Here is a 131,681-nt window from a genome sequence, read left to right as displayed (position 1 = left end):
GTTGTGCCCGTAAAATCATTTCCATAAGCTGATCCTAGCCCTCCAATCTATAGAGGTTTCCATAATTTTTGTTCTTCTTAAGGTGCCCGGAATTCATCAATTTTTTTACAGGTGTCCTGCATTCGTAATATCAAACTTTTCGTAATTTGACCCTCACATAGTGAATAAGGAAAAATAGTTTTTTCATCATCGTTAGGGGTGTAACTCGGGTCGGGTTGAGGCCAACCCGAGGAACCCATTTTTCCAACCCAACCCGATTTCCAATTCGGGCTGGGTTGGGTCGGGTTGACCCAATTTGATATGGTACCAATTGTTGACCACCTCAACTCAAGCCGGGTTGTTTTGGATTTTGGGAACCAATAGTGACTCACCAATAATCAGTTTTTAACTCACAATCGGTTCTCAAAATCCAAAACAAACAGGGACTAACAATTAACAAAGGAAAATGTTATCTGCAGTACTATATTTTGATGATCACAATCCTCCTCACTTGATTAAAGTACGGTATGGCCCGCACCATAGGATTATTCAAACCGTCCATTGTGGACTGTGGAGACTATTTCAATGTTGAAAAAGAAAAACACATATACAGAATTTCTTCAGATGGAACCCAAATTCGGGTTTTGGGTCGGGTTGTCAACCCGACCCAACCCGATTTGCGAAAAATCTTAACCCGACCCTCGTGGGAATATCTAAGAACATCGATGGTTTCAAATTATATATAGTGCTAATGTCCTCACTGCCATATTTTATAATGGCACTACTCACCGTATTTTGATGATCGCACTCCTCACTTTGTTAAAATGTATGGTATGACCCGTACCATAGGATGATCCAAACCGTCCATTAGATGGGTCATTGCCTAAATAGGTTGTGCTCTAAAAATAATTTTCATAGGTTGATCCTAACCCTCCGATCTATAATTTTTATAGGTTGATCCAACCGTCCATGTGATGGAACACAACATCAATCGGTTGTGCCCGTAAAATTATTTCCATAGGCTGATCGTAGCCCTCCAATCGATAGAGGTTTCCATAATTGTTGTTCATCTTCAGGCGCTCGACATCCATCAATATTTTGTAACTTGTCCCGAATGCGTCATATAACGTAGTTTTTTCGTCATTGTCATATGTCTATACCTCCTTTTGGTAGTTTTTTTCGTAATTGTCATAGACAGGTACCATATGTCGGTACTTTTCGTATGCAATTGACGATTGTATCCTCAAATCATTTCTCATTCCGAGAAACTTCTAGCATCAAAATGACTTAAATGCCCCTAGCTAATTAGTAGAAGAAACAGGGAAAAAATTTCTTTGAAAGAACAAATAAACTTCTCTGATTTATTGGAGGAAGAAATAAATGTTGTGGGGTGGCATGGATCGAATGTTTGCCTGAAACCGAGTTTTGCCAGAGGCTCCCTTCAATTCAGCATTCTTCTTGAAAGAAAGGGGATATTTTTTTGCAAGGAGGAGAGAGTGTTTGAGAGGCAGAGAGATAAGACTGTAAACGTATCATATACATATCACAAACCTAAGCAAATCTGCATCAAGTTTCGAATCTATAAAAAATCAAATCATAATGATAGTTCCAGCAGAACCTAATTCTATCATTTCGGCTACCTATGAACATGCAATTCTCCAATTACCAGCTTCCACCACCGAACAAGATCTCGCTATCTAGCGGTTTCTAAGAACCAAAGAACAAAAAGCATGATAAAAATCTCCAAACCCTATTTCAAAACATCAGCAGAATAAGCACAACTCTTCCCGAAGCTTTTGATCCATCGGAGAGACTGGGCTCTTAGTAACAATTTTACCTACTAAGATTGATAAAAATAAAATGTAAATCAAGTTAGAATAGATATTATACAGTCTATACGGATTTTCTTTTGAAAACCATAGGCACCTGATCAGGATTTCCGACTGAGAAATATAAAAAATACAGAAATAAGAATTCCCACAAATAACAAGGCAAATGACATGGACATTGCAGCAATGAAATGGCGAAAGTACCCTAGACAAATCCGACTTAATGAAATGGCAGGGACATTGCAACATTGAATGCAAGGGCCCCGTGCAACGGGCCGACAAAGAATTGTACATACCACATCATAGGTTGATCCAAACTGTCCATGTGATGGAACAGAACATAAATAAGTTGTGCCCGTAAAATCATTTCCATAGGCTGATCTTAGCCCTCCAATCTATAGAGGTTTTCATAATTTTTGTTCCTCTTAAGGTGCCCGGAATTCGTCAATTTTTTTACAGGTGTCCTGCATTCGTAATATCAAACTTTCCGTAATTTGACCCTCACATAGTGAATAAGGAAAAGTAGTTTTTTTGTCATCGTTAGGAGTGTAACTCGGGTCGGGTTGAGGCCAACCCGAGGAACCCATTTTTCCAACCCAACTCGATGTCCAACCCGGCTGGGTTCAACCCGACCCAACCCGATTTGCAATTTCCTCAACCCGATTTCCAATTCGGGCTGGGTTGGGTCGGGTTGACCCAATTTGATATGGTACCAATTGTTGACCACCTCAACTCAAGCCGGGTTGTTTTGGATTTTGGGAACCAATAGTGAGTCACCAATAATCAGTTTTTAACTCACAATCGGTTCTCAAAATCCAAAACAAATAGGGACTAACAATTAACAAAGGGAAATGTTATCCGCGGTACTATATTTTGATGATCACAGTCCTCACTTGATTAAAGTACGGTATGGCCTGCACCATAGGATTATCCAAACCATTGTGGACTGTGGAGACTATTTCAATGTTGAAAAAGAAAAACACATATACAGAGCTTCTTCAGATGGAACCCAAAATTCGGGTTTCGGGTCGGGTCGGGTTGTCAGACAACCCGACCCGACCCGATTTGCGAAAAATCTTAACAACCCAAATTCGGGTTGAACCCGACCCTCGTGGGAATATCCAAGAACATCGATGGTTTCAAATTATATATAGTGTTAATGTCCTAACTGCCATATTTTATAATTGCACTACTCACCGCATTTTGATGATCGCACTCCTCACTTTGTTAAAATGTATGGTATGGCCCGTACCATAGGATGATCCAAACCGTCCATTAGATGGGCCACTGCCTAAATAGGTTGTGTCCTAAAAATAATTTTCATAGGTTGATCCTAACCCTCCGATCTATAGAGAGTTATAGGTTGATCCAATCGTCCATGTGATGGAACACAACATCAATCGGTTGTGCCCGTAAAATCATTTCCATAGGCTGATCGTAGCCCTCCAATCGATAGAGGTTTCCATAATTGTTGTTCCTCTTCAGGTGCTCGGCATCCGTCAATATTTTGTAACTTGTCCCGAATGCATTATATAACGTAGTTTTTTCGTCATTGTCATATGTCTATACCTCTTTTTGGTAGTTTTTTTTCATAATTGTCATAGACAGGTACCATATGTCGGTACTTTTCGTATGCAATTGATGATTGTATCCTCAAATCATTTCTCATTCCGAGAAACTTCTAGCATCAAAATGACTTAAATGACCCCAGCTAATAGGATACAGTAAGAAGTTTTTCTAAAAGGACATGGAATTATCATATGTAATTATTTTTTGGGAACAATCAATTTATATTGTGGCCCATTAAATGGACGGTTTGGATCATCCTATGATACAAGGCGTACGATTCTGCTTGTTCGCACATCCTTTGCTGCAAAGTACGGTTTGTGCAAAGGTGGCTAGCAATACATAATAGCAATGAATAATAATCAAGATTTTTTTTATAGGAATTTGCTAGCCACCTTCGCCAAGCGTACTTTTCTGCTTGTTCGCCCATCCTGCGAAGTACGGTTTGTGCAAAGGTGGCTAGCAATACATAATAGCAATAAATAATAATCATGCGCGGGTACTAGGTTTTAAATGAAAATTTACGGGAAAATGGAAGCCAAGCAGAAAAATTATGAAAAAAATACCAAACAGGTACTGAAATATGACAATTACAGCCAAAACTACAAATAAAATTGAAAAATTATGACAATTACGGACAAAAAAGGCAAAAAATGAGACAGCTAGCCTTTTTTTTAAACTCTTGTGGAAGGGCATATGAGAAGCGGCAATGACGAAAAAGAAGTAGTGAAAAAGGACATACTTGGGAGTTTTATGAAAATTAAGGCGGGACGCATAAGGAAATAGCAGGAAAGAAGCGGACGATTTTTCAGAGATTTTCCCTTTTAGTAGTAAAGGATTATCGGTGAGTCTCACAATAATTCAAAGGAGATGATATTTTCACCCCCTTTGTAACGAGAACAGTGGGCAACTTTAATGCTTGTTGACATCAAATCACGTTAACAGGGGGTGAATTCGTACTGCAGGGGTGAGAATATCATCGCCCTAATTCAAAATGAAAACTGAATATAGACACTAATTTAGCAAATAATTCTCAAAATAATAGTAGAAAGATTTGTACCATTTAAAAAAGGGACTTGCTAGGCAATATTGCAGAAAGCCATTTTGTGGCCGCCTTTTGCATGTCATGACAGCCATGTCAGATGAATTAATTGAATAACACAATCTAACAAGAAGTCAACATGTGTGGCAGCCATCACATGCAAAAGACGGCCGTGAAATCTTTGTGCGAAATTGCCTGCAAATCCCTATAAAAATAGAAATATGTGAATCAAATCCCCAATTTGTTGAACTTGCCTTGCCGATTTATTCATAAATTCGAACTTAAAACCTAAGCTGTCATACATGAACTCTTTATCACTTTCTAAAGAGAAGAAAATATTGATCTTATCATAGGTCTTTAGATAGACACAGCTTTATTAGAATAAAATTATTATAGAAACACATATAAATGAATTGAATTGCTAGCGTCCATCGCAAAAGCCATTTCACGGCTGGTCAGTCGCATGTCAGACCAGCCACCTTATGAATGAAGACAACAGTTTTTGTCTCCATTCACGAGGCGGCTGGTCTGACATGCAACAGACCAGCCGCGAAAAGCCTTTTGCAATGGACCTTAGCAAATCCCATAAATGAAAACCCTCATATGCCAAGGAATCTATCACATCGTTAGCCTCTCTAAAGACATGGTCAAGAATCTCATCCACTACACTAGCTAACTGCCAAAGGCCCTGTACTATGACAAAACACCCAAGCTATAACATTAAATATCTCACAGCTTAACCCATCACTGAAAGAACCCCCCAACAAAAGTGAACAGAGGAATTTCATGGTTTCTCACCCTTCATCCTCATTAACAGGTTTATTAACTTACTGATTTGATCTATCCGAGGAAATTCATAATCACCAAATGGAGCACTAGATTGCAGAGCACAAAATCAGCAAAAGCTCTTTCCGGTGGTAGATCCTGCATTGAATGGGAAGCCTATCAAACTACAAGGATGCCGGTTTTATACGCCAGGGAGCTTACTATGATTGATTAGTGAAGTTTACCTTGAATTCCTTGTTCTCTTTGTTGACTTGTATGCGGAGACAAACTGTCATCAAAAGAGGGAATATTCGTAATACTCAGTTGTAAAACTGAACAAGCATCATTATCATACAAGCATAGGAGATTCAGGGGTGCTGTATCTACCTGCAAGCACTGCTGTACCAATGCAAGAAAGTACTCCTGAAAGGAACGAGTTGAATGGAAATGATCCAACTATTGCCATGTAAGCCACCTGTGTGCACAGTAAAAGATACAAGAACAGTTACCAACTGGATAATAAATAGGTTGATCATGGGAAGATTAATGGTGGGAGAATGTACATTAAGCCTAAGAAATGATAACAGGAATAAAAGCCAAATTAACCCACTTCTGTTTGTTTGTTAATGAAGTCGACTATTTATTGGGAGAATTTCATTGAGTGGGATCTATTCATCCTAAAACATATTGCTAAAAACCATTGTTTTCGGCTAGAGAAGATCTCCACTGGTTGTGAAGAAATAACTATCCAGTCAAATTATCAATCTGGTTGGTTTCTTTGAAACTTACAAAGGGGTCTCCACCAAGGTGACCCATTACCGCATTTTCTTTTTACAATGATCCGAAAAGGGGTGACTATAATAATTGCTAAGGTGGATGATTGTGGTCTCATAGAAGGTATTACTATTAATGAAGTGGGAGTCATAGCACATCTTCAATTTGCCGTTGATACCCTTAATTTTTTGCAGGACGGAAATGATGCTTAATGACAGCTTGAAAATGGTGGTAAGATGGGTGGAAACGATTAAAGGCTTGACGGAGAAAATTGGAAAGAATGATGAGGAAATGTAGACAACATTTTTACGCATTGTTTGATGGTGGGTTCAGTTTGGGCAGAAGTGCTGAAATAGTTTGATGCTATGTGCCTATGTGGGCTATGCCGAGGACTGTTTCTTTGAGGCATGGAGGAGTTGCCATCTCAGTTCAATGGGCAGAACTTTGTGGGAGATGACTTTCTATGCCGTTTACATGGTTCCTTTGGGGGAAAAGGAGAAATAGTCTTTGAAAACGGGAAGTGTTCACTGAAGAAAGTGTTATGGAGAATCAAAGTGATGGTTATCAGATGGGCTATGAAAAGAAGTGAGCTCAAAGGGTACTCATTTCAAGATTTTTCTAGAAAGTGGATGGAAATTTTGGAATGTCACAAACCAAAGGGGAATATTTTGGAAAGATGACACCCTCCCTAAGATAACACCATCAAACTCAATTTTGATGGCTATTCCATGGGTAACCTGGGACCAGCTGGGGTTGGTGGTGTATTTAGAGATCTGGGAGGGAACATTTTACACTCCTTCGGTCCTATTGGAAGATCGGACTCCATCGAGGTGGAGATTACAGCAGTGCTTACTGGCTTGAGGATCTATTATAAAGTTCTCAATAGTCCGGTCATCATTGAGGGGGACTCGTCAATGCTATTTCTTGGGATGCTGGTTTTTTTTTTTTTTTGAAAATAAAAAGTGACAGGGGTGCAACCACATAATGCTTACAAGTTACAACTAGGGATGCTGGTCTTGAGGTGGGACTGTGGAGATTCGGGAATTATATAGATGAGATCATTACTATTTGGAAGGCAAATTTTCCGTTTTCTTTCATTTGCATCCCAAGAAATGGCAATGATTTATCTGATAAGCTTGCTAAATCTCACATGCATAGGGATGCCCTTTGTGAAGGCATGAAGGGAAACCTCTGCCCTTACTGAAACTATCTTCATTTTAACTGATGCTTCTTCAAAAAGAAAAAAAATGGCAGAGATAGTTCATCTATAATTGGAGACATTGAGGTTAAAACACTTATAAAGCATCAAAAATTTTCAAGAGGAAATTTAAGTTGGTTCCTATCAGCTGAATAGTCAGCTTTTCCGGGGAGGTAAAACCAGACGAAAGAAAGCTTCCAGTGATGAAAACTCCCATGACATGGCACATTGTTGATGGCTTATTCGGGTCCGGGGTTTTGTGCGATGCAGCTGAGGCAGAAGCAAAGGTGTTGCTTTGGGGTCTAAGATGGATTGTCAATTATAGGTTGGGCCCCTTTATCATCAAAGGTGACTCTACAAATGTTGTGGCTTGGGCCCCGAATAAAATTAGAGGACCGTGGAAGCTTGAAGACTTAACAGCAGAAATTAGGGATCTTTTTTTTTTTTTTTCTGAATGGCATAAATTAGGGATCTTGTGCATATACTTGGTCCTCAATTTCAGCATATGAGAAGATCAGCCAATGAATGTCAAGATTGATTGGCAAGACAAGGTGTGGAGAAGGCGAGCATAGAGTTGGTCCAAGGGTTCTGTCAAGAGGGCAAAGGGTAGAAGTCTTGCAAATTAACCAGTGAGCAGTGCAAATCCGAGTGCTGATCGCTGGTTCTCGAGTCTTTTAATTTCTGATTTGGCCGTTGTGGCTTTTGCTGTTAGTTTAGTGATATTTTCTGTTAGCCAGACTATGGGTAGAAGCTTTTGGGTACAGCTTGTCCCCTTCGTGTATCTCTGTTCGAAATGGAATAAAATTTGTCACATTTCAAAGAAAAAGATCCTTTAGACTGAGGATAAGAAGATACTATAATTTGAACGAATTTTTAGTTTGATGGGGAAAAAGGGAAAACTAGTGAGGATAAAGATTAACCATGTGAGAAGCCAGAATTGTTGCTATAACAGAATGTATGGACACAAGTCAGCATTCTGTTACAAGCAATTGAAATAGGCTGCATGTTCAAACACACCTTTTGGAATGCAAGTTGATAGCTTTGCAGAAAAATACTAAAAAGCAGTTCTTTTTTCTCACTTTCATGCAATAATAGACAGTTCATAGTCATCCATCAACTAATAATTTTTCAGTTCCCATTTAAGCCATATGGTTATAATCATGGATGAAGCCACAAAATCAACAGACTGAAAGGGATGAAAAAGGCAAAGAAAAACGAACCAACCTTGTTCATAGAAAACTACAGAGATGGTTCAAACAATCTGGTTTAAGATATAGTTGGAAAGTTAAGAGACAAAATCAAGTAAAAGACAGAGCCGCTTACCTGAATCAAAGCTGTGAGAATAGCAAATATCACGTACAGATCGATAATCTGCAATAACACAAACTGGGTTCTTTAGATATCCCAATTTCTTTAGAGAGAGAGAGAGAGAGAGAGAGAGAGAGAGAGAGACCTTAAGATTGGTGGGCGTGGCAGCATAAGCCGAGCGCAGAGATTGAATGAGAGCCTCGGCATCTTTCGAAGTCGATCTTGCCATTCTCCCCTTCGTTTCTTCCTCACACCAAACAAGGAAGAAAAAACCCTCGATATTTACTTATTTAGAGTGGAGGGTACTATACTCACTCGCGCGAGCAAAAGCTTTGATCTTGCTACGTGTTAGGTCTGGCCCATCAATATTTTCATGCCATTGATGAGCGGATAAGATCTCTTATGGACTATATTAGTCTTTGGTAGAACCGTTAGATCAGTGACCCACGTCACAATAAAAGAAAATGTACAAATCTAGAAATTCACGAGCGTTTGAAATACTGTCAGCGACGAGGATTGTATATTGTGGAGACACGTGTAGTGGCCCCCCCCATAGATAAGAATTGGGCCCAAAAAATCTCACCCATGGGAGGATCCTAGCCCTCCAATCCGTTGAGATTTCTATACCGTCCAACAGTGTTGCTCTTGGAGTTACTCAAAGGTTGTTTTTGTCAACCAAATTATGATTCTTGATGTCTAATCAGTAATCAGTAATATAATTTACAGGGAAAAATTATGGGTAAAAATCATTATACAGTGGCTGAAGGAAAATTGATAAAAAGACAAGTTTCTGGGGAAAATTTCAGGGTCGAGTAGAGGTTTGCAATTTTCCTTGAAAACAGGTAAAATTCATAATTTTGTTAAAAAAAATCTATAAAAACTAAGCTTACCAAACACTGGAAAAGTAAACAGTTCCATATGTTGAACAAATAGCCCTCTCTGGTACTTTTGTCGGCCGATATATTTCCATGAAAAAGAAACTCATTTCTGTGTACCCTTTTTCTTTACCACTATAAAGTTTTACGTTTTTCACATTTGATCTTTACCTTCAACATTTATTTCTCCACTATTTTGCAAGGAAGTCAAAACAAGCATTTTGTTCTTTCTTTTGCGTCTTATGACAGTCCGAATGCAAAAATATTGGGATTACATGAAAGAGAGACACTACTTTACAATGTTGATCGAAACTAAAACTGTGTTACTGTACATTCCTCTATAAAGAGATTGATCTGTTAATGGCCTCCTGCGCAAAAGCTCATAGGGGAAGACAGTTTCCATTTACAGGAAGAGCGAGGTCTAGTGAACTCACTCTAAGCAAGGTAATTGTATATCTGTGGATTGCTCTTGTCCCGCTCCAGGTACTCCCTGTCGATGAGGCTCTCAATCCTTTTCTTCAGATCAACTGGTTTTACCGGAAACTTGAGCTGTAACAAACAATAAAATCAGAATCATTCAGACAATATTTGGATGGATTGTATATGAGAAAAAAAAAAGAAGGGAAGAGAAAACCATTACTCCTAGGGTACCCATCTTTTACGCTATTATGACAGATTAATCTCACTGAAAAAGTATCAAAGTCAATGCACCAGATGACCAATCTGAATCTACATTACCTGCTGGAAGAGTTCAGTTATCAAGAGAGTGTGGCTTAGTACTTTCCTAGTCTTCATTATGCGGACGATTGCAGCATCAACCTGCAACAAAATCATGATAGCATACAATTGAATAAGAGGATTGAAAGAGTTGTGTAAGCATGGAGCTACTCAGTATCTCTGGCAAGTCGAGTTGGGCCCACATAATGAATTAGTGATGCAATAAAAAATAGAAATGAATGGAACACCTGATATTGTCGATCCTGGAACACTCTTTCTGTGGTGCTTGCATTTTCTTCAACGGTCTCCTTCATCTGGATTGCATTTACCTGCTCACTAAAGATGTTAGGTCCTGTTTCAAGCCATTAACCACTGTAAAAAAAAAAAAAAAACATGCACCTTTATGCGGTAGAGAGGAGCACTAAATTCTTCGTTGAATACAAATGAGTCCTCATCCCCCACTTCTCTTCCTTTGGGGAACTGTAAAACCCCCCAGCATTTCTAAAATTTCACACACAGAAATGGCACACAACACAAATCTCAAAGAAAAAACTAATCCGCCCACCTTTTGAAGTACACGAATTTTGCCACATGCAAGCGACTGCAAAGTCCTCCTCAGCTCTTTATCCTCGATGCCTGTAGAGTCCTTGATATCTTGAAAGCTAAGCTTTTGGGCATCATTGAACAGCATCAAAACAACAGTCTGGTGCAGGTATAACCCAGTAAAAGAGTAAGACTAATGCCAGGTGTCAATAAGACGAGGGAGCATACATAATAAGCAAACAATTCAAACACCCACCTGGAACAGAGACACTGCCAACTCTTTTTTTCCGTTTGGGAACTCTGCTTTCAATACACAATGACCCAAAGAATTTTGCCACATTAAGCGCCTCCCATTATACTTGCTCAAATAGAACTCTTTGAAAATGTCCTGTGCGTACCAAGAATTCAAAGGGAAGAAATCATTCAAAAAACAACACAAACTAAAGAATCATGTACAAGCTTGCTCAACACATTGTGCCTATAACCTGATAAACGTTCAGTTCGTGAGGAAGCCGAACATCCATGGGAGGATATGTGGGCCAGTAGCTGCAGAAAATGAGATAATAAAATTACAGTCTTTCACAAAAAGAAAGGGTGATCAGAAGATGCTGTGCATACAAGACGGCATATGGATGGCAGACAAAAAACTAAGTCCCAATTCATCCGTACGATGATAAGATTGATTGAATAAGACCCACCCGGTTGTTAAGACATGGACGCTCATCTCAATTCCTGAGGGGAGTTTCATCCTGGCTTGAGATGACTGTTTGAAAGACTCATTTATCTCTTTTGATAATTCAATATCCTGAGAAAATTTCAGCATTAGATTATAAACAAAAGCATGCAAAGTTGTGCTTTAGCAATATATCTGTTAAAGTATAAAAGATTAATAACGCCTTTCTCCAACGGCTTAAGCTTTTGGAGAAGTTAGTAAGTTAACATGGTATCAGAGCCAAAGGTCTCGAGTTCAAACCTCCCGGATAGCAAAAATCCACATGTGCTGGTCGGCCAAATGTGCCACATGTTTACCAAGTGGGCCACACGTGCGGGGGAGTGTTAAATTATAAGAGATAAATAACGCCTTTCTCCAACAGCTTACGCTTTTGGGGAAGTTGGTAAGTTAACAATATCAATCACGATCCAATGCAGATTGCACATTCATTGTAAGGGGGATTTGCTAACCGTCCATCGCATAAGGAACTAATATGAAAAGCGTCGCTTTAGATCTAGTCAATTATTAAGCACCTAGTGCCTTAGGGTGAAAGAGGGGTGAGTGATTCGGCATTATTTCACAGGCGACGCAGATAGCTTTGGTGGCTCCGGCTTGTGCCTCTATCAGGCGGCGACAACCCCTTATCCCCCCCTACCACGCTTCTCCAAGAACCCATTTTCAGGATTCGTCGGGCCCCGCATTCAAAACACGTTAAAGGCTGCAAAAAAGCCCTTGTAGAATGAGATATGAAGACTGATAGAGGGTCCTCGTGTAGTTAAAGGGAAGAAACTCTGCACGCATCTGTTTCTTCATCTTCTCCCAATCAGTCATTTTGTCTCTTTTGCCTCTACGCGTGCGGCTGATCTTCACTTGTCAAAAGAGAATCAGAGAATCAAATTGAAGATAAATTATACCTATACCTCACTGGCCTGGAAGTCGACCATCCTTGGTCTCAGGGTGTGGCGAGCAGGATGGAACTTCAATCAATCAAATGGCATAGAATAGAGGGTCTTTCCTTTGGTTTGCAACAAAAAATACAGTCCAATTGAGCTATGGGCTCAACCCCATTGGATTAAGATGGATGAAATACACAGAAATACATGGTGATGATGGTATAGTCATATTACAACTGGTCATTGTATAGAGATCTAACAACAGCATAGTTACAAACATCTCTGTTGTTTTCAAAATACTCGCAATTTATCGTGAGATTTAGATAAATCGACAATTTCACAGGATTTTTTACTTTTCTATTTTTAAATATTTTATTTTCCAGTTTTTTCCCAATATAAACGCAAAGATGACAAAAAAATTAATTTTCCGAGACATACCCTTCCTGAGAAATTCTTGAGAGAAATATTTGTAGAAATGAACAGATTATTTTCTTTTCTTTTCTTTTCTTTTTTTAAAGATGATAATTTTATTAAGTAATGGTTGGGACAAGTTGTCCCCGCCAATATACAAAAGCGGATAAATCCGAGTACACCATAGATGATAATTTGAAAAAAAACCCCAATACAAATTTCAACGAGATGTATCAACTAGACTTGTGGTAACTATGATCTCGTCCTTTTGCACTCCTAATTTGGCAAGAACATCCGCCTCCTCATTAGTTGTTCTTCTCCGGTGCTCAATACGAGGTTGTAAGACCTTAATGAGATCAAGCACTTCGGCTATTATGTTCTGAAAGTGCCACGGTCCCGGCGAACTACTCGACGCCCATCCAACGGCATTCGTTGAGTCCCCCTCCACTATCAGAGACCTCAAATTTTTCTCATAAGCCCACCGCAGTCTGAATAGTAAAGCCTTGATTTCTACCTCATTTGCATCGCACTGACCTGCGGGTCCAGAATAAGACATAATGATCGTTTTGTTGTTATCTCTAATTAGGCCTCCGATCCCTCCCCTACTAGGGTTACCCACAGAGCTTCCGTCAAAGTTCAGTTTAAGCCATCCCATCGGCGGAGCCATCCATTTTGGTTTGGGTTTAGTTCGAATTATTCTTTCCCAAATTATTGCCCACCAATTCCTTATTAAATCCCCCACACCATATGGAAGTTTCCTTTTATTTTCTTTTCCATTTTTTCATGTCTTACAAGTGCAAAGATGGATTAACATCGTGCCATATTTCGGAGATAGCGAATTATCTGGCGGCGATAGATTGTGACGTTTGGGCCGGCATAGGCTCCGCCTCTTTGGATTTTCGATTGCTCGATAGTTCAGCTGCTTTAGGGTTAGGATTCTCTTTTCTTTTCTTCAACATGATGGAGGTTTAGGAAAGGGAGAGACAGAGAAAGGAAAGGGGGTATGTTTTAGGCATTTCTTTGGAGCTGATGAACCCCCATATTGCACTTGAGAAGCCCTATTTATTAACTAATAACCCCCATATGCCTACCTGATAACCCCTGATTAGGTAGTTGTGACCATGGTTTAAAATTTCGGATTTCGGTGGAGACCGACACCGAAACCCATAAAAACCGAAACGGTCATTTATTTCGACCGAAATTTTGGGAAACTAAAAAAATCTCTTTTTTTAATATTATTTTAATATTTCACCGAAATTTCGGCCAAAATTTAATATTGAATAAAATATTATTTCCGGGGTTTTGTACCAGAGTTCGACCGAAATTTCAAAGTCTGAAACCGGTACCGAAACTGAAATTTTAAACCTTGGTTGTGACCATGTTTCGGTTGACAATCCTTTCACGATATTTGATATACCCGATTTAAAGGGTTGATAATCCATGACTCCTGAGTAGTTACTTGATGAACATGTTTCGGAGCTGATGAACCCCATATTGTACTTGAGAAGATTTCTTTATTAGGTACTCGGTACGAACTAGTTGGGCCTCGTAAGCCCAATTTAGAGACTTCAAAAATTGTCATTATTTTAACATGCTTCTTCTGATATGTTATTGTCTCTTTGCAGGTCTTTGAAAAATGCCTCAAATAATGGTTTCTCTTTTGTTACAATACCCCATTTCCTTTCTCTTTCTCTCCCTTTCCTAAGCCCCCATCATGCCGAAGAAAAGAAAAGAGAATCCTAACCCTAAAGCAGTTGAACCATCGAGCAAACGAAAATCAAAAGAGGCGGAGCTCATGACAACCCAAACATCACAATCTATCGCTGAACCATCGAGCAAACGAAAATCAAAAGAGGCGGAGCTCATGACGGCCCAAACATCACAATCTATCGCCGTCCTGTCGTTGTATGTAGATAAAGCCGCCAAAAAAAGAAGGGCAGCACATTTTGGTAAAGGCATCATCACTGGCAGGTACGTCGAAACCAATTTCTCTCATTTTAAAATTACCTCTTTCAAATTTCTCTCATTTTAAAATTACCTTTTTAAGAGATTGCGATGGGGTCCGATATTGTGGGTGAATGTAGAGAGTCAGCCCAATCTTGTCTATTAATTCTACTCTAATCTTTGAGTGAAGAGCGATGAAGAGGCTACTACATACATCCAAGGTAAAGTAGTGACTCTTCACCTCAACGAATTGTGCGAAATCCTCGGAATATCCAATCTGGGGGGCGGGGTTAAAATATTCTTCTGGCCACACCATGAAATCAAGAAGAAGACAGGCATTACCACACGTAAGGTGTATAAAACGATCCGCGAGAGGGTTCCAGGACGTGATCAGGAGCTTAAAACCACCCATCCGAGGTCTGTAGCTCGAGTCATTCACTGAATTGTCGTGAACAATATCACTCCACGGGCGGGCACTTTGTAAAGTGTTCAACCATTAGAGGCCTATATAATTTACTGTGTTATGCAGAGTCGGGCCCTTAACCTTGGGTACATAATCCTACAATACATGATGGGCGTCCGTAAGAAGGCTTTGGTGTCTCTTCATATGGTATGATACTTTCTAAATTTTTTGAACATCATCATTTCGAGGCCGAAGAGCACGACTCCATCCCAACAGCAATATGTATTAACCAAGGGACCTTGAATCGCATGAAGATAGATGGTGACGCACTCCGTCCTCCATGACACAGAGACGACGACGGCAGTGATGAAGTAGACGACGGTCATGCCTACGCTCCAATCATAGAACAACTGAAAACTCTCGAGCGTTCCATTGCCGATCTACAGGAAACTTTTACTGATTTTCGCAAACATGTAGACAATCACTTCATTGAACTACATGCGGAAGTCGTTGGGATCAAGGGGAGGCTGTCCCACTCAAGTTCCTCCCACCAGGACCCTTCTTCTGCCTAGACTCCTATCTCCATGGTTTTCATGCCTGTTTCTTTGTGTTTTTTGTTTGTTTTGCGTAGTGCAATATTTCTTTTTGTTCAATTACTCTGTTTGTTTTGGGCAGTGTACGAGCAATGACTCTGTTTTTTGATGCAACTATGTTTCTGTGTTTTTGTTTCTTTTGGGTAGTGTACGGGCAATGACTCTCTGTTTGCTGAAGCATAACTATTGTTTTGGGTGATGAAATAATAAGAGTATTTGGTGTTCATAAATGTGGTACACTACCAACTCTCTCTAAGAATCACAATTGTCTACTCCAATTTTCTCTAAGAAATCCATAAATGCGGTTCTTACATGTAGAGCACTACCACTTTGTCTGTACAATGACACAAGAATTAACCAAAAGCACTAGAGAACACGAGTGTATAGAAGCAGGGTCAGGCAGGCTTTGGTTACTACAGGCCACTCTATGGTCGATGTGGTTCCTCTTCTTTGTTACCCTTGTACGTCTCCATGACCAGCTCAGTCATATTTTGGTGTTTCCTATTCTATTTTTTTGAACGAACACGCATAAATAAATTACCAATGATAAACTAAATTTAAAATAGAAGATGGAACTAAAAGTTAATTTTACAATAACATCCATAAGGCTCATATACTCAAAATTTTAATTGCAACTATGTGACACATAAGTAAAAAGCAGGATAATTATTTCAAAGAGAATTACCAATGTTTCAAACATTATAGTTATCTTGACCAGCATAAGTATCACTTAAATATCAGAGTACAAGTATCAATATCGTATCGTTTTGGAAATGATATGTTGGGCCGACACAAGTATATCTTGTAATCCTAGTTTTTACCACTGTTCAAAAGGGAAAGAAAAAAGGCACTACAAAAGCAGAAATAGGTCATCCACGGCATTGCAGTTATCATAGTATTTTGAAAAGTTGAATAGCGCAAAATAAATTTCAAGACAGCATCTTTTCTAAACTACTCTTCTTCTTTTTTGCCATAATAATGGGATTGAACTTGCACAAAATTGATGATACGGAACTCTGTGACAACAGATCGTGTGGCAAATGAAAAAGCAAATTTCAATTAATAAATCAAAGAATAACATGGAAAGTCGCACACCTTGAACATTCCTTCCAGCTTATTAGTAAACTGGCTGCCACATTCAGTCTTGAGCTGAAACAACGACAGGGACTTACTGATAAAAACGATCAATTAAACGATAAATATTCCATAGAACATCTTACAATAAACAATCGGCAATGAATTAAAACAATCATGTGTTTACCTTAGAGATCATTGACTTCTCGGCATCAATAGAAGCACTCTTTCCCAGCAGTAACCTTTTGGCAAGATCCTTCTTATAGAATGCTTCAAACACATCTTTGCCCTGAATTATAAGGAGAGAAAATATAACAAACACATATCAGTGTGTAACACCAAGAGCATCAAACATGGAAAAATTGAGGATGCAAGGATTCCAAAGTGAGTATAACTTATATTAAAAATAGAAGTCCATGTGGCTTGCCTGAATAAATCTGAATAAAACCAAAACTTTATCAAGTGTACCCTCCAATTCCTCTTCGGATGTACCCTTGTTACCAGCACGAAGCTTCTCATCCAGAAATTTTGCAATCAACTCAGCAGGCCGGTTCTGTTAAAATGAAAATATATATCGTATACTTTTTAAATTAAATAAAAGTTAGGATTATCGTGATAAAGCATCCCAAAATAAATGCAATTTCAGGTTAAAGTGGGAAATAGAGCAATACGTCCTCCAAACAATTCCAAGCCATTAATTATTAAAACCTTTCAAGAAGGTGATAAATAATATGTCTACCAAGCTGAACAGGTTGCTGATAGCTGTGGAGCTGGGGGATTAGTCCCCTACAAAGTTTTCGAGTTAGTTAATACAGATTTCTGCTGCTCAGAATCAGAATTTGGGGCTGGTAGTTTGACTGCTTTCTTGGAGATTGGAAACCTTCACAGGTTGTTTGAGGATATGAGGTTGATGAGAATTCAGCATAAGCTGTGGATCACTTGTAGAAATTGGAGAACAGAGATTCAGGTTCTAGCATCTCAACAAAGGCTAAAAAAAACATACGAGGGGCAAGAAGGAACTACATCTGATCAATAAGTGATAGATGTACACGAATTACTGGCAAGTGGCAGCAGTTCAGCAAAAGAGATGCTGAGTTTAGGAATGTTTCAGATTAGGTACCTCATGGCTCAGGCAAGCTTAAACGAAAGATGGATTAAATGATAAATGGTACAATGAACTACTTGAAACTATGCTAAAAGTAATTAACTGCAATTAAAAGGCATCTGACTTTCATATGATCATCCAAACCTGGCGCAAGTTAATGAGGTGTTCAAATGCATCCTTTATGGTGTTGGAAAACGCCTCATTTCTGGAGAAGCTTTCTTCCCATATTGTATCAAGAGAAGCCTTAAATTCCAAAACAGAGGATACCAAATCTTTGTCTTTCTCTTCATCCATGATAAGGCCCTGCCCAGTACTCCTGATATATGAGCTAAGGGCCTGTCGTAGGGATTCAAGAGCATTAACCCTTAAAAACAACGAATACATCCTCTGAAGGTCCCCTATGCGATTTGCATCCATAAGCATTGTGAACCCCTGATCAAATGAAAAAAAAAACTTATTGCTAAGAAAGGTAATTGCATAATTTGAAGACAAAACACTGCATCATCAAAAAGAACCACCAAGAGGTATCCATATCCAAATCTGTAGAATCAATTGGAGAATCCCCATCCGCACCCGAATTGGCTAAATCTAGTATAATGGGTGTTGTTCCGATGCCAAATCTAAGGAATAAAGATTTGGAAAAGGCATTTCGGCGAAACAGGACTGAGAAGTAAATTAGTGATCCCTCACCTTATCAAGAATTGCAGATGTATGACCATCAAGAAGTTGCCTTTCAACAGCAGCCACCAGTGGCTTCCTTGTATTTGCATCCAGGTAGAGTAAGCACCTTTCATTTTCTTCGTTCAATCTTGACTGCATGTATACATACATCAATACTTTGAAAAGTAAATCCAATCATGAAAATTGAAGTCACGCAAAAGGTAGAGTTATACTCTCAAACAATAGAAGGTAGTAGTGTAAGCATATTCCAAAGATTTAAATTTTAAATTATTACAAAAGAAGAGAAAGAATAGGGGATTTTATTTATGTCGGCGTATCTTTCTTTTTATGTTTTTATTTTCCCTTAATCTGTTGTATAGGGAGCATCTCGGTCTTCCTCTTTTTCTTCATATATAAAATTCTCGTCCATTAAAAAAAAGAAGAAGTGTGTGCGTGTGTGTGTGTGTGTGTGGGGGGGGGGGGGGGGGGGGGGGGGGGATGGCATTACTAGAAGAAGGCAATCACAACAGAGCACCTCGACATGTTTCAAGTAATCTGGAATATCTGATTGCTGCATGTATTTGACACCCTCAGCAGCATAAAACGAAGATGTGCACTCAAGAAATCGCGTCTCAAAGCTTTCTGTGTAGATTCCCAGAGCAGTAAACATCTTTAGAAGATGGTTAAGGAGCGTCTTATCAATAGCTTCACCTAATCTGAAAAACATAATACAGAATGTTGAGCATTAGATCAAGATGATAATTTTTCCAACAGAGAAACAAAAAATGAATCAATTAACCATTCCTCACCGCTAAAATAGAAACTAGCCAACAGCTTAGGTTCAAAAGTTAACATCTAATCGGCAAGACAATATAAACAAATATTGATAAAATTATGACATTCTACCAACAGAAGGCAAGATGCAATAGTACAAACCAGTTAATAAAGGATACAAGTAGTTTAATGCATGCCCACATGATATGAGAGACTTTCTGAAGGTAACAAACAGAATGAACTCTTTGAAAGTTTGCGCTTCAACGTGAATGCTAATCCTCTGCAAGAAGGGTGCTCAAACCTAGGACATCATCACCGTTGGAAAACAAAGTAATCCAACAGAACTGTCAAGTTGGTTATTTAGGATCAGGTTTTAAGTAGAATTTTGTTCCTTTTTCATCGAGATTAGTATTTCCAGTTGGGCTGGATACGAGAAACATAATCATATGATTCAATATTTCATAGGGCAATCCAGATATCTACTTGAGGGAAAACTGTAGCCCTGGCATAGAAAGGTTCAAAGTTTCTTCTCCCCCATAATTGCATAAATACTCTGTCCTCCAAGAATTCCAACTTTGATTCTTGGATCAACACAACACAACACAATATAATATATATTGTTAACTTACCAACTTCTCCAAAAGCTTAAGCTGTTGGAGAAAAGCGTTATTTATCTTTTATACTTTAACACTCCCCCGCACGTGTGGCCCACTTGGCAAACACGTGGCACATGTGGTCCCACTTTGGGCCGACCATCGCATGTGGATTTTTTGTTACCCGGGAGGTTTGAACTCGAGAACTTTGGTTTTGATACCATGTTAACTTACCAACTTCTCCAAAAGCTTAAGCTGTTGGAGAAAGGCGTTATTTATCTTTTATACTTTAACATATATCATTTTTTTGGAAAAAAAGAAAGAAAAGCTAATCTCCAGCATGAATGAAGCTAATCTCCAGTATTTTACATAAAACAGACACCTCAAGGATGAAGTAAGCTAATCTCCATGGGCAAACTGACCGACGATTGACACATGATACTGTATTCTTTGAATCGCCTTCAACTATGAGGTTATCAGATAATGATTCCTCGAAAATCCAGAGTCTGGTTAAGAGCGATTGAACTTCTACTTCATTGGAGTCACACTTAGCTTCATTGGAGTCAGTCTTCCCTCCTGCTCACCAAACTAGGTCCATTTTCACTTCCATTATAATCTAGCCAACCTAGTTATCCCTTTCTTTAAATATTCGAGCATTTCTTACTCTCCATAGATGCCAAATGACCACAAATGGAATGAGCTGCCATAGTGATCTTCCCACGCTCCATTGAAAACGTTATAAATTATAATTGAGTGGGGATTGCAAGACAAAACTTCTTTTCCTTACGCCTCTTACAAGTATTGATTTTCCTTGTCCCCAGCATTCAAATGAAAGCTAGCATTCTAGAGGGTGCCAATGAGCTCTGCATTAATCTTGACCGAGGAGAGGACATCTTATCATCCTCCACTAAGCACCTAAATAAAGAGCTAACCAACAAGCATAATTGTTGATCCAGCATCCAAATCCTTCTATAGGATTCATGAAATGAAACATAAAATTGTCAATGGTAGTTTACCCACTTTGCATCCCAATACTTTGGCATAGAAAGATACCAAGGCTTCCTTTTTGCATACACCCACCACTAAACTCTTCCCAAAGCTGATCTCCAATCTCGATAGTACTTTGAGCAATCGAAAAAGCAAACATAGGTTTTTCACTTCCTCCTTGTTATTAAGGAAAACAAGTAGATCATCCGCAAATGGCAAATGCAATATTCTCAATGCATTTCTACTAGATGTGAAACATCCTACATACCCCCTTCCTCTTTTTTCTTGATCATCAAACTTAGAGCTTCTTCCAATAAGATGAACGGATATGGTAGTAATAGATCCCCTTGACGTATGTCTCTAGTGCTAATAAAGAAACCAGTCAGCGAGTCATTTATAAGAATGGAAAAAGAAAATGTTGTTCAGCAAGTTCTTATCCAAAGCCTCCATTTCGATCCCAACCTCAATTTGTCGAAAAATCTAAACTCTACTTGATTGTAAGCATTCTTCATACTAGTCTTGCATATTATACCCAAATTGACATCCCTCTTTCTCAACTCAACTCAATTAAGCCTTCGACATCCCTCTTTCTAGAATCCAAAAATTCTTTTGAAAATCTCATCAAGGATTTGTTTTATCTTTTACAAATGCTCCTTGATGTGTTGAAAATATGACTTCCCCAATCACTTCAATCTTCTTTCAAGAACTTCAGCTAGGATTTTGTAGATGCTAGTAGACAATGAAAAAATCCAACAAAAGATGGTAAAAATGGTTTGTTTATGCTCAAGATAGTCTTAGATAATAGAAAATCCCTATATTTTCCAGAAATAGGGGGTTTAATGCATTTAACCCTCTACTTTGATTGGGAAGGATGAAAGACCTCAAATACCCATTAGGGCATGTAACTTTTCTAGTGAAAAAATGCTACAACCTAAGTTTCTCTAAAATCCCATCGTGACCAATCTATTTAAAAGAATCGATCAAGTTCAATTTGAAACAAGCTTTCCGGACAGAATTTTCGCAACAGGCTGAACCAACCTAAATTATTGGAAAAAAATTTAGTACCTTCTGGCATCTTCCAAAATAATTTCTGTGCTTTTCTGAAACAGAAAATTTGGAAAATTCCAAATGAATGGAGTGAAATTAATAGATAAGCACCCGATCCTCTTCAATCTATATATCAAGACACTGAGGTTTTGAAAGGTAAACATAATAGATAAGGTGGGATAAAGTACCTTAGTGTGATCAAGCATCATACAGATATGCCGATATGGTATCCTTTACAAAGTATTGTAAATTTTTAAATTAAATCTATGGTCACTTAAGCATTTTATTTGAATGTTCAAGTTTTTTGGTCAACTTTCCATTTCTTTCCCTTTGCTTATATTTGTTTACTCTAAAGTTGTGTTTCTTCATTTTTTTAGGACAGTGCACAAGTCTTGATTCTCCAAATACTTTTAAATTTCCATCGAAATGGACACGAAGAGAACGAAATGTTTCCATTCCCATCCCCACCAAAACGATACCAAAATGGAAATGCATGTCGAAACCAAAATTGTAGGTGAATTAGTGGTACAATATTCTTACATAATTATACTTATAAGAATTGCATGTGAAATGTGGTGTATGTACTATTTATACATATTTTTATGAACTACATGTGAAATACGGTATGTAGTACTGTAGTAGTGCTAAATTATCAGACATGCGCGACAGCATATGTCACTAGGTGTTCGATGTAATTAAACCATTATGGATGGTTCTCTTGGTTATATGATGTTTTCTAAGTGTGTATTTATGTTTATTCTAGCATTTCTTGAAGTTTCATCTTAAATTTTTATCATTTGCATATGTTTCCATACGTTTCGTGATTTTACACGATTTCCACTGAAATTTCCAACCGAAACCGAAACGTTTCCGTTCCATGGCTACTGAAACCAAAACCGAAACCGATATTTAAAACCTTGATTCTCCATGGCTTCAATTTCAAACAACCATGCATGGAAAATTTTGGCAGTTGGAACCTTCATCACATAAATAGGACTCTTCATGGTTTCAATGTCAAACAAGCATGGTTAGAAATTTTGTTAGTTGAAGCTTTTGCCACATGTCTATGTAAAATGGGAACTGCCAACAACTGAAAAAAAAAATGCAGACAACAAGAACTAGATTTTTCTTTTCAATTGTCATAGAGCAAGAAGTTCGAACACGAAAAGAAAATATTATACCGGTCCAAATGTATGTAGTCTTTCTTTCTGGTTTCTAAGCCGATAGTAATAATATGTACACAATAAAAGGGATCCAAAGCATATGCATATTCCTGGCTTTACTAAAATGTCACTACCAGATGCTACACATGTTTGAAGGAACCCTATAAGTTAACTGAATTTCAAGTTCAACACAATTATTCTGGTCTATTTTTTTCAGGGAGGGAGAGGGGGTGTTGGGGGGTAGGGATGAATTGAAGTACCTGCAGATAAAAATATTTGCCAGATCTTATGGATATTAGAGCAAGAAAATATAATGATCATGAGGATCACAAACAAATAATGCCAATCAAGCATCTGAAAATGCATAAATAAATATTTATAATCAAGAGAAAACCTTCTAAATCTGCATTGAAATAAAAAATCTTAAAAGCTTTCATAAATACCTCTCCCTCTCTATCAATCTTAAAAGGCCAGTGACCGTTTTGTGTTTAACTTCAGTTGATGAACACAGAAGCTTGCAGAACAGCTGCAATCCCATGTCCCACAATGAGCGTACATTTGGGGTCTGTTTGACATAAGTTCTGTCAAGGTATAAAGCTATACCACGAATCATCAGCATCTGGTCACAAAGATCCTGCCAGCATTTCTCTACCAATGACAAAAATACCACCAAATCTGGGCTCTGCCCAACCAAAGATTGAATTGATGTGTATATGCGCGCTTCACATTCCTTCTGGATTCGTTGATAAAGATTTCCTCCCATCTTGTGTAGGCAAAGATCATTAACAGCCTGTGGCCATGACAGGGTGGTTTACCATGGGCATGAAACTTCAAAAGAAATTAAAAGTTGGAAAATAGAACAAATATAATGTGATAAACTTACCTGATAAAGTTTTTCAGAGTCGCAAGGATCCGGTTGCTTCAGGAATATAGCACTGATAGCTGACTTCAACGTTGCCCAAGTATCCGCTTCAAAATTTGGAGGCAGCTTGGGTTTATCTTCGTAGCACAAAAACACATACACATGATTATTAGCACAAAAACACATTCAATAATTGCTCTTATTGTCTAAGAAAAATTATAACTATCAGCATGACACTGCACAGGGGTGGAAAAGGCCTATGTGGGGAATTATGGGAAAGTACATGAAACTTGGAGGAAGTATTACTGATACAACAACTTGAGGCTTTCATTTTTTATCACTTTACAGAATTGTATTCTGTAAACAAATCTGGTCCTTTGTAGGTTGGAAAGATTTCTCACATGAATTGAGTGGGAGTAATGTTTCTCTGGGTTTTCCAAAAATCTGAACAAAGACTACATTCAAAAAGTTGATAGGGGAGTGGTGGAATGAACTCCATGTTGAGTAGGGAAACGCTACCAATTTTAGACTGCGTTGGAAAGTTTGGGGAGTTTTTTTTTTTTTTTTGAATGATAAGGGGAGTTCTAAAGTGCGCACGAGAGAGAGAGAGAGAGAGAGAGAGAGAGAGAGAGAGAGAGAGAGAGAGAGAGGTGAGCAAGGAATACAAGATTCACTAGTGTGGGAGGAGATAACTTGGAGACAATAATCCAAGGTATCTTGGATAAAAGACAGAGATAGGAATCTTGCTTTCTTCCATAGGGTGGCCAATACTAGAACTAGAAGAAATAATATCCAATGTAACAAGATGAGTGATCAGCTCAATGAGGCAAAAAGAGAGATTGAAGAAATAATGGTTAGTTACTGTTTTGAGTTATACTCCAAAGAGGGAGTGCAAACCCCTAGACAAATCTAAAGCTAGATGGTTGACGGAGTAAAAGAAAGATCAAGTAAAAAAAAGGGCAATTTTCCTTTTATAGATGGAAGTTACAGACTATCAAATCTCCATAGATGAATAGAAGACCCCAAACCAAATGCAGGGACCTAAAATAGAACGATACTTACCCTCAATTGTCCCAATTCCATTCAAAACCATTTGCACCGTACAAGGTAGAGATTTCTCTTGATTCTTGAATTATGGAACATACAAGGTTTTGCTAAAAGTAATCCAACCACAACCTAAACAACATGTCATTAAACCCTAACCAGACCCACAGATTCTCATGATTTTTTTACATTCCTAATCAGTTCAATTTGTAGATTGCAGTAACCTTCCCCTTTCCAACTCTATCCTAATTACTCTTCCACAAGGAAAGAAAATGTTTCCAATCCAAGAAACACAAAAAGCCGAAATCTTTACATAAACCCCTCCTAACCTAACCCTAGATTATTCCAATACGAGTTTTCATAAAAAAAGGAAACATAAATTCAAAGGAAAAAAGGAATTGAAATTCATAAAATACCTTTCGTGAGCTTGATGACGAGTTTCTTGGCAGGCTGAGGAGGGATTGCCTTCTTCCTGGACAAATTGGAACCCACGCCACTGCATCCAACAACGCCGAGGCCGATTTGAGAGATATCTTTGGATCCGATCTTGAGATCTTCATCAACGAGCGTCGAGTCATCATCATCATCGTCGTTATTATTAAAGCAGTTTTGCTGGTTTTGGAGCCCGTTCTTGTCGAGGGAAAATGTTAAGGAGTTGGATTTGGCTTTCTTCATGGTGGAGAAAGGGGAATCACTGTTAGAGCGCTTTGGGAGAGACATGAATCAAAGAGAGAGCATCGTAAGAGAGAAAAATGGAGCAAGGGATATTTTTGTTTTGGGGTTTGGGAAGGGGCATAGGGCGATCTTTCGAGCCCGAGTGGACTGGGTTATGGTATGACGCCAAAGATGGAATTTTATGATCGGGGGTGGGTTTATCAATATTGACATGATAAATGTAAGAGAAAAGGAATGGCAGGCATCGCGCTACTAAACTTCGCTAGTCCTCCGTGCGAATATCCATTTGGGAGGAAGTATAATTGGTAAAACATGATGAGGAAAAAACGGTTGAGTTTAATATATTTGCTATAAAAAAGGGAGTAAAAAAAGGTCAAATAAATGAAAATGCGAAAGACCGTGTTTAACACGTTTGGAATTTTGGTCATTGACAAAATGGGATTTGCTAGCGTCCATCTCGTAAGGCATTTCGCGGATGGTCTGTTGCATGTGAGAGCAGCTGCACAGGCCCCTTTTTTAGCAAATTTTGTATTCATTCATGAGGTGCCTTCTGCGGTGGACGCTAGCAAATATATCTTACAAAATATGGTTGGAAAGTTGGTAAAAAAACGTATTTATTACATTTAAAATATTTTCCTTTTAAAAAACAGGTTTTTTTTGTTGTAAAAAGTTTTAAAGCGAATCCACAAAACAAGGGTTTTTTTTTTTTTTTTTTTTGAAAAAAACTCCCATTTAAAACAAAGTTTTGCCAACTATGGTAGGAATTTGTGGGGTGGTGGAGCCCACATTTCATGGGTTCAAAACGACTGCAAGGAAAGTGTGGTTGCCGGAATTTTTTTTGGCTCTCGGGACTTTTGTGGAATTTCCACAGGAAACCCACGTTTGGCTGCTAGGCCCAGAACAACCCTGCTCGAAACCCTACATTGGAAAAAAAAATACTCCCAGGAAACAAAAATAAACTTGTAGAAGAATTTTTATTTTTATTTTTCTTCCCAACAATTCAAGCAACCAAACAAAGTTTTTTTTCCCACCATAGTCCAGTCAACCAAACATGGGATTTTTATTTTATCGGGATACATCCAGGGAGTTTTTTTTTTTTCCACCAATCTCCCAGGGAGTTTTTTGTTCCACAGAAATCCGAAGAACCAAAAAAATTCCGGCAACCAAACGGAGGCACTTTCTTGATCCTATAAGGGGATGTAGGTGAGATTAAGGCCGAGGGTCTTGTAGAGCATCATAAGGTGACCCACATGGTCATGGTCCCATCCCAAGCAAACATCTCTAAACAATGTTCAGATTTTATTGCCAAAACCCCTAAACAATGTTGGATCAATGCTTGATGGATCAAGGGCCTAAGATCATCCTAGTGTTCTCAACAGCATTTTGACCGGACATATGACTGCTGATCAATGGATCAGATCATATAACGTAAAAAGTGACTTTCTTGCAAATATTTCGGTATTTCCCCTAAAGACATAACATTCCTAATTGCCTAATTGGAAAACTACTGCGTAGAAAGTCACTTTTACGATGGATTGTAAAAGGCAGATTTTGGGTGGTCTTGGTTCCCTTTTTTTCACCCTAATAGTGCTGGACCAAAAGACATATTCTATTTGGGTGTTATGTCCACCACGTGGATGCATGTCTACAAGATCAACGTTTCCAATTACACCTTCATGTCCATGTTATGTCATCTAGACCATTCATTTAGTGAGGCACATCATGGATGGATCAAAGTCCCAAAAATTACGACATTTTGGTGATCCTAAACCATTCAATTAGATGACTTCTAAGTACTACTACAAATGAAGAATTTAAAAATTAGAAACCAATGATCCGCAATCAATAGATAAGAAAGAATAGTGTTCTGTGGATGGTCCACCATTCACAGATTTAAAAAAAAAAAAAAAAAAGAAGTAATGCTGTACTTCTTTTGATATTTTCACCCCTATATTTTGGTATCTTCACCCCCTCACTCATTTCGGCCCTCCTTTGAGGTCGTTTAGCCCATTGGGAGCATAAAAGCTAACATCCTGTAAGAAAAGGTAAATGATATCCTTATTCCCTTGCATTCAGCATAGGGATCCTCACTCTATTCAGCACTTTTCTGGTTGGTTGTTGTTAGTTTTTTGGGGAACTGTAAAATAAAGGGGAGTTTCACCATAAAAAAATAGTATGTGGTAGAATTTTCAAAAGTTTAAAATGTAGAGGGTGCGTAGAATAATACCAAAATAAGGAGACAAGGAACGCGTGGGGTAAAATAATACCAAAATGAGGAGGCAAGGAACGGGTGGGGATGAGCTCTCTTGCTATAAGAACAAAGATAACACGAGTATTTTTAACGTGGTTCAGCAACAATGTCTATTTTAGGGGTGCAACTTGGGCAACTTGGGTCGGGTTTAGAAATCATGGGTCTTGGGTAGGGTCGGGTTTTAGTTTAAAAACCAGACTCAATCTTGGGTAGGGTCGGGTTTTAGTTTAAAAACTAGACTCAATCTTGGGTAGGTGCACTGTGACATTTTTAATTATCTCTTGAATAACATAGCAAATTATTTTTCAATACAATTATATAATTGTTTTCATTGAGGTGATCATGTTTGTGATGTGGAAATATACTTTTCTTCTTAAATTTATACACTTGATTACATAAATTAAGAGATTTTTGGTGTAAAGATTTGTTTTTTTTTTCTACAACGCGTCAACGTGAAAAAACCCGACCCGACCCGAGAATTATCATGGGTAGGGCCGGGTTTGGGAATCGTGGGTTTTCCGAAAAAAAACCCAACCTGACCCGAGATATTTCTAGGGTAGGGTAAGGTTCTTCAAAACCTGACCCGCCCGACCCGAGTTGCACCCCTAGTCTATGTCCAAGGGAGATGATCCAATCTTTCTTTATGAGAGACACAAAAATGAAGCTTAGAAAAACTCGTACTCATATCTCTCCCTTGAAAGGTCTCTCTTACTACACCCATAAGGTTTTAACATAAATTTTATATGCTTAGGTGTTCTCCTAAACCTAATACTACTCTCACCAAATTAAACTAGAAAACAACAAAAACGAAAAAAAAATACATGTTAGGAAACCACCAAACATCAAAATAAAATGATACTACCACGTGCAGGAAACAAGACACAAAAAAATTCAACAATTTTCACCTTGGCTTTTTTGTCAGCAACTTTGAAGATTTTTTTATATTGGTCTTCACCTAACTTTCATTAGCTTTCTAAACCAACAACTACACAAATCATCAAATCATCTCGATCATGAGTCCGTCTGACTTTATCAATATGATCAATACATGTGTACCTGTCCGATTCAACTCATCTAGTTAACTCCAAAACAAACCTTGATATCTCATCTCTGATCTCCCAATCATCAGTCTTTACCTCCTCTGATTTGCCATTTTCTCCTTCAATGCCTTTATTTACGTTAATTAGCATCTCAGGAGTGATCAGTGCTCCACCCACTGATTATAACACTTGCTGCAAAGCCCAACACAAGTTTATACGCTAATCGCAAACTTCAAGCACCCACAGCCGATCTATTTAAACAAAAAATAAATAAATAAAACAAAACTAAGAGTCTCATCACAAGTCAAACCTTATTAATTGTCTAACTAACGTCGATCAAGATCAAAATCATTGATCGCAAACAACACATCGATTGATTCTCTCTAGCTGCCAATTTTTATTTATTTATTTATTTACTGAAAACTTTTTAAACTCGTTTTGGTATGATCAAAACCAAATTCAAACTGCCTCTAACCAATTAGAACCTCCTCCAAATCACCTCCTCACTTCTAAACACCAAAAAAAGAGGAACAACTCTCCACCTATAATCAAATTCCACCGACAAATAGAAAAAAAAAATCTGAATCTTCTTACTCCCAAATCGCTAACTTGGATCTCATGCCAATTTGTAGAAATCCAATAGACCTGATTCGATATGATCAGGCACAAAAGAAACAAGAAAACAATAAGTGCAAAGAGAACAAAAAGTGTTTTATGTGGTTTAGTAATGGAGCCTACGTTGACTGACAATGACCCAATCCTTTCTCTACGAGAAACAGATAATAGAACTTTACAAGAGACAAATCCCAAATCCCACAATAGATGATCCTCTCCTCTCTTCCTTGAAAGATCTCTCACCACACACACCTGTAAGGTTTTTACATAAACCTTACATATTTTGGTTTTCTCTAAACTATAACTCTCTCGCTCTTTCCTAGTTAAATTAGGAAACAATAGCAGAAAAAAAAAAAAATATATATATATATATATATATATATTAGTAAACCACCTAACGTCAAAACAAGATAGACCCCGCCACATACATGGGAAACAACAGGACACGAAAAACCAAACAAACTAGAATGAAACTCACTCATGCTTTCTTTACCCCACACCAAACAGACCCATTAGGATGATTTAATCTTTGTGGCCATAGATACTAGCTAGTTATGTTGAAGATACTCAAATTATGAAACTAGGGGCACTCTAGCCATTTTCTAAATGTATAAATGCCAATGTAAATAGTATCTTCGGAATTTATGAAGCTATATTGTGAGTTTTAGACTCCATAATCTTCTCTACTGTACTTTTATTGGTGATCATTTTTTCTACATTTTTTTTTATAAAGTATCATATCATAGTATTGAGATCACAGAGATCCAGATCCAGGGGTGATGCAGATTGTAGGCCCAATAAGAGGCATATTTTCCCAATATGACTTTTAGATATTTATTTCCATGTTATTTTAGTTTCCAGGATTTTATTTTCCATGTTATTTAGAACTATGAAGTTTAGTCTTTTAGGAATTCTTATTTTAGTAGGATTCTATCTTTTAGATTGTTAATTGCCTATTTATAGGCCTCTTTACAGGTTTATTGTTAACTTTGATTGATATTGAATAAAGATTCTTCTCCCTCTAATTCTGGTTTTCTTCTTCCCTCTTCTGATTTCTTCTCTTCTCTCCCTAAATTCGTCTATTCTTCTCTTCTTCTTCTACCTCTCTTTAAATTCGTCTCTTCTTCAGGTTATTTTTGTCTCTTCTTCCCCTATTCTCTTCTAATTCTATCCCCTTTCCTCAATTTGTCTTCCCCTATTCAAATGGACGATCCAGAGTTAGAGACTCAGTTGATTGTTGATATCAACATCATTGCACATAATGCTTTTGAGATTTCTGTCGCACCGATTGCCGAGCATCTAGAGAGAGATTTTGCAACTTCTACAGTCAAGACAGATATTTTGGCAGAGCTGCATGAGGTTGATCCAATGACAGAGTCGACCGAGCACCACCATAAGTCAGAGGCGAGTGCCTTGCTTGATGAGCCATTACTTGAGACAGATGATCGAGAGCCTATTGCTGAGGATTGCCCTATCTTTGAGCAGATTGATCAGATTTGTCGATCTTTGTGCTGACACCGAGGAACTTGTTATGCAGATTGATCAGGAGGATTGCCCGTCTGATATCACTATGCCAGATATGATTCTAGCAGATGATTTTGTTGCTGATTCCTTTGCGCTAGATGTGATACCAGTGGATGATGACCCTATTGAGGCTAGTCATTGATTGGTACTGCCTATATATGTTATGCAGGTCCCACAGATCCAGGAGGAGTACGTTGCAATATTCCCAGCTTCATTACTTGTCAGGAGAGGTTCATGCATTTATGATTCTCCATGGGTGATTTCTTCTCTCTCACTCCGTCAGCATTTCAGACGCTTCTCACGGTTGTTACGAGCATCACACACAAAGAGTGTCGCAGACAGATCACGACTCATACTGCTTGTATGGGTGGTCTACATATTTGATCCTGGCGGATTAGAACTCGAGGGCGAGTTCTTTTCAAGCGGGGGAGAATGATGCAGATTGTAGGCCCAATAAGAGGCATATTTGCCCAATAGGACTTTTAGATATTTATTTCCATGTTATATTAGTTTCCAGGATTTTATTTTCCATGTTATATAGAACTATGAAGTTTAGTCTTTTAGGAATTCTTATTTTAGTAGGTTTCTATCTTTTAGGTTGTTAATTGCCTATTTATAGGCCTCTTTACAGGTTTATTGTTAACTTTGATTGATATTGAATACAGATTATTCTCCCTCTAATTCTGGTTTTCTTCTTCCCTCTTCTGATTTCTTCTCTTCTCTCCCTAAGTTCGTCTATTCTTCTTCTACCTCTCCCTAAATTTGTCTCTTCTTCAGATTATTTTCGTCTCTTCTTCCCCTATTCTTCTAATTCTCTCCCCTTTCCTCATTTGTATTCACGGTGCTGCATCAAAGGGTCTTCATCATGATTAATGTTAAAGTATAAAAGATAAATAACGCCTTTCTCCAACAGCTTAAGCTTTTGGAGAAGTTCGTAAGTTAACATGGTATCAGAGCCCTAGGGTCAGACCCTAGGGACCACCTTGCAAGCCCCCTTCTCCTTCCATCTCGTCTCCTCCACTCCCTACTACAGTTCCACCACTACCACCACCGCACTCCACCTCGTGTGGGTGTGTATTGTAGCCATAAGGGCATAGTAGTCTTTTGTATGTTCTCTATCCTATAAATACATAAGTGAGGGGGAGGAGCCCTAACTCACTGTTTCTCTTCTTCCTCTTTCTTTCTCCCTCTTTGGTGGCTTCTAACAATTAAGATACTTCTTGTCTCTTACATTCTTCTTATTTTTCCCATTCCTAGCATTCATATACTTATCCATTTCTTTTCTACCCTCTATCTGCATCAAAACCCTAGGTTTCATTTTTATTTCATCAAACTTCTCTGTTTTTTGTCTCCATCTCTGGGATGAAGGGTTCAACATCCTAGGGGTTTTCTTCAAATCCATGAACATTGGGATTTTCTCCATTTCCCTCCCCTGGAATACCACAAATATATTACTTGGTTCAAATGCTCTTTGTTGCCCCTGACTTGTAACCAGCCATCAGAATCTTGTCCAAGCACACCCATCAAACAAAAAGCAAAGGATCCTCAACGGAGCTGTGACAGACCATAGCCTGATGGGGAGCACCATAACCAGTTGAGGCATCAGGTTGTAGTCTGAGGCCAAGATCCACCTCCCTCAACTATAGAGGGTGACTCAAGTAAATACATCAGAAGGATGCAATCCAAGGAGGAGTTTTCCTCAAGGTTTGCTGGTGCAATCGAGAAATTCCTAACCCACGGTAGAAGATTTCTTGTTTGGTCAGCCAATGGCATTGCAGACGAGTTTGCTCAGGAGACTGTTGATACATATTCTATTGTGATTTTGATTCCTAATTGTTGGGAACTGAGTTGTGGTGTTTTCAGTTTTTCCTATCTTGAGATCCACTCAGTCATTCTGTTTTGCTTCTCCTATTGCTACTAATGCTTATCATTAAAAACAATATTGAGAGAAAGTATTTGTCAAAGGTCGAGGCCAGAGGTTGTCTTAATGTTCGTTGCCAACGCATGACATGTACTGATGTACGCTAATCATGGGCAAAAATTTTCGTCAACAGAGGGTGTCATAGACATCCAAAAGAGCTAAATCACAACAACATGAACTCATAGACAAGTTCAACATATTAGTGACTATTTGAACTATGAAACCAGATCACTTAGACATGAACTCAACTAATCTAACATTATTTATCTAAGGAACAAAGGCAGTGATACATTCGATAACGATGAGAAGCATCAGCATAAGGTGATGTTAGAATTGAAAGATGGTGTCATAAACATCCAAAAAGAGCCAAAGCACATCAATGGAACAAAAGCCAGATTATCAACGAGTACATGTCAAGCAACAGTTCGAAGAAAGTACCTGTCATATTAGTTGCCAGTTTCTTTATTTCCAAACAACTGGAAGCTATCATCTGTTGTTCCTGTGATGGCAGAACAATATAAACATTAATTCTTGTATGGTTCAGATTGCTACCTAGTATCAGGTCCTCCTATCCAGAGATCTTCTCTCTCTAGATATCAGATAATTTAGTCTTCCTGGTGATCCCACACCAACATTAGGCCCTTAAAGCATTTCTGTTATTATGGAAAAGGACGTGTGAACATTGCCTGTCGAATCAAGGTGTCATCCACTAGAGTTTGCTCGAACCAAAGATCTTGCAGAGTGCTTCATCTCAATAGGTTATTGCCTGATTTGCATTGTTCAACTACTAAGTAGAATTCTCTCATGAATTAATCACGATCATCCTCATCTTCAGGCCTACAGTTATTATTGGGATCAATGATAACAATCGAACTTTTGAATTCGCTATGTATGTGCACTGTTTAGCTTTTCCTTGAGGATGTCTTGCACATGGGTTTTTTTCTGTTTTTTGAATGGCATGTCTTGCACATAGGCATTATCTGCTTATTATGTTTTGTGGAGCTAAACTGCTAATGTCTAAAAGTTTATTTAGTCAAGGTTTCAGTTTTTGGCTTCGGCATGATTGTCAATCATGAATTCATGATAGAAATGGAAACATATTGGTTTTGGATGGAAATTTCTGCAAAATTATGGAAACTTATGGAAACATATACAAATGATGGGCATTTAAAATGAAACTTTAGGAAGTGATAGAATAAGCACAAATACACACTAAAAAACTATCACATCAGCAAAAAAAAACCATAATAATTCAACAACATCAAACACATAGTGACAGGCACTGTAGCATGTGTCTGATAATTCAATACATACCACATTTCACATATAATTCAAATAAATATTTATAAATAATGCATACACCATATCTCACATGCAATGCATATAAATATAATTATGTAACAAGTAGCGGTATAGCATGAGGGTGAGCGGGTTCGAGTCACGGAAACAGCCTCTCTGCAAAGCAGGGGTAAGGCTGCGTACATCTAGCCCTCCCCAGACCCCACAATGGCGGGAGCCTCGTGCACTGGGCCGCCCTTTTTTTTATAGTGGTATAGCATGCCACTAAGTGCAGTTTTGGTTTCTGTATGTGTTTCAGTGGGGGTGAAGACGGTAATATTTCGATCATTTGGTGTTGTTTCATGTAGAAATTTATTATATATGGTCCCTGGAAGTGTCAAATGGCATTTGTGAACATATCTGCTTTGTGCAGCATGCTCATTCTCATTTTTGCTAACATCGGAAGTTCTAGTGACACTAGAATCACTAGCGAACTAAACCCAGATGTTCCTTTAGAAAAATCTGGAAGGAAATGGGAAGAATGAAAGAGTAGGATTTGTCCAGAGTTTGTTCCCCCACCTGCAAAACAGGCTTGGAACTTCTGCTCGCAAGCTGTTGGGCATGACTGGGATTCTGAAGATCTTCAGAATGGGTGGAAGAACAAAGTGAGAGATCATTTAGAAAATAGTATCTAGCGTTTGTTCTTTCAAATTGCCTCCAATTTGAAATGGAAACATATTCTTGGCATGTCACGCCCCGACTCCATTGTGTAGATATTGAATATAGTAGTATCTAGCGTTTGTTCTTTCAAATTGCCTTTTTTTTTTTCGTGTGTATGTTGTTTTTGTTGGATCAAATTTGCCCTGATACCATGTTATTGTGAGAAGAGAAGAAGGAAGAAGAAGAGTGAGGGAGAAAGTGGAGTCTCGTTAAGCGAGCTCCAATATATATATATATATATATAAAACTAGGGTTACAAGTAAAAGACCAAAAATACCCTCTGACATCTTTAACAAAGGCTATCTGACATTATGCTCTGTAATGTTTACCATCTGGTACCGGGTACTGGTAAGTGGTTCTTAATGTCTTCGGCTGCACCTTCAGTCAGTTTCTCCTTACAGGGGATATTTACAGGCTTCTTGGATGTGCAACACAAAGAGAACCTTGCTGTTTTACACAAGCCGGTGGGTTCTGAAATCTGCGCACCACATTCCTCAAAAGAATCATAGAAGATCAATGACCTCTTGGATCTCATTTCTGGAGTTGGTATAATGTGTATTCCTGTCTACTGTTTAGATTGAGGAAGTTGCTCTATTTGAGAAGTGCCGCGTTGATATTAGTATGTTTATTTCTTTCTTCTAATTGATTGGCATGACCCTCGAAACTCATGTAGTTCCCTCTTTGTAGTGACACCGTGATTCATAATACTAACATCAACAACAACAATGTTACAAGTCAGGTAGAGAAAGGAAATGTTATCATCTCTCCCTTATATAGTGAAAGATGATGGAATGTTATCATCTCTCCCCTTATATAGTGAAAGACGATCAAATGTCAAGTTTAAGGCATTGGATGGCATAATGGTTTCATTTGTAGATGAAATGAAAGTACAAAAAGCAGTCTAACCCACAAAGGAGAAGATTTAACTACAGACACTTCACTACGCGATTGCCCGGTTATCCGTGCTAGTAACTACATGGTAGGCTTCTTTATAAGCGTGACAATTTCAACTTTCCCTAAGCTACTAACATATCTAGGACCTCTACAAAACAATCAGGCAGTCATCCAAGAAAGGCCTTCTCCCTTCTTGGCGAACTGTATGACATTGTTGGGGTCAAACTTGAATACCTAACCAGCAACCCTGCCACCACTTTTTTTGCAAATCTAAGCTCCACGCTCAGTGCTTCAATTTAGGCCAGAGATAAATCTATGAAGCCAAGTGGGCCCACAAGAGAAAGTGCCAACTACAATACTTCAAGACTTCCTATGAGTACTTGCTTAAGTTGCTTGTAGTCTTGTACTATAGGTCCAGTTCATACGACATTGTTCAACTGAGTGACCGAGGTTGTACATTTTCCATGAGGCATGTGTTGATTAAGATAACACAGTCTTTTTAGTCAATAATCTATTTTGGTCAATGTAAGCTATGATCGAGAAATTGGCACCCTGAGGATAGGATTCAAATGCAAGATTTGAATATAATCACATGACCTCAGTAAACCCTCCTCTCTCCGACTTTTTAAAAAAAAATATCAAGACGAACAAAAGTGGTAGCCGTTAGAATGAGGAAAAAATATTATTTCCTTCTCACATGGACAGCAAAGTAAATAATGCAGTGCAAGGCATGATTGAGAAATTGGCACCCTGAGGATAGGATTCAAATGCAACATCTGAATATAATCACATGACCTCAGTAAACCCTCTTTGGATTCTATAAAAAAAAAAAACCTTCCTCACCGACTTTTTTTTTTTTTTAAAAAAAAAATATCAAGACGAACAAAAGTGGTAGCTGTTAGAATGAGGAAAAAATATCATTTCCTTCTGACATGAACAGCAAAGTAAATAGTGCAGTGCAAGGTAGAAGGCAGTTCCTATTAATAGTTTCAACAGTCTTTGAAGTGTTAAGGTTATAAATCCATACCATATATAGGACTCAATAATAAAGATTTGAAAAACAACAGCTAAAACTTTGGCTTGAAATATTAAAGGTGGAGATATCACAGTGAAATAACTACTAGGCTAGAGGAATTTCAGACATCAGACTTCAAGATTCACATTTCAAACGCCTTATGGGAAAGACACTTTCAATAATGAGGGAAGAAGAAGACACAAGAGCGCTATGTCTCCGATGAATAAAAAGTCTAAGTGTGTGAAAAGAAAGAAACCAAAAGTAAAAGAAAGGTAACATCTTGAAGGAGGAGGAAGGGACAAGTGTGCAAAGAGTCTAAATCCACTCTTATATCTTAGCAGCTACATCATTTTCTTTCACTCTTATATATTAGCAGCCACATCATTTTATTCATTCTTAAATCTTAGAAGCTATACATCATTTTCTTAGTACCAGGACTTTTCTACCCAAGTTGCTGCTCGAATAACTGTTTAAGAACTCCCCAAATCAAGACTCACCAGAGTCAACTCTGTTTTACCTTGGCCAAGCTCTCATCTGAGTCTGAGTTTTGTGCTACCAAGTCAATACTTGCCCAAGTTTATGATGAACTGACATCTTCAATCATTAACTCGCCCAAGTCAACTCCTTTTTACTTTGGCTGAGTTCTGGTCCGACTCGTGGTTTGAAACATTGGCTCCAACTACAGAATTTTGAGGCCGTCACCGACTACCACCACACCATACCAGCAAGACCACTTCTAACCCAATCAATTAGGAAGTCATTCCAGCTGTTGCCATTCATACATCAAGATATCTAAAGTTTACAGAGCATAATTGTTGAATAAGGTAATCTATATTTTGTAATAATTATAAATACAAAATTTAAATCATATAATGCTTTTCTAGGAGATCCAGTTCATATAATGCTTGCTAGAAGCTCCTACTTCCTAATTGTTTTGAGAACAGGAGCTTGCTTGCGCCAGCTTCCAATCTCCCTTCATGCAACAAATCTCCATGCACCTGAGAATCACTCTAATAAATCGGACAAGTATAGCATTCTTTGAATTGGCTTCAGTTCAGAGATGAAATTGGTTTAGGTTGTAACATGTTCAGGTTCAAGTACAAGGACATTGACTGAATATTTGACTATGATAAGTAATAATAGAACAGAAAATGCATGGGTAGAATCAAAGTGTAAAGCTTAGAATCAATCCTCATAGTCCATATTATCCATAAGATAACAAAATCAACCTATTCAACCTTCCAATTAAAATTGTACAATATTTAAGTTTTCCACTGGTTTTGTCATAACAGATCACTCAATAATAAGCAAAGGATGAGAAGAGCAGCACACAAAGAGATAATCAAGCAAACAGAACCTGAGAGCTTGAGGGCGTCAAGTCACAAAATGACTTTGGTGCATCTATAGATTGCCATAGAACAGAAAAGCTCCACTTTTTCCCTGTTGAGCTGCCACAGCTCAGCCTTTGAACATGCCCAACAACAACATGAAGGTTCCGACCAACAATATATATTCTACAGTCACTAGAATTCACTGAGAAAGGTTTGCATATTTGCTCTGGCACAGGAGAACCTATAACTGTGTCCCAAGAATCACTTTCCATGTCATAAACCTTAAGCCTCATCCTCTCATGCTCAGGAACCACAAACAAATGCCCATAAACAACCACACTCGAACCCGTCCACCCTTCTCGCAATCCAACAGCCATACTCTCCCAACTATTAGCTTTAGGGTCATAAACCTGTCCCCTAGGTGAAAACAAGAAAGGCCAAGCCCAACCTTCTGTCACGAAAAGCTTTCCATCAAGAACTGCAGCATCATAAGAAGCCATATTTGCTCCCATATTTGCTATGGGGAGCCAATTTCCCTTCACAGGGTCCAAAACCTCGGCCGATTCGAGCTCGAAAAGGTCATTACTATTCCCTCCAGCCGCATAAACCAGCCCATCAATCACTCCACCCGCAAAGAACGATCGAGCAGTGAGCATCCTACTCATTACGGTCCAACGATTTTTATGCATCTCATACTTCAAAACCAAGTCAAGGGGGCAATCCATATCTGAAACCATCCCTCCGCAGACGAAAAGGGTACCCTCACGGGACATGGCTACGCATCCAAACCCGTGAGGGCAGACCCTATCCTTGCAGGGCATGGCGGGAATTGTGTGCCAAGAGAAACGCGTGAGGTCAAGGACTTGCCACTGGATCTTTCCAGTGCATTTATGGAAGGCAAATACGAAAAGCCATGGATCCTTAAAGCCCAATTCTTTCCTCCTACTGAAGAACCGCTCCTTAGTCGCAAGCAACAAATGCCACCGCCTACAGACAGCTCTGCAGGCTGGGTGGCTTTGGACGGGAATCCTAAGAAGGCAATTAAGGGCGATGTCATCAGGAAGGCCAGGAATAAGGGGTCCTCCGTCAAGTGATAATTCGAAATCCGATGCTGGATGAAATGGCGATGATTGGTTTGCAGCTAATCTGAATTTGGGTGACAATGTCATTTGAGAATCTCCTAGTTTGCGCACTGGAGCTTGGTGGGATGAAACCCTAACACGCTGCATCTCTCACTCTCAAAGAAGACTCCAAAGGCACAAAGCAAACCCAAAAAAGCTGGGAAATATCTTTGCCCTACTCTATCCTCTTGCTTTTCTCTTTTCTTTTTCTTTTTCTCCCACTACCCAAAAGACCAAATGGAAAAGTTAGTCCAGACACAGACAGAGAACGTTAGGAAAATGCTTCCCAAACAAAAGAGACCAAAAACAAATCCGTAATCTACAGACCAAAACAAAACCCAAAACCAACTTCTTTCTATTCTACATCCTAATTTTCCATTCCAACCATGACTTAAGAGAACCTAACATGAAAATTTCAGAAAACCAAAATCATAAAACTCAAAACCCAAGTACCAGAGTCAGGAAACTATTTCCTAATTCTCAATATATGTTCTCTGTTTCTTCTATTGAAGAAACCCTAGCAACCATGAAGCTCCCAACTTCTTAAGATAAGAAATTCATATGCTCATGAAACAAAATAAGGAAAAACATAAGAGCAGAGAAACTGAGGAGGCGTGAATAGAACTGAGATTCCTCACTTTATCTGGTTTCTGACTTTTCCCTGTAGATTAGAGAGCAAAGGAGACTTTTTTTTTCTGTGGACAGCCAAATTAGAACGATGTCTTGACAGGAGAAAAATCACATCTTACTCTTGTTTGAGAAAAGTACGGAATGGGGGCCGTTTAGTGAAAATACGGATTGCAGGCCCCTTTTGAAACAAGAACAAAAAAAAGGGGAAATGTTATCCACACTACTGTATTTTGATGAGGGCACTCCTCACTTAATTAAAAGTACGGTATCGCCCCCACCATAGGATGATCCAAACCGTCCATTAGATGGGCCACAGCCTAAATAGATTGTGTCCCAAAAATCATTTCCATAGGTTGATCCTAACCCTCCGATCTATAGAGGGTTAGGATCAACCCTCTAACATTCTGATCGGAGGGTTAGGATCAACCTATGGAAATGATTTTTGGGGCACAACCTATTTAGGTTGTGGCCCATCTAATGGACCGTTTGTATCATCCTATGGTGCGGACCATACCGTACTTTTAATAAAGTGAGGATCAAAATACGGTAGTGCAGATAACATTTCCCAAAAAATGGGCTAAACTTCAAAATCGAGTGGTCAAAAGACCCTGATACCCTTTTGACAGCGACAGAGTCCTCCTTTTCATTACAGCCTCTTAAATTGGCCCGATTCACAAGGCTTCTTTTGGTTCATTTAAATGTGTATTTGAACCGAGAAAACCTTAGGTTCGTTTCTATCTTGGCCGTCGGAAATAACTAGAGATGGATGGATCTTGACACGTGTTGGAAAACTTTTTGGAACCCCGACGTTATTGTACTTTTTGGAACACTGACGTTCTCTTTTTCTCACATATCTTTTGGCTTAGAACGGTAGACGTTATCTTTTCTCACTTATATTTTCAACACGTCAGGCATCCATCCGTCTCTAGGTATTTTCGATAGCCAAGATAGAAATAATGGGTACGCCGGCGGAAATAATGGTTATAGAGAGGGAAATAATGGTTACGCCGGTGGAAATAATGGTAACAGAGAGGGGATAGGAATAGTACGCCGATGGAAATAATGGTTACAAAGAAGGGAATAATGATTACAGAGAGGGGTATTATTAGAAGACGCCACCGTTTCATATTGATGTCCATGTGTCGTGGATCCGACCGTCTATTCATATTGGCGACTACCAAGATTTAAAGGAACCCAAGGACTCTGAGTTCACAGAAAGATTTCAATCCAAACCAAACCGACTATGTATAGAGCCACTAGCATTTCAAAAAGTTTTTCAACAAGTGTCAGGCATCCATCTGTCTTTAGGTATTTTCGACGGCCAAGATAGAAACGAACCCAAGGTTCTATGACTTCTGTTGGTTCAAATACCAGACGAACCAAAAGAACCTCGTGAAACACACCAATAATGAAAAAGGAGGTTGAATGACGTTTCTGTTGATGTCAGAAGGGTATCAAGGTCTTTTTCCAACCCGATTTTGAAGATTAGCCCGTTTTTAGTTCTTATTTTAAAAGGTGCCCTCAATCCGTATTTTCACTAAACATCGGCCCTCATTCCGTACTTTTCTCATTTTTTTATAAGGGCACTACTCGCCTTAATTTCTGAGTATTGCAGCATGCTTCCACAGCCAAAGTAGAAAGGAAAAATTGCCAGATTGGGATATCAAAATACGAGAATTGCCACTTTTGAAAAATTGTTAGAGAGAGACTAAATGGGGTTATCAAGTCTCTAAAAGGGGGTATCAACCCTCTAAATGGGGTTATCAAACTCTCAAAGGGGGGTTATCAACCCTCTTTAACAATTTTTCAAAAGTCTGTCTCCCATTGGCAAATCTTGTATTTTGATGTCTCCCATTGGCAATTTTTCCAATTAGAAAAGTGCAGATGGAGAAAGCGTGTTATTGTTGGATAAGGGAGTGGAGATATCAATTCCTTGCTAATAAATATTAAGGGATATTGTAAAAGAAGTCTTATGCTTTGCTTTATTTGCCAAAAGAGTCTTCTAGTTTGAGAATTTGCAAAAAGAGTAACCAGGTTTGAGTAAATCTTGCAAATCAGGCCATGCCATCAATTTGTGACCATAATGCCCATGGTAGAGTTTTTTTTAACAGACTTACAAAGAACAAAATGCTCACACAAGTAAAAAGCAAAAATTTCTATTGTAGAAAGACCGAAATACCCATGACAAGCATTAGAAAGTTGTGAATCAAGGGTGTGGGAATATTATTTCTATATATACTAGCGTTTTTTATGCGTGGGCGTAACAAAAATGGGTTCCACTTCCACCCCATCAAAACGTGACCTGTAAAATTTTAGGCCCCACCATACACATGGGCTAGGGTGGAAATCGTGCGACCTACCCATCGAGGCAAAATGTTGGGCCCCACCTGATGCATGGGTTTGAACTTTGAATTGAGTTGGTGGCCCACTCTATCAAAACATATCACCGAGTATCACCACTATTTTCATATTCTACAAGGTAATTCTCATATTTTCACATATAAGGACATTTTGATCGTTTGTGAGTAGAAAAAAATTTACCATGGGTAATTTGGTCAGAAATTGACCTTATTTGCAAAGGAAACATATTTCTAAGAGTTACAAATTTTTTACTTCAATTTTTAAAGGGCAATATCCCTTTAAATTAATCATAATCATATAATTTTTCTCTAAATTGTGGAAAGAAAAAATTTCCATCAGAAATGATTTTCTTGCGATCCAAACAAGGCTGAAGATTAGGAAAAAATAGAAACAAATGGAGTTAGGTAATGGATGGTTTTGCGCTCTGGAGATGGAGATGGAAGGTAAAAATGCAACACCATTGAATCAAGAAAACTAAAACAAAGAGGCTCACTGATAGTAAGAAGTTGAAGAAATGGCCTCATCGATTATTGTAGATTAAAATTTAATTCTACTCTTCTTCCCAATGTCATAACAAACTTCCATCTCTACATGTTAATGAAAATACAAAATCATTTTAGTCTAAGAAAATTAGACATGGTATTTGTTAGGCAATTTTGTGGAAAGCCATTTCGCGGCTCACTTTTGCCGAAGACAACAGCCATGCAGGCCCACTTTTTAGCAGATTTTGTCTTATTCATTTAATTTTAATTCATGCTGTTGTCTCCTACAAAAATGAGCCAGCAAATTCCATCTATAATATATACTAAACATCAGCTGCCATTAGTTTTCTTTTTTCATGGAACATTTTTATATAAATTTTTTTCCATTGAAAATAATTTTTCCAGCATTTTGAAAACACTTTTTCCATAGAAATTATTTTCCATAAATAAAACTTTTTCCCTATTTTCAAGGAAAATTCAAAATTGAAACCTACTAGACCTTGGTTTTTTTCCATGGAATATTAATTTCCATGGAAGTTTTCTTACATCCCATGCATACAGTGGCGGAGCCAGGATTTATACATAAGGGGGGCAAAATAAGATAATATATTTAATCCATGAGAGTGGGAGAGGCGAGTAATTTCCATAGAAAGGAGAAAAGAACTCTATTTTTTTAGTGTGAATTTCAAGTTAGGGTTTATTTTAGGGCAGTGATATTTTCCCAATTCCCCCCCCCCCCCCCCCAATGGATAAAATCACCCCCCTTGAGTCCTTGATATTTTCCTTTAAGTTTCAAAGGTAAAGGAAAACGTCAGAAGTGGAGAATTTATCCTCGTGCAGTGAACCAATCTCATGATCCACGAAAAGTATCATTGTCCTACTTTATTTTTATATTTTGCTACTTTTCAACTTTTGTTTTCCAGAAAAGCTACTTTTTTCAACTGTTGTTTTCTAGAAAAGCATAGAAAAACTTTTCCAAAACTTTTAAAACATGTACTTTATTTAGTTTTTTTTTTTTTCAACTCATGGGGGGCAGCTGCCCCCTTATTACATACGTGGCTCCGCCCCTGCCAGCCCCTGCATGCATAACGAGAGAGAGAGAGAGAGAGAGAGAGAGAGAGAGAGGCATTGGCAAAATTACAAAGCACATGCCACCAAATTGGCCCCTATCGCCGAATAAGATTGTTCTAATTCAGTCTTGTTTGTAAGGGGGGCATTAAGACATCTTCGGAAGCCATTAACTATATCATTTCTAAAACAATTATAACCATTATTTGCAAATAATCAAATCCAATTTCAAAACCATTTGGGTATAAGATTGTTTGCATTCAACCAAATTTAAATTCGAAACCATCAACACAAAAGATTATATGCAAATAATATTTAGAGATATCCAAAAGAGCCTTGGTGATCCACACCATTCACATATATCAAAAGTTCCTGCATCTTGGATATCTGCATTATTGCCTTTCTATTTTCAAAAACGAACATCTTAAAGGTCCCAACTTGAAAGGATTATGATCATTCAAATCAATGGTTTGTATCATTGAACAGCTCCCCACCTGTATTCCTTCCTGGCCTTATTATTTTTTTTTGGAGTAAAATTGGTCCAAACAACATATGATTTCTCTAGATAAGTAGATAGAGAGATAGATACATGGCTACATTCTATATAGAGAGACTTACTTCAAAGTATTCCAGGATTTTATTCTTTTTCCAACAATGACAATAACTTTCAAACCAAAACGAATGTATAGGACCCAACTGCTAGCAGGAAAGGAAGGATTTTTTTTTTAATGGTTAGCAGGAAAGGAAGGATACAGTTACTGACATGGAAACAGAGACACAAACCAAATATAAACATAAATGAGGCATGAAGAGACATGGGGAAAGAGTCCCAGTTAAAGGAGGAAAGTGAGATCAAGCTCTGCTGAATCTTTGCCATGTGATTCTTCTATATATATATATATATATATATATATATATATATATATATATATATATATATATATATAGAGAGAGAGAGAGAGAGAGAGAGAGAGAGAGAGAGAGAGAGAGAGAGAGAGAGAGAGAGAGAGAGATAGATACATAGATACATTCATACATACATGCATAGAGACATAGAGTCAAAAAACTAATTTCAGATTATTCAAGAATTTTATTCCATACTTCTCACAACCATGACAATAACTTCCAAACCAAATCAAGACACAGAACATGACTTAAACATCCCGCAGTTATTGTACTATCATCACCACACAGAAAAACATTAAAATGTCAGATATGACCTGGTCCTTCAACCCTCTAGCAAGAAAGGAAGAATACACCTACAGAGATAGAAACAAAGAAACCAAACCAAACAAAATCAAAGGAAGAAACCAAACCAAAAATAGACATACAAAAGGCAGGAAGCGGTATGAGAAAATGCTTTTAAGCTCAAACCCAACAAACCCATTTCCCATGCATTTGTTTGAGCCTGAAGAGTCCAGAGTCCGAGTTAAAGGCATAAAGTGAGATCAAGCTCAATTGAATCTTCTCCATAAGAAGCAACAACCGTATCTTGATCTGACTCAAAGCATGATCCCTCCCTCAATCTTTTCGGATGGTTCTCCTCTATTAGGTTATTTTTCTTGGGCACTAGGGGGTCAAGAATGCTCATGAAATCTATCATCTTGACGTCTTCTGAGATGTTATTAGAAGAAGGTGCACATCTAGCTTCAGTGGCTGAGAAGGGATCACGATCAATCTTAGCTGTTTCACTTGAATCAAACAATTCTAAATTACTAGCAGGACCATTTTTGAGTGAAGGCGTAGCCATGCAGAGAGATGGATTGTCCAAAGAAAGACAGGGATAAGTAGTAACCATAGCAGCCGGCTTCTTAGCTTTCCTTGCCGCCCTTGCCGCCCTTCTCTCCTTCTTATGAGCATTTTGGTGCCCTCCAAGAGCTTGAGTGCTTAAGAACTTTCTGTCACAGAACTTGCATGGGAAGAGCTCTTCTCCCATTCTATCACGAGTGTCCTCGATCTTTTCCTGATTGATAAATGAATGAATCTTCACTAGAACAGAGGAGTTATGTGGTGAAGAGGCCATAAAGTCTAAGTTCCCACTTCCAAGGTGACCAGATGAAGGAAGGCCTACAACAACCTTTGGTGTGGACACTCGGGGAGAATATTCCATCTTTTCGCGCTTTTCTATAAGGTAAAATTCAAGATCCTAGTAGCTAGATTTACCAAGATTCGTACTCACTGACATGTATTGAGAAATGAACAAGAAAAACCAACCCCTAGTCACTTCTAGTGTCTAGAGATGGCTTGGAGGATCTGATATGGTACCGTCCCCGGAGAAACAACAGCAAAGTAATAGCTATGAGGCCAAATGTAATATTTTGCAATGATTAAAGTAAATCTTTCCTTGCCAAGCAGAGAAAAAGGGGTTGAGGGTGACAAACAACAATAAAAACACAGGTTGGGAACACTTACGATAGGTTGGCAAATTATGAAGTCAACATAACTTTGCCCCAGCCATGGACATCTCTTCCTTCCCCTTCTATCATATTCTTCTCCTCGTGAGTCCTTAAACTGTGAGAGCCTACTTATAGCATTTCTTTCCCCGTTGGCGGAGATTGGTTCACCCCAAAAAGGTTGGATACATTTACTATCAAAGAAAGAAAATTCGAAATTTATAACAGCCGAATCAAAGCAAGAGAAGAGACAGCTGGCCATTAATATGTTACAACTTTCCTCAGTCCACATATGGAAAATCCCACAGAGAAAATAAATGGAACCGAGATTCGCCAGATGGAAAATATTCAGAACTTTCTCTATTTAGGCGTAGACAGCAAATTCATTGTATGAATAACAATGTATCTATGGAAAAAGCATCTGGTTTTCTTCAGTGGCCTAGGCGGCAATTTTTGTATATGAAGAGATACTGTAGCAAACTATGGAGGTAAGGTGAAGCATTCTTCATCTGTACCTCGTAATAAAAATGACTCAACTTTCAGTTACCAAATGTGGGAGCCGGTGTTATTTAATGTCTTCATTTGAGGCTATGTCAAGAAAGCTTTATTTAGTGAGGTGACAAGTACGCTTCTCTTAGATTGATCATCTCTGTCAGATCTTTAGCATGTAATCCAAGTGTCACATTTAATGGGGCGCTAGAAGGAAGAAGGCTTAGATGAAAACATGTGTGATCAGGATGCTAGATTAGAATTAGCTGGTTTCTAAAACTTGTGATGCGAATTCAAAATAGAATCAAGATCAAACATCAAATAAATCCAAGGGTTATGCAAGAGATATACATCATATATGACATACCTCAGATAGACTTCAATGGGATTATGTCAGAAAACAACATAGAGCGTGGCAATGATGGCCAAAACATGACATACAACAGAAATTGTGGGAAAAGTGCAGTTTGGTCAGTCCATTTCATTGGTTCATGACAATATCCGCAAGGGAGACAATAACCTCATCATTGTCCTAGTAGATATCCCACAAGGTTTGGCAGTTGGTACCAAAACACTAAAAACCATTGATGGATATGGAGTGTTGAGATGGATGATAAATAACTTAAATGGAAGAATGGCAAATTGTTATGGAGCCACGGAGATCCCAAGCTTGATAAAAGGCACCATCTAACTGAGGTACAAGCTCAATCCCAATTGTAACATTTATCTTAGTACTGATGCATATGAATCTCCAACATAGTTATTGCACAAAAATAATGCATACTCAATCTCACTTTATTCGTTTACATATGCATTTCTAAGTTAAGACTCTGAAGTCCACTCCAATGGACAAAAGTACTCGATCAATCAAGCCCAAGATGGGCTTACTTGCCCATTCAATTGGCTGGTATAGTCATTTTCTTATAATTCAGACCCCATCTGCACAATAAGCCAATATTAGAAACATCATAACAACATCTATGTTCAACTCTTCCATAAATTAAAAAAAAAAAAAAAAACTGTTATTGCACGCTATAAAAATAGCATAATCTCATTCTGGCCATCGTTCCTAAAATGATACGACTATTAATTTCAATTAAACTACCTTTACTTCTTTAAGAGTTCATAAATGGATGTAAGTTCATCAACCATATGACAGGTTTTTCACTCCCAGTGCCAGTCTCCTAAGCATCAGTACATAGAAGGTGTGAAAAAAGCCAAACCACACAATGCAACAGCTCAAGTGTTAGATGAAGCAATATCACATGCATGAATTTGGTAGGTTTCATTTAGTTATATTGAAAAATTTATCCAACCAAATGTGATTTTTTTCATGCATAATGAAGAAACATATTAAATGTAAAAGCAAACAAATACAAATAACTAAATAAGGAAGAAACGGTGGCAGCAAACATCTGGGTCAGGGCAAAACTCGCGTGGATGCATTATTAGAATAAAGATCTTTGATAATGACGTTGAAAGGGGCATTTTTGTTTGATGTTTACATACCAGATAAGGCAAAAATTCCCTAACATAAGTATTTTGATACCATTAAACATAACATAGGTATTTTGACCAGCCAGGCAAGCTGTAGTACTTACAACAGTCTCCATGATGAGAACAACCAAAAGAAACTGAATTCTTACCAAGGCTTTGGGATCCCGCCCTGAGCAGTCTCAGCCCAGTGTCCACTCTTCTCACATTTGTAGCATGCATCTGATGAAGAAGACCTATTACCCACATCACATAAGGGTTCAGTTGAAGGCATGAGGTAGTCCCATGCCAAATGACATTCTTTTTTGCCTTTAAAACAGGAAGACCTAATCCTTCCACCAGAGGATTGGTGACTTCATTATTCCATGTATTAGAGACCATTGAGCTGCTATCTGTTACACTGGCTTCACTGCACCATTTAAAGAAACCAAAAGACCCTCCCCCCTGCATGGGAAACTAAAAGATGTAAATTGACCAAGCAGGTGCAAATTTCTAATCATTACAAAAAAAAAAAAACAGCAGATTCAAATTTCTGTTCCATTTGAATCATAATATGGAAGCCTTCATGCTAGCCTGCAAATTTGAGTATAAAAAAAGGAACCATCTACCCCATACCATTCATACTCCTGAAGTTAGAATGAGCGCACAAAGCACTTGTATTAGATACAGATGAGGGGCTTTCTAATAAATATGTGACAGCCAGAAAATAAAAGAAAAAGGGCCCACATTTTCTGCGTACGATTCCCCACAAATAAAGAGAAAGATACAAGGATAACGTTATGGAAAAGTATGCACATATATAATCTAGCACAAAGAACAACATTTTCCTGTCTAGAGTCTGCACAATCTGAAAAGGTATGGAGCAGATAAGAGCACCCCCATTTTTTGCCAGAAATGCCCCTCCGCTTCTTTTATTATTGCGAGTGAACTTCTTTGAAAATGACCAAGACACCCTCATAATGAGAATCGAGAAAAGCAAGGTCGGGGTGAGAACGAGGAAGAGAGGAAGAGGAGAAGAGAAGAATAGGCGTAGGCAATTAAGAGGGAAGAAAAGAATAGGAAAGATTAAAGAGAGTAAAGGAAACTGAGATGAAGAAGAAGACCATGTGGATGAAGGAAAAAAAATAGAATGTACGGGTTCTGATGCAGGGGAAGATGTCGAAGAATAAGTGTGTGTTACCAAATTAATGTCGATGGGGGCATTATATGTAAGGCTGCTTAGTGCTAGTGAATCGTCGTAAATCACAGGCACCAAATCATGTCTTTGGCTTTTAATAGAGGCTGCACTGTTCTGCTTCGTGACTTGCTACTTCTTTTAAGTTCAGTAACTAGAAACATTCAACGGATGACAACACAGAAAGTGCTTCAAATAAGTCCAACCCAAAACGCACGCTTGGTATGCAAAACAATACCTATGGTGAAACGTCATCAATGGGAATAAACCATGGAGGTCCAAGGCAGCCAACCATATACTACTGGCTTTGCATACAAATGAAACTTTCAAACCACTTTTAAAATCAAATAAACCAAGTTAACCCCAACCGTATATCGTAGCATCTAGGCACATTTCTTTTAGTGTATAAAACAAATTTGATGAGGTCACTGAGGCTAAGTTCTTTCACAAATTTAATCAAACTGCCACATGCAATGGCATTTCAAATGAGCAGCAACACTTTGGAACGCAGGTTCCAACCCTGATTCCTACCGTGTGCAAACTTGTATCTGTATTCCAAATGTCTGAGCAACATTAGTCGAATACACAGTAATATTCAATCCGTTTTTTCCACAAGCCACACATACGAACAGAAAATGGTGAAGGCTGTTAAAACTCCAAAAAAAAATGGTGAAGGCTGTTTCTATTCAATGTGATGTTGAACTGAACTAAATCATGTGCAATGGAAGTAGGTTCAGGGGCTACTGGTGAAGGTTGTTTCTATTCAATGTGATGTTGAACTGAACTAAATCATGTGCAATGGAGGTAGGTTCAGTGGCTACTTTGAGACAATTAACAGATGAGAACAAGAATTCTTTCACAAGCAACACCTCAAATGAAAACCTAAAATTCAGACATGCATGCAGATCTAAACAGATTACCGAAACTGTTCGTGGAACAGAGTCCTGGCAGACAGGTCACAATTCAGAGCTTGAATCACCTCTTTTAGAAACTTGTGAAATGTCAAGGGAGGAGGTGACAAACCAGATCAAACTTCAATTTTATGCACTTAGATGAGCAGCTTCAACATCAGAGAGCATTAGCCTTGTTTGATTTCACAAAACTAGCAAGGGGAGGCTTATATTAGAGCAATCCGGGTTCAATTGAAATGAGGCAGATGGATATGATGCAGATAGACTGGTAGACATGAGGAATTCATGGCATTATACAGCGGCAAAGAACAGATCTGGAACATTTCATGGCAGAGGAAGGATCGGTCAATGGTTGCTTCAATTTTCCACAAGTTGGATGATGATGCAACGATCAAGCATTGACTCGGGGAGTAGAGCAACTGTGCTGTCCACTTTTGAGGTAAAGTCTTCGCCAGCAATGCAACTAGCATAGCTTGTTTTAGAGAATGTTTGCCATTAATCAAGGGATTTTGTCTTTTGTATACCACAATATATGCCATGTAACCATATATTTATGACAACGGAAGGAAACCTCACAAATTCCCCATTCACTTTTTTCTCTCTCCTTCATATCATATTTTGTATAAATTCTTTATGATAACAGAGCTTCGAGATCAAGAATACATAACAAGGGATTGAATTGGACCCCTTGACATACCTATTCTCTCTTCTAGCATCTCTTTTGTCTCCTCTTGCATTCTTTGAAACCCTACAACTCCTTTGTCTAAACTTATTTCCTTCTCACTCTCTCTCTCTCTCTCTCTCTCTCTCTCGTTTATGAATGGCAAATGATTTTAATAATAAAGAGAATGGGAAGAACCCTCGACCGATGTGTTCAGTATAGGATCAAGTATAATAGAAAAACAACATAAAATACAATGACGCTCCCACTGGTCTCCCGCTCTTAAATTTCTTCATAATCTCTCTTACAACCATTTCTTCTAGCATCCTCATCTTTTTTTTCTCTTCTTCTAAGCCGTTTCTCTTACACAAAGTCATTAGCCTCATCTTATCTTATTTTCTTTAGTTTTCATAGCCCATGAACCCTTTTATATTTTCTCTCCACAAAAAAACCACTTTTCTCTTGCCTGAATCCTTTGTTCCTTTGCTAAGATGCACACATCACTTAAGGTACATGTTATCATCTCACTCAAGTATCCTTATTTTAGCTATAAAAGAGGGCCTAGCATCACTTAAAATAGCTGCACACTAGCATCCCACTTAATGAAAATAGGTGCACATTGGCAAAAAAGTCACTTTCACTTTCAGAATTGTCAAAACTCTCTAGTCCAATGCGACACAATCCAACACCACGCCTCCCCCTCCACACACACATCCCCCCCCCCCCCCCCCCCCCCCCACAAACTCTTCATCCTCTGTTTTTCCCTCATTCTCCCTATATTTTTTTCCTTTGTTTTTTCATTTTGTTTCCTCTCTATTTTCCCTTAGTACAATCTAATAGCTAGAGCCGACCCCAACTAGTTTGGGACAAGGGCTTAGTTGAGTTGAGTTGACAATCTAATGGCTACAAATCCCTCCTTCCCCCATTCAAGTAAATTCGTCATCCCTCGTTATTCCCTCCTTTTTGTCTTATTCCCCCCCCCCCCCCCCCTAGTTCCCCCTTTTTCTTATTCCTCTTTATTTTCCATTTTATTTCCCTCTCTATTTTCCCTTACTACAATATAATGGCTACACCATTTATACTTCCTAATCTTCTACAACTCCTTTTCCAGTAGGTTACTATCAAACTTAAAAATGATAATAACGTCCATTAGAAGTATCAAGCTGGTGCGGGTGATTAAGAGTGAAGAAGAAGAAAGTAGAACACAATATCAAAAGCAAGAGAAGGAGAAGAAAAAGGGAGCTATACTCAGTCAAATTGATATATTATCATTACATAATTAGTCAAAAATCTCCCAAATTCATCTCATACAACACATTTTATCGGATTCTTCCATAGGACTTGACCAACAACATTAACTGCTACAATTCTCAACAACGCAACTGACTGGACTTTCTTAATGAAATACAACTTACTAGACACTAGTCAATGAAACACAACTTTTTTTTTGAATTACACTGAAAAACACCTTATTAGATTTACATTTAAAAAAAAAATGAACTTACTAGACTTAATGAAATACACACTAGACAGTAGTTAATGAATCACAACTTACGAGGACTAATAAATAAGGTAGTTGTAGAAGAAATCTTCCAAGCATTTATTTCAAACAACCTCGGGTAATCCACCCAGAACACCTAGGCATGACATGGCTGTCAAGTTGGCACTACATCATAAGCCCTTCTCATTGCTCGTGCTCATGGTATCCTGACCTCATCGAAGGTCTTACTACCTCACCTGTCGATATGTGATGGAGACAACAATAAGGACCACAAAGAAAAATTCCAACTACAAGATTTGGAAAACTCTATCAATTGATAATCACCTAAATCAACTCGTCTCATTCTCCAAAGTTCTCACATAGGTTCTCTGCCTGTAATTTGTGGAAAGCCCTTGCTAGCATGAGCTCTCTTACAATCTTTTCCACATATATCTTTGTTAATAAGAGAAAAAGGAGAGAATGCTGACCCTAGCATTGGAGACACCAGCTCCTGTATATGAATGAGAGGAAAGGCTCCTTACACAAATGAAACAAATGTGGGAGGTTTTTGCATTAAGAACAGTCCCTTAAATACTAATGTGACTCGAGGTCTTCTAATCATTAATAGAAGTTGGTCTCATTCCAAAGCAATTACTTCTATCTCCTAAACAAAAAGCAGAAATGCCTGAGCAAAATAAGCACCGAAGTGCCTCCAAGTGTTCCAAAGAGATTCCAGAACAATAAAGTGCACCAAGATACTTCAAAATAAATGTGAATTGAACAATGAGATCCCTGAAACTATAAGTGTACAAAATATAACCAAAAGTGGGGCAGAAAGTGGAATTCCGAAGAAGTAACAAATATGCAGCTTAAGAGAAAGCTGAGAAGGCCAAATACTCAAAACCAATCTTAGATCACCCTTTTGATTCTTTAACATCTAAAAAACATATCAAAAGCTAACCCAAGAAAAAAAAAATATCAATTTTCTAAATATATGTAGAAAATACCTTTTGGTATTTCTGAGATTTACATGGAACAGCAGAAATCAAAGAACTTTGAAGCCAACATTTCAGTGTTCATGAAATGAATGGTAACGTAAACATATCCAATCAAACTAAAGCAGTAAGCATGCACGAGATGTCTAACTTGTGGGAGTCATAAAACACCAAAAGAATAAGGTCGATGTATAATTCAAATAAAGAATCGTGTGATTTAACAAAAACAATGTTAAAATATTTTCGTATGAGATAGGTATAAGATGCACGCAGGATGCCCTGTATAAGGTAGCTCTACTAAAACATCCATTGTCATGGATTAGCAAATGACTGATTGAACTATTTTTCAACATGTGTTAGTACAGTCCAAGGCAGAATAGCAATGATGTTTGCATTAAAAGAAGAAGGATATGTCCCAGAGACTTCTAAATTGATCGAATAAGTCAAGCATATGTTAGTATTTTAAATACTAAAAATGAAAGAAACATTTGCTTTTGAAAAAGATTCTTTTTTGCTTTTGAATTTCCCACCCAAAATTTGAAATTTTCAAATTGATTCTATTCTCTTGTACTTTCCCACCAATATCATTAAACTTTTGAAGGTAGCTCTCTTACCTCTTAAAAGTTTAGTCCAAGATGGGAAGTTGAGAAAAATTCTCCCATCCATATAAGAGGGAGTGTTGAGCAAAGGCTTGGGCCTTTCAAGGGCATTCAATTTGTTTGCCTTTGGTGTTTTACAAAGAACAAGATCAAATAAATAAAAAACACACACACGCGCGCGCGCCGAGCAGAGCCGAGCCGAGCCGTGTCGGGGCGGGGCGCGGGTGTGTGTGTGTGTCTGTGTTGGGTTGGGTTGGGTTGGGTTGGGTTTTCTAAACGGATTTTTTATTTATAAATCCAACGGTCATGTCTCTTTAGTTTTAACTTAATCCAACCGTTACAACCCTCTTAAGTAACGGCAATTTTTTAAATGACGTTTTTAAAAAAGGTGTCTCTACTGTTTTAAAGATGTGTCTTCAACATACACGTTTTCTCTATAAAAAGAGATTGTTTCCAACGTCTTGAAATACAGTTCTTACATCTGTTTTAGAATCTCTCTTTAAACAGATAGACGAGCCTTTCATCTCTGCTGATTCGTTTTTCCATCTCTATTGAGTCGTTTGCAAAAACAGAACAGTTTCTTTTCTGTTATTTTTGTTTTCTTTTCTTTGTTCTGTTTTATTTGTTGGGCATTCAGAGTGTTCGCTGTTTGGTTCGGATCTATCTGATTGTGCACTTCAGATAGATAGCGACGGTGCGTCGGGCTGTTGTATCCTGGGGGTGATTGCGTTCGGATCTGTTGCACAGGAGGGTTTTCCGCAGAGGCGCAAAATCACCTTAAAGAGAGCGACCTAGTCCGTGCCTCAACTCGCCGCATCGAAAAGGTTATACTAATCATCTATTCTTTCTGTTTTTCACAGAAATCAGTAAACAGGTACGCCATATTATTTATATTAAGAGGAAAATCTCATAACAATTTTAAGGTGATTTTCGTTTCTGTTTTCCTCTTTCTAAAATATGGCATCCCATGACGAGATTATATCGGATTCCTCAAATCCGAATAAGCCTTTTCGATTTAGTGGTGCTAATTTTAAGAGATGGAAGAAGAAAATATTTTTCTATTTATCCACCAAGAAAGTAGCCCATGTTTTGGAAGACCCAAAGCCTTGGCGATCAGAACTTGAACCAGTTAAATCTACTTTGAAAAAGAACTGGACAGATTCTGATTTCCTATGCCAAAACTTTATTCTCAATTGCCTATCCGACGAATTATACGATTTTTATAGTGACTGTAAGGATTCCATGACACTTTGGGAAGCCTTACAGAAGAAGTATGATACGGAAGAGGCTGGGTCTAAAAAATATGCGGTTAGCAAGTATTTTAGATATTACATGGTGGATGAGAAGACGGTGATTTCTCAAACCCACGAGTTGCAAAAACTTGTTCACGACATTCTTGCGGAAGGAATGACTATTAGTGAACAATCTCAAGTTGCAGCCGTGATTGACAAATTACCTCCTTCTTGGAAAGAATTCAGAAATTCCCTTCTTCATAAAACTAAGGAATTATCTATGGAAGGTCTTCTTGTTCGTCTTCGGATCGAAGAAGAAAACCGTAACCAAGATAAGAAAGAAGGGAATACTGAAATTGTAACTAATGTGAATGCCATTTCTGAAGTTAAGAACCAAAATCAGAAACCGCAAGTGAATCTGAAGCCCAAAAAGAAGTTGAAGAAAAAGCAACAGAACCAAAACCGAGGTACCTTCAAGCGTCCGAACCAAAACACAACTTCTGGAAAGAATGACTATTCCAAAATTGTGTGCTATATTTGTGGGCTCAAGGGTCATATTGCACGGATGTGTCGACGTAAGAAGACTGCACCAATCCCTCAAGCCAACGTGATAGAAGAGCCACTTGTGGCTATGATCACTGAAGTGAATATCGTTGGAGGATCTGAAGGGTGGTGGGTCGACACTGGTGCGTCCCGTCATGTGTGTTTTGACAGGAAGTGGTTCAAGACGTATGCTCATGCAGATAATGAGAAGAAGGTGCTTCTAGGGGACTCGCATACAATAAAGGTACTCGGTGTTGGGGACGTTGAACTTTGCTTCACTTCAGGGCGGAAAGTGATACTGAAGGATGTTCTTCATACTTCAGACATGAGGAAGAACTTAGTTTCTGGTTTTCTTCTTAACAAGGCTGGTTTTAAACAAACTATAGAGTCTGACCAGTATGTTGTAACCAAGTTTGGATCCTTTGTTGGTAAAGGATATGCATGTGATGGAATGTTCAAACTGAATGTTGAAATAATGAATGAAAGTGATTCTTCTGTTTACATGCTTTCTTCTGTTAATTCATGGCATGCTAGGTTGTGTCATATAAATAGGAAATATGTACATAACATGAGTGTATTAGGTATGATTCCTAAAGTAGTCTTAGAAGAATTTAACAAATGTGAAATATGTAGTAAGGCTAAAATTTCTAGAAAGCCTTTCAAAAGTGTTGAAAGGAATTCAGAACTTCTAGACTTAATTCATAGTGACATTTGTGAGTTAGACGGTATCTTGACCCGTAGTGGTAAAAGATACTTTATAACCTTTATAGATGATTTTTCTAAGTATACAATCATTTATTTAATTAGACATAAGAGTGAAGCCTTAAAAATGTTTAAGGAATACCTATTAGAAGTAGAGAACCAATTCAATAGGAAGATTAAGAGACTAAGAAGTGATAGAGGAGGTGAATATGAATCATTAGAATTCACTGACTTTGTTAAGTCATTAGGAATTATACATGAAACAACCGCTCCTTACTCTCCCGCTTCAAATGGGGTTGCAGAAAGGAAAAATAGAACACTAGTGGAACTTACGAATGCTTTACTCCTAAGTTCAGGAGCCCCTTCTAACTTATGGGGAGAAGCAATTCTAACTTCCTGCTATGTTCTTAATAGAATTCCTAATTACAAAACTAAAGTCTCACCTTTTGAATTTTGGAAAAATAGGAAACCCAATGTGAGTTACTTTAGAGTTTGGGGATGTTTAGCTTATGTAAGACTTTCTAATATTAAGAGACCCAAAATAGGAAGTAGAGCCATAGAGTGTGCCTTTATGGGTTACTCTCTTACAAGCAAAACATATAGGTTTTTAGACCTAAATAACAGTGTAATAATAGAGTCAGTGGATGCTGAATTCTTTGAAGATAAATTTCCTTTTAAATCTAGACATAGTGGGGGTACCGTGACTATTGGAGATAGTGGGGGCACCGAGCCTAGGATTGAGGTAAACCCTGAAGTAGAAATTGAACCTAGGAGAAGTAAAAGATCCAAAATAGCCAAGGATTTTGGCTCTGATTTCTATGTCTTTAGTTTGGAGGGAGATCCTTCTTCTTTAGAGGAAGCTTTGTCCTCGTCAGATGCTGACTTTTGGAGAGAAGCTGTCAATGATGAGATGGAGTCTCTGATGTCAAACCAGACTTGGAAATTAGTAGATTTACCACCAGGATTTAAGACCATAGGGTGTAAATGGATTCTTAGAAGAAAATTGAAACTAGATGGAACCATAGACAAATATAAAGCTAGGCTTGTTGCTAAAGGCTTTAGGCAAAAAGAAAATATAGATTTCTTTGATACATACTCTTCGGTTACTAGGATTACATCCATTAGAGTTTTGATTGCAGTGGCTGCAATCCATAATCTGGTAATTCATCAAATGGATGTAAATACTACTTTCTTAAATGGTAATCTAGAAGAGGAGATATATATGGACCAACCTAGTGGTTTCATATCTCCAGGTCAAGAAAATAAAGTATGTAAGTTGGTGAAGTCACTGTATGGACTTAAACAAGCACCAAAACAGTGGCATGAAAAATTTGATAATATCATTATATCAAATGGTTTTAAAATCAATGAAAGTGATAAGTGTATATATTATAAGTATATTAATACTTATTGTATTATTATTTGCTTGTATGTTGATGATCTTTTAATTTTTGGTTCTAACTTGGAAATAGTTAAACAAACCAAAACTCTATTAAAACAAAACTTTGATATGAAAGATCTAGGAGAAGCAAATGTAATTTTAGGGATTAAAATTACAAGATCTGATAGTGGTATATCTTTAGACCAGTCCCATTATATAGAAAAGATACTTAAAAAGTATAAGTACTTTGATTGTAATCCAGTATGTACTCCTTTTGATCCTAGTATTAGATTGTATTCTAATGAAGGTGATAGTGTTAATCAAAAAGAGTATGCTAGTATTATTGGTAGTTTAAGGTATGCTACAGACTGTACCAGACCTGATATAGCATATGCGGTAGGCATATTATGTAGATATACTAGTAATCCAAGTATAGAACATTGGAATGCTATATCACGAGTCATGAGATACCTCAAACGAACCATTAATAATGGGATTCACTACCATAGGTTTCCTGCTGTTCTAGAGGGTTTCAGTGATGCCGATTGGAATACTTTGTCAGAAGATTCCAAGGCTACCACTGGGTATGTATTTACTATTGGTAGTGGTGCAGTTTCTTGGAGATCCAAGAAACAGACTATTATTGCTCAGTCCACTATGGAATCTGAGTTGATTACACTAACCTCTGCATGTGAAGAGGCTAGTTGGTTGAGAAATATTTTATCTGATATACCTATTTGGGAAAGACCTGTTCCCGCTATTTTGATTCACTGTGACAGCACAGCTGCTATTGGAAGAGTACATAATAAGTACTATAATGGAAAGTCGCGACAGATACGCCGGAAACATAGTACTGTGAGAGAATTGGTTTCTAATGGATCAATCACCATTGACTTTGTGAGATCTGGTGATAATTTGGCAGATCCCTTAACTAAGGCCTTGTCAAGGGAGAAAATCTGCAATACATCGAGGGAGATGGGACTAAAGCCTATTTGTAAATAGTTACCTATGATGGACACCCAACCTAGGGACTGGAGATCCTAAGAACTAGGTTTTCAATGGGAAAAACGAGTCGTAGTGTAACTTGTGGACGATCATGCTATTTTCAAGTTTATCTCAAAGTCCATCCCTATGGTGTAACTCAAGCATGATATCCTGAAGCGTTTGGAAGGTTGAGTTATTACTCTTAATGAGATCTATAGCTCGTATGAGTGGGATGTATAGGCTACAGGAGCATCCTTGATAGACTCACCTACATGTTAGCGCGGAAGTGGGCCGCTTCCAAAAGAGACGAGAGCTTATTCTCTTATGCTTACATGGAAACTGGGATGTAGCACATGGCCGTAATGTGCGAGCTTTTTGTAACCAATTGAACACTTTAGTATCATGTGTGTGGTGCACGTCTCTCTGTACCCAAGGATTGTAGTTCAAGACATAGTCACTATCAATTCCTTACAGTTAGAATGCACTTACACTAAGTAAAGGTTCAAGACATAGTCACCTTTATTATACGTGATACTCTGCTGATTGCCCAACATTAAGTTTTACTAATATTTTTTCTATTAAAATAAGTGGGGGATTGTTAGTATTTTAAATACTAAAAATGAAAGAAACATTTGCTTTTGAAAAAGATTCTTTTTTGCTTTTGAATTTCCCACCCAAAATTTGAAATTTTCAAATTGATTCTATTCTCTTGTACTTTCCCACCAATATCATTTAAACTTTTGAAGGTAGCTCTCTTACCTCTTAAAAGTTTAGTCCAAGATGGGAAGTTGAGAAAAATTCTCCCATCCATATAAGAGGGAGTGTTGAGCAAAGGCTTGGGCCTTTCAAGGGCATTCAATTTGTTTGTCTTTGGTGTTTTACAAAGAACAAGATCAAATAAATAAAAAACACACACACGCGCGCGCCGAGCCGAGCCGAGCCGTGCCGTGCCGTGTCGGGTCGGTGCGGGTGCGGGTGTGTGTGTGTGTGTGTGTGTGTGTGTTGGGTTGGGTTGGGTTTTCTAAACGGATTTTTTATTTATAAATCCAACGGTCATGTCTCTTTAGTTTTAACTTAATCCAACCGTTACAACCCTCTTAAGTAACGGCAATTTTTTAAATGACGTTTTTAAAAAAGGTGTCTCTACTGTTTTAAAGAGGTGTCTTCAACAGACACGTTTTCTCTATAAAAAGAGATTGTTTCCAACGTCTTGAAATACAGTTCTTACATCTGTTTTAGAATCTCTCTTTAAACAGATAGACGAGCCTTTCATCTCTGCTGATTCGTTTTTCCATCTCTATTGAGTCGTTTGCAAAAACAGAACAGTTTCTTTTCTGTTATTTTTGTTTTCTTTTCTCTGTTCTGTTTTATTTGTTGGGCATTCGGAGTGTTCGCTGTTTGGTTCGGATCTATCTGATTGTGCACTTCAGATAGATAGCGACGGTGCGTCGGGCTGTTGTATCCTGGGGGTGATTGCGTTCGGATCTATTGCACAGGAGGGTTTTCCGCAGAGGCGCAAAATCACCTTAAAGAGAGCGACCCAGTCCGTGCCTCAACTCGCCGCATCGAAAAGGTTATACTAATCATCTATTCTTTCTGTTTTTCACAGAAATCAGTAAACAGGTATGCCATATTATTTATATTAAGAGGAAAATCTCATAACAGCATATAGCACTTACCATCGAATATCACAAGGATGAGTGGTGCAAGCAAAGTTCATAGACAGCTCTATAATTTGGTAAAGAAAATTTAGGAGAATAAAATGGTCAGTCAAGACCCAGAAATATGCTCAAAAGAGACTAAAGAGAAACATCATGTTAGTGTCAATTGTGACCACTACAAGGCTTCTTCATCAAGAAATTAGCATACCGTGTCATTATGATTTATGGCGAGTTTTAGTGTTTTGATTAAGTTTCTGGATAACGTTTTAAGTTTTGGTCAGTCACGTGAAAGCAATACATCAAGAACTATTAAATAGCTTAACCATTCAAAAAGAAAAAAAAAAAAACCAAATGAATGGTTTGTAGCAAGTTTTCTACTTGTCTTTAAGTCCTAGTGAATTGGCTGCATTGATGAACCTAATTGGGATTCAACTCGAGTATCATGCATCAAAAACCAATAGTCATCATGGGAGAACATGTGTTACTTTGAAACCATGTTTGAAGAAGCATGGTGCATAAATATTTGGACCCTTTAATAAATCTATTTTTGTGACAGTTCAGTCATGCTTTTCCCTGACCAAAAGAAGCCAAAACCCATCAACCAAACCCACAGAAAAGAAAGGAAAAAAAAAAAGGAGAAGCTCAATCCATCAGAGAAAATAACTTTAAACGAAAATTACTAGAAAGGAGAAGCGAAAATTCATCTAACCAAACAGGCAGTATGAACCGTACAAGTCCCTAAGGGCACGCACTGGATTCCCCTGCCCACATTCTCCCCAGCGCAATGCCTTGCCTTCCTTTTTACCCTCCTCTTTGTTTTTGTCTTTTTAGCATTCCCCAATTCTTTGTTCGTATGCTTTAGTTGGGCCTCATTGTAAAATAGCACTGGGCCTGCTACGGTATATGGGCCCCACCTTTGGCTTATCTAACCATTCATTTGAAACGCCACTTTGGATCCCAAAAATCAGGCCAATCACGCAATCCTAACATTTAGGAGCAGTTTGGATATATGAATTTTATAAGTGGCCACTGTAAAATTCTGGGTTTTATAAGCTAAAACCCGGATTTGACAATCCTGAATATGTACCATCCAAGTTTTGCTTATAAAATCGAGGTTTTAGCTTATAAAGTCTAGGAAAAATCTAGGTTTTAGCTTGTAAAATCCTGGATAACAACATCCTTGTATCCAAAAGGGTTTTAGTAAATCTTCAAGGAAAAACTACTCATAACCACCTTCAAACTAGAAAAATTACCTTGACAATAATAAACGATTGACGGCCTTTTTAGTGGTTGATGACTATTAAACTTGGTTTTATCAAGATATTGTGTTGGAGATGTCGCAGAACTGGCCCGATAAAAAAAGAACTGGCCCGATAAGATGACTGGGCTGCTAATTACCTTGTCATTGTACTAGTGAGGCTTGGGTCTATTTAGATATTTTGAGATATTTTGACAAAAAATTGGCCCAAGCCCGACCATTGCCACTCTACATGTCATCAGCAAAACATTCGTGTGTATAATAAGCATTGCAAAGGTTGCATGTTAGCCTAACTCAAACTAATTTGGCAATAAAAATGGTAAATGATATATTCGTCCCTTGTTCTTCCTTGGGCCACCTACTTTAGTGTAAAAGGACAGTCACAAATGCACTATAGGGGGCTGACCCAGAATATATCACTTCCTACAAAATAGGGAAATATATCATTTCCCTTATTAGTAGTGGCTATATTATGAGGTGGGCCCCAACAAAATGTCCGATCCATCTGGGACAAGTGGCTCTGGTGGCCTGGTGCGCCCGTCCCATAAGTGGTCTTATATCCCAAAAAGTTCCAACTATGGAAGAACACAACCCCAAAACCCCTGCTTTTCTTGAAAATCACTCAATTTCTCTTATGTTTAGTTGTTGTTTTTAAGAATGAGGACCACCACCCATAAAGTCACTTTCACAATTAAAGAAAGCAAATTTTTTGGCTCTCACATGGGGGCATGTGTATGAAATCAAGACTGTTGATCTCGTAGAGGTGACCCACATGGTTTAGCTTCTCTCAACAGGAACCCTAATGAATATCCCATGTGTAAGATCATATTACAAAAATCAATGGTTCTCTTGACAGGAACCCTAACCATGGCTTGTTGGATCAAGGGTTATCATCCGATCAAGGTGTTCAGCTAAACGGATCCGATCAAGTACACGAGGCATAAGTGGATGCCCAAAAAACTACACTGCATTAAGGTGGAAATATCATGTCTCATGTTAGAATGACAACAATCTACAACTGCAATTCTCGGGCAAAGACAGAAAGAATAAATTGCGATATTTCATGAAAATTTCATATAGGATAATCTTTCATGAGCCAGTATGTTTAGAGATCTAGCCTACAAATTGGTTGCATAAAAAAATACTTTCCCATTGCAAGTTCAACCCAAAAATTTCTTCCCAACCGTTTAGAATAGAGTTTTAGGTTATGTTTAAAACTCATAGTTACAATCTTAAATGACCCACAAGATACTTGTCCTTTCCACAGCTCATATCCAACACACATAGTGGAAGAGTACTTCCTGTCTTAGAGTTAGGGAGGCAGCTCCATTTCATCGTCAAGTGGTTCTTTGGCTTTACCAAAGTGGGTCTTTGCTGCCACTGATGAGGCTTCAAAGAAGAAAAGCATATGTGATGTGCCCTAGCCTTGACCTGATTGTCCATGGTGAGGGGAAGTGGCTCCATTGCATTGTCAAGTAGTGATTCTTTGGCTTTACTAGTGTGGGTCTTTGCTTCCACTAACCCAAGATTCAAAATAGAGACATTTTTTTTTTCAAACCACGAAAGGAAAGATTCAAAGGAGACACCTACTTGATGCTTTCTTCACCTGAATTGTAGTATTTAGATCAATGCTCCAGGTGGTTCCATGGCTACTAATGTGGGGTCTTTGTTTTCAGTGCCCAAAGCTTCAAAGGTGACATATTTGATGTGTCCTTCAACTGAATTGTAGTAGTTAATGCTAATGGATCGTAGCTGAGTCATAGACTCATAGTCGATGGAGAATAAAGAAAGGCACTGTAAGATTGTAAGGTAAAAAAGTGATATATATGCAAGGAATATGGTAACCCATGTGGTTAGGGGAGAGAACATATGGGATGATGCTTGTTCCCTTGATGGGCAAGGCATCTCCTCATTCTCCCACATGTCTGCTATGAACACTAATATGAAACATGATAGGTTTTGATTTCTATTAATTGAAAAGATTCACTTATCTAACTTTGTTCCATCAATCTAATAGAAATGCTACTTGAATTTGGGTTTCATGTGCATGGCTCTTTGATAACCAGACAATCATTCTTCTTTCCTTATAAAACAACTCTCCATGTGGACTTGTTCTTCTTAGGACAATATGTTCATAACCTCCACTTGAATTCTTGTTTTCTTTGCAATTTTTAACAGCAATAATCACAGAGAAGTGAAAGTACTAGATATGTGGAAGATTCCAACTAGCATTATAACTATGTTACTAACTCAATTTTTTGAATTTTTTGCATGAAATCTTCAAAAATAAAACCACTCTTGGCCCACTTATCCTTGAGAAGCTAATGTTTTCGAACTAATATGAAACAAGATAGGTTTTGATTTCTATTAATTGAAAAGATTCACTTATCTAACTTTGTTCCATCAATCTAATAGAAATGCTACTTGAATTTGGGTTTCATGTGCATGGCTCTTTGATAACCAGACAATCATTCTTCTTTCCTTATAAAACAACTCTCCATGTGGACTTGTTCTTCTTAGGACAATATGTTCATAACCTCTACTTGAATTCTTGTTTTCTTTGCAATTTTTAACAGCAATAATCACAGAGAAGTGAAAGTACTAGATATGTGGAAGATTCCAACTAGCATTATAACTATGTTACTAACTCAATTTTTTGAATTTTTTTGCATGAAATCTTCAAAAATAAAACCACTCTTGGCCCACTTATCCTTGAGAAGCTAATGTTTTTGAACTTCTTACAATATATAATCTTAAAATCATAGACGTAGAAACGGTGTGAAACAACCAATTACTCCAAATGTAAGAGTTGCCATTATTTAATCATTTATACTTCAACACTCCTTCATGTGTGGCTCCTTATATTTTTGGGATGGTCATACACGTGAATTTTTAATATCAAGGAGTTGTTGGGTTTTGAACCTAAGACCTGCCGTGAGGTGATAAGTCAACCAATTACTCAAAAAGCTTAAGTTGGTTAGAGTTGGTGTTATTTAATCATTTATACTTCTTTTTTTTACTTTTTATTTTGATAGCTAAGCTGGGGTTTGTCGTGGACTCGTACCGGTTTATTAGAATGTGAAAGATATTACAATCAACATACAACACACTAACCCTATCACAAGAATAGGGATACCGAACAAGAAAACAAGGACAAGATCTGTCCTTAGAAGCAAATCGAAGGAAACTCTTAATGTTCAAGGCTGTCTATCATCTTTTGACTCAACTACCTGGCTCTTTGGCACTTCCTCAAATTCTCGTGGTTTTTTCTCAGTGTTTTATTCCCGCTGTTTGAGGAAGAATCTTGTGTGACTCTTCTTTGATCAGCCGTGAGGTGATAGATCACATACCATGTGAAACAACCATTACTCAAAAAGCTTAAGCTGGTTAGAGTTGGCTCCCTCTATCCCGTGTGTTATGAAAATGAGCATGAGGAAGTGATGCGTGACCAAAGGAGACTTGTAGCTAGAAGTAGAAGTTGTCGTGTGGGAGGTGGGCCAAAAATTTTTGACCGTCAACTCTATAACTAAAAAGGCCTCAAATGGGGCGGTTGTATTTTGACACAGAGAGAGAGAGTCTCCAAAACAGAACATTGACATTCCATTGTTATTGCTTCATACGTGGCCGACAGCACACGCTTTAAGTGGGTCCCGATTTAAAGCCAGTCCAATCACTCAAACTCAGCGTGAACTCGTGGCGGTATCTGTATGGTTAGTGCTTCTCTCACGCTTCAAGGTTCACTCTCTTCCGTACACGTGTCCAAAACATGATCTCGCGTGATATTTCCGATAGAAAAAGGGCGATGATATTTTCACCGTCCCCTTTCAACGTGATTTTGATGTCAAAAAGCGTTAAAGTTGCCCCCCTGTTCACGTTATAAGGGGCGAATGCGTACTGCAGAGGGGGGTGAAAATATCACTTTGGGAAATCATATGATTATGGTTAATTTAATGGGATGTCATCATAAATTTGTATGGACATGTTAATGAGGGTCTTAATGTAGGTTAGTAACTCTCTCTCTCTCTCTCTCTCTCTCTCTCTCTCTCTCTCTCTCTCTCTCTCCACCTTCAAACACAAATCAAATATATATGTGTAAGAACTAGATGTATAACTAGCATATTGGAAATCAATTCCTTTTCTGCCTTGGCTATTTGGATGTAGGGTTTTCATGGGAAATAAAATTTCCAGTGTTAGATAAACTCATTTTCCATGAAATTTCTTTCCAAAATTGAAAATTTCATCGTGGGAATTTTCTTTGTTGCCATCATCTGGCAACAAGATGAATTTGAAAAAGAAGAAGAAGGAAGAAGATAACATGATCGATATTTCCCTTTCATGTCATGTCTAAGATGATGATCTTAGACATTTCTGTTTGTTCAACTATTTTTTTTCCAATTACACATTCTAGTTCTAGGTTATGGCTGGTTTTCCTCCTATCAATAACTTAATGGCCAATATCTAATCTCAAGAAGAGTAAAGAAAAAGAAAAAGCAATTTAATGAACTAAATCATATTTCAAAAACATAAAAACTCAACCTGACTCGAAAGTGAGTCGTGCGGAGTAACCATACACAAATCGTTCTAAACTCGTGAAAAACTAAATGGATTCTTTTATTCAAATGCGTTAATTTCATAAACCAGTATATATTTAATAAGTTTTTTCATAAGTCTCAATTTCTTTTCAACAGTTTCCACTTAAAAATAGGTGTAAAATTTGTTACACGCGCATTTTTGTTGAAACACAGGGCCTAATAAAATTTATCCACTCTTAGTACTACTGAGCCGATTCGATTCCACTGAAGTTTGAGTCGACTCACTGAGTTCGTTATTGCACTCCATGACCAATCGGAAAGCGATCAAACCTCCGAATCACTCACATTCTAAGTTAGGCTTCCTTCAAATGATACAGACGACATGCTTAATTCAAGTGGGTCTTCTCTTCTAGAAGAACCATAATTTCTTCTCATGTGAAAGGAGCTCTTCAACTGCACCACGGTCAAGTGGTCAACCCTTAAATTCCAAAAGTTTAAGTTATTCTGATCATTGGTATAATAAGAAAAAATAATGAGGACCATTGCCACCGTTTCTTGTTACATGTCGACCAAGACGCGTATATGCACTAGTAAGGGCCTCTTTAGGTTACACCTCTCTTCGTTTCAACAAACTTTAAGAATAAATATAGTGAAAGAGATCCACATAGAATCTAATCTTGACTGTTAGTATTTATCCTATATAAACAATTATTAAAGAAAAGTTAATGTTGGTAAAAGAACTCAATAATGTAGAATATCTTTACCACAGTGGGTCTTACTCAAAATCTTACAAAGTCAAGAGTAGTGATTAGAAAACTTTTTAATTATTTGGAAACAACTCCGACATTAGTTGATTCAACTCAACTCAGTTAGGACATCGTTTGACTCAAAAAGTCGGATTACATAGATGCATTTTAGAAACTTAATGCCATGAACTCACCCGAGTTCCATGTAGAATAAGAGCTGTCATTGAGTATGAGTCGAGCTCCATGAAGAATTCAAGTTTTGAGGTGAATTGGACACCCTAATTGCGCTGAGCACGCTGATATTAATTTGTATCCTTTAGAATATAACTGTTCACACCCATTTTAGGCCACGATCGGTCAAGAGAGACCAAGTCACCAAATGATGACCTCGTCAAGGGAGTAACACCCCAGCTGGCACTTGAAGGAAGGTCGGAGTTTACACCCATTTTTGAGAACCAACATCAAACATGTCTTTACATTTTATCTTTCATCATTTACTTTTCTTAGCCGTAGATGTCCGTTACAGATTAAGGAAACAATGAATTCATCTTCTCATGCGGGTCTCTCTCTTTAATTCTCTATCCCTTGTACTGGCGTTTGTTTGTGTCATTTTATTAGTTAGTTAATCGAATGGACTTTAAATCCTGATAGTCATTTGCATTCTGTGTGCATCGACGACGTCGTTTGCGTTCAGTGCGCATCGACATTCCCTGCGAGTCATTGACATTCTGCATGTGCTGACGTGTCTTTCATATTCTGCGTATGTTGACATCCCCACATTTGGCATCCACGTCGTATTGGAAGAAAGTATTTTTCATATCTGTAAGAGTAGTAGAGCCCAAGGAAGAAGTGGGGTTCCTCTTCTTCTCAATTGCTTGAAATCCAATCCCAGGGAATGAAAACGTGTTTTGGTCGTCAACCCCTCTAATTGAGTTTCGATTCGCCTCTCTGGAGGTTGGCACGTCCACGCACCCACCAAACACTCACACTCCACACTAAGTGCATTGACCGACCGCATGGGACCATTTTAGATGGAACAATATCAGATCTTCTAAGTAGGGGTTACTTTTGAATGGGTTTCAATTTCACATGAACCAATGTAGGTACCATAAAAAGAGGGTAAACCTCAATCAATAATTGTTGATAGTTTTGACACCATTTGTGTGTAACATATCTCTTCTTTACTGTTAACCCTTTTCACTATTTTGAAGTAATTTGGAATTTTAGGACTCAAGAAGAAAAGTTTTAAATGAAGAGAAAGGAAAGGCGTGAATTTTAACTTGAGATAAAAATCTTCCATAAATCCGTGTGATGCCATTACCCTCGTGAAGAAGCAACAGTGTTAATTATTTTCAGAAGGAAAAGAATTTGTCGTGGGTGAGTAGGAAAAAGACAACAGAGGGCATTGTAAATAGAACCGAAAAGAGAGAAAAATAAATGGAAAATGATAGAGTGCCGTGGCATGTCGGGCAAGGGGCGTCTAAAATACGCGGGGGCATTATCGGGCGCGACCACACGGTCACCGCCCCCTCGTGGGCTTGTTGGGGGCAAGGGCCCAGGGGACAAATATCCGACACGAGGACTAGAGCACAAAGAGACGGAAAATAACGGTTGAAAGAAGATGGGATTGGTGTGACGTCTGTTTGAGATAGATATTCTAATATATATGCCTTTCGTTTGGTAGGTAAGTTGGGAATCCCTTGTAATTTGGAATTTGCTAGCGCCCATTGCAGAAGGCATTTCAAGGATGGACTGTTGCATATGAGAGCAGCCACATAATCTCACTTTTTTCAGCAGATTTTGTCTTATTCATTTAGCATGTGAGAGCAGCCATATAGTTTCACTTTTCAGCTGATTTTGTCTAATTCAATTAATTCATCAGAGGTGGCTGGTCTCACGTGCAACAGTCCATCCGCAAAATGCCTTGGTTTTAGAGCAATTATAGACACAAGGGAGCCCTTGCAATAAGAGCCGCACAAGGGCTCTTCATTGGATCCACGTCATTTTCAGTTACATTTTAAAATCGGTTGAAAAAGTAAAATCAATTACATTTGATGACGTGGATCCAATCAAAAACCCTTTTTGGGTCTCTATGCAAGGGCTCCCTTGTATCTATCATTCCTTAGGTTTTTAATACTGTTAGTTGCTGCATTTTATACAAGGTATTATAAAGTATTAATTATTAGGTGTTATCCAATATCCATCACCCCCTTACCCCTAGTCACGTGGTACATTCTTTGGTGTTTTTGCCGTCTAAGTGTTTGTCCTTGCTCAACCCGCATTTCTAAATCACTAAGTTCTATACCTATTCAGTTGGCAACCTCACACTCTCACTGCATGACATGAGTCTCTATGCATGCATCTTCCATTGGTGCCACTATCATTACCATGTCATAGTCCATGGCTCTTGTGGTCAGACTCTCACTGCATGACATGAGTGCATCTTCCATTGGTGCCACTATCATTACCATGTCATAGTCCATGGCTCTTGTGGTCACACTCTCACTGCATGACATGAGTCTCTATGCATGCATCTTCCATTGGTGCCATTATCATTACCATGTCATAGTCCATGGCTCTTGTGACCACAACAACAGATTCCACTGAAAAGATTCGCTACATATAGCAAGTAGTCTTATATCTTTTAAAACCATTTTTTTGTATTAAAGATTAGAAATAAGAGAGTATAAATTATTACCGTAGGAACGATGCTGCTTCTTGGTATGAGCAATGAGATGTAAGAGATTATATTATTTGAAGGGGGGCTGTCTCAAGTAAAAAAATTGGGCGAATATATCACTTCCCCAAAATCAACCATTTGCAAATAATATTAATTGAAGTACTCTTATTTGAAAATCGGATATTAGAGCCTCCTTGGAAGTGTATCATCAATAAAACCACCTTAACCATTATTTGTAGATAACTATATTTAACTTTAAAACAATGTGCTTATGAGATTAGAGAAATGTTAAAGTTAAGAATGCTCTTGCAAAAACCCAACTCCAAGGGCGCTCCATTGGATCCACGTCACCCAGCTGCATTTATCATTCCTTTACTTTTTTATATTTCAATGCCCATGATTAATGCAGCTGGGTGACTTGGATCCAGTGGGGCGCCCTTCAGTTTAGCATTCCTCATGCGATTATATGTTGATCATCTTTGCAGTTCCCAAAGAGGCCCTTCGACTTCTCTCATTGGCTTGCTAATGTGAGAAGTCTAAAAGAGATGGGTGGAAATATTACAAGTTAGAAAGGTGTGGGTGTAAATATCAATTTCCTGTTTGTTGAACAGGTAGAAAATAGGGGTTGATGCATTGAAAATGAAAGAGGTAACCCATAGTCTAATGAGGGGAGGCAGGATATTTCATTGAGAAAGTCTCCCTTTTATAATTTGCTAGGGTCAAAAGTGAAGATATCCCACTAAAGGGGGTTGGAAGATAGCATCTTTGCCTGAGAGAATAACGTGTGAAACTCTTGTCTAAATGTGTATTCTTTAGAAGGCCGCCAATACAGGAAGATTAGTGAATTCATTGGCCCTAAATTCTACCAATACCACAATTGCAAGTGTTTCTTCTCCCATTTGTCATTGTTTTTTTATCCAACTTCAACGAAACCCAAGATCTAAAAGACCCATGTGCTTTGGCATGACCTCTGAGATGGGGGCCACAAGACCCTTTCACACAACACATTGTATAGAGAGCCCCATTGGTATTAGAAGCCTACCCAAACTACTTTTCCTTCATTTTCTACTATCAGTAGCATCTTTTGACTAAGGTCTAAACTGGTATGGGCCCTAGTGACTTTTACACGTAGATTTTGAGAATTTAAGGTCTTTTTTGAGTCTTCTTCATACCTAATAGAGAAAGAAATAGTAAAAAAAAGCCTTCAAACCTGGGATTCATTCATGAACCTTGTGGGGAAACTCCTTTGTTTCTCTAGAAGGTATTGACCCTTTTTTTGGTAGTGCATGTACATTTGGGGAAGAAAACAACCATCCCCCAACAAGATCCATTTCTTGGAGCGTTCAAATCTCTAAAGTTAATTCTCAAGGAGTAATAAAAAGAATTTAGTTATTTAAATATCTAATCTTGCCAATGATTAATTAAATGGATTTAGTTTATAAAGGGTTTTGTGGGTCTTGGCAGTTGGTGGGTTTTTTCTGGTTTAGATAGGTCTCATGGGGAATCCCTCTCTTATTACTGAGGAACATAATTATTTCATGGGCACCTCTCCCAATGAATTAATCTATGGAACACTAGAAAAAAAATAAAAGGCTCAAAGAGGGAGATCACATGATTCTCTAATGTTGCCAATGATTAAATAAATGAATTTACTTTATATATATAAGGTTTTGTGGGTCTTGGCAGTTGGTGGTTTGTTTCTGGTTTAGATAGGTCTCATGGGGGATCCCTCTCTTATTATTGATGAACATAATTCTGGCACGGGCTCCTCTCCCAATGAATTAATCTATGGAACACTTGAAAAAAAAATAAAGGCCTAAAGAGGGAGATCACATGATTTGCACCCATATTCTCATACATTATTCTTCAATGTGCGTTAGGAAGCAGGGAATCATCAAGTTTATTTCAACTAGACTGTATTCTGAGCTCTATCTTCAATGAAGAAGAGATTAAAAGTAGAAATTTTCGTTTGAATTATGATTTATGAAGTTGAGTCACCCTTTATAAAGTAGGGTATGACCCATCATTGACTCTTATTCAATCGATAATTGCTAGGCAAGATATTTAATATAACAAAAAGGAAAATGATAAATTCGCCCCCTTCTTCCACAGGCGACCACCTTGTAGTGTAAAAGGAATAGTAATTGTAAATACTGTAGAGGAGGGTGGCCCGAGGAAGAAAAGGGGCAAATATATCATTTCCTTAACAAAAATTAAACAATTTGGAACTCTAAAAGATTAAGACCCCTTCCCTCTGACTAATTGATCCTACCTAAAGATCAACCTTGGGATTATAAGATGTGGAGGTTGCACATGCGCCGCCATGTGCACATGTGGACAAACATGAGCCACAACGTGAGACCGCATTTAGAAAGTGCCCCCCCTTACATGTATAACACAAGGGGGGTGGGAGGTTAATCACATTGCCTTGTTTCCATTTTTATTTCTAAAATAATCCCTTAATTGATTTTCACTTAACAAAAGAGGGCTTTAAGAAAATATGGTCTACCATGAGCAGGGGCAATCCAGAAATTTTGCACAAGGGGTCAAAAATTATAGTAATTTTTTATCTATCTTGAAATTAAGATAGAAAAAATTTCTATCTAAAATTTTGCACGGGGGGGCAAAAATTATAGTAAATTTTGCACAAAAAAGGGAGATAAAAATGGTAAAATTAAAATTTTAAACTTATTTTCTATCTTAGGGATGATTGGAAAGGGGGGCATATTTTTTTAAAAAGGGGGTAAGTATTAAAAAATAAAGGCATATTTTTTTTTCCAAAAAAATAAGGGGGGCAATTGCCCCCCTTTCCTCTCATGTGGCATCGCCCCTGACCATGAGTGGCACATGCATTCCTTGAATCAAGGCACTAATAACACCTTAAATCTAATAATTGAAGGTTAATGGTTGTTTGTTTACATTCAATTCTTGATTATTAGAAAGTGCTTAAGACCATTGCTGATATTTAGAGTTCTAGATTTTTGTATTATTGTACTAACTTAAGCGTCTTCGAAATGGGGGACACTCTTCCAAATGGGAGATACTGTATCCTTGATCTAATATATAAATGCTTTGGTTCTAACACATTACCTCAAGCCCCTCCCTTTTTCTAACTATTTGAATAATTAAATAATCAAATTAACCAAATAACGGTTCCTTTCACATTAGTTTAATCAATTGTTTAGTTAAATAGTTACCCATGTTCGTTAGTTTTTTTTGAGTGGTGTGTATCTCATGTGCCAACAGCGAGTAACGACGAATAAACCGACTCATAGATCCTTGAACCCCGGATTACTAGAAGCACGAGTTAAATGTAAAACTTAACATATAATTAGCAATCCATGTTAGTGAGAGACTAAACAAGCCATTTTCTAGTGTTAAACTTTTGATCCTTCCGATCTCGCAAACGCCCACGGATTAAGAAATCCTAACTTCCATAGATTTTTCTAACTAAACCACTTGCGTTTGGTAATTTAAATTCAAATAGACTGTAGTGAGATATATGATGAATGTATTGCTAGAGAGAGAGAGATTTAACTGAATGGCAATTTCTCATAAAGCCATTTCACGGCTTACTTTTTCAAGAGAGTATCAGCCACCTCATGGCAGAATGGCTTTCTTCTACATTGCCTAACAAGTTCCCCAATGATGTTCCATAATGTCTGATAGATGCAAGCTTGGAAACCATCTGGACCGGGGGCTTTGACACCTATGTTTCTACACTCTCTTTTAATTTCCAATGCATAAATGGTTACATAAATGGCTAGACACCCCAATGAACTCATGCCGAGTTCATTGGTTCATATTTCATAATGCACAAAAATAGTTTGAGCTCTATATGTGTCACTATAGGAAGTGGTACATTTGTCCTTATGGTACATTGCCACATGGTCGCTGCTTAGTTGGCATAAATATAGAATCAAAAAGGCCAAACCATTGGTGTTTAATGCAACTCCCTACTGGGCCTTGCTAATGGGCACATCTATTGATTTCACCCTTGTGGGCTTGTTGGGTAAAACTATTTATTTTTTACCGAGGCACTCTTTCTTTCCATGTAAAATGTGTTTAAAACAAATTTCACAACCATTTTTAAGTGGAAAAATGTTTCTAAAATTTGTTTTACTCTCATTTTTGCGTCCAAAGAAACTGAGCCTGATATTCAGGCTCAATAGCAACAGATAAGAAAGAAAAATTGGCCAAGAGTCTGAAATGAGTTCAAAACAAATACAAACTTAGACTAATTTAAACCCATAAAAAAATAATGGGGTGGATTGACAAGTGTATCTTAGTGACAAGCTGAAAGTTGGGTGGCTTCTTGAATTCCAGCTAAGCTTATCCAGATGTGATCCGACGGCACATAGGAAAAGGATATTGTCATGATCACTTATTTTTCTACCGAAATATAAAGACATAGAAAGGAGAAGAAAAAAAATTCCCCTGCGTCGTTGTTGAGTCATTCACGACTAAGGGTGTCAATTTTGGCTCGGGCTCGGAAGCTCACTCGAGCTCTGCTCGAATCCTTAACGAGTCGAGCCGAGCCCAAGATAAGCCAGGCTCGGCTCGGCTCGTTAAGCATTTAATATATTTAAATATATATGTTATATATTAATATATACACTAAAAGGGTTGTCCAGAAAGTGAAAGGGAGAGGCAAAATATGTCACTTCTTTTTTGGAACCCCATTTGTTACTTGGACCACCCCTGTAGTGTAAAAAGAGTAGTCGAATTACACTAGATAGGGCTGTCCAGGGAAGATGAGGGGTGTGAACTTAATATAACAAAAGCTCGTTAAGGCTCGTGAGCCGAGCCCGAGAGCTTAACGAGCCAAGCCGAGCCTGGCCAAGCTCGGCTCGGCTCGGCTCGTTTACACCCCTCATGACATTATGAGACTCTAAACATATGCTTATTTATAATATAAAATGGAAAAGGAGGATACGTTTGTTAGTTGATGATTGGGTGTTGAAACCCTCTTATTTAATTAATAATATCATCTCCCCCAGTTGCTTACTCAACTATTTAACAAAAGAATCTTTACCAACAAATCTTGAGAGAGAGATTTCCATACAGAGGTCCCATCCCTTTAAGACCCTTGCAAGAAAAATATTTTTTCTTTGATAGATTAAGAAAAATTAATACAGTCTTAGCTTAATTAGAGTGAAATCATTATAAATTGAAGGTCCTTCCAAACAAAAGTTGAACTGTTGTTGTTCGAGTTTAATCAAACAATGAAAAAGCATGAAATTTTGGAAAAGTTTTTTCTTTACTAAATTTTTTCAGAAAATTCTTACAATCCAAACAGCTATCGAGGGGGAGACTGGGGAAGGAAATAAAGGGAGAAAAGACCATCCCCCACAAAGAACATATCTTAAGACTGATGTCATCTAATTAGCTTAAATTACTCCTTCCACCCCCTTTCATAAGGTGGCTGTGTCACTCTCCTAAGCACCTCCTCCTTTCCTCTCACCACCCCCACCTCTTTTTTAATTTCTTTGTCAATCTCCACTGCCCTTTCCTAAAATCCACCACGTGGTCTTCTCTCAGTGTTTAGGTGGACCACCACCGAGACAAAACCCCCTAAACTCCCCTATAAATAGCTCCCATTTACACAATTCTTCTTCAACTCCTCCAATAACAGCCTTCCCCGATAAGAAAAATACAGTCCGACAAAGCTATTCTCTTCTCTACTCAACTCTCTACTATCTCTCTCCTTGCTTCCAATCACCTAAAATACCCCCAAATCCCAATCTCATATTCACTTATTCTGAGAACCCAATTCAAAATCCAAACCCAATTCCATGTCTACTACTACTACTAATAGCTCATTGGACTCCATCCTCATACCAAAAAGACCCAAATTACCCAATCTCCCATTCAGAAAAAGCATCCAACTAAAACCCAGAACCACAACAATCCACTCCTCTTTACATTCCTCCATTATCCTCCTCCCACCAAAACCATCTCCAAACAAACAACACTTCCCCTCAAGCAAACCAACCAAGCTCCCAAACCAAACCACCCACGGTTCGAACCAAACCGAGCCGGGGGCTCGACCCAAGTGGAACATTTTCCAACGAGCTGCAGCCATGGCCTTAGACACAATCGAAACCACTCTAATTTCCCAACTCCTAGAACACCCCCACCCACTACCCAAAACAACCGACCCGGCCATACAAATAACCGGAAACTTCGCCCCGGTCCAAGAAAAACCGGTCCAACACAACCTCCCAATCACTGGCAAAATCCCAACCTGTCTTAATGGCGTCTACGTCCGTAACGGAGCCAACCCACTGTTCGAACCAGTAGCCGGTCACCACTTCTTTGACGGAGACGGAATGATACACGCCGTCCGGTTCAAGTCCGGTTCAGCCAGCTACTCCTGCCGGTTCACCCAAACCCACCGGCTCATCCAAGAACGAGCCCTCGGTCGACCGGTTTTTCCTAAAGCTATAGGCGAACTCCATGGCCACTCTGGCATAGCTAGGCTCCTCCTCTTCTATGCTCGAGCCATAGTCGGACTCATCGATAAATCGAACGGCACCGGAGTCGCCAACGCCGGATTAGTCTATTTTAACGGTCGATTACTCGCCATGTCGGAGGACGACCTTCCTTACCATGTCAAGATAACAAACTCCGGCGATCTTGAGACCTCCGGCCGGTATGATTTCGATGGGCAGCTTAAATCTTCCATGATCGCGCACCCAAAGCTAGACCCGGACTCTGGCGAGCTTTTCGCGCTGAGTTATGATGTGATCCAAAAGCCATACCTCAAGTATTTCTATTTCTCTCCCAATGGTACTAAATCAGCTGACGTGGCAATTCCTCTAGAACAGCCTACTATGATGCATGATTTCGCAATTACTGAGAAGTTTATAGTAATTCCAGACCAACAGGTTGTTTTCAAGCTAGAAGAGATGATGAAAGGGGGGTCACCTGTAATATATGACAAAGAAAAAACTGCTAGGTTTGGAATTCTACCTAAATATGCATCAGATGCTAATGATATTAAGTGGGTGGAAGTTCCTGATTGCTTTTGTTTCCATTTATGGAATGCTTGGGAGGAGCCGGAATCCGGCGAGGTTGTCGTGATCGGGTCGTGCATGACGCCGGCGGATTCTATATTCAACGAATGCGATGAGAGCTTAAAGAGCGTCTTGTCGGAGATCCGGCTTAATCTCGAGACCGGAAAATCGACCCGCAGGGCGATTTTAGAAGAACCAGAGCAAGTGAATTTGGAAGCAGGGATGGTGAACCGGAACAGGTTAGGGAGAAAGACCCGGTTCGCGTATTTGGCTATTGCTGAGCCATGGCCTAAGGTTTCTGGGTTTGCTAAGGTTGATATTTTGACTGGAGAAATTAGGAAATTTATGTATGGTGATTGTAGATATGGTGGGGAGCCATATTTTGTAGCTAGAGACCAAGCTTCTGAGAGAGAAGATGATGGGTATGTTGTTAGTTTCATGCATGATGAGAAGACGTCAAGGTCTGAGCTTCTTATAGTAAACGCTATCACTCTAGAGTTAGAAGCTTCAATCATGCTGCCTTCCAGAATCCCATATGGATTTCATGGCACTTTTATTACTGCCAATGACCTGGAAAAACAAGCATGATAAACAGGTATGAAAAAGGGAGACTTACCAGAGGGATTGTTTAGAGATACGTCCCCGGGGTCTCCCTTTTACTTTGAGGACCTTTTGGGGTTTTACTACTTGTGAGGAGGGATCCAGCTTGTAGCTTTGGTGGTAGGTAGATTTCGAGCTCAGCTGGTTTTCTGTAATTCTTTCCTTGCACAATAGTCTTTTATGTAAGTAGGGAAAGAGGGATCTTTGAGATCCCCTTCCTTACATGCTTTTGTATATAATAAAATTTGCATGCTTTCACATCTCTCTCTCTCTCTCTCTCTCTCTCTCTCTAAGTATGATGACGATTTAAAACTCAAAGAGAGCCAATAAGAGATGTGAATCCGCTTGTCCAACAGATTTCTTGAGTGTCCGGATTTATTTATGGCATAAGACAACTCGCAGCATGAGTCTAGCTTATTGATACGTTCCGGAAAACTCTACTTTTTGTTATTTTCTCTTTTCATCATTTAGGGATCATTTCTATTTACATGCACTCATGATGAATCATTCATGATTGACTAGGTCATTGATACTGATAATATCCAAATACCAAATCTATTTGCTATGTGACCTATGAATTCGACATAGTCTTTTAGAAGTGTTCTACAGTTGTTGTTTTTTTGCCCAGAGAAAGAGAACTCATCCAAGTCTTGAATTCGACTCGGACGAGTTGATCTGGGTAGCTTTCATCCTTCTCGATCTCACTGACCTAAAACTGGACCCAAAATTCAGAGAGAGGAAACCCAATAAAATACTCCGATTAGAGTAATGTAGAGCACATTATTGCTTGTTTTTCAGAGAAAATAACCTCACTGAGTCATGCGCTCGACTCGGACGGGTTACCCAATACCTTTGTGACTCGGAGGCTCTTTGTCCAACTGACAGAGACCCTCGACGGTTTGGTCTGCTTGTAGGTAACGATATAACTCTGGAAGTTTTACACCGCTTTGAAATTCGAATCAACTAGAAAAACGGTCAAAGCCGCGAAATACGCTACGACAGAATAAAGGAACGTTGTGTCACATGCTTTAGCACGTGTGCCTAACTGTTTATTCCATTTCGTTTTGCGTATGATATTGGCACTCCCGTTTTGATAGCGGCACTCCTCTCTTTATATTCAACATCCCTTATTAGTGAAATTATATGATGTCCTGCGTCCTGCCCCAACAATCTTGTCCTTCGGAAGATCCTAATCATTAGTATTATAAGATGTAAAATCCACGGCTCAGATTATCCTATTCATGAGATTTTCTTCTCCATGGCCCAGTTATTGTAGCACTAAACATATGAACTGTTTGGATCACCACGCCATAGGGTCAGACCTTTTCTTTTGTCCCAGGTACTTCTTAAGAAAAAAAATATACGGCTGATACCATGTATCTCTTCTTCTAATTAATTGTTTAAGAGTTAAAGGCTTTACAATTTGCAGAGAGATAGAAGTTACGAATATGAATATTACAAAGTTAGGGGTACCATCAACAAAAGGAGGGTGTGTGGATGCCTGCCTCACTGTCTTTTTCCTCCTTTTTTTTTCTAAAGGAGCCCAACGGGTGATATTAGCCCTCATTGTTTTGTTTCTATACGCTTCTGTCCATCCTTTAAGAAGATGTTTTTGCCTTTTGTTTTGTCATGCGTTATTACAGATTCTGAAAGATCTATACAGGACAATGAATAAGCCCAAGATAGAGAAAGGCCACATGGTCCAAGCTAAAAGATGTCGAGAAAATATCAGCTCCCTTTCCTAAATATGGGACCGATATCTGCACTATTATAGTTCGATAATGGAGCTACTTTGTTTACTTTATGTTATAATTTAATTAACAAGATGATCGATATTAACATCCAATAAGGTAAGTGTAAAACAAAATGACTAGTGCCACCATATGTGTTTTTAGTGAAATCGGCGGTTCTTCAAAGTAAAAATACGATAATTAGGTCGACCGACATAGATTTTTTTACATTCTCAAATTAGGCTACTGATGTCGGCACTACCATTATCAATGGGCTTGACAGAGCTTTTGGGCAATTGTAATAACTTTTGACAGATGTTCAAATAATAAAAGACAAGACAAGTTAGTGCGATTATCAAAACAGGTAGTGCCAACATCAGTAACCTTCAAATTATTGGGAGAAAAAGGCTTAAAAGCGGTAGGGAAGTATCTGTTTACGGTCCTAGAAGACATTGATTGAAACGTTAGGAGTTGTGCAAAAAAAAAAAATGCTTTTTCATAAACTTGGGAGTGAAAGGAAATGGAAAACCATCATCTAAGAAAGCAATAAATTTCCAGGAAATAGTAACGTTTTTGTCGGGGGTTTGGAAACGACACGTACAAGATCTCCATTACTTTTCTTAAATTTCTTTTGCCGGAGAGTCGATACCATCCATAACTTTGAAAAGGCTAACACATACAAACCCACTCAACTTTGTGCTAGTTTCTAAATTCCTAAACCCACCTCTTTTACTTCTTCTCATTTTTATTATGTTTACTCTACTTTATTTTTGTCAAACTCCACCGCCCAAAGTACTACATCTCCACATCAAACAAACCATTAACCCATGTATAATCCATTACCACATACACAAAAAAAAACACTCATACATAAACAATCACCAAAACATGTTTATTTCATCTGTAGAATCCCACGTCAGAAGCGGAGAGAAAATTCCTCTTTCTATCTGTAGATGCTTTTTAAAACCGGGAGGGTTGCAACCTAGAACCGGACAATATCTGCAAAATGTGATAAGGACACGACAGAATGGTATCAAAGCTCTACCTCTTCTAGTATGGTGTGCCAGCGAGGACGCTAGACCCTAAGAGGGGTGGATTGTAGAATCCCACATTGGAAGCGGAGAGAAAGTTCATGGGCTATATATGTGGAGCCCTCTTTCCATCTGTAGACGTGTTTTTAAACTAGTGAGGGTCGTGACCTAGAACCGGACAAAAACTTTACAACATGATAGGGGCATGACAACATCTCTTTCTCTAGCTCATAAATTTTTTTTTTGGTGCCGAGGAATCTGCCCAACGTTTTTCACTGAGCCAATGACAAGCCCACACCTCGAAATAACGGAATGGACATGTTGTCATTGGCATGAGTAAGAAATAGACTATTGATTCTTTTTTCAATTGTCTGCATGAGTAGAAAAAGCCTTACTGACATTAGCACATGCACATAAATAGGTACACATAAGAAATAAATAGAAAGCCTCTATTCACATGAAATTTGTTTTAGTCATTCCGGAAGGAAGGACCTATGCTTCAAGCTGAAAATTCCAACAAATTAATTAATTTGCATAACTTTGTTTAATGAAAGAGAAGGATTGGGCTAATTTGAATTGCAATCTCATTGGAATGTGGGTAAAAATACAATTCATGTGTTAAGTTGCATTCTGAGATTAAGCCGAAGTTAATTTGTAGTTCTTACACAAAAAACACAGGACTTTACAGTCCGGCTTGACTGCATTTTTTCCCATAAAAGAAACTAGAAAGTGAGGCAACCAAACATGCCATCAGGTGCTGTTTGAATTACTGGAAAATACTTCTAGTGGAAAATCTTCCTAGGAAAATATTTTTAATCTTAAGCATATCATACATGCTTATAAATTTAAATATTCTTCTATCTGTAATCACAGAGAAAAAGCATGAAACATTGGAAAACTTTTTCGTTTACGAACTTTTCCAGAAATTTTCTGCAATCCAAACAGTGCCTTGGAGTTTGCATTGAAACAGTTATCCAACTGTCAAAATTTTCCATTAGTTCGATGATCAAAATGATAGTCATCTTGGAAAAGGGGTAAAAATGTTAGGGAAGTGATAGAGGTAGACCAGTGCCTCTAGCTGGGTGGCCTGCAGGGCACACGGCCAGAGGCCAACACGGTGTCAGGTCCACATGCAACGTCCCCAATTCATTTTCCAAAAGGTTTGTGTTTGAGCAATTAACCTCAAATAAGTTCCATAATTAATGGCTATGCTTATGGTGAAGAGAGTTTTTAAGCAAGAGAAAGATATCTACAGAATGAAATAAGTCCAAGAAACGCAGCTGAAGTTCACATGATGGAGATAAATTCAATGAAGTGTTTATCAAACATTTCAGCCAATTCCGAGCTAAAGACCGATCCTCCGATTAAATGGCTAAATGCCTTAATCCTCTATCTGCAGTTGGGGCTAGCCCCCAATTTTAAAAAAAATGGAAGAAAGTGATTTGATCTCAGAAATCCAAGGACCATGACGAACCAGATGATGTGTCAACACCCATTTCTCGGACTATCAGCTTATAATAATAACAACCCAAATGCCAAAATTGCAAACCAAAAGGGAAAAAAATAAAAAAAATAAATCACCAATGCCCAACTCTCTTCATTGGGTTGTTTGTTTATTTGTGTAGTATATTATTGCTATAACGAGTTAAGAAAGAGGCCACCATCACTCAATCCACTTTCAAAAACCAGAAAAACTCATTCCCAGTGCTTTCTGTGCTAGGCATTGACGAAAGACCAAGCAATTAAAAAACCCAAAAGAAATACCATCACGAGCTATGGATCAGGGTAGGTCAAATACTAATATATTAGGCCTCCACCTCCTAACATTCTATGTTGATCCTAAGTAACTCCTAAAGTGTCTAAAGAAAGAAGGATTAAAACAACACCCACCTTGATTTTTTTAAAATAATTTGGTAAGCACATGACATAAGCTTCAAATGATCAAAATCCTGAGGGCCCAGGATAAGTATTCAGGTAAAATTTTATGTTGCCATTAATATAGCAGTCTCATTACAATTTGTTCGGCTAGTAAAGATACCTATTGAACTCTTGATATTGGAGTCTCTCCCTGGTTTTACTTTTACCTCGTCAGTAAAACCAGAGAGTGGCTTCAGTTTCCCAGAAATATATTAAGATTGGGAGTGAAATTTAGTGGTAACTAGTGGTCGTGCATGGATGTAACATGCAACATATATTTTACATACAAATAAGCCCAAAACTCAAGGGGCTGCCACCCTGCAATAAGGCACCCTTTTTGGCCAGCCAGGAAGCCAGGCCTGATTTCTTTGTGGCATCTCTCTCAGAGATTGGAACTTGTGGTCATAAAAACATGAACATATTCTACCGTTGGGAGAATTTCCAGCAGCACCCAACCAACCAAAATCATGCCCCTTCTTTCAGATTTTTATTAACACCACTAGGAGTTCTGAATCTCATCAGATTAAAAAATCAAACGTCAGATATTGGGGTCAAAACATCATCATGATAAAAGAAGGGTTACTTCTCAACAGGTCCTCTTTCCCCACTAATCATAAGCCTTTCTTCAACATCTTTTGTAAGTGCCTCGTTTCTCAACAGTTTGAAAATTTCAATCCTCTGTGGAAGTCAGATAGGAACAACAAAAACAGCATAGTCAGGTGAACGGTCGAAAAGGCAAGGGAACCACCTTTCAAGGAATGACATCAAATGACAGTTTTTTATCCTATCCCCATTACAGATTCTCAAGGGTCAGCAAGATCTCAAGGCAAAAAGGGTAAATCTACCCAAGAAACTGAAAGAAAGGGACCCCATAAATTGGACTGACTGGATAAAACAAATCCGGTAGCTTTCAGCCGGAATCTCTCAGATGCCGCCGGCTTCTGGATCGCCACGTGCCCTGTGAATGGAAGAATAATGCAATGGGCACTGGCCATACGTGGCGGCATATGATTAATCGGTCCCCATCAACGTGGGTGCCATTAAAAGAAGGGAAGTTTTTTGGTCCCTTTTGAAGGAAAGGCTATATGTCCCCCCTCTCATTGGTCCATGTGAGCCCATGTTAGCCTCATGTGATCCACCACATGATTTGAGGCTGACCTCATTGCATGCCTCACCCACCCACAAACACACACACACACACACACACACACACACACACACACACACATATAGAGAATATATCTGCCTCATCGTCATAGGATGCTGAGACCAAAAACAGTGTTTTAGAATACCATAATCAACTAACCAGATACTGATACGTAAAATAAAGTTATCAGTTACCTGCCAAATTCTATGACAAACATATAGGTCAATATCTTAAGACTCAAGACTGAAATGCTAAAGAAGATCTAGAACCATGGACCAATGGCATTTAATAACTCAAACTATCCAATTGGATTTGATAACAATGTCTGGTGTATAGGTGCAACCACATGCAGAACAGAAAACCAATAATCAGAACTTGTTGGGAAGGATTTGTTAGTTTGCCCTCAAAAGCCTGTTTTGAGAAGAGACTACTTTTTTACATGAGATGTGAGAATATTATTTTGGCTATAATCTTTTCAATTTCATGATTCTTATCGTAAGATAATTAGATGTTGCATGTGATCTTGACAGAAAAGTTCCTAGGTTCATAATAAGAACAGCATGCCTGTGATCAACGAATCAAAGATAGGACATACAGTGTTCCAGTTCTTTGTATACCTAAAATTGTTCACAACTGGTAATGATTGCACACTGTTAGAGTAATCTCTCATGAGATCTAAGTGCAGTCCATATTGCAACTAAGGTCATTAAGTTAATGTGTGAATCAAAGACACTTGAAGTGTTGCAGGTAACTCTAAAACCCTTTATGATTTTAATTTCTAAAAATCCATGAAAACCATGATCTTAAGATTTAAGCTTAGATTTAAAGAAGTATTAAATCAATTTTTAAATCCTAAAAAATTAAAAACATCTATGTTACAGTGGTATTAGAGCTTGCTCCATGCTTTTCAAGGATTTTCTATCAAAAAATTATGAGTTATCTACACCCAGTGGGCCCATATGGAATTACTCTGGTTGATGGATAATTTCCATAGATATAAGTATATAACTATATAAGTCACCAAACATTGTTTAATAAATTAAATAATATAAGGAGCGCAAATTCATGAGAATGAAATTCCCTGTATGATTGAAGTGAAATTCAATGGAATACTACAACTAGAGTATTGGGAACCCTGGAGATCACACAACCTATTGCCTAACAACCCTAAGTATATATTGTCATAGATATAAGTCAAAAAATATTATTTAAGAAATTAAATAATATAAAGGGCAGAAATTCGTGAGAATGAAATTCTCAGTCTAATTGAAGTATTCAATTGGAATCCTATAACCAAGGTTTTAAATTTCCATCGAAACTAAGATGAAACGACAAAAATGTTTCCATTACCATCCCCACCGAAATGCATAATGAAACCGAAACCAAAACCAAAACCGTAGGTGCATTAGGAGTATACTATATCATTATGTGTTAAATAAATATATTTATATGATTACATGTGAAATGTGGTGTATGTATTATGTATAAATATTTATATAAATTACATGTGAAATGTGGTATGTATTATGTATAAATATTTATATAAATTACATGTGAAATGTGGTATGTATTGAATTATGAAACAAGAGTGATATAGCGCATGTCACTGCGTGTTCGACGTTGTTAAACCATTATGGATGGTTGTCTTATGTGATGATGGTTTTTAAGTGTGTATTTATGCTTATTCTAGTATTTCTTGAACTTTCATCTTTGAATTCTATCGGTTGCTTATGTTTCCATACATTTCCGTCAATTTACAGGATTTATATGGAGGTCTATTAGGTCCCCAAAACAGTGGATGGGATATGTGGATGCTCAACAAGTAGTCCGCTACTCCAATATGAGAGTAATTGATATGATTTTTTCATGTGTTGGACTCAATACATCAGGTAATTGTGGGATTTGACAAAAAAATTATTATTTTGTCAAAATAATATTTATATAATGTACATTTTATTTTAAAAATAAGATTTTCAAAAGGATTTTGGGAGCCCAACTAACCAATGGAACCGTGTATAGAATTTGTGGGTCAAGAGAGCTGACAGTATTCACACTCAACGGCCCATATAGAATTATTGCCTGGTGGAGAGATAAACTTATATGACATCAGTGGAATTCTTAGGCCCAGAGATATGACAATGATCATATGGGTTCCAATCATAGTGGGCCCACGTGAGATTATTGTCTAGTGGAACGATAAACTGATGATTCCACAAGAATTAGCTAGCTTGTAAAATTTTAAGATTTTAGGAGTCTATGGCATTGTGTTGTGGACATAATTGCCATAGGTAGACATCCATAAATACTATTAAATAAATTAAATAAAATAAGGAGCACAAATTCGTGGGAATGAGATTTTCAATCTGATTGAAGTATTCAATTGAAATCCTACAAGTAGAGTCCTTGAAACCCTAGTGATCTGACACCTTATTGCATCTAAACAACCCTAAGTATCTAAGATACTTTAGGGGTCACAAAATTCACAACAAGAGGGCCATCATCTCTACAAATTTAGTGGAGCTCACTTGGAGAAGAACAGTTGGCAAGGTGTGAATCAAGAGGAGGCAGAACACTTGGACTGCTTGCATGCAACCCTAAAATTATTTTTAATGATTTTAATTTCTTAAAATGGATGAAAATTTAGATCAGAGATTTGATTTAAAGAAGTGCTAAATCAATCCTAAATACAAGCAAATGTAGTGCTCCAGGGCTACTGTGGTTCGGAGCAATGAAATGATTAGTTTCAACAGCAGTGAAGCTACTAGTAAACATGCCTAGCCATGTTTAAAAGTTGGACAACTTCAATTCCCTACAAGAAATGGAGAGCAGATCTGAATGAACAAGGTAAATGGACTATGTCGGGTACCAAAATGTGAGTTCTCAAGAGAGTATCAAATGTGTAATGCAGAGTGAGTCTAGATGAAATAAACTAACTGTACTGCAGATTACTATTAAAAACTCAGATTATTGATGAACTGTCCCACTGAGTAGGAATTGTCAAGATTGACAGCTAACTCTCTAAAAGGCATGTCCTAACTTCTCCATGATTGGGCAGAAATGTAGCCAAGTGGCAAGCAAAGTTAGCAAGCTCACCCATAGGGTTCAGTAGGATCCACATAATAAAGACACTTCTTTTTGTCTCTTTTCTGAATAATTGCCATGTTAAGTAAATATGTCACAAAAGCACACCAGACAGGCAAGATGAACATGGCCCCGGAGAAGACCTGACCTGACACATGTTTTACATATATTTATGCATATATAAAGAGATGTGCTTTTGTGTATATCATATATTTACATACTTTTTCTTACTTATATACGTATTATACATTGAAGTCCACACATACTGATTTGCATCCATATACATAATACATAGGGATTTGCCAGCGTCCATTGCCGAAGGCATTTCGCACATGGTCTGTCTCATGTCAGACCAGCCACAGAGGATCACTTTTCAGCAGATCTTTTCATCAAATCCCTAACCCACACGCCCACACACACACACACACACACACACACACACACACATATATCGGAAAAGTGTTGCTACTCGGTCTTGTAGCTAAGCTTATCTACTCGGTCGGGTTAAATACAGTGGGGGCCCACATTGTTTGGGTGATCCAAACCATTCATTTGAAAGTCCAGGGTGTCCACAAAAAATCAGACCCAAAGGATGATCCTAACCCATCCAACAGTGGAGGGAAAAATGGTTACAAGACCGAGTAGCAACACTTTTCCGTATATATATGGTTTGTGAGCTAGAGCTCACAAACCATATATCCCATAGTTGTTTGAGTCATCCAACTAATTAGTTTTATACGTTATAGTTAGGATTATGGTTATGGGTATGATTTGTGGAGGTTTAAAATGGATGGCTACAAATTATGCTCTTATAGATCGAATGGTTAAGATTATGGTATGGAGATGATTTCTTAGGAACATCCTATCTATGTGAGGTCCTATAGAATAGATGGGTTGGATGAGTCAAACAACTATGGGAGATGGGGTATTCTAAACTATAGAGCAGGCTATATATATATATATATATATATGAAAGTGTTGGTGCGCTCGAGCGTATATAAGCTTATATGCCCTCGAGTGCCCAATCACATGGGTCCCACATTTTTTGTGGATCCAAACCATTCATTTGCAAGGCCCCATTATAGATAGGGTGTGTACCAAAAATCAGGTCCATCGAATCATCCTAACCCCTCCAAAAGTGGAGGGCAAAAATGGGCAGATTTGTGGACAAAAAGTGTCTGTCCATTTTGACCTCCACAAATGGATGGGTTAGGATGATCTCATGGAGCTGATTTTTTGTACATACCCCATCAATGTAAGGGCCTCACAAATGAATGCTTTGGATCATCCTAACAAAGTGGGCCCATTGAGTTCTGGCCACTCGAGCGCATATAAGCTTGGTGCACTCGAGCGCACCAACACTTTCCTCATATATATATATATAAGCTTGGCCACTCGAGCGCATATAAGTTTCTGTGTTACCATGTCAGACACCATGCGGTTGTCTTCTACATCTTATTTTAGGGCAAAATTTGATCTGTGCTGTATCGCTTATTTTGTGAGCAGTACCTCTACACAAAAAAAGGTAAAAGCCATGAACTTCCACATCTTCAAGTGTTCCTGGTCCATGACATGTATGGTGGCTTTGTGGTTGAATTTGAAATATTCCACTGTGTAAGGTTCAACAATGATTCCCTTTACTCTCTCAGGAGAAGGAAAGATTTCTGAGAAATTTAGTTGCATCGGAGATGGATCCAAAAAAAATTCAGATATGAACAGGCAGATTTCTGAAAATGAAAGGAACTGCATGAATGGGGAGCTTTGCATGACCAAATGCTTTCAATGCAAAAGCCTATGCAACATTTGGCATAGTCGGAAGCACGAAGGAGTCGGAAGTTGATCACCGTCGACCTCTGATCTAGTAAACCTTCGAGCCCGCAAAGGAGGCTCTTCAAAAGAATGAAAATCATAATAAAGACTATAATCTCTAATTTCCAAAGGAAGAAAAGGAAGCAAGGAGGTTGATTTATTTTTGTAAAACAAAATAAGAGTTTATTGTGAAACACCCTTGCAAGAACGGCATATAAATATATTCTTAAACTTCTCTTACTCAACTCCCGTTACTACCTAAACTCAAATAGCAAAATAAACGTGGACTTAAGTACCCAACCAGGCTACCACACCTAAACTCACAAAAATCCTAAATAATAAAAGATATTTCGACTTAAGCCTACTAAAAAAAAAACCGGTAACATTTTTTTTTTTGAAAGGTAACATTTAAAAAAAAAAACAAACCGGTAACATTAATAGAGATTTGTTGCAGGCTGCACTCTAGGATTTCTTAAAAAACTTGGACACATCAACATTGTAAAGAGTGGTGCTAAAGAGTAGAAAATGAGAACACAAAAAACACTGTCTACTGTCATTATGACCTTATGGGCAAGTTTTGGATGTAAATGATCTCAACTCAACTCAACTCAACAAAGCCTTTGTCCCAAACTAGTTGGGGTCGGCTAAATGAATCCTTTAGAAAAATTTCCCGAAGAAGGAGTCTACCCGGCTCTAATCCTGGCTCTAGTTGGGTTCTTTTACGTGGATCATTTTCTTCCATTCCATCCTATCCAAGGTCATGTTCTTTGTTATGTTCCTATCTATCATGTGTTTCCTCACTGTTTCTACGCAAGTTGTTTTCGGTCTGCCCCTACCTCTTTTTACTCCATCAATTTGGCATGTCGCATCTTCTCACCGGAGCATCCAAAGGCCTACGTTGTATATGTCCAAACCATCTTAAGCGGTGCTCTCTCATCTTCTCCTCAATTGGTGCCAACCCCCACCTTTTTACGTATGTCTTTATTTTTAATTCTATCTAACCTTGTGTGACCGCACATCCATCTAAGCATTTGCATCTCCGCTTATGGGCAAGTTTTGGATGTAAATGATATAAAGGATAAACTAACGATTCTGTTTGACGCATAAAGAACGGGGCTAGTTATAGGCCCTGTAAGTTTTGGCTTTTGAAATGCGATTTTGAGTCCAAAATCAAACCAACTATTGGACTCAAAATCCCAAACAAACAGGGCCATAGAGAACAAGACTTTAGATTTTTGAGTCCTATAATCGGTTTTGGACTCAAAATCAGTTCTTAAAATCCAAAACAAACAGGGCCTTTGAGAACAAGACTATAAATATAAGACCAGGTGGCTTGCTCATGGGCTGCATTGCAAGTACTACATATCTGATTGTTTTTGTGCTTCTTTTGTACACAAAACAATACGCACCAAAAGGTTTATTGTGGACTGAGATCAATCAACATCCTCATCCACAGAGCTTGACACGCACTATAAGCTATTGGGACTAGCGAATTTCTGGTAATAGAGCTACAACCTTTTGCTTCTCCAAGGACATTGCAAATATACAGTACTTTGTCAGTGTATCATCAACAACACTGGACCACTCACACACTATGCAAAGTTAACAACCTTCATCCTTTGATAAAATTTGACATTGTTATTATTGCTGAGTTAACAAGCACACAACTTTATATCTAGGCCATACTAGTAAAATGCCTAGAAGACTGAAACCTGCACAGAAACAATATCCCCCGGCCCATCTGTTAGGTTGTGAATCTACACACTTGCCCCAGAGCAAACACGCTATGACTTCTAGAGTTCATAGACTCAAGAGTGCTCCTCAAACACAATGAGATTTTGTTCATAGGGCCCCCTGCTCCAGGATATAACCAACACAGTACATCCTAGCGTAGCACCATTTCTCATACACTATACTCGCAAGAACACACATGCACAAATTCTGGAATTCAAATAAAAATCAAGGACTGATGGCAATGAGAATGGATTTGATTAACTTAGAAATCAAATGATTGTTGGAATGAAACCAACAAGATGGAGGGAGAAGATGAGATTTAAGAGAAGAAAATTGTTCTCTTGATGCCAAACACACAAACAATGAAGCCCAAGTTGTTGCAATAATCAAGAGACTTCAAATTTTACTAAAATGACCCACAAAAGAAGAAGATACAATGCCCAAAATATACGCTACATGTCAAATCCGAGATTAGCATTCATAACTATACTTCGCTTCCCTGAGCTACCACTAAGACACTAACAAATGTAAAGTAAATGCCTTATACAATTCCAAAACAAGAGACTAAGTCCCTAGAACAATAACTCCTAAAAGAGTAGATTTCCAATGTAGTCAAGTCAATATAGCAAGCTCCCAAATGTAATAATCAATGTAGCAAAATTCCAATATAGGAACATTCAATGGGTACATGGCAATCTCCATGCATGTCGTGAGTTTCAAGAAAGTCAAGTTGGCAAGATTCTATTTCCAACAGCCCCCATTAAGCTAGACCACTACTATGCTGAGTTTCATCTTCATCTTCATCTTCTCCCTTCAGAGCCTTTGTGAAAATATCCGCACCTGGTTCTTGAGTTTTACAAAAACAAATGTTGACAACTCCATCCTTGAGCAAGTCTCGAATGAAATGATACTTGATCTTTATGTGCTTTCTTTTGCCATAAAAAACCGGATTCTTAGTGAGTGCAATCGCCGAACTATTATCACAAAATGAATTTGTACCAATTTCTTGCGGATGTTTTAGTTCTTGTAGCACCTATCATAGCCAAAGAGCTTGACAGCCCGCCGAAGATAATGAAATGTACTCCGCGTCCGCCGCATAAAGAGCAACAACAGATTATTTCTTTGATGTCCATGAAATCGCAGCCGAACTAATATTAGAAACATTGTCGGAAGTATTCTTGCTATCATCAACACTTCTGCCCCAATCACTATCACAATAACCAACTAAGCAGAATCTTCAACCCTTCCATAACATATCCCATGGTTAACGGTTTCTTTTACATATCTTAAGATCATTTTATCGGCTTTCTAGTGACTTCTTTTTTGTGATTCCATGAATCTACTAATCATGCTCACCGCAAACATAAGATCTGATCTTGTGGTTACTAAGTACATAAGACTACCAACAAGACTTCTATAAAGAGAACAACGAGATTCCTTTAAGATATTTCTAAAAATATGAAAAAATAAAAATAAAAACCAATGGCGAAGAATCTTACCTGGATTTCGGCCGTGATTTCGTACCAAATGTTTTCTGTGATTTTACAAGATTTCGACTGAAATTTCGTACCGAAATCGAAATGTTCCCCTTTCGCCGATGACTGAAACCGAAACCGAAATTTAAAACCTTGTTGTTGATAGGATTCCAATTTCACTTGTAGAAAGCCTCTCATATCGCTCGCTAGAAAGTTGTATAGGAATAAGAATATAGGGGGCCCTTTATGGTGATTTGGTTCATCAAATCCAATGGGTACACAAAGACAACTTGTTTTCTTTAGAGGAGAACAATAGAGACATAAGAAGAGTGGGAGCTATGAAACCAGAATCATTTAAAATTGGTAAGTACCCAACTAAATAGGATGGGATACAGGTGTGGGATACATTTCGGGTACATCTGACCTGATATTATCCTTATTTTTGGGTTTTGGTTTTGTTGATATTGCTTAGGTGTGGGTCTTTCATTCATATACAGACAAAAGAAAGATGATATTTTGAGCGTAAAACATTAAAACTTCTTTATTCCTTTTATACTCCTCATCACAAACGAAATAACAATCCTACGAATCATAAGTTATAAATGTTCCTTTATTCTTTGTAGATTTCGCATCATAAATGTTGGAAATATAAGCTTAACCACTTGACTTTCTTAACATTAAAAAAAAAAAAAAAACACTTGACTTTCTTGGAACTTCTTACTTGCATGGAGCTTGTCATGCACTCATTGAATGTTACTACATTGGAACTTTGCTACATTGATTACGACATTAGTAGCTTGCAACATTGACTTGGGAGTTCATGTTCTACGGACTTAGTTTCTTGTTTTGGAATTATGTAAAACATTTACTTTACATTTGTTAGTGTGTTAATGGTAGCATAGGGAAGCTAAGTATAGTTATAAAATGTTAATCTCTGATTTGATATGTATCCAATCTTTTGGGCCTTGTATCTTCTTCTTCTGTATGCCATTTTAGTAAAATTTGAAGTCTCTTGACTAATGTAACAACTTGAACTTCATTCTGTGTGTTTGGCATCAAGAGAACAATTTTCTTCTATTGAATCTCATCTTCTCCCTCCATCTAGTTGGTTTCATTCCAACAATAAAAAAAATGAGAATCCTAAGCTAGAAAAAGGGGTCTATAGGAAAATAGGTGTTGATTTGTTGAATGACAGAGATGTGTGTGCTTTCCAATATTAAAACCACAATTGGTCTAAACTAATTGAATGTTTTCTTAAGAAGACTCTAACTCATATCCCAGACTAGAATACCAGTTCCTTGCCTTATCAATATCCTAAGATATTTGAGAACTTGAAGAATCCTCGTACCAGATCCTCACAATATCTAATGCCTGCACACGTATCCAGGAAACATAGAGTGGGAGGTGAGAGGTAATTATGAACCATAGTTGCCGGAAACGCCTTGGGAGAGTGGGAAATACGTTTTCTTGGAAACAAGTGTCAGAAACATTTCCAAAAATGTGACAAAAATTTTGGGAAAATGTTTCCGAAATGCATAGGAAGAGCCCTGGAAATATATGGGAAACTTATGTGAAACATGCATGAATGGCATGTGGAACGTATGGGAAACAAGTGGAAAAATATGTGAAACATGTAGGAAACATATGTGAAATGTACTTGTCAATACATTTTCCACCCTAAGAAACAACATTCCATCATGCATGATATACATTCTATACTTTGCATACTGTTATGACAATAAGTCCATTTTAATTTTCTGTTATTTAACGTCAACAGATTTTAAAGCCATCTCCCCTTATCTACCCAATCATTTTCAGCTAGAGCCTAGAAGCCAAAAGGATTAATTTGCACGGAAGCAACCCTCTTACGTCAATGATATGAATCTAAACATAGCTAAAAAGTGCTTTAATATTGTTAAAGTATAAAAGATAAATAACACCTTTCTCCAACAGCTTAAGCTTTTGGAGAAGTTGGTATGTGCCACGTGTTTGCCAAGTGGGCCACACATGCAGGGGAGTGTTAAAGTATAAAAGATAAATAACGCTTTTCTCCAACAGCTTAAGCATTTGGAGAAGTTGGTAAGTTAACAAATATGCATAAATAGGAGTCCCACCATAATCCAATGAAAATCCAGTATATAGAATTAACCCAAACCATAAAAGTTCCAAAGAGATGAAACTAGAGATATGGACAATACATCTCATCCGCTAATCATCGGTGACTTTGGACAGATCATAAATCACTAGACGACAAACAAAGGAATTCTTGAACATATTATTCCATGGGTAGTGGAATTGAAGAAAAAAAAAAGACAAATAAAAGCAGATGAACAATGTAGGAGAAAATCAGACAAACAACTGATTGCAGTTGAATTAATTACTAAATATAAAACTGAGACGAACCATAAACCCTAATTTTTAAAGATGATGGGTACCAACAAAGCCAATGAAATTAAACCTAGAAATGGCGGTAAAGAAACCAAAGCAGTGGAGGAAAATCAATAAAAAAAAAAGGAAACGAAAACAGATATTCGGTTGCAGAAGTATCCAAAACCAAATCGTCCAAAACCCTAAACTGCAGATAAAGAAACAATGCAGAGATGATACTCAAAAGCAAACGAATGACTCATTCTCGAAATTAACAAACGAGAAAAAAGAAAAGAAACCGATAATCAATTGAATCAAATACCAAACCGAGACAGACAAAAACCCTAACCCCCATTGTTGAAGAACAAATGTTATCAGGCTCATATATCACACTAGGGCAAAAGAGAAAAGTTCAAAAATCACATAAATAAAAACCAATAGTTGATCGATCTTACCTTTTTATGATCAGAGCTTGGAATTTGGGAGGGATGGGATTTTCTGGCGGCAATGCTGCTCGCTTTGAATTTATATAAATTCAGTCCCGCCCGGCGCCCGCAGAGCCTTTTTTTTTTTGTTTTTCTGGTTTTCGCCTTCTTTAATTACCGACCTGCCCCTACTTACGTTTAAATACCGTAATGCCACTGCACTCGTTTGAAATTATCAGACCATGGTTGCTTTGCTCAAATCATGGTTTCAAATTTCGGTTTCGGAATGCATTTCGGTCGTCACCGAAACCGAAATTTCGGGAAAATATTAAATAATGAACAAAATCGAGATTTTTGGGTGAAACTCCTCAGATTTCAGAAAAACAAAATTTCTAAAATTTTGTTACATTTCGGGACCGTTTGGATACGCGGATTTTAGAATCTTGGATTCCCTCAAAATTGTAGATGGGAGATGAGAGAAGAAATAGACCCTCGCTTTTCTTTTTGACAACAAGAAAGCGGGAGATCATCCCATGTTTCCAGGTTTTAGAAATCTTAGGATGTGGGAGAGATTTCTAAAACTTGGATTACTTACTTAAAATCCAAGAAATGATGTCAGAACAGCATGCAACAGCTTCATCATGAGCCCTCTTTTACACTGTTTTCAAACTAAAACCTGGATTCAGAAATCCGCTTATCCAAACAACCCCACCAGGTATTCCTGATTTCGGTTTCAATCCCGGTCTCGACCGAAACCCAAAGGACTGAAATTTTGGGTTTCGGTCAAAATTTAAAACCAACTTGCTCTTTTGTTAGGTGAAACTTAATTCCAAGTGAAGGTGTGATATCTGAAATCCCTTATTTTGTTAGTGACGCTCCTCAATTTTAGCTTCCCAGTAAGTAAGAGTGGTAAATTAGAGAAGTGTAAAATAAAGGGAAGCAAGGGAGTGCATTACCCGACTTGTTTTGGGACAGAACTTTGCTCCATAACGCGTTGGAGGAACTTCCTCCATAATGATCACATTTCTTAGTAAAAGACCGCCACATGACGATTCACTCAACCATAAAGCTGATTTCCGAATGGGGCCTCCAATTAAACATTACATAATTCTATTTGATTGAAAAATCAGTGGCCAAGTAATTTTCTAGAAACTAATAAAAAGATAATTATACGATGGGTGGCCGTGAAAACACGTGAAGTCTAAAAAAGTAGGTACGGCCCACTCCATATGATGATCCTAACCCTCCGATCTGAACTGATCTGAATATGAAGTGCCCCAAAAATCATTTATGGAATCTTCTACGGATCGGAGGGTTAGGATAATCCTATGGAAATGATTTTTGGGACACAATCTATTTACGTTGTGCCCAAACATATGAACGGTTTGGATCATCATATGGAGTGGGCCGTACCTACTTTTTTAGACTTCACTTGTTTTCACGGCCACCCATCATATAAATTCTCCTAATAAAAAAAATCTTTTCTTGTCAACAGGTAAGATCATCCATCACTACTGGACCGTGAATAATCCAATTAGGTATGTCCCTCATTGTAGTATATTGAGGTGAATGCATCGATCGATCGTAACCATCCATGTCCTGGAAAATTAGTCCATTTTAGATCTCATGAAAATCGAAGATCAATTGATCGGGACAATCCTAACCATCTTCAACCCTTGGATTGGAAAATTAGATCGCCCAATTGAAATATTTTTGGGGCCACTGGAAATCCAAATTTATTGATCATAGGGACCCACCTGTGCAACAAAGGTGGGCACATTTTGTATCTTTGCTGGATTTAAATCAGCTTTAATGAATTAGTGATATAGTTGAGTGAATCGGGGGTCTTTTACTTGGCCACATCGTCATTACGGAGGAAGTTCCTTGTTTTGGTCATTGCTACTCATCTCTCTTTTATGTAGAATTTTTCATTGATTCCTACAATTTACAGTGAGATGGGTATACCATTATACCAACGAACAAAATTCCAACAAAAAGAGATGGGCTGGTGGGTGGCAGTAGCATTTCGTCTGATCAGTTTTCGGAGTTGAAATTTCTGAAAACTTCGGTTCTATATGATTGGAAACTTATTCGAACACAGCTTATAAAGGTATTAGACTAATATCTTACGATGATAGAAATTTTAGCCTTTTGTTCTGCTCTTTAACGTTCTTAAAAATGCATCTTAAGCTTTTTCTGCTCCAACTGAGCACGAGAATGGCGGCATTGCATTCCGCAATCCCCACCATCCGATTTCCAGCTTAACTATCAAGCGGCAAAAAAGGTCGGATTTGCAATAAATTCTTGAAGCGAAGTGGAATCGCTCTAAAGCCATTCTGTTTCGCCCGTTTCACCCGCTACAAAAGTTAGGAGAATGAGAAGCATTGAAGAATGCAGCCTAAGTTTAGAGTAGCTGAGTGATGAGACATTATTGGTGCACCTAACCATCAATCCGGACCCTTCAATCATTGATAGATAGAAATACAGTTGAAGACTCATTAACAAAATAACAAGGTTGCTTGGAGCAAACCCCCTGCTTCTTCCAAAATTAGAGGTTCTACTAATGAGAAACAACAATAAACTGAATTCTTAAGAAAAACTACTGAGTTCGCTAACCCATAGCCACTAGAGGAGGAAAATTTCTTAGTGTGAGGGTACAAAACTCTCTGCAAAAACTTACAGTTAGCTACTGCAGAGCTGCTCCACAGCAGTCACAATCTGGGCCGGCTGCACCACAGTCCACTCCTCCAAAGTCCCGGCGTACGGTGTGGGGACATCCTGGGACGAGAGGCACATGATGGGTGCATCCAAGTAGTCCCAGAAGTTCTCTATGATGGCCGCCCTGAGGCTGGCGCCGATCCCTCCCGTCCTCATGCACTCCTCCACAATTAGCACCCGGTGAGTCTTCTTCACTGAGTTCCCTATCGTGTATAGATCAAATGGCTTCAGTGACCTGATATCTATAATCTCGGGGTCGTACCCTTTGTTCACCAGGGTCTTAGCCACCTGCATGTACCTGTTAAAGTATAAAAGATTAAATAACGCCATCTCCAAAATCTTAAGCTTTTTGAGTAATCGGTTGCTTCACATGGTATTTCAGCAATTGTTGAGAGCAATTGTTGACTCGGTTCAAACCTACTTGATATTAAAAAAATCCACCTGTAATGGCCAACCCAAAAAAAGAGGTGTCACATGTGCCACGTGCAGGGCGATGCCAGAATTTTTGCACAAGGGGGGCAAAAATTATAGTAATTTTTTTTCTATCTTAGGGATGATTGGAAATGGGGCATATTTTTTTAAATAGGGGGTAAGTATTAAAAAAATATTAAAAAATAAAGGTATATTTTTTTTCCAAAAAAATTAAGGGGGGCAATTGTCCCCCTTCCCTTTCAAGTGCCATCGCCCCTGGCCACGTGTAGGCCAACCCTAAAAAGAGGGGCCACAAGTATAGAAGATTAATTAACGCCATCTCCAAAGGTTTAAGCTTTTGGAGTAATTGGCTGTTTCACAGTACCTCATCCATGAGTACGTGAGGATAGTGACATGCTCCCCTGGCCGCACCACCTCTGCCTCTTCCAACGAAAGAACATACTCCTCGTCGGGGATTCGCTCCTTTAGATTATAAAGTAACACGTGCTCGTAGAGTATGACTGGGTTCTCGCTCCTGATAGCTGCCTTCATCAGACCCTTTGCTTTGTAAGGAGTTGAGCAGGCAACCTGAGAAAGTATGAAAAAAATGTGTTGGGTTACGAAGTCACTTAGCCGAGCCGAGGCTAAGGTTGTGGAAGAACTTAATGTTGTAAATTTTGAGGGTACCGTTGTTGATAAAAACAGAAACTTGTTGCTTCAAGGCGTGATATCACTTTCCTTAAGACAAGATTCGCCCCCACTAGTAGTGTGCAAAGGGGATCCGCGAATTGCCTCCAAGATACAATGAAGCCTAGTAGGGAAGCCCTACTAATGTTTGATGACGCGTAGCATTAGCGGAATCAAACCCGAAATGCCCTTCTGAAATTTCAAGCCTTAGAGAAATTTCTAGATAATGTTTCTGCAGAAAAACAGTATCTAGAACAGTAAACAAAAGAAAAACAGTATATAGAAATACTTGGGGATTTTGTAGGAGTGTAGAAGAGAGTGTAAAGTTTGTCAGAATTGCCAATTCGTTTTCTATATGAAATGACTGAAGTTTGCACATTTTTATAGACCATCTGGTGTCTTTTCAGTGTGAAAAACACGTCTACAGGGCACCTTTCCAGAATGTTTGAAATCTGACCGTTAGATCGCACCCATTGATATTGAATGGTCCTGATCGATTCTAGAAGTACAAAGTGCGCCTAAAAAAGCGCCACTATGCGCCCTATAGCCCATTGCCCACGCCGCGCGTGCGCGTGTGCGAACGGTGCGTTGCACCGTCCCGCGGGTCCAACCATGGGTTCAACCCAATGTGCAATCAACAAGAGTTAGAAAATGTAGTGCTTTATAAGCCCTTCTCTTTCTTTTCTCTCATCCGGTACGGGACTATCTTTTCAACTACACTTCTACATCCTTTTGTAAAAGCAAATATTTCCAAGAAAACATTTTCTTTTTCCCAAACGCTTTTGATAAAACATTTTCCAAAACACTAAAACATGTAATATACATGATTTTGAAAATGCAAAATCACTAACACTTAATAGGAAAAAGTTAGATGTTGGTTATGAAATAGCATCGTACCATCTGGAGGCCGGGGACTGACTGGAAGTAAGATTCTAGGCGTTGAGAGTGCTTGGCACCGAGCTGGCGTTCGACGCCTCCTAGCCCTCGGATCACAACCGGGATGGTGAATTGGCCGCTGGAAGTGTAATGGAGCATGCAACAATTGTTGGAGATCTGATTGAAGGCCAACAGAAGGAAACCCATGTTCATGCCTTCGATGATCGTCCTCAGGCCAATCATGGCTGATCCAATGGCCATTCCCGTGAAGGAGTTCTCGGCAATGGGGGTGTCGAGAACCCGGAGATCCCCATACTTTGGGGCCAATCCCTTGGTCACCTTGTATGAGCCTCCGTAGCGACCAACATCTTCCCCCATGACACAGACTCGAGGATCTCTGTCCATCTCTTCTTCCAAGCCCTCTCGAAGTGCCTCGAATCGCAGGAGCTCATGTCTGAGGATACAACATAGACATTACACATTTAACAGCCAGAAGTGATCTTGTGGAACAATGATAATGGGGAATATGTAATGCATTCAATCATATACAAGTTGAAAACAGTATAATCAGATGATAATGCCATACATGCAAGAGAATACCAGAATCTGCTGCATGAAATACAGAAAAAGATTATAGAAGAGAATCAGCACATGGATTATATCTCATCATTCCAGTCATGCATCCTGAGAAGAGAATGTAAGCTATCAATAAATTCTAAAAGAGAGACTACTCAGAAATATCCATTTCTTCATGAATAATCAGTAAGACAATGTATAGTGTTTTTGTAGTGCTTGCAACTCCTCGACATGAAGACACAAGCTTAAACCTCCTCAGTTCAAAATATGAGCTGCTGAAAAGACCCATCTGTGTTAGAGATGTCCCTCAGAGCCCTCTCTATACTTACTGTCTTCTTTTCAATAATGCATTTTAAGGACAAAAGCACCCTCATCTTTTGATAAAATGAGAAATATATCCTTATTTTGGTACAGTTGGCAATATTAGGAGGGCTGTTTGGGACAACCTTGACACAGATGTGTCTTCAGATCATTTCACATCAAAATCGAAAGTTTAGAAGCTTCAATTAGTCCCACCTATTCCAAAATAAGGATTTCTTAAAACCTACAAAAGCATTCAAAAAAATGGTTTGAATAAAGGGTTTCTGCGCTCGAGTGCAAAAACAGGGATGGGCCCACATTGTTTGGGAGATCCAAAGCATTCATTTGGAAGGCCCTTTCATGGATAGGGTTTTCACCAAAAATCAGCTCCATTAGATCATATTAGGGTGTCCATTTGTGGGGTGAAAAAATAGGCAGATTAGTGGACAAATAGTATCTGTCCATTTTCACCTCCACAAATGGACACCCTATGATGATCCAATGAAGCTGATTTTTGGTACACACTCCATCCATGATGGGGCCTTTCAAATGAATGCTTAGGATCACGCAAACAATGTGGCCCCACCCTTGCTGCCTGCACTTGAGCGCCGCAGGAACCCTTTCCTCTCTCTCTCTCTCTCTCTCTCTCTGTGTGTGTGTGTGGCGGAAAGCTTACTATGAGCTGGTATACTTTGCTTCGTAGGTATATGGAGCATGTGAGGGGATGTCAAACAGGTTATCCTGTGTTTTTTTATTATATTTATATGACAATGCTTTAAAATATTTCAGTACAGAAATATAGTTCATAAAAGTGTGACGTGTAAACTAATCCATCTACATAAATAGAAATATTTCAAAACCATGTAAATGAAAGAAAATATAAATTGGCTATTTCATCAATATTATTTAAAATAGGGCATGAAATTCAATTTTGCACTCATCCATGAAAAGAGGAGCAAATTTTAGTTAAAAGGGAATTCAGACTTTTTTGAAAAAAGGATGGTATAATTGGCCCGTTAGTATAATTTCTGAATATGATGGTACCCTTTTCACCTTTCGGACTACATGGATAAAAGGATGGTGTCATATGGAAAAAATTTGGATCTAAGAAGACTAAAAAGAACCTTTACCATATCTTAGAGTACCCTGATTCTTTCGCTGATATTATAGGTGTTAAAAGTGGATCCTTGTAAGATACATGTTTCAATTAATAAACGTTCATCGATTTGAATCAGACACTGCCCTTTTTACCTATCAGATCTCGTGTGGAAAAGGACATGTCATATCCATTGAATTAAGAAGTTACAAAACTAATCTAAGCCTTTACCATAATCTTCAACTAATTATCCCTTTCCTTTCTAAAATTCCCTAATTCATTTCTTGATTTTACAGGGTGCTGAGAAATCACAAAACAAACCCAAACCTCTAGCTGATTTGTCTAAATAGACTAAATATTCTGATTTTGTAGGGTGTTAAAAAAGTCAGACCATTGTAATAGTTGGGGATTACACTGGGTGTTGTGCCAGGTTATCCCTGCTCTGTATGGTTGCCGGGTTTTTTTTGTTCCTGGGAGTTATGTGGGAGAAAAAAATACCCTGGGAGATAGGTGGGAAAAAAAAGTCCTAGAAGTATCCTGGTAAAATAAAAATCCCATGTTTGGTTATGTGGGAGAAAAAAAATACCCTGGGAGATATGGTGGGAAAAAAAAAACCTTTCTTTGGTTGCTTGAACTGTTGGGTAGAAAAAAATTCTTCTCAAGCTTATTTTTGGTTCCTGAGTTTATTTTTGTTCCTGGAGTTATCTTGGGATGGGATGAAAAGGCAATCATTACAAAAGTGGGATTAAAAAATTCACCCCACAAGTAATCATTACAAGAGTGGGATTAAAATAAACCTAGTGCTAAAAGGCAACCAAACATGGGATGGGACCAAAATTTAACTTAGTCTCCCACATAACTCCTAGGAACAAAAAAAACCCGGCAACCAAACAGGGACCGTGAAAATGTAAAGGGCGGAAAGAGACAAAACCTGCCTTGAAGAGGAAATGGACCTATTGGTTCTTCATGGTGGACCCAGTTTACTGGCAATCAATTTTGCCAGAAAGGATAGACAAACAATAGAAAATGTCAGGCGTTTATTAAGTGCCTAGTCAGGAGTATCTAGCCAAGTCATCAATAAAGAAGAGTGATAATTATTTTGAGACTCACCTCCACTCCTAGGGCTGGCAATTTCACCCGAAAAAGCGGGGATCCGCCCCGCCCCGCCCCGTTTGGGGAGGGGATTCCCCGATTTGAGAGGGGAGGGTAAGGGGAAGGGGATTTTAAAAATTTCCCGGTGCGGGGAGGGGAAGGGGAAGGGGATGGAGTTGTCCCCTCCCCGCCCCGCCCCATTAATCAATGCCATTTTTTTAATATATTTTTAAGTGGTTTTTTTTTAGGAAAACTACTAGAAACTCTGTGGATTGGCTACAAGATTCCCCCAAACATAGACTTAGCTTGTCTTTTCCTTTTAATTAGCTTCTGAGCATTTTGGGAACTATAATAACCTTTTGACAGATGTTGAAATAATAAAGACAAGCTGAGTGAGTGAGTGTATGCAATTATCAAAAAATCGTAGTGCCAACATCGGTAGCCAAAATAAATTGCATTTTATTATTAAAAGTATGGTATGACCCGCACCATACGATGATCCAAACCATCCATTAGGTGGGGCACACCCTAAATAGGTTGTGCCCCAAAAATCATTTCCATAGGTTGATCGTAACCCTCCGATCTATAGAGGAATAGGATCATTCAGTACCTCTACAGATCGGAGGGTTAGGATCAACCTAAGGAAATGATTTTTTGGGCGCAACCTATTTAGGGTGTGCACCATCTAATGGACGGTTTGGATCATCCTATGGTGCGGGCCATACCTTACTTTTAATAAAGTCAGGAGTGTGATCATCAGAATACAGTAGTGCTCATAACATTTCCCAAAATTAATGATCCAAAATGGGGTTTGGATGTTGGGTACTCTAAGTGGCAGGCTATGATACCACTTGATCTAAAATTGAAGTTGGATCGAATCCAATTAGCAATGTGCGGAAATCCCATCATCCAACAACAGCTACTGTCGGTCCAATGGGTCCATCCATCCATCGTCCACACACAAATACCGAATATGGATCTGCCATCTCTTATTAAATCTTCAAGTAAAAAAACACTGCAAACAAGTGAAATCTGGACGTTCGTTGCTGCCCAGCATTTCAATCAATATATAAAGAAGAGAAGACAAACTCCTTATACCAATCTCTTGCTAATTTAATTAACAGCTAGCCTATCGATTGTTAGTTTATAACATTTTTATATATTGAAATTGCATCAAGTTGATTAGGGACACCCAGCATTAGTGTATCAATGACTAAAGAGGGGGTGATGTTGGGGCGGGGCGGGGCGGGGATTTTGTCCCCGAAGGATGCGAGGAGGGGAAGGGGAGGGGAAGGGGATTAGATATTCCCTGCGGGGAGGGGAGGGGGATTCCCCACCATCCCCGCAGAGGGGAAGGGGTAGGGGACCCCAACATCCGGCCCCGCCCCGCCCCGTTGCCAGCCCTAGTACTACTCCCAACCTGTACACAGTGCAGCATTTCCTGGGTCTGAGTCTCATTTGCCATTTGCCTCCTGCCAGAGCTTCACTTCATATGGATGGTGCTGTCCAGTTGGTCTCTGGATTATGGGGTTTATAGATCAGACCATGAAGAGCGAAAATTCTGCTTTTGTGTAGGATAAGTCAGAGGGTTGGTGCGTGAGGTGAAGCGTCATCTCTTGGGCAGATGGAAGGAAGGAATTTAGAGACTTCTCGGTTAGCGAATTTAGAGACTTCGTGTTCGGTCTACTATTATAAAGGATGGGGTGCCTACGAAGAAATGCAACCCCAAATGGAGCTTCTTGCTTTTTCTGGCCCGACTAGTACAGGTGAATCTAATGAGGCTGAGCTTCATACCATCCTCACTGACTAAGGCTATATCCGCAAAAGTTTTATGGTCAGTAGCATTAGTGGAGGGCGATTCTTTCGATGTGATCAAGTGGGTTAGGGGGTTCTTCCTTGGGTCATTAGCGGTTCACTAACCCCATGAAGGAAATCATAAATCTAGGTAGCTGTCATCACAACTCTTCGGAATTTCATCACTCACAGCAACAAAGCATTACAACTAAGAGCTTAATTGTAACAAATATTTGAATTTTCGGATGGACATTGTGAAGAACAACATCTAAGTACTACCAGTATTTGGGATTACAATTTAACTTTTGAATATATAACAAGCACATATGTGATCTATCTTCACTGATTCAACACTCATGCAGTTCTCATTTGTCACATAACAAAGTGCCAAAAACTCAAGTCAGATATCTCCTTGGATTAGAGACTCAAAGTTCTTGTCCCAATAGTAGATAGGCAGAAAATCGGAATTCTCTTGCAACTAAAAGTAGATACAGAAATGACAGCACTAGTAAAGCAATAAGAAAGTAATAAGAACTAATTTCAGACAAATGAGTCAATAACACTAACACCAACAATTACAATCCAGAGATACAAAAACAACGGTAAAATGGAAAAACGAATCCAAACCGAAGAATAAGAGCAAATTTAGATCCAAACAGAAGGCAAACAACACGAAGATGAATTTCACGAATTTCATCAGATTTCCTAAATGTATTAGAATTGAGACAATCAATTGCGAAAGAGAATAACAAAACCTGGTCGTGATTTGAGCGATCCGAGCTGCAACCTCTTTTTTTTCCAGATAGGTGAGCTGTGATCGAACCTGAGGCCTCAAGGTCAGGCCCAAACGGCCAAACCCAATCAAAGATAGATTGTTAGTGTTAAGAGCTATTTGTTTGGTTCCACTCAGTGTCCCAACCCAACTCGGTTGCCGTATCATTATTCCGTTTTTCCCAACCCGACCCGACCTGAAGAACTCTTTTTTCCAATCTGAACCTGACCTGGCCCGAGTTCAACCCGAATATTTAACCTTAGAAAAAAAAATCATAAAAAATGTCGGGTTGAACTCGTTTCGACTTTCGGGTTGCCCAAACCCTCAACCAGACTAGACACGACCCTTTTTTTTGGGTTGAACCCGACCCGACTTACACCCTTATCTTTTTTTTGGGATTTGCAAAGCAACTTGGCAAATCTGCTAAAAAATTGAGACGATGTGGTTGTACTCTCCTGCAAAAGTGAGCCACAAAATAGCTTTCAAAATTTTTGTTTTTTTAGCGTGTAAAGAAATAGAAAAATAGAGTGCTGCTAAAGGCACGGAGAGTGGAATCAAACAAATCAGGCACTTCTACCACTTCAAGTAAAAAAACAAAAACCAACGGACTAGATCGCAGTGTTTGTTTAAGATTATGCCAACTGATTGTGGGTGTGTGGATGGTATCATTCTGAGACTATGACAAGAGATAACCTTATCTTATTGGGCTTTTTTATTACCACGTTGAGTCGTGAATTCTCAATGAAGGATCTGGGCCCATTATATTTTTTTTAGTGGGTAGTGAAGTTCATTGAATAGAAACTGGGCTATTACTTTTCCAATGGAATTATGCTTGTGATCTACTGTCTCAACCATGAACTTAAACATTATCAAAGCATTGTTAGATCTTTGCAATACATGACCATGACTCGGCTAAATCTCTCCTATGTTATTGATACATATTGTATACCAAATGCATGCATGAGTCAATAGTTGATCATTATCAACTAGTTGAGCATATCCTACTCTATGTTAGTGGCATGGCTTTAAATTTCGTGGCATGGTTTAAATTTCGTCCGAATCTCCAACCGAAATCGAAATTTTGCAAAATCCGAAATTTTGAGAAATTCAAATTGTTTTATTAAAAAGTAATATTTCGTAAATATTAAAATACGCATTTTTTTGGTGTACCTGATTTCGAATCTCAAAATTTTGGTTTCATACAAGGCCGAAATGTATGCCGAAAACCGAAATTTAAAACCATGGTTAGTGGAACACTGGATCTACGTCAAAATTCTTGCTCATAACACGATGGATCATGGATCTCTATGCTTTTTCAGATGCAGAGTGAACGGGGTGTCCTACTACTTGTCGAACAACTATCCGGTTTTGCATGTTTCTTAGCTGCAACTGCCTATTCTAGAATGCCAAGATATATAACATAGAATGTCCGGATCAAGTGCCATCAAACACAGCTGAAGTTACTTGGTATTCCTTTCATGCATGAACGGTCCATATTGAAATGGATTTCTCATCACATGCTTTGTTCCACTTATAGATATCTCCACTGCCCAGTTTGAGTGTCCGATGCATAGGTCGGATGGTAACAGAATATGTGACACCATTTATTTTAACACAGAAAATAAGGGAAGTGACTCACTTCAAATTGAATTCAAATCTCCTTGAATCAAGCAACCGTTGTACTTTTCTTTCTCTTGTCTCTTGTATTTTTAAATTTGGGATTCTTGGCTTTTGGAGGAGAAAAAAGCCACCTAGATGTATTGAATAAATGAATTAAGAAAAAATCTGACCTGAGATTAATTAAATGAATTAGACAAAAATCTGTTAAAAAGTAAGCTGCTCACTTTTGCAGGAGATAACTAAGACAAAATCTGACCTCACATGAATTAAATGAATAAGACAAAATCTGTTAAACAGCCCAAACCTCTCTATAACCATAGAAATTACAGGGCAGTGATATTTACCGCCCCTCTGATGGCTATTTCCCCCCTTTAACAGAAATCGTTAACTTTTATGCTTTTAGAGTTAACGGTTGCTTCTCTGCCCCTTCATGAAAGTTAACAGAAACTGTTAAAGAGGGGGGGAGGGAATAGCCATCAGAAGGGGAAAATATCACTGCCCAAATTATATGGTGTAAGGTCTTACAACAATAAGGCCTTCTTACGGTGGAGGTACCACCCTTGATATTTGAAAGGCCTCTTGGTTGTAGGGTGGAGGTACCACCCTATAATCAAGAGAGGAAATACTTCCGTTTTCATTCGGGTTTTTTCATTTGTACGGCCCCACGAGAGGTAAGCATCAATAGCAAATCCCCATGTTTTCCATGTGTATATACCATGCAAGGGAATTTGGGTGTATGAGAAATATATAGAGAAAGACTAAAAAAGCAAGTGAATGGTGCTTAGGTTATTATAACAGATTGGACTAAGATATTTTTTCCTCCTTAGCTGTTCTGTTTCTATTACATAAAGAGACTAGGAGATACACCCTTGAAAGTGCAAATAGAACAAACCCTTGACTTTCAAGCAAACTGACAATGAAATCTTCCTAATTAAATTTTCAGTCAAGTGATCAGAAGAGATCGCTTACCTCTCGACTCTCATGCAAAAGTTCACATGAAATCTTCCTAAATATTGACTACAATGATTACAAGTGAGAGATCTCTTTACTTGGATTATGTGGTAAGATTAAGAAAAATTCTTTCAATTAGTAATTAAGAAATTGGTGGTTAGGACCGGGCTCAGCTAAACTCAAGCTCCCAGGTTAGATACCAGCTTAATTAAGTAGTTAGGGGTGCAACTGGGGTCGATTTTAGGGAATTCGGTTTGGGCTTTTACCATAAAATCAGGTCGGGTCCGGGCTTATTTCCAATTCATTTTTTAAGAAAAAGCCCAACAAACCGACCCAAGTTGCACCCCTATAAGCAGTCATGGGTTAGGGGAGTTTGGTTCTTGGCTCAACCACATATTTGACACATGCCCTTAAGATTAGGGTTCGCTTAATTTCGACACACTCCTAGACATCCAACCTTATGAGGCCACTCTTAGGAAGGCTGTTCTCCAAGGGATATCAATTACGTCAGGGTTTATTTTAACCTTGGATAGGCTTGCTATCCTCTGTTCACGCCGAGAAGAGCCCCAATATGTAGGGTTTATTATACGAGCAGGGTAGCCAATCCCAGGGGGTTTATTCAGGATAAAATTATCCAAGCAGGTTAGACAATTATAGAAACAGCTTATCCAAGTATTTCTATCCCCATTTCTAGTTTATGCTTGAAAATAAGTAACTTGAACCCCCACTTTAAGTCTTTAATTAATCATTTCCTTTTCTAGTATAAAAAAAATTCCTAAAATCCAAATAGGGAGTTGGGAAAAATTCAACTATACATTCCGCATGAAAAATGAAGCAATGTTTTCATAAAAAGGATAAGACTGCTCTCCAACTAACCAATGTTTGGGATATATAGTTTCTTCTTTTCATTACGTTCACGAGTTGAATTCCTTATCCGCCCAAAACATGGATGTAGTTGCCATTTCGTGAAAATGAAAGAAGACATCTAATTTCAGGTAAGCTTGTAAAACACGAGCAGAAAAAAGTATTCTTTGCGTTCATGATTTGATTTCCTTATCCACCAAACAATGATGTAGTTGCCATTTTATGAAAATGAAAGATGATATCTAATTTTATGTAAGCTTATAAAACACGAGGGGAAAAATAAAAAAAATCCCTATCCTCTCTGTAGTTCTCATGTGGAATGTTTGAACCCGAAATCTATCTTTCGGAAACACAGTTCGCTACTCTTATGCTATGCTGATCCACCTCATGTGTCATGTTACAAACAAAGCATGTGACATGCCACATGTCGCATCACATGGTGATCAACGTGTAAAACTGTCATGTAGACTGTAATATCATTTTGGATCCCTTTCTTTCCATTAGCTCTGGAGCTTTTATCGTATCGGCGAGTTACCTAAGATTTGGTAATAGAGCAGCCACCATGTCATGTGTTCGAGTCACGGAAGAGGCGACTTGTGAAGAGGACTACCTGGAAATTAAAAGCTACCTGGTAAAAAGCTAGAGTGAAGTTGCCACAGAATAGGCCGTCGCGAAAGGGGCGACGAAATGGCTTCCTAGAAAAAAGGATAGAGTGAAAGCCGTCACAGAGTGGGCCGCCGAAGACGGCGGATGTGGAAGCATGTTGGTATGTTACGGTCCTGAGGGAACCTAACCTAGTATGGGACATGTTTAAAGGGCCTTGTGTAACACGTTTAGTTAGCTCTGGACCTTTTGGCATATCAAAAAATGTACCTAACATAGTCGGATCGTTTTCTACTGAATAAGACCTTTTTTTATTCGACCACCGGTCCGAGTTTTAAAACATCGTTGGCAAACTTCATGATTGTCTCATGATCCGGATGGGTGATCCGTGACTTGTAAGGCTTCGATATGTACCATAGGCTACGTCGAGCTGCATTTGGTGATGATGTTGCGTGATCTTCTATTCCACTTGCACAGTTGCACCATGTGTCGAGGATAGAAATAGGGGTGTTGAATCGGTTATAACCGAACCGAAATAACCAAAATTTGATAACCGAAATAATTTCGGTTATCAAATTTCGGAAACCGAAACCAAACCGAATTTTACGAAAACCAAACCGAAACCGAACCGATTAAAAATTCGGTTATAACCGAATAACCGAATAGTGATAGAAAAAGACAAAAAAAATCTATTTGGACGGTTTGATCGGAGGGCTGTGATCAATCTATCGAAATAGTTTTTTAGGCACAACCTATTGAAGTTGTGATCAATCAAATGGACGGTTTGGATCATCCTACGGAGTGCCCATACACCATTTAAAAAAAAAATGTTTATTTTTTGTTAATTTCGGTTATTCGGTTAACCGAAATTTTTTCCCGAGATAACCGAAACCGAATAACCGAATTAACCAAAAATAAAAACCGAAACCGAATTAGCAAAAAACTGAACCGAACCGACCGAATCAATTTGGTTCGGTTAAAACCGAATAATGAACACCCCTAGATAGAAATATCTTAATTTTAAGGCAAGCATCATTTTCTCTAGGCCATAAAATAAATTTTTTGCTTATTTTTAAGCGAAAAAATTGAACCCGCAGCATAACAAAATTCATGCCTACTTTTCCATATGAAATGACCACAAAATTTGTTTTACTCTAATTATTTGTCGAAAGAAACAGAGCCAAGGAAAATGACAGTACAAAATGGATGCACTGCCATGACAATCGACTCTATGAATATTGTTAGCCATTTATAGGTGCGGCTTATTGCTCATCTTACCCTCATCGGCTGATTCAAGACCTTTAATCAGTCATTATAAAAAAAAATAACAGCCCTAAAAATGTCTTTTTATTGCCCTGTTTGTGTGGAAGGAATTTTTTGGAAAAGTTCAGAAAGGAACTACAATCATATTTTCTCCCTATTGATTGTGGAAAGAAAAAAATTTATAGGAAAAATTTTCCACCAGAAATGTTTTTCATGCAATCCAAACAGGGCTTAATTAAGGGGTGAATTTTCATCACCTTAATCTTGCAAATGAAATCTCTATTCAGTACCGGACGTTGACTCACTGGGTTGCCTTATAGTTACCCAAACAGATCAACGATCCCGATCACCGAGCACATGTGCCATGTACGATCATCTTTCTAGCCATGTGAACCCAATAATCCACACATGCCAATTGCCAAGCGTGCAATGGCCTCTACCATGGAACATGCCGCACATGCGAGGCCACATGCCCATGCCATGTCATGTCACTTGTAATCCGGAGCAACATGTGACAACCTAAGCCAATCAACCTCGCCACCACCCATGACTCACAAAGCGCCACGTTGCACACATGCCAACCTGGCAATCCCTAATCCCCCCTTAACTATCGCTTTCCAAATCAACCCAAAACGAAGGATCCTCATTTCCCACGTTCCACCAAAATACATACATCACGTGCCTAAAAATAATATCGAAAGTAAAAAACTTCCAAGAAATCAAAGGTAGGCCACAGGTTTAATTGAAATATGTCCTGCCGAAAACGCCCCCCACGCCCAACAAAACTCACGTGCCAAATCCGAACTTATATGCAAATGGAATTGAAATTAAATATGGATATAAAAAGCAAGTGCGAAAAGAGCGCGGATAAGCGATTCCCCAAACACGATTAGTTCGGAAAAGGAAAGGCTGAGAAATTTCGTCACGTGAGAAACACTTTTTTCGTGTGGTGAAAGTGCCTTTTCACATTTCTCTTTCCTCCGCCGATTTTAGCCCGTCGAATACGTTTCGTGTTCGCGTGGTCGACTTCAGACAACAACATATATAAATCTCAACCCACCCCCCCCCGGCTTTTCTCATTCCCTCCTCACTACCTGTCTTTCTTCCTAACAGGAAAAAAGGATCTCTGGTGTTGGATTGATATCTGTTCGTGTTTTTTTAGAGGGAAGGCTTTAAAAGGAGGAGAAGAAGATTTTGATTGATTGAGATTCTGCCCTTATTGATGATGGGGAGGAATTTCAATTTAGAGCTTTGCCTTCTCCCGGCTGGTGCCAATACCAATCCCAATCCCAATTCCAATTCCAATCCCGATAATCTTTCGTCAAGGTACGTTAATTTGTTTTCTTTACTATTCTTTGAATCTTATTTTCAAAATAAGATTGTTTGAAGTTTAATCTTATTTGTAAATGGAACGTTATAGCCTCTGCTTGGAAGCACCTACTTGTTATCATTTTTAAAACTATTATTTGCAAATAACCATATTTAATTTCAATTCCATTTGCATATAAGTTTATATGTATGTAATACTTAGATGTACCGAAAGAGGCCATAGACCGATACAAATTGTCGGATTATAAGAACCAATATGAGTTCGAAATGCATGATATGCAAATGGTTTTGTGTTAAATATGATTAGACCATCCATTAAGTGGGCGTCATTGTCCGGATCATATATATGATCCTGATTATATGATGGCCGGCCTACAAACGGGTAGGATGGTAGATGGATCATCTTATCATCGACATGTGTGGCGATGATTGATTCCTTCAAGGCTCGTTTGGATTGCCCAAATTAGGAATCCCTATTCTCATTTAAATGGAATATGAAAAAAATAAAGAAATAATTTTCTAATTTAAAAAAATATAATAACAATTCCATTCAGACCTGAGCGTGGAATCAGAATACCATCTGTGTTGGTGTGGGAATCAAATTTAATTCTGCCCCGGTGTCAATTCCGCCCTCTTGATTTTGTTTTTTTTCGAACCCAAAGCCAGAATCGGAAGGAATTGTAATCTGATACCGCAGCGCCTATTGCCGGCAATCCAAACGCACCCATAGTATATACGTTCGATCGTGTTCGAACTGCTGTTAAGTTTACTAGATCTTGAGCTTTCTTACAATTTATGGATGACCAATTCTTGACAAGCACATCTACAAACTTATTCATTGTATTTTTCGTATTTTCTCTCTCTCTTTCTTCTCCATCATTCTAAATTTCTTTTCTACTTTAAATTGTTGCAGGGAAGAAGGATCAGGTGAAAACTCACAGCAACTTACGATTTTTTACAATGGACGGGTTTGCGCCTGCGACGTGACGGAATTACAGGTTTGCCCAACAACCTTTTGCATTGCTCGTAGTTATATCCAACAACCTTTTGCATTGCTCGTAGTTATATCTTGCAAGAAAAGTTGCATTCTCTATATAATTTCTATATTGCTGACACATGGTTTGTTGTTCTACAGGCAAGAGCTATATTACACCTTGCCAAGCGAGAAATGGATCAACAGCTGAAAACTCGCGAGTCAGAGCCTTTTTCGCCACTTGGGCACCATGCCCCTGGTCTTTCCATGAAGAGATCTCTCCAACGGTTCCTCCAAAAGAGAAAGACAAGGATTCAGGAAACTTCTCCTTACAAGCAATAGTCAGTAAATCCCAGTCCTCGAAAGTGTAATAGAAGGAAAATAAAATCCTTTAGATATGGCTAAGATCGTTTACCGTTTATAAAATGCCTGAAATTTTCTTGATATATATCACTTTGTAATATGATTTTTTTTTAAATTTATTTCATGGTAGAAAGTAAGAATCCTGTCACGATAGAAGAAAGTCATAGATCTCCAAGGATGCCCAATTCACTCAATTCCTAGCTAAACGGTCTGCCTCCCTATTATTATCTGAACAAGGGACATGCTGAAACCTAACTAAGTTACCTTTCACCCACCTGGTCACGGATTTCATTGATAAAATCCGCAAATCTCCACGGATACAAACTGCCACATTCCATCCATCTGTAGTGTCAAGGGAGTCACACTCAACTACTAATGTGTCCAGCATGCTTTCATCGATAATCCTTATGCCCTGAAGTGCAGCTCTAACCTCAGCCTCACTAGAATCCTTGACCCCAATGGGCCTAAGAATGCCCATCTGGTTTCACCATCCTTATCCACCCAAACCTGTATTTCCGAAACTAGACCCATCAAAATTTAGGCAGCATCCAACTTGGAGAAATTGCCCCTTCCCTCTCAACATCATAGCATATCTCCTTCCAACTTCTATTCATATCTGAGCTAGAATAGAATTTGAAGGAAGATAGAACCTTCACACAAGATATGGCAATGGAGATGATCTTGGTGATCAATGTAAAAAGAAGTCTTTTGGATCGGTTATTGAAAAGCCTTGGATTTATTTCCTTCCATAGGAACCATATTGAGGCAATCATAGTCAATCTCCATAATATTCTTCCGTTTGAGGTTTGAGGGCGGGAATTGAGTATCAACTTTCCAAAAGTGTACCAATGGGCTAGGAAAAACCCAGGACATCCCAAAAACTTGTCTAAGATCCGTCACCACACCTCCCTAGACTGGGGGCAATGAATCAAAACGATGGTCTTCTGATTTGCAATTTCTGACACATAAGGCACAATGATCAATAATCCACATCTCACAGTTACAGAGATGATCTACCGTAAGGATCTTATCCTAAAAAGTTGTCCACCCAAAAGCTCGAATTGATATTTCCACCCACTTATGGAAAATCAGTTCCTTGTAAAATCATTTCCCTTTCCTATTTTCTTGTCATCTTAAAGAGATTTATTCTTTTTTTAATATATGATACAATTGACTTATTTTAAAGAAAAAGCGGAAATATCATTTCACACTTGATCTGTTGGTACCACTAACAAAGGAAAATTATGTAGGCTGTCCAAGTGGGAAACATCTTTGCTAAGGGTGTCAATTTTGGCTCGGGCTCGGAAGCTCGCTTGAGCTCGGCTCGGAAAAAGCTCGGCTCGAGCTCGGCTCGAATCCTTAACGAGCCGAGCAGAGCCGGCTGTCCAGGCTCGTTAAGCTTAACGAGCCGAGCCCAAGATAGGCCAGGCTCGGCTCGGCTCGTTAAGCATTTAATATATTTAAATATATATGTTATATATTAATATATACACTAAAAGGATTGTCCAGGGAGTGAAAGGGAGAGGCAAAATATGTCACTTCTTTTTTGGAACCCCATTTGTTACTTGGACCACCCCCCGTAGTGTAAAAAGAGTAGTCGAATTATACTAGATAGGGCTGTCCAGGGAAGATGAGGGGTGTGAACTTAATATAACAAAAGCTCGTTAAGGCTCGCGAGCCTGGCCGAGCCGAGCCCGAGCCTGGTTCGAGCCCGAGCCCGATGAGCTTTGGAGCTTAACGAGCCGAGCCTGGCCAAGCTCTGCTCGTTTACACCCCTAATCTTTGCAAATCCATATGTGATAAGAGCAAGCATGCTCTGCAAATGGAATACTGGCTGATGTGCATATTGTGTGCCACGTTTATCTCGTGCCACATTTGGCGGCATGATGAAGCCAAATTTAATTTTAATTTTTGCACAACTGATTTTTCACGTCGTACATCTATGACAGTAAACATTTATATGCTAAATTTCCTTTTTTTCCCCCCCTGTTTTTAGGGAAATGATTTCAGCACAACTATGTTTTGATACATGTGCTCATGTATCTTGTCTTTTAGCATTTAATTGTCACTAATTGATTTTTGGGGACCGTAAAATTCGTTTTACAGCTCTTTAAATATAAAAGACAAGAAACATAAGCGTCATGTATCAAAACATATATTTGTGTTGAAATCATTTCCCTTTTTATTTTTTGGGAAATGTTATCAGCACTACTGTATTTTGATGAGGGCACTCTCACTTTATTAAAAGTGTGGCATGGCCCGCACCACATGATAATCCAAACCGTCCATTAGATGGGCCACAGCCGTAAAAGGTTGTGTCCCAAAAATCATTTCCATAGGTTGATCCTAACCCTCTGATCTATAGAGGGTTAGATCAACTCATCAACCCTCAAACATTCAGATCGGAGGGCTAGGATCAACCTATGGAAATGATTTTTGGGGCCCAACCTATTTAGGCTGTGGCCCATCTAATGGACGGTTTAGATCATCCTGTAGTGCGGGTCGTACCATACTTTTAATAAAGTGAGGAGTGCCCGCATCAAAATACAGTAGTGCTGATAACATTTCCCTTTTCTTTGTATCTTGTTAATATTTGTGTATTGTGAGGTGTTGTGTATTGGTTGTTGCCCAATATGAAACGAGGTAGGTCTCAAGTCACCATAAGCCGGAGTGGATGCCTTAACTACAGCGATGGGTGCGCACATGCGAACATAGTTAACAAAACGTGATTTGGCAAAAGAAGGGGACTGGAAAAATTCGAGTTTAAGACAGTATTGGTTCAATAAAAAAGTAGTTAAAAAATGGAAACACATGTTTAAAATTTTGTTATTTACAAAATATACGGTAGTAAAGTTGGAAAGTTGGCCAGCGTTTGATACATTTTAAACACATTTCAAACATTTTGCTCAAATAAGGAGTATTATAAAAGCTCTAGTATTAAACGGCAAGCTAATAAAACATGTTTTTTTTTTTAAATGCCATTTAAAATAGAGTTTTGCTAACTATGGGTGCGAAAGGGCTCCACATTGGGGCGTTCCATGTTTCACATGCTGGGGTATTTGACATAAACATAGTAATTTTTAACCGAATTGATTTGTAGAAACTCAACTCAACTCATCTCAACAAAGCCTTTGTCCCAAACTAGTATGAATCCTTTGGAAAAAATTCATGAAAAAGGTAAAAGGAATCTACACGGCTCTAATCCTAGATCTAGTTGGGTTCTTCTACATGGGTCATTTTCTTCCGTTCTATCCTATCCAAGGTCATGTTCTCTGTTATGTTTCTAGCTATCAAGTCTTTTCTCACTGTTTCTACCCAAGTTGTTTTCTGTCTGCCCCTACCTCTTTTTACTCCATCAATTTGTCACGAGTCGTCTTTTCTCACTGGAGCATCCAAAAGCCTACGTTGCATATGTCCAAACCATCTTAAGAGGTGCTGTCTCATCTTCTTCTCAATTGGAGCCACCCCCACCTTTTTACGAATGTCTTCATTTTTAATTCTATCTAGCCTTGTGTGGCCGTACATCCATCTAAGCATTCACATCTCCGCTACACTCATCTTATGCACATGGTGCTTCTTGGTCACCCAACATTCTGAGCCGTACAGCATGGCTGGCCTCACAGTTGTCTTACAAAACTTTCCCTTCAACTTGGTAGGGATTTTACGGTCGCACAGAACTCCTGAGGCAAGCTTCCACTTCAACCAACCTGCTCTTATTCTATGGTTAACATCATCTTCAATCTCTCATTCCTTATGTAAAATTGAACCAAGATAGCGAAAGATATCCCTCTTAGGTATCTCTTGTCCAATCAAATTTACTACATCCTGATCCCGCCTCCTTACATTATTTAAGTTGCATTCCATATATTCTGTCTTAGTCCTACTCAGTCTAAAACCTTTAGATTCCAAAGTAGTTCTCCATAACTCTAATTTAATAGTTACTCATGCTTTGGTTTCGTCGATTAATGCTATGTCATCTGCAAATAACATACACCACGGCACTTCATCCTGGATACCCTCCGTAAGCTCATCCATAACTAGCGTAAAAAGATAAGTGCTTAGAGCTGATCCTTGATGCAATCCTATTATAATTGGAAACTCAATAGACGTTCCATCTGTGGTTCTATATTGATTTGTAGAAAACTAATGAAAAATTAGGGCATCATTTACTTCATCGAAAAAGAATTTCGAAAGCTTTTTCTCATGGAAATTGAATTTTCCAAGGTTTGGAAACCCATTTTCTTAGGTAAAAGTTTTTCTGCTAAAAATATTTCATCGATAAACCTTGAAAAAAACAACCCAAGTGTGGTACCCTGATCCCGCGAGAGGGGTGGGGCGCGAGCCGCCGCGCTCTCTCTCTTGGTCTCTCGTACCCACGCGATTGGCGTGTGCATTTTAATGTTGATTTGAATTAATCTTTCCTGTGAACTTGGGATCACTAAGGCAATCCGAATTCCACACGAAAGAGACTGACAGAGTCGCCACCTAGATGTGGGATCTAGGACCCGTAATTAACCAGAAATCTAGACTCGCTACCTGGTTACGAGAATGGAAGGTATGGGGAGTTATCCGCCACATGCACCATTCCTGCCCGATAATCGGTCTTCGATTCCAAAAGCTAATTCTTTTAAATTTATTTTAAATGGCTCATTCAACTCTATGTTAATGTGCGAACTAAGTGACATGCATCCTATGATCTAATTTCAATGTGAATCCTAAATGTGTATCTTGATTTATTAATTTGTCTGGATTCAATCTAAGTGAAAGTTCTCCTAAAATTCTAATTTCATGGAAAGTCCTAAGTGATTTGATTAAGCATTTACAAGAAAATTAATATACAAAACACCACAATTTGTTTGTGGTGCCGACTCGCGGGTGGTATGCCATCAGACATCCAAGCTGCCTACGTACCCAAGCCTCACTGGGATCAGAGTCGACGTAGTTCGGTGTACCTAAGCTAAGTTACATATGCCTAACTCAACTAAGACACCGACCTAGACGGGATTGACTGTTTCAACAGTTTTAGGAGAAGTTATTTAATTCAAGTTGAAGATTTTATTATCTTAGGATTTCATCTAAGATGCTATATGATTCTCATCTAAATGCAAATGGTCCCTTAGACTAATGCAGGTTTGCCTTACATCCTAGTTTACTAGGCTTGTCCTAGGGAAAGATTGGGTGACTAGTGTAACTAGACCTATGGCACGGTTGCTATACATAGCAAGCGTCCGTGATGAGGCCGGACTCCTAACTCTAGGACTCCCTAAAACTTAGGACACGACACGACACCGGTGTTCCTAAATTGGGCTCTAAGGGTCCTTACGACGGAAACCGTGATCCAACGGTTCTGAAAGACACAAGACAAATCGATTTAAATTCTCGAGGTTAGTGAAAAAAGGGATGGAAGAGATGATGAAATAGTGTGAGGGAATGAGAAAGATAGAGAAAGGTGCGACTGAACTTGGGAGTGCCAAATTGCCTACGTACCCCGCGATGGGGATCAAGCCACACGTAGTTCCGCTGGGGAGGTTGCTTGGATTTTGGAAAACAGGATTGGTATTTGGATCAGGAATCGGGTTTGTATTTGAGCATTGGACTTGAGATTCAGAAACATTGATTTAGCAATGGGATTTTGGAATTGGGAATTTGCATCAAAGAATTGAGCATACAGGAATCATCAAGGGTTTGAATTTTGGGAATTCAAAATGGGCGGGCTTATGAGATTCGGCCAAATGGATTCAAACATGCGACTCAGATTGTGTTGGGATATGACTTGGTTAGGCAAAAGGGAGGAAGTTCTATTAGGTGTAAAAGGGCATTAGTAGAATAGGGGAATGACTCGGTTGTGACATGGAAGGCCGCAACTTGGTCGAATGCGACTCGGTTGCATTGGGATGGGTTGATTAAGGAATTGGATTGAGTCAACTAAGGGGAGAGTCCAATTAGTTAAAGAGGTTGAGCATACTCGACTAGAGAGTTGGGTCAACTCGACTAGGGAGGTTGGCTAGAGTTGACTCAGTTGAGCTGGGTTGGGATCCCACTTGGTTGGATTGTATTGGGGCGATTTGACTTAAGCTGCAGGTGGCCTGGCTGGGTTAGATTTAATGTAACCAAATTTATGGATAAATGGTGTGCCTCAGTGAGTGGACAAAGGTATGGCTTGGGTTGATGTGTGGCTATGGTTATAGGGTTTAAGGCTTATGGGTATGGGGTTTAGTGAGTCGGGTCTAAGTTAGGAGCAAACCCGAGACTAGCCATGGTCTAACCAGGAGGAAGCAGGGTACAAACCAGGGTGCGGACCAGGGTGCACCAGGGTGCGAACCAGCAGGGAACCAGGGTGCGAACCAGCAAGGGAACCAGGGTGCAACCAGCATCGAACCTGGGTGCAACCAGCAGCGAACCTGGGTGCAACCAGGGTCTAACCAGAGGCTAACCAGGGGGAACCAGGGTGTGAACCAGGGTGCGAACCAGCAGGGAACCAGGGTGCGAACCAGCAGGGGAACCTGGGTGCAACCAGCAGCGAACCTGGGTGCAACCAGGGTCTAACCAGAGGCTAACCAGGGGGAACCAGGGTGTGAACCAGGGTGCGAACCAGAGTACAACCAGGGGCTGGCCAGGGTGCGAACCAGGGTGCGAATTAGTAGGGAACCAGGGTGCGAACCAGCAGGGGAACCAGGGTGCGAACCAGCAGGGAACCAGGGTGCAACCAGCATCGAACCTGGGTGCAACCAGCAACGAACCTGGGTGCAACCAGGGTCTAACCAGAGGCTAACCAGGGGGAACCAGGGTGTGAACCATTAGGGAAAAATAAAAATGAAGATAAGATGGGTTAAGAGAAGAGGGAAACATGTATAACTTCAAAGTCTACCATCAAGAAGAATATGATTAAGGATTGATCCTAGATGCTTCCTAACATGGTTTTTCTTTTAAAGTAAAAGATATGCATGAAAGCAGACCCTACATAGAATTGAAATAAATGCCTACCTCTTTGAAAATCCACTTTGTGTTTGATTTTTCTTTGATGTTAATTCCTTGAAGATGATTCCTTGCTTGATAATGACTGCTTTTGATATATATCACCCAACGTATAAAATCACCCGATCCGGCAAGGATGGCCGAACCCTTGAAGAGATGAGGGAGAGGGATGAATTTTCTAAGAGAGGGGTTCCTTTTCTTCTTCTCTTGGATGGTGGGATGAGAGGGTATTTATAGGAGAATGGGATAGGAGGTTAGGTGAGGTTAGGTGAGGTTAGGTAAGGTTAGGTGAGGTTAGGTGAGGTTAGGTGAGGTTTGAATGGTTAGGATGAGAGGAGAGGTTAGGTGAGGTTAGGTGAGGTTTGGATGGTTAGGATGAGAGGAGAGGTTAGGTGGTTTTGGATGGTTAGACCCAGGTCAAGATCTGCCATTGATCTAACGATTTACGGAAATCGGGTCTCGGAATGGAATCAGGGTCCGGGCTATGAAGTGACCCTAGCTTATTTTGTCCCGATTGATGATCCGTAATGTCAGATCAAGATATTAATGACCTAAAACATATAAATCAATGATAGAGGGGGTTCTCACATGGATTTAACACACTAAATTCACCAATCAGGGTATTTTTCAATTTTTCGGATCTAATCATCTCACCAGGTACATCTCTTTATCATTTTGTTTTTTTCAAAAAATTTGAGGATGCATACTTTACCAATGAAATTCTACGGATCAATATATTAGGTTATTGTTGGTTAAAGTAAAGCAAAATGTGGGTGTCTACAGATGCCCCTCTTTGGTAGAGACGACGTAGTCATCGAATACCAAAGTCAAAATGACAGAACCATTTTGCGTAGCTTTAATCGACAAATGACTCCCTAGACATAATGCAACCTACTATAATGCAAGACCCTAGATGAAATCCTAGAATAAAAAAACTCGATGCGGCGCCGTTCACAAACGGGCAATTTAGAGAATGAGATATCATTTTCGAATGGATTCTGAAGGGAAAGGACAAAGATCGTTCTCAAACAGTTTTTAGAAGGAGATGAGACGCCGCTCACAAGCGAGTTCAACGAGGATAAGAAGCATTCCCAAATGGACTTGGACAATGAGGCACCGTTCACAAACGGCCTCAAGGAGGATAGAAAACCATTCACAAATGGACTCGAGAAAAGAGGCACCGTTCACAAACGGGCTCAAGGAGAAGACAAGACCATTCACAAATGGACTCGAGAAATGAGGCACCGATCACAAACGGGCTCAAGGAGGACGATACCATTCACAAATGGATTCGAGAAAAGAGGCACCGTTCACAAACGGGCTCAAGGAGAAGACAAGACCATTCACAAATGGACTCGAGAAATGAGGCACCGTTCACAAACGGGCTCAAGGAGGACGATACGATTCACAAATGGATTCGAGAAAAGAGGCACCATTCACAAACGGGCTCAAGGATAAGACAAGATTATTCACAAATGGACTCGAGAAATGAGGCACCATTCACAAACGGGCTCAAGGAGAAGATGAGACCATTCACAAATGGACTCAGAGAATGAGACACCGTTCACAAACGGGTTCAAGGAGAAGACGAGACCATTCACAAATGGACTCAAAAAAATGAGGCACCGTTCACAAACGGGCTCAAGGAGAAGACGAGACCATTCACAAATGGACTCGAGAAAAGAGGCACCGTTCACAAACGGGCTCAAGGAGAAGACAAGACCATTCACAAATGGACTCGAGAAATGAGGCACCGTTCACAAACGGGCTCAAGGAGAAGATGAGACCATTCACAAATGGACTCAGAGAATGAGACACCGTTCACAAACGGGTTCAAGGAGAAGACGAGACCATTCACAAATGGACTCAAAAAAATGAGGCACCGTTCACAAACGGGCTCAAGGAGAAGACGAGACCATTCACAAATGGACTCGAGAAAAGAGGCACCGTTCACAAACGGGCTCAAGGAGAAGACAAGACCATTCACAAATGGACTCGAGAAATGAGGCACCGTTCACAAACGGGTTCAAGGAGGACAATACCATTCACAAATGGATTCGAGAAAAGAGGCACCATTCACAAACGGGCTCAAGGATAAGACAAAACCATTCACAAATGGACTCGAGAAATGAGGCACCGTTCACAAACGGGCTCAAAGAGGACACGAGACCATTCACAAATGGACTCAGAAAATGAGGCACCGTTCACAAACGGGCTCAAGGAGAAGATGAGACCATTCACAAATGGACTCAGAGAATGAGACATCGTTCACAAACGGGTTCAAGGAGAAGACGAGACCATTCACAAATGGACTCGAGAAATGAGACCCTGTTCACAAACGGGCTCGAAGAATTTAGAGATTTTTTATGAACTTGAATTTGACGTAGGATTGGATTTTTTATTTTTTTTTTAATTAAGGATTTGGATTTGATAAATTTTTTTATTTTTGGAAAATGAGGTACCGTCCGCAAACGGGCTCAAGGAGAAGATGAGACCATTCACAAATGGCCTTGAGAACAGAGTCACCGTTCACAAACGGGCTCAAAGAGGACATGAGAGCATTCACAAATGGACTCAGAGAATGAGACACCGTTCACAAACGGGTTCAAGGAGAAGACGAGATCATTCACAAATGGACTCAAGAAATGAGGCACCTTTCACAAAAGGGCTCAAAGAGGACATGAGATTTTTCATGAACTTGAATTTGACGTAAGATTGGATTTGTTTGAATCGGGGATTGGATTTGATGAATTTTTTATTTTTGGGAAATGATGTACCGTCCGCAAACGGGCTCAAGGGGAAGACGAGACCATTCACAAATGGCCTCGAGAAAAGAGGCACCGTTCACAAACGGGCTCGAAGAATTTAGAGGTTTTCATGAATTTGAATTTGACGTAGAAATGGATTTGATGAATTTTGGATTTTTTTTTTTTTTTTTGTTTTTTTTTTTTTTTTTGAACTCAATGAAATCGGGGACATTATAGATCGTGCCCAGTAAAGATATTGGAAACCAAGACTTTGACGAATGATGAGACGACCAACCTTATGAACGAAGAACCATTAGTAACAAGAATGGATTAGGAACACTTTTATGAAACTTCAACAAGATTTTTCTCAATGAGACTGTTGGTCTTGTCTTCTGGGGATTTTGATAACTGAAACCTTGAACAAGACATTTGAGATTGGTAATTTAGAACAATGGCTCTCTTGGATATAATCATGGAAAAGTGGGATTTGCCTCTTGACAGGTGTTTAGATAAACATTTCTTGACCAGGATAGTGTTTAACAAACTGGAAGGAGATTCCGAATTTTAATGGTTCATCTTTCTGAGAAATTGGCTCAACCACCATTGCATCTGGGGCTCTTCCAAGCTTAAGGTGCCTTCCTGAGGTATGATCTTTTTACGGAAGCTGGGCTTTCTGATGTTTCTACTTCTGAACTCTTCTGAGTTGATCTTCTTTGAAATGTAGCTGTTTGACTAGATTCTTGAACCCTTTCAGGTATAATTGCAGGGAGCTGCCTAGGCCGGGCCTCCTTCACCAAGACAGTTACATCATTTGGACATAGGAACGACGATTGACTCTTTCTAAAGAGAAAACTTAGATGAAAGGCACTACTCAAAGGATTGAGCAGCCCTGAAGGAGTGAACTTAGAATAACAAAGATTGACTGACTATACTGACAAACACAGTGATGCTTCTGACTTAGTTAACGTTTTATTTGGTAAATCTATCATTTCAAGGAATTTATTTTTTTTTTTTTTTGAAATCGTAAACACTGGACTTCTTCCTCGAAACAGTAATGCCTCAAGAATTTAATTACGACCCCTAAGATTGCTTAGCTTCAATGCCCCCAGTTTTGAGGATATCACTTGAATTTGCTTGAACTTCAGTTGATCTTCAGTCTTGATACCGGCTGTTGCCTTCTTATACTGATTCTCTTACCGTGACCAAGTCACCTCTTCAGGGTTTTTAACTTGGCGGACCGCGCTAGCCCTAACTTTTGCCTGAACCACCTTTCTAGGTTTTCGATCCAGCAGGCTATCCCCTTAGCTTTTGCCTAAGCCGCCCTTTCGGGTTTTCAACTTAGCAGGGGAATGATCTTAAATTTTGCCTAGACCGCCCTTTCAGGTTTTCAGTCTAGCAGATCTTCAAACTCCGTTATTTTTCTTATTCATCATCATTTCATTTTTTTATTGTATCTCAGGACCTAGCTCATTAGTTCTGAACACCAGAAGGACTTTTATAGGTAGGATAGGGCTTTTCAAAGAATGGCTTAAGGCTCAACAAAGATTTCGACCGAACCTGTGAACATGTCGCCTACATATCCCAAGGTAGGAATCAGGTCGTGTGTAGTTCAGGGCGAATGCCCCTAGTTTGAAGATAAATTGTTTGATTTTTTTTTCCTTTTTTCTTTTCTTTCTGGAACAATTAACTTCTCTTCTTTTGGAACTTGTCCCTCTCTTTTTTTTTTTTGAAAGGATTGAATTTCTTTTCCTTTTTGAATCGACCGAACTCGGTTCAACCGAGTTGCCTACGTACCCCAGTATAGGGATCAGGTCTCGCGTAGTTCGGGGAAATGCCCCTGGTTTGATGGGTTTTCAAGAAAATTTTATTCAGGCTCGAAGGGTTTGCAAACCGGTATTCTTTTGACATTGGGTTCTGATTTTGGGATTTAATCGGCCAAAGGAGGCCTTTCGATGTTCAGATTGGGAATCGATCTGGGTTACTAGAGTCCGTCTGGTAGTGATTATTTTTTTCTTTTTTTCTTTTTCTTTTTTTGTTGTTTTTTTTTTTTTCACGGAGTTTGACGGCATTTCCAGGTAAGAGATAATGGATCTTCTTTTTCCAAGATTCTAAAGCGTGCTTTAGACTTTCATAGAGCGAAACTTGTTCTTTGACATCCTCCATCTATGGATTCGTACTCTTGATATCTGATGATCACTTTTCAATGCTTGCTCTTGAACTTCTTATCTTGAATTTGTTGGCTTTATGTTATGAATTTGAGAACCAAGGTCATTGATTGAAAATATGAAAGTTGTTTCCACTCTATGCCCCTTGTATAGCATATATCTTCTCACTTTCTTCATTTTCTTTGAGCTTTCCATCCATGTCTTGCCCCTGGTATCGGTTGTAGCTTTTCTAGACAATCTTCTTATTCTTGAAATAATTTTATCAATTCTTCACACTCTTCAGAGGGTAATGTATTTTCAATCGGCATTCACTGAATCAAAGTTTCAGTGCCAATGTTTATCATTTCAATTTCATCTTTGAAAGGTTGGGATTGGCGCTCCTCCTCTTGTTCAAGTAATTGCTGACTCAAGTGGAGTTTCGTCAATTTTGTTCGCATTTGAGGAGGGAGTCTTACTTTAAGATCAGAAGCATACTTAAGAAACAGACACAAGTGAATTACATTAAGGATTTGGAACTGAAATTTTTATTTAAAGAAAAGCTATTACATTTGACGACCTATCCTGAACATGCTCAGGATTCACAACTCTAAAGAGAAACAGAAGATAACTTGCCTGGACTAGGCATTGACCTTGAACTGTAAGACCGGACTCAATAATTATACTGACCATGATGACTGACTCAACATAAAATAGTAAGTGACTAAAACTTTAACTGCTGCAACTGTTTGGCGTTGAAGGCTCGGCGAAGGCTGGCTCGTATCGGGATAGCAGCTACTAGAACATCTCCACTGTCTGCATCTTCCTCTTCTTCAAAAGGTTCCGACCCAGACGTTTCAAAGGTAGGTTCTAAGGCACAGATAAGAGTGAGAGGATCAAATTTTGGGTCCCCTATGGTTATAGCATTAACAGCAGCAGCAGGGTTTGCATGACCAGGTAATGAGTTATCAGGTTTTGGCTCGAACACAAGATCTTTGTTGTCGAGCAACCTCTGGATCCTGAATTTTAGGGCAATGCAATTATCAGTGAGATGGCCGGAATTTCTATGGTATTCGCAGTGTTGATCTGTTCGCCAATTTGCTGGTAAAGGATTGGGAAGAGCCCTAATGTCGGGCAGGATTATGCGACCTGAGGCTAGACACTCCTTGAGTATCTCAGATGGTGGAAGAGGGAGAGGGGTAAATTTTGTCTGGGCCTGTGGTCGAGGTGCGACAGCAGGTTGGGTATAGTCCATCACCATGGGGTTCTGAGATTTGGAAGGCTGAGGATTGGAGCGGGAAAGGTTATTAATTTCAGCTGATGGAGACTTCCTGAATTCTCTGGTATTCGGGTTACTTCGGTTGAATACACCTTGAGCCATAGCCTCCTCTATTTGGGTGCCTGCCACGATAAAGTGTTTGAAGTCCGGATAATACTGCAACGACATGTGATATTGGAGTTTGGGGGAAATATTTTTCATGATTATCTGGACCTGTTCTTCCTCAGACGGGCGCTCCATCATCTGAGCTGCTACTCTCCTCCATCTTTTCACAAAAATCAGAAAGGATTCCCTCGAGTCTTGCTTTGTTCTCTCTAAATCCTTTCTGGTGATTTCTGTCCCATCATCATATTTGAACTGCCTGATGAATTGCTCGCCGATATCCTTCCATGTCCTGTAACGAGTCTTGTCCAAGACCATGAACCATCTCCTAGCAACCTTGGTTAAGGAAACTGGGAACAATTGAGCCATTTGCTCAGGAGATAAGCCCTGAGGCTGACACATAATGGTGAACATTTGCAAATGTGTGATTGGACAACCCACACCATCATATTTGTCGAAATCGGGCATTTGAAAATTGGCAGGAAGGCGGATTTCGGGAAATAGAGTAAGATCACTGGGATTGAAACCACCCTGGTCTTGAAACTGAATGTCTTGAACTTTCCTGGTAAGAGTCTCTAATTTCTCCATAACAGACTTATCAACCATGAACTGAGAAGGCCTACTGCGATTCTCGCTATATTGCTCTTTTTCCAAATCTTCTTCGGTTTTATCATGGATATTGATGAACACTGGATGGGCAGGTGCTATTGAAGTAGCTGCTTGGTGCATAGGCCCTTTATCCTTGGACAACGATGGTCCCAACTTTTCAGAAAGCTGAGCCTTGATAACTTGGTTTTCTTCTTTGAGTTCTTGAAGCTGCTGGAGAATTAAGGTAAGAGTATCGGTAATTGCAGCAGGTGGAAGGCCATCTTGGTTATCTGCCATTGGTGAGGATGAGAAAGAAGGAGACGCTGGGGTTCTCAGAGAGGATGGTAGAGAGACAGAATTCCTCTCCAATCGTGAAGATACCCGAACCCAAGGAGCAGTGGGGTTAGCTATTGTGCCAACTTCCTGTGATGGAAATAATGAACACGAGGTATATGAGCTTGACATTCATGGAGTGTTCATTCTCAATGACTAAAACAAAGATTACTCATTTAAGCAAGTAATTGGGACAATAGAGTGAATCCCAAAAGACCAAGATATGACAATGATAATAAAATCGTATAAGGAAATGCCCCTAGTTCATGGATCATGAGAGTGAACTCTGAAGGACTTAGCAAAATATTCTCGAAGAAGGTTGTCCTTAGAGTAAGAAAGACTAAGAGTACAAGCAAGATTGGATCATCTGGACCAGGCATGATCAGATCATGAGATTGCATAATCGAAAGATTGTGAGATTGTGCTCCTGCCAGTTAGGGGATGGCATGAAGATACGATCGAATCGTATGGCAGAAGAATGAAAGACGCACGATCAAGAGATTAGATGAGATAGCATAGGATTGCTTTCAACGGATAGATCATGAATGACTAATCCTATGAGATCTTTGGAAATGATGGGATTTATATCCTAACCCAAAGGGAAATTTTTTTTTTTTTTTTTTTTTTCACATTTTATCAGTGTTACCTGAAGGCATCAACCCTAATCCTAATCTATCGGAGTGGAGAGAGAATCTCGACTTATGACTTTGTTCGTGTATCTAAGGACCGATCGTGACCATTGGAAGATGGACCACGGCCTAATCTAGACACCAATGGGTAGGATATCCTAAACTAGGCTCACACACGTGATGCACATGTGTTCGTATACTACATGCATGTGTGGGTTAATCTAGGGGTAAGGCCAAGAGTTCCCTTAGCGCGAATCCCTGTTCGATATACTGTACCAGTGTCCGGCGTATCAGTACGTGAACAAGAGATCCGTTTACGTACCATAAAGGTACTAGGCTAAGGGTGGAATGCTTCTCTAGCACAGAGGCACCAGGTGATGAAATCCCAGTCAACCATGCTAGATAACACTCCGGGTTCCTAAAATAGGACGTGTGTGCACGTGAGATGCAAGAGTTTAGATGCAAGTGATGTAAGTGTGTGCAATATGTTTGCGCAATCTATGATGCCTTCAGGTTTTGTTAAATTAAGTTTGAGTAAAATGTGATGAGAAAATAAAACAAGACAAACTAATCTAACAAGTATAGAGTTTTTATGAGCCATTTAAAATTAAATTCAAATGAATTATCTTTTGAAGTTTTAATGAAGTTAGGTGATCCCCAGCAGAGTCGCCAGACTGTGGTACCCTGATCCCGCGAGAGGGGTGGGGCGCGAGCCGCCGCGCTCTCTCTCTTGGTCTCTCGTACCCACGCGATTGGCGTGTGCATTTTAATGTTGATTTGAATTAATCTTTCCTGTGAACTTGGGATCACTAAGGCAATCCGAATTCCACACGAAAGAGACTGACAGAGTCGCCACCTAGATGTGGGATCTAGGACCCGTAATTAACCAGAAATCTAGACTCGCTACCTGGTTACGAGAATGGAAGGTATGGGGAGTTATCCGCCACATGCACCATTCCTGCCCGATAATCGGTCTTCGATTCCAAAAGCTAATTCTTTTAAATTTATTTTAAATGGCTCATTCAACTCTATGTTAATGTGCGAACTAAGTGACATGCATCCTATGATCTAATTTCAATGTGAATCCTAAATGTGTATCTTGATTTATTAATTTGTCTGGATTCAATCTAAGTGAAAGTTCTCCTAAAATTCTAATTTCATGGAAAGTCCTAAGTGATTTGATTAAGCATTTACAAGAAAATTAATATACAAAACACCACAATTTGTTTGTGGTGCCGACTCGCGGGTGGTATGCCATCAGACATCCAAGCTGCCTACGTACCCAAGCCTCACTGGGATCAGAGTCGACGTAGTTCGGTGCACCTAAGCTAAGTTACATATGCCTAACTCAACTAAGACACCGACCTAGACGGGATTGACTGTTTCAACAGTTTTAGGAGAAGTTATTTAATTCAAGTTGAAGATTTTATTATCTTAGGATTTCATCTAAGATGCTATATGATTCTCATCTAAATGCAAATGGTCCCTTAGACTAATGCAGGTTTGCCTTACATCCTAGTTTACTAGGCTTGTCCTAGGGAAAGATTGGGTGACTAGTGTAACTAGACCTATGGCACGGTTGCTATACATAGCAAGCGTCCGTGATGAGGCCGGACTCCTAACTCTAGGACTCCCTAAAACTTAGGACACGACACGACACCGGTGTTCCTAAATTGGGCTCTAAGGGTCCTTACGACGGAAACCGTGATCCAACGGTTCTGAAAGACACAAGACAAATCGATTTAAATTCTCGAGGTTAGTGAAAAAAGGGATGGAAGAGATGATGAAATAGTGTGAGGGAATGAGAAAGATAGAGAAAGGTGCGACTGAACTTGGGAGTGCCAAATTGCCTACGTACCCCGCGATGGGGATCAAGCCACACGTAGTTCCGCTGGGGAGGTTGCTTGGATTTTGGAAAACAGGATTGGTATTTGGATCAGGAATCGGGTTTGTATTTGAGCATTGGACTTGAGATTCAGAAACATTGATTTAGCAATGGGATTTTGGAATTGGGAATTTGCATCAAAGAATTGAGCATACAGGAATCATCAAGGGTTTGAATTTTGGGAATTCAAAATGGGCGGGCTTATGAGATTCGGCCAAATGGATTCAAACATGCGACTCAGATTGTGTTGGGATATGACTTGGTTAGGCAAAAGGGAGGAAGTTCTATTAGGTGTAAAAGGGCATTAGTAGAATAGGGGAATGACTCGGTTGTGACATGGAAGGCCGCAACTTGGTCGAATGCGACTCGGTTGCATTGGGATGGGTTGATTAAGGAATTGGATTGAGTCAACTAAGGGGAGAGTCCAATTAGTTAAAGAGGTTGAGCATACTCGACTAGAGAGTTGGGTCAACTCGACTAGGGAGGTTGGCTAGAGTTGACTCAGTTGAGCTGGGTTGGGATCCCACTTGGTTGGATTGTATTGGGGCGATTTGACTTAAGCTGCAGGTGGCCTGGCTGGGTTAGATTTAATGTAACCAAATTTATGGATAAATGGTGTGCCTCAGTGAGTGGACAAAGGTATGGCTTGGGTTGATGTGTGGCTATGGTTATAGGGTTTAAGGCTTATGGGTATGGGGTTTAGTGAGTCGGGTCTAAGTTAGGAGCAAACCCGAGACTAGCCATGGTCTAACCAGGAGGAAGCAGGGTACAAACCAGGGTGCGGACCAGGGTGCACCAGGGTGCGAACCAGCAGGGAACCAGGGTGCGAACCAGCAAGGGAACCAGGGTGCAACCAGCATCGAACCTGGGTGCAACCAGCAGCGAACCTGGGTGCAACCAGGGTCTAACCAGAGGCTAACCAGGGGGAACCAGGGTGTGAACCAGGGTGCGAACCAGCAGGGAACCAGGGTGCGAACCAGCAGGGGAACCTGGGTGCAACCAGCAGCGAACCTGGGTGCAACCAGGGTCTAACCAGAGGCTAACCAGGGGGAACCAGGGTGTGAACCAGGGTGCGAACCAGAGTACAACCAGGGGCTGGCCAGGGTGCGAACCAGGGTGCGAATTAGTAGGGAACCAGGGTGCGAACCAGCAGGGGAACCAGGGTGCGAACCAGCAGGGAACCAGGGTGCAACCAGCATCGAACCTGGGTGCAACCAGCAACGAACCTGGGTGCAACCAGGGTCTAACCAGAGGCTAACCAGGGGGAACCAGGGTGTGAACCATTAGGGAAAAATAAAAATGAAGATAAGATGGGTTAAGAGAAGAGGGAAACATGTATAACTTCAAAGTCTACCATCAAGAAGAATATGATTAAGGATTGATCCTAGATGCTTCCTAACATGGTTTTTCTTTTAAAGTAAAAGATATGCATGAAAGCAGACCCTACATAGAATTGAAATAAATGCCTACCTCTTTGAAAATCCACTTTGTGTTTGATTTTTCTTTGATGTTAATTCCTTGAAGATGATTCCTTGCTTGATAATGACTGCTTTTGATATATATCACCCAACGTATAAAATCACCCGATCCGGCAAGGATGGCCGAACCCTTGAAGAGATGAGGGAGAGGGATGAATTTTCTAAGAGAGGGGTTCCTTTTCTTCTTCTCTTGGATGGTGGGATGAGAGGGTATTTATAGGAGAATGGGATAGGAGGTTAGGTGAGGTTAGGTGAGGTTAGGTAAGGTTAGGTGAGGTTAGGTGAGGTTTGAATGGTTAGGATGAGAGGAGAGGTTAGGTGAGGTTAGGTGAGGTTTGGATGGTTAGGATGAGAGGAGAGGTTAGGTGGTTTTGGATGGTTAGACCCAGGTCAAGATCTGCCATTGATCTAACGATTTACGGAAATCGGGTCTCGGAATGGAATCAGGGTCCGGGCTATGAAGTGACCCTAGCTTATTTTGTCCCGATTGATGATCCGTAATGTCAGATCAAGATATTAATGACCTAAAACATATAAATCAATGATAGAGGGGGTTCTCACATGGATTTAACACACTAAATTCACCAATCAGGGTATTTTTCAATTTTTCGGATCTAATCATCTCACCAGGTACATCTCTTTATCATTTTGTTTTTTTCAAAAAATTTGAGGATGCATACTTTACCAATGAAATTCTACGGATCAATATATTAGGTTATTGTTGGTTAAAGTAAAGCAAAATGTGGGTGTCTACACCAAGCTATAGCTTTTTTCTTCGGGGAAATTTTTCTAGTGAAATTTTCTTTCATGGGAAAATGTTTTTTTTCATAATATTTTTTTTTGCGTATCTAAACTTTTTTTTTTTTTTGATGATGTAGGATGTCCCCACCCCCATCGGGAGTAGGACTAGTCCCTACGGATACACGCAATGACCCACTCACCACGTGTATCAGGTAAGTCGGGGGTGGGATTCGAACACTCGTCAACAGGGAGCAAACCCGTGACTTTATGCCAAAGAGCCGACGCCTCGGTGGGTTAAACATGCCCTTGAAGTCTTATAGAAATGTAAAGGGATAACTTGCACAAACATGGCCTAATAAAAATTAAGAGTAAAAAGGAAGATTTTACCGTGCTTTATGAGATAAAGTTAGTTGCTGTAAATCTAATGAAGCCTTGATAACATGGAAGGCTTGGTTCTA

At 38.9% G+C, this 131,681-nt stretch overlaps 7 protein-coding genes and 2 long non-coding RNA genes across 13 annotated transcripts; 2 read left to right on the top strand and 7 right to left on the bottom strand.

Annotated features, from left to right (window-relative positions):
* Nucleotides 1-5,060: 5,060 nt before the first annotated feature.
* Nucleotides 5,061-8,767, bottom strand: LOC143892856 (dolichyl-diphosphooligosaccharide--protein glycosyltransferase subunit DAD1-like). Its single transcript, XM_077397765.1, has 5 exons — nt 8,607-8,767; nt 8,477-8,524; nt 5,569-5,656; nt 5,427-5,470; nt 5,061-5,340 (listed from the first exon to the last, which is right to left on the bottom strand). Exons 1-5 carry the CDS (start codon nt 8,688-8,690, stop codon nt 5,257-5,259), a joined length of 348 nt encoding a protein of 115 aa, XP_077253880.1. The 5' UTR covers nt 8,691-8,767; the 3' UTR covers nt 5,061-5,256.
* A 615-nt stretch (nt 8,768-9,382) lies between these two features.
* Nucleotides 9,383-25,722, bottom strand: LOC143892854 (cullin-4-like). Of its 2 annotated transcripts, none has more exons than XM_077397763.1 (17): nt 25,278-25,722; nt 23,839-23,954; nt 23,399-23,745; nt 18,900-19,107; nt 18,422-18,544; nt 17,876-18,163; nt 17,054-17,179; nt 16,814-16,915; nt 16,648-16,701; nt 11,295-11,401; nt 11,082-11,142; nt 10,853-10,984; nt 10,619-10,756; nt 10,453-10,533; nt 10,302-10,382; nt 10,075-10,155; nt 9,383-9,885 (listed from the first exon to the last, which is right to left on the bottom strand). In XM_077397763.1, exons 1-17 carry the CDS (start codon nt 25,579-25,581, stop codon nt 9,772-9,774), a joined length of 2,463 nt encoding a protein of 820 aa, XP_077253878.1. In that variant the 5' UTR covers nt 25,582-25,722; the 3' UTR covers nt 9,383-9,771. The 2 variants fall into 2 exon arrangements, with proteins under 2 accessions (XP_077253878.1, XP_077253879.1); XM_077397764.1 differs by having other exon boundaries at nt 18,927-19,107; nt 25,278-25,720.
* A 12,232-nt stretch (nt 25,723-37,954) lies between these two features.
* On the bottom strand, nt 37,955-39,984 carry LOC143892853 (Galactose oxidase/kelch repeat superfamily protein). Its single transcript, XM_077397762.1, has 2 exons — nt 39,885-39,984; nt 37,955-39,467 (listed from the first exon to the last, which is right to left on the bottom strand). Exon 2 carries the CDS (start codon nt 39,352-39,354, stop codon nt 38,137-38,139), a length of 1,218 nt encoding a protein of 405 aa, XP_077253877.1. The 5' UTR covers nt 39,355-39,467; nt 39,885-39,984; the 3' UTR covers nt 37,955-38,136.
* A 7,389-nt stretch (nt 39,985-47,373) lies between these two features.
* LOC143846435 (uncharacterized) lies at nt 47,374-61,342 on the bottom strand. 2 transcript variants are annotated; one of them, XR_013234765.1, is made up of 3 exons: nt 61,219-61,342; nt 48,316-48,607; nt 47,374-47,608 (listed from the first exon to the last, which is right to left on the bottom strand). It is a non-coding gene; the product is annotated as an uncharacterized LOC143846435 (long non-coding RNA). The 2 variants fall into 2 exon arrangements; XR_013234764.1 differs by having other exon boundaries at nt 61,196-61,341.
* A 13,992-nt stretch (nt 61,343-75,334) lies between these two features.
* LOC143892852 (9-cis-epoxycarotenoid dioxygenase NCED1, chloroplastic-like) lies at nt 75,335-77,583 on the top strand. Its single transcript, XM_077397761.1, has one exon. The coding sequence runs from the start codon at nt 75,498-75,500 to the stop codon at nt 77,307-77,309; it is 1,812 nt and encodes a 603-aa protein (XP_077253876.1). The 5' UTR covers nt 75,335-75,497; the 3' UTR covers nt 77,310-77,583.
* Nucleotides 77,584-82,464: 4,881 nt separating this feature from the next.
* Nucleotides 82,465-94,202, bottom strand: LOC143846796 (uncharacterized). Its single transcript, XR_013234851.1, has 2 exons — nt 94,068-94,202; nt 82,465-82,677 (listed from the first exon to the last, which is right to left on the bottom strand). It is a non-coding gene; the product is annotated as an uncharacterized LOC143846796 (long non-coding RNA).
* A 2,275-nt stretch (nt 94,203-96,477) lies between these two features.
* LOC143846411 (pyruvate dehydrogenase E1 component subunit beta-like) lies at nt 96,478-104,799 on the bottom strand. Its single transcript, XM_077354845.1, has 4 exons — nt 104,343-104,799; nt 98,751-99,183; nt 97,552-97,754; nt 96,478-97,053 (listed from the first exon to the last, which is right to left on the bottom strand). Exons 1-4 carry the CDS (start codon nt 104,525-104,527, stop codon nt 96,720-96,722), a joined length of 1,155 nt encoding a protein of 384 aa, XP_077210960.1. The 5' UTR covers nt 104,528-104,799; the 3' UTR covers nt 96,478-96,719.
* Nucleotides 104,800-110,725: 5,926 nt separating this feature from the next.
* On the top strand, nt 110,726-112,410 carry JAZ8 (jasmonate-zim-domain protein 8). The gene is made up of 3 exons (XM_077397760.1): nt 110,726-110,986; nt 111,903-111,987; nt 112,125-112,410. Exons 1-3 carry the CDS (start codon nt 110,883-110,885, stop codon nt 112,302-112,304), a joined length of 369 nt encoding a protein of 122 aa, XP_077253875.1. The 5' UTR covers nt 110,726-110,882; the 3' UTR covers nt 112,305-112,410.
* A 12,308-nt stretch (nt 112,411-124,718) lies between these two features.
* On the bottom strand, nt 124,719-131,165 carry LOC143892850 (uncharacterized). Of its 3 annotated transcripts, XM_077397758.1 has the most exons (3): nt 130,475-131,165; nt 129,779-130,258; nt 124,719-126,580 (listed from the first exon to the last, which is right to left on the bottom strand). In XM_077397758.1, the coding sequence occupies exon 3, from the start codon at nt 126,452-126,454 to the stop codon at nt 124,913-124,915; it is 1,542 nt and encodes a 513-aa protein (XP_077253873.1). In that variant the 5' UTR covers nt 126,455-126,580; nt 129,779-130,258; nt 130,475-131,165; the 3' UTR covers nt 124,719-124,912. The 3 variants fall into 3 exon arrangements, with proteins under 3 accessions (XP_077253873.1, XP_077253872.1, XP_077253874.1); XM_077397757.1 differs by having other exon boundaries at nt 129,779-131,165; XM_077397759.1 differs by lacking the exon at nt 129,779-130,258.
* Between the last annotated feature and the right edge of the window lie 516 nt (nt 131,166-131,681).

The sequence above is a fragment of the Tasmannia lanceolata genome, unplaced genomic scaffold, assembly GCF_043159265.1.
Source record: "Tasmannia lanceolata isolate RefF3 unplaced genomic scaffold, GAP_Taslan_0.1 ptg000015l, whole genome shotgun sequence".
NCBI classification, from domain to species: Eukaryota; Viridiplantae; Streptophyta; class Magnoliopsida; order Canellales; family Winteraceae; genus Tasmannia; species Tasmannia lanceolata.
This window is presented reverse-complemented; position numbering and strand designations above follow the sequence as displayed.

Bases quoted from the DNA above. Each gene is read 5' to 3' on its own strand.
- LOC143846411 (XM_077354845.1), bottom strand. From the start codon at position 104,527: ATGATACGGCAACCGAGTTGGGTTGGGACACTGAGTGGAACCAAACAA. The intron at 97,755-98,750 runs GTACGATGCTAT...ATACTTTCTCAG, and splicing joins CAGTCCCCGGCCTCCAGATG to GTTGCCTGCTCAACTCCTTA. The intron at 97,054-97,551 runs GTACTGTGAAAC...ATACTTTAACAG, and splicing joins CTCACGTACTCATGGATGAG to GTACATGCAGGTGGCTAAGA.
- LOC143892854 (XM_077397763.1), bottom strand. From the start codon at position 25,581: ATGTCTCTCCCAAAGCGCTCTAACAGTGATTCCCCTTTCTCCACCATG. The intron at 23,746-23,838 runs GTAAGTTTATCA...TCATGGCCACAG, and splicing joins ACTCTGAAAAACTTTATCAG to GCTGTTAATGATCTTTGCCT. The intron at 11,402-16,647 runs GTGTGCGACTTT...AAATTTTCTCAG, and splicing joins AGCTGGAAGGAATGTTCAAG to GATATTGAATTATCAAAAGA.
- JAZ8 (XM_077397760.1), top strand. From the start codon at position 110,883: ATGATGGGGAGGAATTTCAATTTAGAGCTTTGCCTTCTCCCGGCTGGT. The intron at 110,987-111,902 runs GTACGTTAATTT...AAATTGTTGCAG, and splicing joins CCCGATAATCTTTCGTCAAG to GGAAGAAGGATCAGGTGAAA. The intron at 111,988-112,124 runs GTTTGCCCAACA...GTTGTTCTACAG, and splicing joins GCGACGTGACGGAATTACAG to GCAAGAGCTATATTACACCT.
- LOC143892856 (XM_077397765.1), bottom strand. From the start codon at position 8,690: ATGGCAAGATCGACTTCGAAAGATGCCGAGGCTCTCATTCAATCTCTG. The intron at 5,471-5,568 runs GTAGATACAGCA...TTTTGATGACAG, and splicing joins TGGTACAGCAGTGCTTGCAG to TTTGTCTCCGCATACAAGTC. The intron at 5,341-5,426 runs GTAAACTTCACT...CATTCAATGCAG, and splicing joins AAGAGAACAAGGAATTCAAG to GATCTACCACCGGAAAGAGC.
- LOC143892850 (XM_077397757.1), bottom strand. From the start codon at position 126,454: ATGGCAGATAACCAAGATGGCCTTCCACCTGCTGCAATTACCGATACT.
- LOC143892853 (XM_077397762.1), bottom strand. From the start codon at position 39,354: ATGCAGCGTGTTAGGGTTTCATCCCACCAAGCTCCAGTGCGCAAACTA.
- LOC143892852 (XM_077397761.1), top strand. From the start codon at position 75,498: ATGTCTACTACTACTACTAATAGCTCATTGGACTCCATCCTCATACCA.